The sequence below is a fragment of the Phocoena phocoena genome, chromosome 15 (assembly GCF_963924675.1).
Source record: "Phocoena phocoena chromosome 15, mPhoPho1.1, whole genome shotgun sequence".
In the NCBI taxonomy this organism is placed as follows: domain Eukaryota; kingdom Metazoa; phylum Chordata; class Mammalia; order Artiodactyla; family Phocoenidae; genus Phocoena; species Phocoena phocoena.
In genome coordinates this window covers 59,540,709-59,684,887 of record NC_089233.1, presented here as the reverse complement: position 1 = coordinate 59,684,887, position 144,179 = coordinate 59,540,709, and the positions used below count along the sequence as shown (strand labels likewise).

Below are 144,179 nucleotides of genomic sequence, written 5' to 3'. Positions count from 1 at the left end.
TTTATTTTTGTTTCGTTGATTTGTTTCATTATGTATTTTGATTTTCTTCTCATTTACCTTTGTGTATATTATATATTTTTTATGGTTACCATTGTAACTATATAACATGTCTTGAAGTTGACCTATATTTTAAACCAATAAAAACTTACCTTTAATTACATATAAAAATGTTACTTCTTTACCTCTCTGTCCCCTGTTTTATGTTATTGATGGCACAAATTACCTCTTTTTGTACTGTGCATTTATTAATACAGATTTATGGTTATTTTAATCCTCTTGTTTAAAAATTCTATGCCACTTTTACACACCTACATGGCAATACTACAAGATTCTGTATTTCTCTATACATTTACCTTTATCAGGGAGTTATATTGCTCTTCATTGTACTTTTGCTTCAACTTGAAGTATTTTTTTCAGCATTTTCTTGTAGAACAAGTCTACTGTTGATGAACAACCTCAGCTTTTGTTTATCTTTGAAACTCTTAATTTATCCTTCTTTTTGAAGTATAATTTGGCTCAGTATAGTATTCTTTTTTAAAATTTTAATAACAAATTTTATTTAATTCAATATATCCAAAATATTATCACCTCAACTTGTAATAAATATGATTATTAATAAGACATGTTACATTTTTTACTCCTATGATATCTTTGAAATCTGGTGTGTATTTTACACTTACATCTCAATTTATTTTATTTTATTTTTAAATTAATTTTTATTGGAGTATAGTTGATTTAAAATATTGTGTTAGTTGCTGCTGTACAGCAAGGTGAATCCGCTATATGTATACATATATACCCTCTTTTTTTGGATTTCCTTCTCATTTAGGTCACCACAGAGCACTGAATAGAGTTCCCTGTGTTATACAGCAGGTTCTCATTAGTTATCTATTTCATACATAGTGTATATATGTCAATCCCATTCTCCCAATTCATCCCATCCCCCCTCCCCTCTCTGGTATCCATAGGTCTCTTCTCTACATCTGTATCTCTATTTCTGCTTTGCAAATAAGTTTATCCATATCATTTTTCTACATTCCACATATAAGCAATATTATGCAATATTTGCTTTTCTCTTTCTGACTGACTTCACTGTGTATGACAGTCTCTAGGTCTATCCATGTCTCTGCAAATTGCAGTTACATTCCATTTTATGGCTGAGTAATATTCCACCGTATATATGTACCACATTTTCTTTACCCATTCTTCTGTTGATGGACATTTAGGTTGCTTCCATGTCCTGGCTATTGTAAATAGTGCTGCAGTGAACATTGGGGTGCATGTATCTTTTTGAAGTATGGTTTTCTCTGGGTATATGCCTAGGAGTGGGATTGTGGGGTCATATGGTATAGTATATAGTATCGTATATAGAATACATATAGTATTCTTGATTGAAAGTTTTTTTCAGCTCTTTGAACATATCATTCTCCTCACTTCTAGCCTACAAAGTTTCTGCTGAGAAATTCACTGATAGTCTAATAGGAACACATTGCTTTTTCTCTTTCTAGATTCTATATTCTTCTGTGATATTTGACAGTTTGATTATGGTGTGTCTCAGTGTGTGTCTCTTTGGATGTATCCTGACTAGAGTTCTCTGCGATTCTTGAATTTGTATGTCCATTTACTTCCTCAGATTTGGGAAGTTTTTGGCCATTATTTCTTGAAACAGTCTGTCTGCCCTATTCTCACATTCTTCTCCTTCTCAGACTCCCATATGTGTATGTTGTTCCACTTGATGTTGTCCCATAAGTTTTTTAGAATCTCTTCACTTTTAATTCATTTTTCTTTTTGCTCCTCTGACATGGTAATGTAGAAACTATTGTATTCAAGTTCACTGATTCTTTCTTCTGCCTGGCAAGTCAGCTGTTGATTGTCTAAGTGAAATTTTCAATTCAGTTGTTGTATTCTTCTGTTCCAGGATTTATTCTTTTCTTTTCTTTTTCTGATTTTTTTATTGGAGTATAATTGCTTTACAATTTTGTGTTAGTGTCTGCTGTACAATGAAGTGAATCAGCTATATGTATACTTATATCACCTCCCTCTTGGACCTCCCTCCTACCCCCCACCCCATCCCTCCATCTAGGTTGTCACAGAGCACTGAGCTGTGCTCCCTGTGCTCTGCAGCAGGTTTCCACTAGTTATCTATTTTACACATGGTAGTGTATTTATGTCAAATCTAATCTCCCAATTCGTCCCACCTTCCCCTTCCCCACCGTGTCCACATGTCCTTTCTCTACCTCTATGTTTCTATTCCTGCCCTGCAAATAGGTTCATCTGTACCATTATTCTAGATTCCACATATATGCATTAATAAACAATATTTGTTTTTCTCTTTCTGGCTTACTTCACTCTGTATGACAGACTCTAGGTCTATCCACATCTCTACAAATGACCCAATATCGTTCCTTGTTAAATGCAGCACATGGGCTTTATCTAGTCGTGGTGAGCAGGAGATACTCTTTGTTGTGGTGCGCAGGCTTCCCATTGTGGTGACTTCTTTTGTTGCAGAGCACGGCCTCTAGGCACCCGGGCTTCAGTAGTTGTAGCACATGGGCCCAGTAGTTGTGGCTCATGGGCTCTAGAGTGCAGGCTCAGTAGTTGTGGTGCATGGGTTCAGTTGCTCCACAGCATGTGGGATCTTCCTGGACCAGGGCTTGAACCCGTGTCCCCTTCATTGTCAGGCAGATTCTTAACTACTGCACCACCAGGGAAGCCCTCATTCCTTTTTACGGCTGAGTAATATTCCATTGTATATATGTACCACATCTTCTTTATCCATTTATCTGTCGTTGGACGTTTAGGTTGTTTCCATGTCCCGGCTATTGTAAACAGTGCTTCAATTAACATTGGGGTACATGTGTTCTTTTGAATTATGGTTTTCTCAGGGTATATACCAAGTAGTGGGATTGCTGGGTCATATGGTAGTTCTATTTTTAGCTTTCTAAGGAACCTCCATACTGTTCTCCATAGTGACTGTATCAATTTACATTGCCACCAGCAGTGCAAAAGTGTTCCCTTTTCTCCACACCCTCTCCAGCATTTATTGTTTGTAGAATTTTTGATGATGTCCGTTCTGACTGGTGTGAGGTGATACCTCATTTTGGTTTTGATTTGCATTTCTCTAATAGTTAGTGATGTTGAACATCTTTTCATGTGCCTCTTGGCCATCTGTATGTCTTCTTTGGTGAAATGCCTATTTAGGTCTTCTACCCATTTTGTAATTGGGCTTTTCTTTTTTCTTTTGATATAGAGCTCCATGAGCTGTTTGTATATTTTGGAGATTAATCCTTTGTCTGTTGTCCCATTTGCAAATATTTTCTCCCATTCTGAGGCTTGTCTTCTTATCTTACTTATGGTTTCTTTTGCTGTGCAAAAGCTTTGAAGTTTCATTAGGTCCCATTCGTTTATTTTTGTTTTTATTTTCATTACTCCTGGAGGTGGATCAAAAAACGTTTTGCTGCGATTTATGTCAAAGAGTGTTCTGCTTATGTTTTCCACTAAGAATTTTATAGTGTCCAGCCTTACATTTAGGCATTTAATCCATTTGGAGTTTATTTTTTTGTGTATGGTATTAGGTAGTATTCTAATTTCATTCTTATTTATTTATTATATGTTTTTGGCTGCATTGGGTCTTTGTTGCTGTGCATGGGCTTCCTCTAGTTGTGGCAAGTGGGGGCTACTCTTTGTTGCAGTGTGTGGGCTTCTCATTGTGGTGGCTTCTCTTGTTGTGGAGCATGGGCTCTAGGTGTGCAGGCTTCAGTAGTTGTGGCACACAGGCTCAGTAGTTGTGGCACACAGGCTCAGTAGTTGTGGCACATGGGCTTAGTTGATCTGCAGCATGTGGGATCTTAATGGACCAGGGCTCGATCCCGTGTCCCCTGCATTGCCAAGTGGGTTCTTAACCCCTGCGTCACCAGGGAAGCCCCTAATTTCATTCTTTTACATGTAGCTGTCCAGTTTTCCAAACACTACTTATTGAAGAGGCTGTCTTTTCTCCGTTGTATGTTCTTGCCTCCTTTTTCATAAGTTAGGTGACCATATGTGCATGGATTTATCTCTGGGATTTCTATCCTGCTCCATTGATCTATATTTCTGTTTTTGTGCCAGTACCATACTGTCTTGATTACTGTAGCTTTGTAGTATAGTCTGAAGTCAGGGAGCATGATTCCTCCAGCTCTGTTTTTCTTTCTCAAGATTGCTTTTGCTATTCAATGTCTTTTGTGTTTCCATACAAATTGTAAAATTTTTTGTTCTAATTCTGTGAAGAATGCCATTGGTAGTTTGATAGGGATTGCATTGAATCTGTAGATTGCTTTGGGTAGTATAGTCATTTTCACAATATTCATTCTTCCAATCCAAGAACATGGTATATTTTTCCATCTGTTTATGTCATCTTTGATTTCTTTCAGCAGTGTTTTATAGTTTTCTGAATACAAGTCTTTTGCCTCCTTAGGTAGGTTTATTCCTAGGTATTTTATTCTTTTTGTTGTGATGGTAAATGGGATTGTTTCCTTAATTTCTCTTTCTGATTTTTCATTGTTTGTGTTTAGGAATGCAAGAGATTTCTGTGCATTAATTTTGTATCCTGCAACCTTACCAGATTCATTGATTAGTTCTAGAAGTTTTCTGGTGGCATCTTTAGGATTTTCTATGTATAATATCATGTCATCTGCAAACAGTGATAGTTTTCCTTTTCTTTTCCAGTTTGGATTCGTTTTATTTTTTTTTCCTTCTCTGATTGTCATGGTTAGCACTTTCTAAACTATGTTGAATAAGAGTGGCAATAGGGGACATCCTTGTCTTGTTCTTGATTTTAATCCAAATGTTTTCAGTCTTTCACCATTGAGAGTGATGTTTGCTGTGGGTTTGTCATATATAGTCTTTATTATGTTGAGGTAAGTTCCCTCTATGCCCACTTTCTGGAGAGTTTTTATCATAAATGGGTGTTTTGGGTTTGTTTTTGTTGGTCTTTTTCTTCTGTTTCCCGCCTGGAGTAGTTCCTTTAGCACTTGTAAAGTTCTTTTGGTGGTGCTGAATTCTCTTAGCTTTTGCTTGTCTGTAAAGTTTTTGATATCTTTGTCGAATCTGAATGATATCCTTGCTGGGTAGAGTAATCTTGATTGTAGGTTTTTCTCTTTCATCACTTTAAGTATATCCTGCCCCTCCCTTCTGGCCTGAAGAGTTTCTCTGAATAATCAGCTGATAACCTTATGGGGATTCCTTTTTATGTTATTTTTTGCTTTTCCCTGGCTGCTTTTAATATTTTTCTTTGAATTTAATTTTTGTTAGTTTGATTAATATGTGTCTTGGTGTGTTTCTTCTAGGGTTTATCCTGTATGGGACTCTCTGTGCTTCCTGGACTTGGGTGACTATTTCCTTCCCCATGTTAGGGAAGTTTCCCACTATAATCTCTTTGAATATTTTCTCAGACCTTTTCTTTTTCTCTTCTTCTTCTGGGACCCCTATAATTCGAATGTTGGTATGTTTAGTGTTGTCTCAGAAGTGTCTGAGAATGTCTTCAACTCTTTTCATTCTTTTTTTTTTATTTTGCTCCTCAGCCATCATTTCCACCATCCTGTCTTCCAGCTCAGTTATTCATTCTTCTACTTTAGTTATTCTGTTATTGATTCCTTCTAGTGTATTTTTCACTTCAGTTATTGTGTTGTTCATGTCTGTTTGTTTGTTCTTTAGTTCTTCTAGATCTTTGTTAAACATTTCTTGTATTTTCTTGATCTGTGCCTCCATTTTATTTCTGGGATTCTGGATCATCTTTACAATCATTAGTCTGAATTCTTTTTCAGGTAGGTTGTCTATTTCTTCATTTATTTGGTCTTGTAGGTTTTTACCTGGCTCCTTCATCTATGACATATTTTTTTGTCATCTAATTTTTTATTTTTGATAGGTGGGATTGTGTTCCTATCTTGCTCGTTGTTTGGCCTGGGGCTTCCAGCACTGGAGTTCATAGGCTGTTGGGTAGAGCTGGGTCTTGGTACCAGGATGAGGACCTCTGGGAGACCTCATTCCAATGAATCTTCCCTGGAGTCTGAGGTTCTCTGTTAGTCCAGTGGTTCAGACTTGGAGCTCCCACTGCAGGAGCTCAGGCTCAACCCCCAGATCGTGAACCAAGTTCCTGCAAGCTGCGTGGGGTAGCAAAAAAAAAGAAGAGCGGAACAATAACAAAGAGTAAAAAATAAAATAAGATTAGGAAACTAACAGATACATTAGAAAAAATAAAAAAATAAAAATATAGATGAAACAACAACTGGGAGGTAAAACAGAACAGCAATAGCAAAAAAGAGTTGGAATAAAAAGAAAGGTGAAAAAAGCCTTGACAGTGGGGAGGCAGGGCTTAGGCAGGGGCAGAGTTTAGGTAGTGGGCGGGGCCTATGCTTAAGACACACAGGGCCAGAAAAGGCTCTGGGGTGGTGGGGGGTGGGGCTTAGGCTTAATGCAGCAGGAGGGGCCCAGGAGTGCCTGTGGCCTTGGAGGGCAGAGGGCCAGGTTCAGGATCCCAGCAGGCTCCCTGGGCCCGAGTGGGCAGGGAAACACTAGGCACGTTCTGCCTGATCCTCTGATCTTGGAGGGTCCCTCCCTGTTGGCCTCTCCTCTTCTTCCGGTCCTCCCTCCTATGATCCTAGGACCCTGGTCGCTGGAGGGGGCTCCGGTAGGTGGAGGACCTGGCTGGGCACCCCAGCAGGCTTCCTGGGGCCTGATTGGGCAGCAGAAATGCTAGGCAAGTTCCCCCCAATCCACCGAGCCTCAAGGGTCCCTACAGTTGTAGGAACCCCTCCCATCTCCCAGCCGCCCCTCAGGGGTGCTGGTCCTCTCCAGCCTCCACTTCTCTTCCCCCCTCACTCCCCCACTACGTCCTTCCTGGTCGCTTGGGGCTTCCTCCCGTCTCCTTGTGTGTCGAGTTCCCCCACCAGTGTCCAGCAAACTCCGCATCCTCCCACGCTGCCATCTTGACTGCCTCTCTAGAATTTATTCTTTCCTTCTACATAGTTTCTATTTCTTTGTTTATAGTCTCACTTTGCTCATGCATAATTTTCCTGATTTCATTTAGTTGCCTATTTGTGCCCTCTTTTAATTCATTGAGCATCCTTATTATGATTATTTTGAATTCTTAGTTTGGTAATTCATAAATCTATGTTTCTTTAGGATTGGTGTCTGGAGATTTAATTTGTTTCCTTGAATAGGTTATGTTTCCCTCTTTCTTTTTATGTCTTGTTATCTTCTGGTGACACACTGGAATTTGAACTCAGCTACCTATCCCATCTTTGCAGTCTGATGTCCTACATGAAGGCCCTTTTCCAATCACCCCTCAGAGCCATTCTAGGTACATCATTAAATTATACTTCTTTTTCTACCTCGTTACCCGTTCAACACAGATGAGCAGTTACCAGTGTACAGCACAGTGACACAGACTTCCTTTGTCTGGGATTTGGACATTGGAACTAATCCCTTTGTCTTCCTATCTGGATCTATCTTTCACCCCAGGTCCTCTGTAGCCAGGTCCCATGTTCCTCGTAAAGTTGGAAATCTCTCACTCTGCTTTTATACTCCAGATCGAGGTTGGGCTCAGTCTAGGTCTCCTATCAGTGAGGGAGCAAGTTCCCTACAGTGTGGTTTTATGTGATGCTATTGGTTTTTGGGGTGCTGCTTCCCAGGCATTGACTAGGCAGTGTTCCACCATCCTGAGAAGCAACACTTCCCTCAGGCACCCTGAACTCCTGGATTGCAAATATGTCATTTTGTCCATTGTGGAGTTGGGTTTTCCAGACTAAATATTTTTAGGCCTGCTTTTGACATACCCGTGTATATAGTGGTTTTGTTTTTATTGAATGTTCAGAGGTCATCTTTTTAGCAGCAGAATCTAGGAAACACCTAAACTCTATGAGTGTGTGTATCTGTATGTGTATTTGTGTGTGTGTGTGTGTGAGAGAGAGAGAGAGAGAGAGAGAGAGAGAAGAGAGAGAGGCTATATCTAAAATAGGATAGCAATTTTATTCTACTGTTGCCTTATGAGGATTAAATAAAATAACAAAGTGTCTGGCAATCATCAATACTGCATGCCAAGCTTTATCCAGGATGCTGAATGAGACTCCATCACTGTGGCTGGACCATCTACACAGGATGTGCAGAAGAGATGGTCCAAGACTAGTTCTGTCATCAGTAGCCTAACACCTACTGAGACAGTATATAAAAGGAGGCTGCGTGAAGAATCATATGAGAGATTAGAGCAGGGATTTCTTTAGAGCATGGATTGTGGAAATGCTTAGGGGAAGGAAGAGGAGTTTACCCCACCTCAGGTTGACTGAGGGGTTTTAGGAGGACCCTTAAGCTGGACATGTGTCCCTGGAAGTTTCACTCTTTCACACCCAAACAAGTGTAGGTGAGGGGCTGGCTGGCTGTTTGAACTGCAGCTTGTAGTTCCCTGGGGGGATATCTCAGAGGGAATCACAACAGTGCTATCTGAAAAAATTATATTTGGACTTCTCCACCCACTACTGGCTACCACTGTGTCACTGAAGGGGAAAAATGGAAAGGAAAATGGTTAGGAAGTTCTCTTTTCTGTTCCCTCTTTCTCAGTCTTGGGGGATCCAGAGACAGCAGTGAGAGGAAGAATGAATGGAAGAGAAGTTGGGAAATGGTGAAGAAGCCTACTCATCACTCAGCACCACACAGCTTTCCCACTTGGGGCTGGTCTATCTGTGGGAGTGGAAAGTACTGAATGAGAGATTGCAATTTTTATAACCTGAATAATATGTAATGACTATTACCCATTGGGGGGATGATTTGTTAGATCTTATTTGAAAGGTTATTGTGAGGGAGAATGAAGTGGCTTTCTCCTTGAACCCTACTGAGTCCAGTATGTCCAATAAATTTGTTACAGTAACAGGAACACAAAGGGAGTCTGTTTAAGAGGTTTGGGTAAAATTCACCTGGATAGAGGCGGGGAAAAGTCATTTGTGTAGACTCTCCCTGTCTACCTTTGTCTTGATCTGCAATGTCAGAGACCTCTGGGTTTAGCTCCCCAATACTCCTGTTCTGTCCCTCATCCTACTCACAGGGCCATCCTGGGAGTAGAGTCCACAGTAGCAGCAACCAGGGGCAGCAATGTGGGTTGCCTGGATGTGGCCAGCCATGGTACCTGGAATCCCATGTTCTGATAACCAGAAGATTTACCCTGAGAAAGGAGCAAGGGCAGGACAGTGCCTGGGGCCAGAGACTAGACAGGAAAGGATTTCAGCCCTACCCCTCATAGGAGGTGAAGTAAAGGTCTGCTTCTTCCCAGCCTTCCCCCCCTGGAAACTAGGCGAAGGCACATGACAATATCCCACGTCAGAAAATTGCCTTTCTGGGCTTCCCTGGTGGCGCAGTGGTTGAGAGTCCGCCTGCCGATGCAGGGGACACAGGTTCATGCCCCGGTCCGGGAAGATCCCACATACTGTGGAGCGGCTGGGCCCGTGAGCCATGGCCGCTGAGCCTCCGCGTCCGGAGCCTGTGCTCTGCAACGGGAGAGGCCACAACAGTGAGAGGCCCGCATACCGCAAAAAAAAAAAAAAAAAAAAAGAAAAAGAAAATTGCCTTTCTGCCACAAGGGAAATGACAGATGTTGGTGAGCCCTAGATTTGAGCCTAGAACTATCTCATTGTCAAGCCTTCCTTACTGTCAAGTACTCATTGCTGTCTTCCCAAAAGAATGATTTTCCTAAACATTGTGGTTTCCTAGAAACTTCTAGTCACAGATCATGGGATAAGCTGGAGGAGCTGGCAGGACCAGGGAACTTTCTCTGCAGTCCTAGACTGAGGATTCTCTCTTCTTTTCCTCCCATTCTGTCTCCTGCCTTCTTTTTACCCTTCCCTGCATTCCTTCTTTCACCTATTCAGCATGAAAGACTGTAGTGTAGTCATTCATTCATTCACTCCACAAGTATTGAGCACCCATTATGTACCAGGTTCTCGGTGCCTAGGAATTACCAGTGGACCAAACAGACAAAACTCGCTGCCTTCTTGGAGTTTACATTTTAGGGAGTAGGGGGAAAGGCAAGCAATACATAATAAATAATAAATAAAACAGATAAGTAAATGATGGAGTGTGTTAGAAAGTGATAAGTCCTATGAAAAAAGTATAGAGAAAGGAAAAGGAGATGAGGTGAGCCCATGGGAGTCCAGGTAAGGACTTTGTAGTTTTCCCTCAGTGACAAGAACAGCTATCACAAGGTTTTGAGCAGAGGAGGGACAGGATCAGGCTTTTGTTTAAAAGAAGTAAGTCAGAAAGAAAAAGACAAATACCGTATGCTAACACATATATATGGAATTTAAGGGAAAAAAAAATGTCATGAAGAACCTAGGGGTAAAACAGGAATAAAGATGCAGACCTACTGGAGAATGGACTTGAAGATATGGGGAGGGGGAAGGGTGAGTTTTGACAGGGTGAGAGAGAGTCATGGACATATACACACTAACAAACGTAGTAAGGTAGATAGCTGGGGGGAAGCAGCCGCAAGGCACAGGGATATTAGCTCGGTTCTTTGTGCCAGCCTGGAGGGGTGGGATGGGGAGAGTGGGAGGGAGGGAGACGCAAGAGGGAAGACATATGGGAACATATGTATATGTATAGCTGATTCACTTTGTTGTAAAGCAGAAACTAACACACCATTGTGAAGCAATTATACCCCAATAAAGATGTTTAAAAAAAAAAAAAAAAAGTATCCCCTGCTGGCTCTATTGAGAATGGATGAGGCAAGGACAGAAGCAGGGAGACCAGTGAGGCGCTAATTGCAACAATCTAGAAAAGAGGGTGGTGGGTGAATCTAAGCAGTGGAGATGGAGAGACGTGGTTGGATTCTAGATGTGTTTTAAGGTAGAATCAACAAAATTTCTGGTAGGAAGTATGCGGGATGAGAGACAAGAGGAGTCAAGGATGCCTCCTAGATTTTTGGTCAAACACCTGGATGAAGGGGGTTCCCAATTACTGAAATGGGGAAGCCTATGGGTGTAGCAGCTTTTAGGGGGATGAGAAGCAGGTCAGTTTTGAAATATTAAATTTGCTTTCTAAGTGGAGCTACCGAGTAGGTAGTTAGTTATAATATTTAAGACAGAGGTCCCAGATGGAAGAATAACTTTAGGAGTTCTTGGGTTATCAATGGTATTTAAGGTCACTGACCTAGACAAGAGGATCAAAGGAGAGTATATGGTCATTAAGAGTGAGGGAGTTTGAACTAGACTGCCTGGGTTCAAATCCCAGTCAGTCACTTACCATTTACGTGAACTAGGGCCAGTTACTGAAACTTTGTGTCCCTCAGCTGTGAAATGAAGATAGTTATTGGCCACACTGCATCTGCTCTTTGTGAAGACAAAGAATGCATACATGTAAAGCATTCAAAACAAAGTCTGGCACACAATAAGCTCCCAGTACATGTTAGCTGGTTATTGGTTTTATAAGAGATATGAGTTTTTCCATTACAAAAGAATGTCACTATTTTTAAAAAATATTGGAAATAATTTCAATATTAAAGACAGTCTGCAAGTATAGTACAAAGAACTATTTTTTTCAGAAACATCTGTGAATAAATAGTTGACACTTTGCCTTATCATCCCTAAATATTTGTGTGTATTTCCTATAAATAAGGACATTCTCTTACATTGTCACAATACCTTCCAAATCAGGAACACTGAAATATTACTATCATCTTATCTTCAGATCCCCTCCTAGTTTTGCCAATTGTCCCAAGATGTCTTTTGGGATCCAATTTTGGCCAGACCTGCTTCTGCTGCTGTCACAGAGAGCATCTGGGGAGAACTTTGCTGACCACTGAGAAGATGACGAACTCAAGCTATTGGAGTGAGACGAGCAGCAGCAGCTGTGGGACTCAGCAGTCCCCAGAGGTGCTGCAGTGCCAGCCCCAGAATTACCACTCCTACCATCAGTCAAGCCAAGCCCAGCAGCCTCCAGAAAAAATGTTGTGTATGAGTGACTGAGGACTTCCAGTGGGCCCATGAACAAGGTGGTTCAGGAGTTGGACCCCATCAGCTCATGGGAAGTGCTCTCCCCTCTCAAAACTACCTCCCCCTACAAAAGCTTGGTTTGGAGTGACCATTCCCAGGAACTTCATTCTCCGACTCTGAAAATATCTACTTGTGCCCCAAGCACTCTACATACAAGCCCAAATACTGAACAGGAACTCCATTCTCCAAGAGTGAGAGTCACTACATATCCACAGACCATTTTTAGGTGATATATAGTGCAAAATCCTGAACAGGAACCACTGTCTCCATTCCTAAGAGGAGGCCATTTCTTTCCAGGAGATAATGTTATTTATGAAAAACCATAAGAAAAGTGGAAAAGCTAAATATGGATCAGGAATGCTATCCTCAGGTTCAGCCATCATCACATTGCCCAACAGCCCCAGATCATCCACTCTCCACACTGTCAACAATCACATTCTAGCCAGCAAATTCAAACCATCACAGGAAGTGATTCAATTTCTACAAACACTGGAATTGAACTGTGTCATGGTGGCTCAAACCAGGCACATGAGCAGGTGATAATTCAGGATGATGGCCGTGAAAAATTGACCCCCAAGTATTTTGGAGAGTTGCTTGCTGATCTAAGCTGTAAAAATACAGACCTTATTAGAACATATGCAGAGAACTGGAGGAAGCAAACAGGACTTTGAGTCTACAGATGAGTCAGAAGACATTGAATCAGTGATTCCAAAAGGACCGTAAGAACTTACAAAACAGCAAATTCGCTGTATGCTGCAGATGAGGGGTATGTCTGATAAATCACTACGGCTAGTGCTGTCCACATTCAGCAACATACAGGAGGAGTGAGGACATCTTCACAATGACTTGACATCACTGGAAAATGACAAGATAAGACTTGAGAAAGACTTGGCATTCAAAGAAACTCAAATAAAAGAGTATGAAGAACTCTTGGCATCAGTGAGAGCAAATAATCACCAGCAGCAGCAAGGACTTCAAGACTCAACCTCAAAATGCCAAGCAAAGTGCCAAGCATTGGAAGAAAACAATCTCTCTCTTCAGCGTATGTTATCAGACATAGAATATAGACTAAAAGAACTGGAATACTGTAAGCATAATTTAGAGCAAGAGAAGAAAAATCTTAGAATGCAAGTTTCTGAGACTTGCACAGGCCCAATGCTACAGGCTAAAATAGATGAGATTGGCAACCATTACATGGAGATGGTAAAAATCTTAAGAACGGAGAAAGACAGAGAGATCCGCAAACTAAGGACTCAATTAAATCAGTACCAAAAAGATGTTTCAAGAAGAGAAGGAAGTTTCAGTGACTTCTAATTCAAGATTCATGATCTGACAAGCTTGCAGGAAGACAAGGATTCCCTTATAAAGTGTCAGTCAGAGGAACTCTCGAAATTGAGACAAGAAATATATTCATCTCATAACTGACCTTTCAGTGGTGGAAGGACAACTATTAACACTAGAAAGTACGGAACACAATATCCAATCCTAGGCCTCCTGTATAATAACTATGAATATATACCACCAGGGAGTGACACACAGACTATTGTGATTGAGAAACGGAAGACAAATGGACTTGTCCATGAATGAATCTCCAACTCAAAGGAATTTTTTTTGTGTCTTCACTAGTACTTTGTTATTTTTCCATAACTAAAGCCAATCAATATTTTGAATCATGCTACTACTTAGCAAGTCGAATGGAATTAATTAGCTATAAAAATAACTGTTTATCCGGCCATTTACAAGGCCTGACTCCTTTCGATCACATTTTTGTATTCAGTATAGCAACGGACCAATTATTAAAACTCAATTACAGACCCTGTAGGACTTAATCCACTATTTTTCAATAGGGTGCTCCCTAGACACTGAATTAACTTGCTGGGGTAGAGATTTTACAAGTTATTCCATTAAAAGGTTTTCTATGGTATTAGATGTGCAATTTAGCTACAAGAGTAAATACTGTTTGTTTGTTTTTTTAACAACAACAACGAAAAGCAATATTATAGAATTTTAAAAACCCAGTTTATTTTTTTAATTTATTTTTACATCTTTATTGGAGTATAATTGCTTTACAATGGTGTGTTAGTTTCTGCTTTATAACAAAGTGAATCAGTTATACATATACATATGTTCCCATATCTCTTCCCTCTTGCGTCTCCCTCCCTCCCACCCACCCTATCCCACCACTCTAGGTGGTCACAAAGCACCGAGCTGATCTCCCTGTGCTGTGCGGCTGCTTCTTACTATCTATTTTACGTTTGGTAGTGGATATATATGTCCATGCCACTTTCTCACATTGTCACAGCTTCCCCTTCCCCTTCCCCATATCCTCAAGTCCATTCTCTAATAGGTCTATGTCTTTATTCCTGTCTTACCCCTAGGTTCTTCATGACATTTTTTTTTCTTAAATTCCATATATATGTGTTAGCATACAGTATTTGTCTTTCTCTTTCTGACTTACTTCACTCTGTATAACAGACTCTAGGTCCATCCACCTCATTACAAATAGCTCAATTTCGTTTCTTTTTATGGCTGAGTAATATTGCATTGTATATATGTGCCACATCTTCTTTATCCATTCATCCGATGATGGACACTTAGGTTGTTTCCGTCTCCGGGCTATTGTAAACAGAGGTGCAATGAACATTTTGGTACAGGACTCTTTTTGAATTATGGTTTTCTCTGGGTATATGCCCAGTAGTGGGATTGCTGGGTCATATGGTAGTTCTATTTGTAGTTTTTTAAGGAACCTCCATACTTCTCTCCATAGTGGCTGTACCAATTCACATTCCTACCAGCAGTGCAAGAGGGTTCCCTTTTCTCCACACCCTCTCCAGCATTTATTGTTTGTAGATTTTTTGATGATGGCCATCTGACTGGTATGAGATGATATCTCATTGTAGTTTTGATTTGCATTTCTCTAATGATTAATGATGTTGAGCATCCTTTCATGTGTTTGTTGGCAGTCTGTATATCTTCTTTGGAGAAATGTCTATTTAGGTCTTCTGCCCATTTTTGGATTGGGTTGTTTGTTTTTTTGTTATTGAGCTGCATCAGCTGGCTGTAAATTTTGGAGATTAATCCTTTGTCAGTTGCTTCATCTGCAAATATTTTCTCCCATTCTGAGGGTTGTCTTTTGGTCTTGTTTATGTTTTCCTTTGCTGTGCAAAAGCTTTGCAGTTTCATTAGGTCCCATTTGTTTATTTTTATTTCCATTTCTCTAGGAGGTGGGTCAAAAAGGATCTTGCTGTGATTTATGTCATAGAGTGTTCTGCCTATGTTTTCCTCTAAGAGTTTGATAGTTTCTGGCCTTACATTTAGGTCTTTAATCCATTTTGAGCTTATTTTTGTGTATGGTGCTAGGGAGTGATCTAATTTCATACTTTTACATGTACCTGTCCCGTTTTCCCAGCACCACTTACAAAATTAATGCACAGAAGTCTCTGGCATTCCTATACACTAATGATGAAAAATCTGAAAGTGAAGTCAAGAAAACACTTCCATTTACCACTGCAACAAAAAGAATAAAATATCTAGGAATAAACCTACCTAAGGAGACAAAAGACCTGTATGCAGAAAATTATAAGACACTGATGAAAGAAATTAAAGATGATACAAATAGATGGAGAGATATGCCATGTTCTTGGATTGGAAGAATCAACATTGTGAAAATGACTCTACTACCCAAAGCAATCTACAGATTCAATGCAATCCCTATCAAACTACCACTGGCATTTTTCACAGAACTAGAACAAAAAATTTCACAATTTGTATGGAAACACAAAAGACCCCGAATAGCCAAAGCAATCTTGAGAATGAAAAACGGAGCTGGAGGAATCAAGTTCCCTGACTTCAGACTTTACTGCAAAGCTACAGTAATCAAGACAGTATGGTACTGGCACAAAAACAGAAAGATAGATCAATGGAACAGGATAGAAAGCCCAGAGATAAACCCACACACATATGGTCACCTTATCTTTGATAAAGGATGTAGGAATGTACAGTGGAGAAAGGACAGCCTCTTCATTAAGTGGTGCTGGGAAAAATCCCAGTTTAGAGTGGGCTTCAAGATGGCTGAGGAGTAAGACGTGGAGATCACCTTCCTCCCCACAAATACATCAAAAATACATCTACATGTAGAACAACTCCTATAGAACACCTAGTGAACGTTGCAGAAGACCTCAGATTTCCCAAAAGGCAAGAAACTCCCCACATACCTGGGTAGGGCAAAAGAAAAAAGGAAAAACAGAGACAAACGAATAGGGACGGAACCTGCACCTCTGGGAGGGAGCTGTGAAGAAGGAAAAGTTTCTACACACCAGGAAAACCCTTCACTGGAGGAGACGGGGGTGGGGTGGGGAGGGTGGGCGGAGCGGGATGGGGGGTGGAGCTTCGGAGCCACAGAGGAGAGCGCAGCAACAAGGGTGCAGAGGGCAAAGTGGAGAGATTCCCGCACAGAGGATCACTCCGACCAGCTCTCAGCAGCCCAAGAGGCTTGTCTGCTCACCTGCGGGGGCAGGTGGGGACTGGGAGCTGAGGCTCGGACTTCGGAGGTCAAATGCTAGGGAGAGGACTGGGGTTGGCTGCACGAACACAGCCGGAAGGGGTCTAGAGCGCCACAGCTAGCCAGGATGGAGTCTGGGCAAAAGTTTGGAACAGCCTAAGAGCCAAGACCATTACTTCAGGGTTGCTCGAGGAGAGGGGATTCAGAACACCGCCTAAACAAGCTCAAGAGACAGGGAAGAGCCATGGCTATCAGCGCGGACACCAGAGGCGGGCATGAAATGCTAACGCTGCTGCTGCAGCCACCAAGAAACCTGTGTGCAAGCCCAGGTCACTGTCCACACCCCCTCTCCTGGGAGCCTGTGCAGCCCGCCACTGCCAGCGTCCCGTGATCCAAGGACAATTTCCCCGGGAGAACACACAGCGCGCCTCAGGCTGTTGCAACGTCACGCCAGCCTCTGCCGGCTCGCCCCGCGTTCCGTAGCCTTCTCTTCCCGCAGCCTGAGTGAACCAGAACCCCCAATCAGCTGCTCCTTTAATCCCCTCCTGTCTGGGTGAAGATCAGACGCCAGAGGGCGACCTACATGCAGAGGTAGAGCCAAATCCAAAGCTGAACCCCAGGAGCTGTGCAAACAAAGAAGAGAAAGGGAAATTTCTCCCAGCAGCCTCAGGAGCAGCGGATTAAATCACCACAAGCAACTTGATGTACCCTCCATCTGTGGAATACCTGAATAGACAATGAATCATCCCAAAACTGAGGCGGTGGACTTTGGGAGCAACTGTAGACTTGAGGTTTTCTTTCTTCATCTAATTTGTTTTCAGTTTTATGTTTATATTATTTTAGTATCTAGAGCTTATTATCATTGGTAGATTTGTTTATTGATTTGGTTGCTCTCTCTTCCTTTATATATATATATATATATATATATATATATATATATATACATATATATTTTTTTCTCTTTTTGTGAGTGTGTATGCTTCTTTGTGTGATTTTGTCTGTATAGGTTTACTTTTACCATTTCTCCTAGCATTGTCTGGTTTTTTTTTAAACATCTTTATTGGAGTATAATTGCTTTACAATGGTGTGTTAGTTTCTGCTTTATAACAAAGTGAATCAGTTACACATATATCCCCATATCTCTTCCCTCTTGCATCTCCCTCCCTCCCGTTTTCCCTACCTCACCCCTCTGGGTGGTCACAAAGCACAGAGCTGATCTCACTGTGCTGTGCCGCTGCTTCCCACTATCTGTTTTACATTTGGTAGTGTATATATGTCCATGAAACTCTCTCACTTTGTCCCAGCTTACCCTTCTCCCTCCCCATATCCTCAAGTCCATTCTCTAGTAGGTCTGAGTCGTTATTCCCGTCTTGCCCCTAGGTTCTTCATGACCATTTTTTTTTTCTTAGATTCCATATATATGTGTTAGCATACGGTATTTGTTTTTCCCTTTCTGACTTACTTCACTCTGTATGACAGACTCTAAGTCCATACACCTCACTACAAATAACTCAATTTCGTTTCTTTTTATGGCTGAGTATTATTCCATTGTATATATGTGCCACATCTTCTTTATCCATTCATCTGTTGATTGACACTTAGGTTGCTTCCATGTCCTAGCTATTGTAAATAGAACTGCAATGAACATTGTAGTACATGACTCTTTTTGAATTATGGCTTTCTTAGGGCATATACCCAGTAGTGGGGGTGCTGGGTCATATGGTAGCTCTATTTTTAGTTTTTTAAGGAACCTCCATACTTCTCTCCATAGTGGCTGTATCAATTTACATTTCCAGGAACAGTGCAAGAGTGTTCCCTTTTCTCCACACCCTCTCCAGCATTTGTTGTTTGTAGATTTTTTGATGATGGCCATTCTGACTGGTGTGAGATCATATCTCATTATAGTTTTGATTTCCATTTCTGTAATGATTAATGATGTTGAGCATCCTTTCATGTGTTTGTTGGCAGTCTGTATATCTTCTTTGGAGAAATGTCTATTTAGGTCTTCTGCCCATTTTTGGATTGGGTTGTTTGTTTTTTTGTTATTGAGCTGCATGAGCTGCTTGTAAATTTTGGAGATTAATCCTTTGTCAGTTGCTTCATCTGCAAATATTTTCTCCCATTCTGAGGGTTGTCTTTTGGTCTTGTTTATGGTTTCCTTTGCTGTGCAAAAGCTTTGAAGTTTCATTAGGTCCCATTTGTTTATTTTTGTTTTTATTTCCATTTCTCTAGGAGGTGGGTCAAAAAGGATCTTGCTGTGAATTATGTCATAGAATGTTCTGCCTATGTTTTCCTCTAAGAGTTTAATAGTGTCTGGCCTTACATTTAGGTCTTTAATCTATTTTGAGTTTATTTTTGTATATGGTGTTAGGGAGTGTTCTAATTTAATTCTTTTATATGTAGCTGTTCAGTTTTCCCAGCACCACTTACTGAAGGGGCTGTCTTTTCTCCATTGTATGTTCTTGTCTCCTTTACCATAAATTAGGTGACCATATGTGTGTGAGTTTACCTCTGGGCTTTCTATCCTGCTCCACTGATATATATTTCTGTTTTTGTGCCAGTACCTTACTGTAGCTTTGTAGTATAGTCTGAAGTCAGGGAGCCTGATTCCTCCACCTCTGTCTTTCTTTCTCAAGATTGCTTTGGCTATTTGAAGTCATTTGTGTTTCCATACAAATTGTGAGATTTTTTTGTTCTAGTTCTGTGAAGAATGCCACTGATAGTTTGATAGGGATTGCATTGAATCTGTAGATTGCTTTGGGTAGTAGAGTCATTTTCACAATGTTGATTCTTCCAATCCAAGACATGGCAAATCTCTCCATCTATTTGTATCATCTTTAATTTCTTTCATCAGTGTCTTATAATTTTCTGCATACAGGTCTTTTGTCTCTTTAGGTAGATTTATTCCTAGATATTTTATTCTTTTTGCTGCAATGGTAAATGGGAGTGTTTTCTTAATTTCACTTTCAGATTTTCATCATTAGTGTATAGGAATGCAAGAGATTTCTGTGCATTAATTTTGAAACCTGCTACTTTACCAAATTCATTGATTAGCTCTAGTAGTTTTCTGGTAACATCTTTAGGATTCTCTATGTATAGTATCATGTCATCTGCAAATAGTGACAGCTTTACTTCTTCTTTTCTGACTTGGATTCCTTTTATTTCTTTTTCTTCTCCAATTGCTGTGGCTAGAACTTCCAAAACTATGTTGAAAAATAGTGGTGAGAGTGGGCAACCTTGTCTTCCTCCGAATCTTAGTGGAATTGGTTTCAGTTTTTCACCACTGAGGACAATGATGGCTGTGTGTTTGTCATATATGGCCTTTATTGTGTTGAGGTAAATTCCTTCTATGTCTACTTTCTGGAGGGTTTTTATCATAAATGGGTGTTGAATTTTGTCAAAAGCTTTTTCTGCATCTATTGAGATGATCATATCGTTTTTCTCCTTCAGTTTATTAACATGGTGTATCACATTGTTTGATTTGCATGTATTGAAGAATCCTTGCATTCCTGGAATAAACCCCACTTGATCATGATGTATGATCCTTTTAATGTGTTGTTGCATTCTCTTTGCCAATATTTTGTTGAAGATTTTTGCATCTATGTTCATCAGTGATATTGGCCTGTTGTTTTCTTTCTTTGTGACATCTTTGGTTTTGGTATCAGGGTAAGGGTCTCCTCACAGAATGAGTTTGGGAGTGTTCCTCCCTCTGCTTTATTTTGGAAGAGTTTGAGATGGATAGGTGTTAGCTCTTCTCTAAATGTTTGATAGAATTCACCTGTGAAGCCATCTGGTCCTGTGCTTTTGTTTGTTGGAAGATTTTTAATCACAGTTTCAATTTTAGTGCTTGTGACTGGTCTGTTTATATTTTCTATTTCTTCCTGGTTCAGTCTCAGAAGGTTGCGCATTTCTAAGTATTTGTCCTTTTCTTACAGGTTGTCCATTTTATTGGCATAGAGTTGCTTATAATAATCTCTCATGATCCTTTGTATTTCTGCAGTGTCAGTTGTTACTTCTCCTTTTTCATTTCTAATTCTATTGATTTGGGTCTTCTCCTTTTTTTCTTGATCAGTCTGGCAAATGGTTTATCAATTTTGTTTATCTTCTCAAAGAACCAGCTTTTACTTTTATTGATCTTTGCTATAGTTTCCTTCACTGCTTTTTCATTTATTTCTGATCTGATCTTTATGATTTCTTTCCTTCTGCTAACTTTGGAGTTTTTTTGTCCTTCTTTCTCTAATTGCTTTAGGTGTAAGGTTAGGTTGTTTATTTGAGATGTTTCTTAATGCAGGATTGTATTGCTATAAACTTCGCTCTTAGAACTGCTTTTGCTGCATCCCATAGGTTTTGGGTCGTCGTGTTTTCATTGTCATTTGTTTCTAGGTATTTTTTGATTTCCTCTTTGATTTCTTCAGTGATCTCTTGCTTATTTAGTAACGTATTGTTTAACCTACATGTGTTTGTTTTTTTAACAGATTGTTTCCTGTAATTGATATCTAGTCTAATAGCATTGTGGTCGGAAAAGAAACTTGATACAACTTCAAGTTTCTTAAATTTACCAAGGCTTGATTTGTGACTCAAGATATGGTGTATCCTGGAGAATGTTCCATGAGCACTTGAGAAGAAATTGTATTTTGTTGTTTTGGGATGGAATGTCCTATAAATATCAATTAAGTCTATCTTGTTTAATGTATCATTTAAAGCTTGTGTTTCCTTATTTATTTTCATTTTGGATGATCTGTCCATTGGTGAAAGTGGGGTGTTAAAGTCTCCTACTATGATTGTGTTACTGTCGATTTCCCATATTATGGCTCTTAGTATTTGCCTTATGTATTGAGTTGCTCCTATGTTGGGTGCATAAATATTTACAATTGTTATATCTTCTTCTTGGATTGATCCCTTGATCATCATGTAGTATCCTTTGTATTTTATAATAGTCTTTGTTTTAAAGTCTATTTTGTCTGATATGAGAATTGCTACTCCAGCTTTCTTTTGATTTCCATTTGCATGGAATATCATTTTCTATCCCCTCACGTTCAGTCTGTATGTGTCCCTAGGTCTGAAGTGGGTCTTTTGTAGACAGCATATATACACGACTTCTTTTTGTATCCATTCAGCCAGTCTATATCTTTGGTTGGAGCATTTAATCCATTTACATTTAAGGTAATTATCGATATGCATGTTCCTATTACCATTTTCTTAGTTGTTTAGGGTTTGTTATTGTAAGTCTTTTCCTTATCTTGTGTTTCCTGCCTAGAGAAATTCCTTTAGAATTTGTTGTAAAGCTGGTTTGGTGGTCTGAATTCTCTTAGCTTCCGCTTGTCTGTAAAGGTTTTAATTTCTCCATCAAATCTGAATGAGATCCTTGCTGGGTAGAGTAATCTTGGTTGTAGTTTTCCCCCCTTCATCACTTTAAATGTGTCCTGCTACTCCCTTCTGGGTTGGAGAGTTTCTGCTGAAAGATCTGCTGTTAACCTTATGGGGATTCCCTTGTATGTTATTTGTTGTTTTTCCCTTGCTGCTTTTAATATTTTTCCTTTGTATTTAATATTTGATAGTTTGATTAATATGTGTCTTGACATGTTTCTCCTTGGATTTATCTGGTATGGGACTCTCTGTGCTTCCTGGAGTTGATTAACTATCTCCTTTCCCACATTAGGGAAGTTTTCAACTATAAGCTCCTCAAACATTTTCTCAGTCCCTTTCTTTTTTTCTTCTTCTTCTGGGACCCCTATAATTCATATGTTGGTGCATTTAATGTTGTCCCAGAGGTCTCTGAGACTGTCCTTAATTCTTTCATTTCTTTTTCTTTATTCTGCTCTGCTGTAGTTTTTTCCACTATTTTATCTTCCATCTCACTTATCCATTCTTCTGCCCCAGTTATTCTGCTATTGATCCCTTCTAGGGAATTTTAAATTTCATTTATTGTGTTGTTCATCATTGTTTGTTTCCTTTTTAGTTCTTCTAGGTCCTTGTTAAACGTTTCTTGTATTTTCTCCATTCTATTTCCAAGATTTTGGAAATATCTTGGATCAAATATCAAATATCTTGGATAGTGAAGTAATGATCTTCACTATCATTACTCTGAATTCTTTATCAGGTAGACTGCCTATATCCTCTTCATTTGTTAGGTCTTTTGGGTTTTTACCTTGCTCCTTCATCTGCTGTGTGTTTCTCTGTGTTCTCGTTTTGCTTAACTTACTGTGTTTCGGGTCTTCTTTTCACAGGCTGCAAGTTCGTAGTTCCCATTGTTTTTGGTGTCTGCCCCCATTGGCTAAGGTCGTTCAGTGGGTTTTGTAGGCTTCCTGGTGGAGGGGTGCCTGTGTTCTGGTGGATGAGGCTGGATCTTGTCTTTCTGGCAGGCAGGTCCACATCTGTTGGTGTGTTTTAGGGTGCCTGTGACCTTATTATGATTTTAGGCAGGCTCTGTGCTAATTGGTGGGGTTGTGTTCCTGTCTTGCTAGTTGTTTGGCGTAGGGTGTCCTGCACTGGAGCTTGCTGGTCATTGAGTGGAGCTGGGTGTTGGTGTTGAGATGGAGATCTCTGGGTGATTTTCACTGTTTGATATTACGTGGAGCTGGGAGGTGTCTTGTGGAGCCATGTCCTGAAGTTGGCTCTCCCACCTCAGAGGCACAGCCCTGATGCCTGGCTGGAGCACCAAGAGCCTGCCATCCACATGGCTCAGAATATAAGGGAGAAAACGAAAGAATGAAAGAAAGAATGAAGAAGATAAAATAAAATAAAATAAAGTTATTAAGATAAAAAATAATTATTAATTTTTTTTAAAAAGTAGTTAAAAAAAAGAAAGAAGAGAGCAATCAAACCAAAAAACAAATCCACCAATGATAACAAGCACTAAAAACTATACTAGAAAACAGCAACAACAAAAAAACAGACAGAACCCTAGGACAAATGGTAAAAGCAAAGTTATACAGACAAAGTCGCACACAGAAGCATACACATACACACTCACAAAAAAAGAAAAAGGGAAAAAAATATATATCATTGCTCCCAAAGTCCACCTCCTCAATTTGGGATGATTCATTGTCTATTCAGATATTCCAGAGATGCAGGGTACATCAGGTTGATTGTGGAGCTTTAATCCGCTGCTCCTGAGGCTGCTGGGAGAGATTTCCCTTGTTCTGCTTTGTTCACACAGTTCCTGGGGTTCAGCTTTGGATTTGGCCCCGCCTCTGCGTGTAGGTCACCTGAGGGCATCTGTTCTTCGCGTAGACAAGACAGGGTTAAAGGAGCAGCTGATTGAGGGGCTCTGGCTCACTCAGGCTGTGAGGAGGGAGGGGACTGGAGTGTGGGCCGAGCTTGTGGCGGCAGAGGCCGGCGTGACATTGCACCAGCCTGAGGTTCACTGTGTTTTCTCCCGGGGAAGTTGTCACTGAATCACGGGACCCTGGCAATGGCGGGCTGCACAGCCTCCCAGGAGAGGGGGTGTGGATAGTGACCTGGGCTTGTACACAGGTTTCTTGGTGGCTGCAGCAGCAGCCTTAGCATTTCATGCCTGTCTCTGGTGTCCGCGCTGATAGCCGCAGCACGCGCCTGTCTCTGGAGCTTGTTTAGGCGGTGTTCTGAATTCCCTCTCCTCGTGCACCCTGAAGCAATGGTCTCTTGAGTCTTAGGCTGTTCCAAACTTTTGCCCAGACTCCCTCCGGCTAGCTGTGGCACACTAGCCCCCTTCTGGCTCTGTTCCTGCATCCAACCCCAGTCCTCTCCCTGGGATCCACTGAAGCCGGAGCAGCTCCTAGGCCCTGCCTGCCCTGGCGGTTGAGCAGACAAGCCTCTCGGCCTGCTGAGTGCTGGTCGGCACCGATCCTCTTGGCGGGAATCTCTCCACTTTGCCCCCCGCACCCCTATTGCTGCGCTCTCCTCCGTGGCTCTGAAGCTTCCCCCCTCAGCCACCTGCAGTCTCCGCCCATGAAGGGGCTTCCTAGTGTGTGGAAACCTTTCCTCCTTCACAGCTCCCTCCCATTGGTGCAGGTTCCATCCCTATTCTTTTTTCTCTGTTTTTTCTTTTGCCCTACCCAGGTATGTGGGGAGTTTTTTGCCTTATGGGAGGTCTGAGGTCTTCTGCCAGCGTTCAGTAGGTGGTCTGTAGGAGTTGTTCCACATGTAGATGTATTTCTGATGCATTTGTAGGGAGGAAGGTGATCTCCACGTCTTACTCTTCCACCGTCTTGAAGCTCTGCTCCCCCCCATTCTTTTGTTTGTTTTTTTGTCAATATGCGGGCCTCTCACTGTTGTGGCCTCTCCCGTTGCAGAGCACAGGCTCTGGATGCACAGGCTCAGCGGCCATGGCTCACGGGTCCAGCTGCTCTGCAGCATGTGGGATCATCCTGGACTGGGGCACGAACACATGTCCCCTGCATCGGCAGGCGGACTCTCAACCACTGTGCCACCAGGGAAGCCCCCCCCTTTTTTTTTAATATAGATTTTAGTGATTGTTATCATTGGTGGATTTGTTTATTGGCTTGGTTGTTCTCTTCTTTTTTAAAAAATTACTTAAAAATTTTTTTATTTTAATAATATTAAAAAATTTTTATTTTAATTAATTAGTTAATTATTTAATTTATTTTAGTTTCTGCCTTTTCTTCTGAGCTGTGTGGCTGACAGTGTCTTGCTACGCTGGCCAGGTGTCAGGCCTGAGCCTCTGAGGTTGGAGAGTGGAATTCAGGACATTGGTCCACCAGAGACTTCTGGCCCCTTGTAATATCAATTGGTGAAAGCGCTCCCATAGATCTCCATCTCAACACTAAGACCCAGCTCCACTCAATGACCAGCAAACTCCAGTGTGGGACACTACATGCCAAACAACTAGCAAGACAGGAACACAACCCCACCCATTAGCACAGAGGCTGCCTAAAATCATAAGTTGACAGACACCTCAAAACACACCACTGGACGCGGTCCTGCCCACCAGAAAGACAAGATCCAGGCTCACACATCAGAAAACAGGCACCAGTCTCCTCCACCAGGAAGCCTACACAACCCACTGAAACAAACTTACCCACTGGGGGCAGACACCATGCACAATGGGAACTAATGAACTTGCAGCCTGCAAAAAGGAGACCCCAAACGCAGTCAGTTAAGCAAAATTAGAACACAGTGAAACACACAGCTGATGAAGGAGCAAGGTAAAAACCCACCAGACCAAACAAATGAAGAGGAAATAGATAGTCTACCTGAAAAAGAATTCAGAGTAATGATAGTAAAGATGATCCAAAATCTTGGAAATGGAATGGAGAAAATACAAGAAACATTTAACAAGGACCTAGAAGAACTAAAGAACAAACAAACAATGATGAACAGAACAGTAAATGAAATTAAAAATTCTCTAGAAGGAATCAATAGCAGAATTACTGAGGCAGAAGAATGGATAAGTGACCTGGAAGATAAAATAGTGGAAATAATGACCACAGAACAGAATAAAGAAAAGAGAAGGAAAATAATTGAGAAAAGTCTCAGAGACCTCTGGGATAACATTAAATGCACCTGCATTCAAATTATAGGGGTCGCAGAAGAAGAAGAGAAAAAGGAAGGGATAGAGAAAATAATTGAGGAGCTTATAGATGAAAACCTCCCTAATATGGGAAAGGAAATAGTCAATCAAGTCCAGGAAGTGCAGAGAGTCCCATACAGGGTAAATCCAAGGAGAAACACACCAAGTCAAACTATCAAAAATTAAATACAAAGAAAAAATATTAAAAGCAGAAAGGGAAAAGCAACAAATAACATACAAGGGAATCACCATAAGGTTAACAGCTGATCTTTCAGCAGACACTCTGCAAACCAGAAAGGTGTGGCAAGATATATTTAAAGTGATGAAAGGGAAAAACCTACAACCAACATTACTGTACACAGCAAGGATCTCATTCTGATTCAACGGAGAAATTAAAACCTTTACAGACAAGCATAAGCTAAGAGACTTCAGCACCACCTAACCAGCATTACAACAAATGCTAAAGGAACTTATCTAGTCAGGAAACACAAGAGAAGGGAAAGACCTCCAATAACAAACCCAAAGCAATTAAGAAAATGGTAAAAGGAACATATATATCAATAACTACCTTAAGTGTAAATGGATAAAATGCTCCAACCAAAAGACATAGACTGGCTGAATGGACATAAAAACAAGACGTGTATATATGCTGTCGGCAAGAGACCCACTTCAGACCTAGGGACACACACAGACTGAAAGTGAGGGGATGGAAAAAGATATTGCATGCAAATAAAGCTGGAGTAGCAATACTCATATCAGGGAAAATAGACTTTAAAATAAAGAATATTACAAGATAAAACAAAGGAAACCACATAATGATCAAGGAATCAATCTAAGAATAAGATAAAACATTGTAAATATTTATGCACCCAACATAGGAGCACCTCAATACATAAGGCAAATGTTAACAGCCATAAAACGGGAAAGTGACAGTAACACAAAATAGTAGGGGACTTTAACACCCCACTTTCACCAATGGACAGATCATCCGAAATGAAAATAAATAAGGAAACACAAGCTTTAAGTGATACATTAAACAAGATTGACTTAATTGATATTTATAGGGCATTCCATCCAAAAACAACAGAATACACTTTCTTCTTAGGTGCTCATGGAACATTCTCCAGGATACACCATATCTTGCGTCACAAATCAAGCCTCAGTAAATTCAAAAAAATTGAAATCGTATCTTTTCCGACCACAACGTTATGAGACTAGATATCAATTACAGGAAAAAAATCTGTAAAAAATACAAACACGTGGACACTAAACAGTACATTACTAAATAACCAAGAGATCATTGAAGAAATCAAAGAGGAAATCAAAAAATACCTAGAAACAAATGACAATGAAAACACGATGACCCAAACCTATGGGATGCAGCAAAAGCAGTTCTAAGAGGGAAGTTTATAGCAATACAACCTAACCTCAAGAAACAAGAAATATCTCAAATAAACAACCTAACCTTACACATAAAGCAATTAGAGAAAGAAGAAAGAAAAAAAAAAAACCCCCAAAGTTAGCAGAAGGAAAGAAATCATAAAGATCAGATCAGAAATAAATGAAAAAGAAATGAAGGAAATGATAGCAAAGATCAATAAAACTAAAAGCTGGTTCTTTGAGAAGATAAACAAAATTCATAAACCATTAGCCAGGCTTACCAAGAAAAAAAGGGAGAAGACTCAAATCAGTAGTATTAGAAATGAAAAAGAAGAAGTAACAACTGACACTGCAGAACTACAAAGGATCATGAGAGATTACTACAAGCACCTCTATGCCAATAAAATAGACAATCTGGAAGAACTGGACAAATTCTTAGAAATCCACAACCTTCTGAGACTTAACCAGGAAGAAATAGAAAATATGAACAGACCAACCACAAGCACTGAAATTGAAACTGCGATTAAATATCTTCCAACAAACAAAAGCCCAGGACCAGATGGCTTCACAGGTGATTTCTATCAAACATTTAGAGAAGAGCTCACCCCTATCCTTCACAAACTCTTCCAAAATATAGCAGAGGGAGGACCACTCCCAAGCTCATTCTACGAGGCCAACATCACTCTGATACCAAAACCAGAAAAAGAGGTCACAAAGAAAGAAAACTACAGACCAATATCACTGATGAACATAGATCCAAAAATCCTCAACAAAATACTAGCACACAGAATCCAACAACACATTAAAAGGATAATACACTATGATCAAGTGGGGTTTATCCCAGGTATGCAAGGATTCTTCAATATACGCAAATCAATCAACGTGATACACCATATTAGCAAACTGAAGGAGAAAGACCATATGATCATCTCAATCGATGCAGAGAACGCTTTTGACATAATTCAACACCCATTTAAGATAAAAACCCTGCAGAAAGTAGGCATAGAGGGAACTTTCCTCAACATAGTATAGGCCATATATGACAAACCCACAGCCAACATCATCCTCAATGGTGAAAAACTGAAACCATTTCCACTAAGATCAGGAACAAGACAAGGTTGCCCACTCTCACCACTATTATTCAACATAGTTTTGGAAGTTTTAGCCACAGCAGTCAGAGAAGAAAAGGAAATAAAAGGAATCCAAATCAGAAAAGAAGAAGTAAAGCTCTCACTGTTTGCAGATGACATGATACTATACATAGAGAATCCTGAAGGTGCTACGAGAAAACTACTAGAGCTAATCAATGAATTTGATAAAGTAGCAGGTTTCAAAATTAATGCACAGAAATCTCTTGCATTCCTATACACTAATGATGAAAAATCTGAAACAGAAATTAAGAAAACACTCTCATTTACCATTTCAACAAAAAGAATAAAATATCTAGGAATAAACCTACCTAAGGAGACAAAAGACCTGTATGCAGAAAATTATAAGACACCGATGAAAGAAATTAAAGATGATACACATAGGTGGAGAGATATACCATGTTCTTGGATTGGAAGAATCAACATTGTGAAAATGACTCTACTACCCAAAGCAATCTACAGATTCAATGCAATCCCTATCAACCTACCACTGGCATTTTTCACAGAACTAGAACAAAAAATTTCACAATTTGTATGGAAACACAAAAGACCCCAAATAGCCAAAGCAATCTTGAGAAAGAAAAATGGAGCTGGAAGATTCAGGCTCCCTGACTTCAGACGTTACTCCAAACTACAGTAATCAAGACAGTATGGTACTGGCACAAAAACAGAAATATAGATCAATGGAATGGGATAGAAAGCCCAGAGATAAACCCACACACATATGGTCACCTTGTCTTTGATAAAGGAGGCAGGAATGTACAGAGGAGAAAGGACAGCCTCTTCAATAAGTGGTGCTGGGAAAACTGGGCAGGTACATATAAAAGTATGAGATTAGATCACTCCCTAACACCATACACAAAAATAAGCTCAAAATCGATTAAAGACCTAAATGTAAGGCCAGAAACTATCAAACTCTTAGAGGAAAACATAGGCAGAACACTCTATGACATAAATCACAGCAAGATCCTTTTTGACCCACCTTCTAGAGAAATGGAAATAAAAACAAAAATAAACAAATGGGACCTAATGAAACTGCAAAGCTTTTGCACAGCAAAGGAAACCATAAACAAGACCAAAAGACAACCCTCAGAATGGGAGAAAATATTTGCAAATGAAGCAACTGACAAAGGATTAATCTCCAAAATTTACAAGCAGCTCCTGCAGCTCAATAACAAAAAAGCAAACAACCCAATCCAAAAATGGGCAGAAGTCTTAAATAGACATTTCTCCAAAGAAGATATACAGACTGCCAACAAACACATGAAAGGATGCTCAACATAATTAATCATTAGAGGGATGCAAATCAAAACTACAATGAGATATCATCTCATACCAGTCAGAATGGCCATCATCAAAAAATCTAGAAACAATAAATGCTGGAGAGGGTGTGGAGAAAAGGGAACACTTGCACTGCTGGTGGGAATGTGAATTCATACAGCCACTATGGAGAGAAGTATGGAGGTTCCTTTAAAAACTACAAATAGAACTACCATATGACCCAGCAATCCCACTACTGGGCATATACCCAGAGAAAACCATAATTCAAAAAGAGTCCTGTACCAAAATGTTCATTGCAGCTCTATTTACAATAGCCCGGAGATGGAAACAACCTAAGTGTCCATTATTGGATGAATGGATAAAGAAGATGTGGTGCATATATACAATGGACTACTAGTCAGCCATAAAAAAGAACGAAATAATGCCATTTGCAGCATCATGGATGGACCTAGAGGTTAACATAGTAAGTGAAGTAAGTCAGACAGAGGAGGACAAATATCATAGGATATCACCCATATGCGGGATATAATTTTAAAAACAATACAAATGAACTTATTTACAGAACAGAAACAGACTTACAGATATCAAAAACAAACTTATGGTTACTAAGGGGGAAACGTGGGAGGGGGGAGAGATAAATCAGGAGTTTGGGATTAACATACACGCACTACTATATGTAAGATAGATAATCAACAGGGGCTTATTATATAACACAGGGAACTCTACTCAATATTCTGTGATAACCTATATGAGAAAAGAATCTGAAAAAGAATGAATATATGTATATGTATAACTGAATCACTTTGCTGTACACCTGAAACTAACACAACATTGTAAATCAACTATATTCCAATAAAATTTTAAAAATAAAATAAAATACAGACCATAACACTAATAAAGACTATTGAAAACACTGGAAAAAAACAAAGAAAAGTGGCTCACATGGCACGTGAGATTCACTCTCTGATGCATATGGATTTGCATCTCAGAGGGCTTGGTGGTGATCTTCAGGGTGGGAATAACTAAAGACAGAAACAGAAAGAAACATCCATTGAAATTACCCCAGCCTGCCTGCCCTCTATGTCTTCTTTTCCAAGGAACCAGCCACAAGATCTCTCACGCTCAAAAATGTTACCTTTTAAAAAAAATTAAAGAAATATTTTTTCTTTGATGCTCAATGTAAGGCAAATAGAGCTAAATGTTAAATTAATTAAATAGGTGTAGGAGTATTAGAGCACTGCTTTCTGTATCCATAATCTTTGGTATGTTGTGTTTTTGTTTCTACTTATCTCAAGGTACTATTTAACTTCCCCTGTGATTTCTTCTTTCACATATTGGTTATTTGAGAGTGTGTTGTTTAATTTCCACATATTTTTGATTTTTCTGTTCTTCAGCTATTGATTTGTAATTTCATTCAATTGTAATCAGAAAAGGTGCCTTCTATAATTACAATCTTTCCAAACATCTTAAGACTTGTCTTGCTGCCTACCATGTGTTCTATCCTGGAGGATGTTCCATGTGCACTTGAGAGGGATGTATATTAGGCTCTTGTTCAGTGGAATGTTCTGTACATGTCGGTGAGGTCCAATTGATCTGTAGTGTTATTAAAGTCCTCTCTGTCCTTATTAATATTCATTCTGGTTGTTCATTTATTATGGAAAGTGGGGTATTAAAATCTCTTTCTCTTGTTTTATTTCTCTCTAATTTTCCCTTCCATTCTGGAAATATTTGCTTCTTATATTTAGAGTTCTGACATTTGATGCACAAATATTAGTTATAGTTTCTTTTATCACTATATAATGTCCCCTTTGTCTATTGTATCAGTTTTTTACTTAAATTCTATTTTATCTACTATTAGTATAGCTATCCCTGTTATCTTTTGGTTACAATTTGCATGGACATGTTTTTCCTTTCTTTCACTTTCAGCCTTTGTATGCTCATAGATCTAAAGTGAATCTCTTATAGATAGCATGTACTTGGATCCTTGTTGTTTTTACCCCATGTAGTCAATCTATGTCTATTTATTGAGGAGTTGAATCCATTTACATTTAAAATAATTACAATGGGGAAGGACTTGCTATTGCTATTTTGTGAATTATTATCTGTATGTCTTGCATCTTCTCCCCTCCTTTCCTCTCTTAATACCTTCTTTTGACTTTCATTGGTTTTGTTTATTTCTGTTCCAATCTACTCTAATCTTTTCATTTTCTTCCTTCTGCTGGCTTTGTATTCTGAACAGAGGAACACACTCACCTCAGAGTATTTCACAATATTCATTCAGTTGGTGGCAATGGGAAGGAAACACTGATTGTCCCCAGAGAATAAAAGAACAGCAGAGCTTAGAGTACAATTCTCAGAGCAGACCAGGTAAATGGCAAGTGGCAGGAGAGTTAATTAACCCCTCCTGGAGGGCTTTTCTGGAAGAAAAGACCTGGAAGCGGGTGACACTCACAACCCCTCCTTCTAGTCTCATGATTTCCCAGAGCTACTCCTGGCCACAGTAGGAGGACACACCCACTCATTGACTTCCTGTGGGTGGGACAAGGTCCCTGACTGAATTGTGGTGACCCCTCAGGTACTTGCCACCATGTTCCAATCACATTCCAGGTGGAAACAGGTGAGTGGAATTGTGCAGCTAGAAGAGATTCTGCGTGCCTGAGGATTCCTTTGTTTCGGCTCAGTCTATATTGGGCATTTGGGGGCAAACTTCACCCAGGTTGAGATTTCATCCTGAATCCAGAAGCTAAGCTATAGCTACAAGTATCTGTTTCTAATATTCAGGGTCAGAAAATAGGTCATAATAGAAAGAATGCATATTTCTGAGCCCAGGTTTGTCACGAAATTTCAGAATGACTAGTCAGCCTTCCAGGCCCCAGTTTTCCAACTTTTTGGACCATGCAAAGCACACACTTAGTTGCCTTTTTCCTACCCCAAATTTTCTTTACTTCAGAGTGTCCATGTCTTATGTTCAGTTTCTGGTGGTGTTGGCCATCACAGAAAGGCCCTAGCCTCTCAAACTGGCCTGATTGAATATTAGACATAGGACCCCAGAATGAATTACCAGAAGGGTCAACAGCAGGATGCCAGCTTACAGGGCTGTTTGTGAATGAAGGGGCCCAGGATCCAGTATGTGATAATGATGTAGTGCATATTGCAGAGTTTTTAAAAGTCTACTTTTAGCAGACAAGGGGATGGAGTTTATCAGATTATTTTCACCGTTCATGGACACATAGGTGCCTGGACCAGATATATGGACATGTCAGGATGCCCTTTCATTAACTTCACACAGTATAGGTGCCACCATCCCATGTGACACATCACTGATGCAGATGGAATCAATCTGTTTGCTTGGTCATTATGCTTTCCATTTAGAATTCTTTGGGGAATTGTCTTCCACTGAAACCACAGATTACTTATCGTCTGGCCCAGTCCCATTGAACCACTAGACAGGCGCTCATGGGGACAAAGAAGACATTTTGCAGCCCCGGTTTACAGTACCTCCAGCTTTGACTGACACTGAACTCTCAGGTTGTTTCACTGGAACTCTTCACCTGAAGTTCCTGTAAGAAATGTCAAATCATTGTTCATGTTCCTTGCCTTGGCCCAAGATGTTCTGAGGTTCTGGTATAGATCAAGATGCGATCTCATTACACATCTTTTCAGCCATGTGTACTGGCACCAAAGTATAAAAATTATAAATATGGTTGCCTTATGGGTGAGAAGGAGACTAATGCACAGAAAGGAGGATGGCACCTTCCTTGGGCATCAGGATATGAGGATGGCCTGCAGAATAACAGGCACTTAAATAAACATATTTACCATGAGGACAAATGCATTTCTATTAAATGAGAAATGTCAAATAGAATTTGTGTCAGATTTTTCTTTATGTTCTGGGATCAGAGACGAGGCCTCAAGCTAAGGACAAGGTGTTCATAACCAACATACTGTGTTCAGAGAGTGACCTGGAGAAAGAGCCATCTCCCATTTTCTGCAAGCTCTTCCATGATGCAAAAGCCCGCTCATCCAAAATAAACGTTGAGACTTGCATTGTCCATGAAATTGATATTTTTCCTAATGGGTGAAAATTGGTTCTTAGAGTGTGAAAAAATCTTAACTATCACAATGTTTCATGTTAATGCTCAGCCCTATCCAACAAAATCTTATTCCTCAGTATTTAATTGCTCTTGGTATGTGTTCTTGGGGATCACACAAGCAGCATTATCATTGAGTTCATGGAAGATACACAGTGTGTATGCAAGATGAATTCTACAAAACTATGGAGGACTTTCTCTTGATGGGAGCTTTCTCTATAGGACTTTCTCTATAATGCATTTGATTTCTATTGCTGAATAACTTATTACCAAAAACATAGTGGCTTAAAAAAAAAACCAAGTCTATTATTTCATAGTTTGTGTGAATCAGGAGTTCAGGCACAGCTTAACTTAGCTGTCATTCACAGAAAGAAGATGAGGTGGAGACACAGGGAAATGTCATCTACAATCCAAGGAATATCTGAGGTTAGTAGGGGCTGGGAGAGAGGCCTGGAAAAGATTCTCCCTGAAGTTCATAGAAGCTTTATTCATACTTGCAAAAACTTAAAAACAACCAAGATGACCTCCAGTAGGTGAACTGGTAAAGAAATTGGTAAATCCAGATAATCAAATATTATTCAGAACTAAAATTATATGCGCTCTCAAGCCCTGAAAAGCTGTGGAGGAATCTTAAATGCTTATTAATAACTGAAAGGAAAAATCTACATGCTGCATGATTCCAACTATGCGACATTCTGGGAAAGGGCTCCACCCCATGACTTAATTCATTCCCAAAGACCCACCTCCAAATACCATCACTTCAGGGGTTAGACTTGAACATATGAATTTCGGGGGGGATACAAACATTCGGTCCATAACAGACTTCCTTAAGTTTTACATAAAGTCCTTGTCTGTGGCAAGGTCCCATGCAGGACACTACACACATTTACTTGTCGTGTCTCCTTAGGCTTCCTCTCAGCTGTGACACCTTCTCTGACTGTCCTTGTTTTTGATGATTTCTACAGATTTGATGAATACTGCTCAGATTTATTGTAGGATGCCCCTCTGTTACATTTTGTCTGATGCTTTTCTCATAATTAATCTAGGGTTATGGGTTTTGGGGAAGGTCCCAGAGGAAACGTGCCATTTTCATCAAATCTACATGATTTATGCCTATTGATATTGATTTATTGTTGGTGAGCTCTTGAGGACCTGGCTAACTCGTATTAGTCAGGTTTCCCCACTGTAAAGTACCCCTTTTTCCTCCCTCCATTCATCCCCTTTGGAAGGGAGTCACCATGTGCAGCCCATACTTCAGGGGTAGTGAATTGGGTTTCCCCTTATTTAGAGTGAAGTGTCTTCATAATTTAAGACTTTCCTGCAAAGAAGATTTTATTTAATTCTCCATTTATTAATTTATTAAATTATTTATTTACATCTATATGGACTCATAGATATTTATTATATTTTGGTTTATAATCTGTCTTAGTCTATTTGGGTGCTATAACAAAATATCACAGACTGGATGGCTTACACCAGAAATTTATTGCTTACAGCTCTGGAAGCTCGAATTCCACTATCAGCTTGGCAGTTTGATTGGGTGAGGGCCCGCTTTTGGATTGCAGATTTCTCATTGTATCTTCACATGGAAGAAGGAACTAGGATGATCTTGGGGGTCTCTTTTAGAAGGGTACTAATTCCATTCATGACAGAGGAGCCCTTATGTACTAGTCATGTTCCAAATGCCCCAACTTCTAACATGGTCACATTGGGCATTAATATTCTAAAATGTGAATTTTGAGGGGACAAAAACATTCAGAATATGTATATATATGTGTGTCTTTGTGTGTGTGTGTGTATATATATATATATATATATATATATATATATATATATATATATCTCCAATATTTCTTGCCCAAATTGTTCCAGCTTTGTCCATTGGGACCTCTTTCAGTTTGTTTCTGAGCCCCCTTGACAAACTCTAATCAATGTCAGTTTTTGCTTTTTGGTTTTATTTTCTTTTGGTTTTTTACTTCCTTGGGTTCTGAAGAATATTGAATTTTTGATAGGATTTCTGAACACAAAGAAGAGAGATTAGCCTTTAATGAAAAAACATCAGAACACAAGAGCCAGATGATGGAATTAGATAATTTTTATTTTGAAATCCAACATCTGGTAAAAACTAATTCATTCATTTATTAAATTAAACAATGGCCTAGTATGTGGTAGTCACTGTTCTGGCACCTGAGGATTCAGAGTCCCTTCTCATAGAACTGATGTCCTGTTTGAGGAAGAGACAACACATACATCAGTGTTCATTTTGCCTGGTGCATGAATTTCAGTTTAGTTAAATAACATCAATCCCCCAACACAGGGTTCAGATTTCAGTCACCACAGGAACTTTACTGTGAACGATACATAACGTATAACTTTGCTGCTAAGTATACTTCATTCCACAAATCATTATGTACTAACAGATGCTCATCGTGATCAGTAACCAATCATACAATTCTTTGAAAGTCTGTAGTGATTGGTCACTGTGACTCTCTTACACAGTGTAGGCACAGACAGCAAAATACGTAATTGTATTTTCTCCTGTCTCCCAGTGATAAACCCACATGACATTTACAAAAGTGAATAATTATAAAAAGGAACTGGCAACAAAGATGAAAGTGCCATGGAGAGACAAAATATGATGATGCGAGAAGTTATATTCAAACAATATAAATGGATTACAGAAGAAATAGCTGACCAAGGTACCTTAATAGTGTTAGAAAGATTCTAGATATGCAATCAGAAGAACTTAGTAAAGACAAACTTACCACATAAATGAGGAAAGTTGTGGTGAGGAAAAGAGTGAAAATGTCCCAGAGGAAGTGACAACAGCAAATACTTTGAATTAAAGAAAGTTTGTAAAGATTTCACAACATTGAGAGTACAAGGCATAAAATGTCGGAAACGGATCCAAACTTCGCAAGGAGCATAATTCAGCAAGTTGTAAAAAAGATGCTCTTATATTATAAATTATGCAAGAAGAAGAAGGCAAGCACTGTTCAAACACTTTGGATAAGTTTTTATAAAGAAATAAATTGCTTTAATTCTCAGTGTTTCTAATTTGTCAAACTACATATTATTAGTAGCTGACAGTAAGAGAGTTCCTAATATTTTGAAATCAAATTTTAATGATCACAGAACAATCTTTATTTATCTCATTGATTACTGAGATCACTTTCCATGATTCAGTTTACACGGTAATTTTTATGGTCCTTCTCTACTATGCAAAGTGAGAACTGCCTATGCTTTGTATGTCAGATGGTAATAAGTGTTCAGGAAACAGGTTAATCAGGTTAAGAGGTCATGGAATGTGAGGCTGAGAGAGGAACTGATACTTTATACAGGATGGTATATGGAAGATGCCTTTGATAAAGTGATATTTGAGCAGAGGCTGGAGTGAAGGAAGAGAGCAAGCCAGGCAGATATGTTGGAGGAGGAAGCAGAGGAATGATAGGATTTGACTTACATTCCCAAGGAATCACTGAGGCTGAAACAGGAAAGCCAGTCAGAGACTATAGCAATGGTGCAGGAAGAGATGATGGTGGCTGGGACTAGGGAGCAGTGGTGGGGGTGAGAATGTGCAGATTATGGATGCAATTAAGAAGTGTGCTGGAGGGGATTGGTACTGGCTCATGAGAGCTGATATTTACATTTTCAGGAATTTTGCAAACTAGTTGTTAAACTGTTGCTAACTTGAAATTGACCACATTGGGAGTATTTATACCAAGAACTTTTCTTTATTTTTTTTTCCTTTTGGATAGTCAATTGTTAAAGAGTTCCATCTGACCACTGGACATAAACATTTTGAAGGCAGAATTGAATATGTGATATAAAAGAAAGCTAAATCAAGGATGACTCCAGGCTTCTGGACACAGTATACCTACCATGAGCAATAGGGTTGGGAAGGATGCAAGATTATAGAAAAACTACTCTTCCCATCATGGAGAGAGGAGGGAACACTATTTTCTGGGCTTGAGAAGTTGGATATTTAGACAATGAGGAAGGAGAATAACTTTTCTTAAAAGTAAGATGGGGAGTCATTTGTACTAAAGAGGCACCTCAAAGGGTGGGGAGTCAGGTGAAGACAGGAATCCAGAGGACAGAATAACTCCTCAGCACAGGGCATTACTGTGTAGTTCATGGCCGAGTCCAAGGTGATAGATGAGAGATAACCTGATCTGTGTTGATCTGACTTATTTCTCACGTTCCAGGGAAATGTCCTGAGTCAGCCCCCAGAGCTACTTCCCATGATCCTTGCTCAGGACCATGTATGAAGACCCAGCTCTGGTGGCTTCAGGAACATGTGGGCAGGCAAGTCTCCATGGAGGGGAGGCATTTGGAGCAGAGTCATGGAAGCTCCCAGTTGAGTCCTTCTCCTGGGCTGGGCCCCTCAGGAAGGGAAGGAGGCAGCAGACACTGAGGGTGACACCAGCAGGGAGGAAGGAAGGAGCTGTGAGAAACATGTCCATATTTAATTATCTGCTCATCACTCAGGAAACGTTCCTTGCATACCTCCTATGTGCCCAGGTGCTCTCCTCCCGGGATGCCTGTCTTGAAAGGATGAGCAGCCCCTGGGATAGCACTCTGACCCCTCAGCATCCTCCCCAGGTCTGATGCCCCATCCCCAGCCCTTCTATTCTGTCACATGGAGGGTCAGAGCAGAAGCCGCTCTCAGAATAGCCAATCCAGAGTTCTCAACATTACCTGAAAATGTGGATTCTTTTTGCCCCAAGGAGCCCCAGGACTCAAGTGTCTAGAAATGGTCTCCAAGGGAGCCACCCACTCAGCTCCTCCTCATTCAGCACCCTCTGCCCACTTCCTCTACAGAACTGCTAAGAGACACCCTTTGAAAACCCCTGATCCAGCCCACATCCTCCAGGACCCCACACACCTCCTGGGAGTTGGGCACCTCTTAGAGGGAAACAGGATACTCCGGAGGGTATTGAGGGAAGTGTGTCCCCTTCTCTTATCCCCACGTGGGCCCTGACCCTGTGTGACCTGTGGGCTGGCTCCCCTACTGACCTTATGTCATCTAGGACAGACCTTGTCCTGCCCTCCCTCCTACCCCAACTTACAGTCAGGCCCAATGCTTCCTGTGGACAAAGATGACAGAGACACCCACCACCAGCAGCACCTTCGGGCCTAGGAGGAGAACTACCAGGAGAGGAGAAGACAGTTCTGGGCCTGGAAATCATCGAGGGACAAGAGGAGCGATTAGAGGGATCACACAGGAGCCATTCCCAGGGGCCTCGACTTACTCCATCTGAGGCCACCTGGGCCCATCAACACTCTGAGGCTTTGACCTGCATCCTGGGCTCAAGCTTGAGGCAGAAATCAGCATACAGGAGTCCCTCATTCTCCTACTCTCTTTTCTCAGGCTGCAAGGGTGTTATTACTTGAAGAGAAAATGTCAGAAGTGAAAATAACTGTGAGACAAGAGAAAATTCAGCAAATCCTAATAGTCTCTCACTAGGCTGCCATCCCATCTTCAACCAGCCACCAGGAAAATTATGGAGAAATAGACAAGGCAGCTAGAGTTATTTGGAAATACCACCACCAATATAAATTTGTCTAAGCTTTGAAAATATTGGAAAAGTGTCCTAAGGAGCACAGATCATAGAAAGGGGTTTAAAAGTATGTGTGATTTAAAAGGGTTGGAACAGAATCCCCAGAATCTGTGCATATGTTACCTTACATGTCAAAAGGGATTAGCAGTAGTGATTTGTTAAGGATCTTGAGATGGGCACATTTTCCTAGTGGAGGCCATGTAATCACAAAGATTCTTATAAGTAAAAGATTGAGGCAGAACAGTTGGAGGAGATGTGATGTCAGAAGCAGAGGTCAGACTGATGTGAGGCCCTTTGCCAAGGAGTGTGGACACCTCTGGGAGTTGGAAAAGGCAAGGAAATGGATTCTTCTCTAGAGCCCAGCCACCCATTTTAGACTTCTGACCTCTACAACTGTATGATAATGCATTTGTCTTGTATTAAATCACTAAATGTGGTAATTACTTACACTGACTATAGGAACCTAATAGAACAGATGTGAATAAATGGATATGCATGAGTTAAAGTGCATAACTTCTGGGTAGAATAATTGAAAAGCAGGAAGACGTGCTGATGGCAATTGAGAGGTAAAGGGAAAAAGAAAAAAGCAGTGGGGAGGGATTTAGGTTCCTGAAAGACAAAAGAGAACCAAAGAATTAGAGGACTCAGAACATTTCTCCCTTATCAAAACCAACCAACCAACCAACCAAAAACTCCATTAACATCTTGATTTATGCTGTACTAGGGAAGAGAGGTCCATTAGGCTAGAAATATTATAAAAAACCCCAATACCATAAATACAAACAATAAGATGTGCATCCTCACACCAGACCCACTGGATGCAGGCCTGCAGTGGCTGGAGCCCTCAGATGCCCGGGGTAGGCTTTGGATCCGGGGAGAAGGATCACATCAGCATCTTACACTTCTCTTCAGCCTGCCAACCTAGGTGCTTCAAAAGACATTTCCAGCTTTACTACACTAACAAGCATCATGGGTCAGGCACCCAGCAGCACCCTGAAGTACCAGCACTGGTTGAGCCTGAGCAGAAGATGGAAGATGAAAAAGCATTTACAGGCCATGCCAGACAAGATGGCATGGACTCTTCTCTCCTACTCTCCTCGTTCAGTACAACTTGAACCCTAGAAATAACACACGGGACAAGCATAGAAGGACTCTGAGGTGGAAGAGGAGGCAGACTGTCTAGGGACCTGAGGACTGGAGGAAGAACACAGCAGTCAGGAACCAAGCACAAGAGGAGACACAGTGTGGCACTAGGAAAAAGAAAAAGTCTAAATCAATAATCTAAACTCCTGCGTCAAGAAATGAGAAATGAAGGAGCAAAATAAACCCAAAGCAAGCAGAAGGGAGGAAATAATAAAGAAAGAAGAAAAATCAGTGAAAATGAAAACAGATAAACAATAGAGAAAATAACTGAAACAAATAGTAGGCTCTGAGATAGCCTTATCAACCAGAAGGCAGACAGCAGAAGCAAGAAGAATTACAATCCTGCAGCCTGTGGAACGAAAACCACATTCACAGAAAGATAGACAAGATGAAAAGGCAGAGGGCTATGTAGCAGAAGAAGGAACAAGAAAAACAACTAAATGAAGTGGAGATAGGCAACCTTCCAGAAAAAGAATTCAGAATAATGATAGTGAAGATGATCCAGGACCTCGGCAAAAGAATGGAGGCAAAAATCGAGAAGATGCAAGAAATGTTTAACAAAGACCTAGAAGAACTGAAGAACAAACAAACAGAGATAAACAATACAATACCTGAAATGAAAACTACACTAGAAGGAATCAATAGCAGAATAACTGAGGCAGAAGAACGGATAAGTGACCTGGAAGACAGAAATGGTGGAATTCACTGCTGTGGAACAGAATAAAGAAAAAAGAATGAAGAGAAATGAAGACAGCCTAAGAGAATTCTGGGACAACATTAAATGCAATAACATTCACATTATAGGAGTCCCAGAAGGAGAAGAGAGAGAGAAAGGACCAGAGAAAATATTTGAAGAGATTATAGACGAAAACTTCCCTAATATGGGAAAGGAAATAGCCACCCAAGTCCAAGAAGCACAGAGAGTCACATACAGGATAAACCCAAGGAGAAACATGCCGAGACACATAGTAATCAAACTGGTAAAAATTAAAGAGAAAGAAAATTTATTGAAAACAGCAAGGAAAAAATGACAAATAATATACAAGGAAACTCCCATAAGGTTAACAGCTGATTTCTCAGCAGAAACTCTACAAGCCAGAAGGGAGTGGCATGATATACTTAAAGTGATGAAAGGGAAGAAACTACAACCAAGATTACTCTACCCAGCAAGGATCTCACTCAGATTCAATGGAGAAATCAGAAGCTTTACAGACAAGCAAAAGCTAAGAGAATTCAGCACCATGAAACCAGCTTTACAATAAATGCTAAAGGAACTTCTCTAAGGGGGAAACACAAGAGAAGAAAAGGACCTACAAAAACAAACCCAAAACAATTAAGAAAATCGTCATATGAACATACGTATCTATAATTACCTTAAAAGTGAATGAATTAAATGCTCCAACCAAAAGACACACGCTTGCTGAATGGATACAAAACAAAACACATATATATGCTCTCTACCAGAGACCAACTTCAGACCTAGGGACACATAGAGACTGAAAGTAAGGGGATGGCAAAAGATATTCCATGCAAATGGAAATCAAGGGGAAGCTGGAGTAGCAATACTGATATTAGATAAAATAGACTTTTAAATAAAGAATGTTACAAGAGATGAAGAAGGACACTACATAATGATCAAAGGAACAACCCAAGAAGAAGATATAACAATTATAAATATATATGCACCCAACATAGGAGCACCTCTGTACATAAGGCAACTGCTAACAGTTAAAAGAGGAGAGCGACAGTAACACAATAATAATGGGGGGACTTTAACATCTCACTTACACCAATGAACCAATCATCCTAAATGAAAATAAATAAGGAAACAGAAGCTTTAAATGACACAATTTAAAGACCAGATAGATATAATTGATATTTATAGGACATTCCATCCAAAAACAGCAGATTATACTTTCTTCGCAAGTGTGCATGTGACATTCTCCAGGAGAGATCACATCTTGGGTCACAAATCAAGCCTCAGTAAATTTAAGAAAATTGAAATCATATCAAGCTTCTATTCTCACCACAGTGCTATGAGATTAGAAATGAATTTACAGGGGAAAATATGTAAAAAACACAAAAACATGGAGGCGAAACAATACCTCACTAAATAACCAAGAGATCACTGAAGAAATCAAAGAGGAAATCAAAAAATATCTAGAGACAAATGACAATGAAAACACGGTGATCCAAAACCTGTGGGATGCAGCAAAAGCAGTTCTAAGAGCGAAGTTTATAGCTATACAAGCCTACCTCAAGAAACAAGAAAAATCTCAAATAAACAATCTAACCTTACACCTAAGGGAACTAGAGAAAGAAGAACAAATAAAGCCCAAAGTTAGCAAAAGGAAAGAAATCATAAATATCAGAGCAGAAAATAAATGAAATAGAAACAAAGAAAACGATAGCAAAGATCAATAAAACTAAAAGCTGGTACTTGGAGAAGATAAACAAAATTGATAAACCATTAGCCAGATTCATCAAGAAAAAGAGGGAGAAGGCTCAAATCAATAAAATTAGAAATGAAAAAGTAGAAGTTACGACAGACACTGCAGAAATAAGAGACTACTACAAACAAGTCAATGCCAATAAAATGGACAACCTGGAAGAAAAGGACAAATTCTTAGAAAGGTATAACCTTCCAAGACTGAACCAGGATGAAATAGAAAATATGAACAGACCATCACAACTAATGAAATTGAAACTGTGATTAAAAATCTTCCAACAAACAAAAGTCCAGGACCAGATAGCTTCACAGGTGAATAATATCAAACATTTAGAGAAGAGCTAACACCCATCCTTCTTAAACTCTTCCAAAAAATTGCAGTGGAAGGAACACTCCCAAACTCATTCTATGAGGCCACCATCACCCTGATACCAAAACCAGACAAAGATACTACAAAAAAAGAAAATTACAAACCAATATCACTGATGAATATAGATGCAAAATTCCTCAACGAAATACTAGCAAACAGAATCCAACAACACATTAAAAGTATCATACACTATTGGGCTTCCCTGGTGGTGCAGTTGTTCAGAGTCCGCCTGCTGATGCAGGGAACATGGGTTCGTGTCCCGGTCCGGGAAGATCCCACATGCCACGGAGTGGCTGGGCCCGTGAGCCATGGCTGCTGAGCCTGCGCGTCTAGAAGCTGTGCTCTGCAACGGGAGAGGCCACAACAGTGAGAGGCCCACGTACCGCAAAAAAAAAAAAAGTATCATACACCATGATCAAGTGGGATTTATCCCCAGGAAGCAAGGATTCTTCAATATATGCAAATCAATCAATGTGATACAATATATTAACAAACTTAAGAATAAAAACCATATGATCATCTCAAGAGATGCAGAGAAAGTGTTTGACAAAATTCAACACTGATTTATATAAAAAACTCTCCAGAAAGTGGGCATACAGGGAAGCTACCCCAACTTAAAAAAGGCCATATATGAGAAACTCACAGCAAACATCATTCTCAATGGTGAAAAACTGACAGCATTTCCTATAAGCTCAGGAACAAGACAAGGATGTCCACTTTCACCACTATTATTCAACATAGTTTTGGAAGTCCTAGCCACAGCAATCAGAGAAGAAAAAGAAACAAAAGGAATATAAATTGGAAAAGAAGACGTAAAACTGTCACTCTTTACAGATGACATGATACTATATGTAGAGAATCCTAAAGATTCTACCAGAAAACGAGTGGAGCTAAAAAATGAACTTGGTAAAGTTGCAGGATACAAAATTAATGCACAGAAATCTCTTGCATTCCTATACACTAATGATGAAAAATCTGAAAGAGAAATTAAGGAAACACTCCCATTTACCACTGCAACAAAAAGAATAAAATACCTAGGAATAAACCTACCTAAGGAGACAAAAGACCTGTATGCAGAAAACTATAAGACACTGATGAAAGAAATTAAGGATGATACCAACAGATGATACCAACATATACCATGTTCTTGGATGAGAAGAATCAATATTGTGAAAATGACTATAGTACCCAAAGCAATCTACATATTCAATGGAAACTCTATCCCATGGCATTTTTTATGGAACTAGAACAAAAAATCTTAAATTTTGTATGGAGACACAAAAGACCCCAAGTAGCCAAAGCAGTCTTGAGGTAAAAAACGGAGCTGGAGGAATCAGATTCCCTGACTTCAGACTATACTACAAAGCTACAGTAATCAAGACAATATTGTACTGGCACAAAAACAGAAACATAGATCAATGGAACAAGATAGAAAGCCCAGAGGTAAACCCATACACCTATGGTCAACTAATCTATGACAAAGGAGGGAAGGATATACAATGGAGAAAAGACAGTCTCTTCAATAAGTGGTTCTGGGAAAACTGGACAGCTACATGTAAAAGAATGAAATTAGAACATTCCCTAACACCATACACAAAAATAAACTTAAAATGGATTAGAGACCTAAATGTAAGACTGGACACCATAAAACTCTTGGTGGAAAACATAGGAAGAGCACTCTGACATAAGTCACAGCAAGATCTTTTTTGATCCACCTCTTAGAGTAATGGAAATAAAAACAAAAAGAAACAAATGGGGTCTAATGAAATGTAAAAGCTTTTGCACCGCAAAGGAAACCATAAACAAGATGAAAAGACAACCCTCATAATGGGAGAAAACATTTGCCAACAAATCAATGGACAAAGGATTAATCTCCAAAATATATAAACAGCTCATGCAGCTCAATATTAGAAAAACAAACAACCCAATCCAAAAATAGGCAGAAAAGCTAAATAGACATTTCTCTAAAGAAGACATACAGATGGCCAAGAAGCGCATGAAAAGCTGCTCAACATCACTAATTATTAGAGAAATGTAAATCAGAACTACAATGAGGTATCACCTCACACCAGTTAGAATGGGCTTCATCAGAAAATCTACAAACAACAAATGCTGGAGAGGGTGTGGAGGAAAGGGAACCCTCTTGCACTGTTGGTGGGAATGTAAATTGATACAGCCACTATGGAGATTCCTTAAAAAATTAAAAATAGAATTACCATACGATCCAGAAATCCCACTACTGGGCATATACCCAGAGAAAACCATAATCAAAAAGACACATGCACCCCAATGTTCACTGCAGCATTATTTACAATAGCCAGGTCATGGAAGCAACTTAAATGCTCTTTGACAGACAAATGGATAAAGAAGATGTGGTACATATATACAATGGATATATGTACCATATATTTTGTGGCTCAGCCATAAAAAGGAACAAAATTGGGTCATTTGTTGAGACGTGGATTGATCTAGAGACTGTCATACAGAGTGAAGTAAGTCAGAAAGAGAAAAACAAATGTCGTATATTAATGCATATATGTGGGACCTAGGAAAATGGTACAGATGAACCGGTTTGCAGGGCAGAAATTGAGACACAGATGTAGAGAACAAATGTATGGACACCAAGGGGGGAAAGCGGAGGGGGGTTTGGGGTGGTGGTGTGATGAATTGGGTGATTGGCATTGGCATGTATACACTGATGTGTATAAAATTGATGACTAATAAGGAAAAAAAAGAGTGGGTTCTTTTAAAAGACCAATAAAATTGAAAAAGTTCTAGTACAACTGCAAAGAAAAAATGAATGACACATTTCCAATATCAGGAATGAAACAGAGGACATCTGTTTCCAGGAAGGAAACAGAGGACATCACTACAGACCCTTCAGACATCAAAAGGATAGTTAGGGAATGTTACGAAAAACTATACAGGCAGAAATTTGACAACTTAGAGACAATGGAACAAATACCTCAAAAAGCAGAACCTACCACAGCTCACACTATATGAAATGAATAATCTGAATAGTCTTAAACAATTCAAATTCTTTTTCAAATAAAAAAATAGATTCTCAAGGCCCAGATGGAGTCATGGAAAATTTTTGCCAAGAACTTACAGATGAATTAAAATTTTGGTGCACAAAAACAACAATAAAATACATTTTGGAAAATTTGAATTTATACTCCATTTTAAATGATATTAGGGGATTAATATTGATTATATATTAAGTGTGCACTGGTATTAGTTTTGTAGAAAATCAAGGTCCTTAACCGTATGACCACACAATTGTGGACTCCACTGACAACTGGTTGTGCACACAGGAGTAAGTTAAAGTGAACACAATTGTGCAACTTCTCTATATCTCTTGTTTAAGGGAAGTTGTTTGTTCTCCCCTTCCTCTCTTTATTCTTCCAGCAGGCAGGGACATGGTCACTCAGTGACCTAGCATTGACCCCGAAGTTGAGGACAACACCACGGGTATGTTGGAAGGAACGTGGGACTTTGAAAGGTCTTCTGGAGGAAAGACTCACTCCTGGATGTGACTCGACCCTCTCTTGATGTTACATGACAGCCTATAAGACATGTTTTATTCATAGAAAGGGGGACTGTCCTTGGGACGATGCCCAGCTGAGGGGGAACCTGTCTTTAATTAGCACATATCTGTTATAAAGGCTGGTGGTTCCTGTCCTCAGGGACTCAGATTCACCTTTATTAGTTTAGCCCAATCATCTGAACTAAAGGCAACAAATCTTCAACAGCATCCCCCGCCCTCCATTTCTCCCTGAGTCTCTTCTGTTAAACTCCAAACCCTCTGGGTTGCTGAAGCAGGAAAAGAGATCACAGCTGAACTGAGATCTGCATTTAGAAAATATTCGGTGAGTGACTGTGATCATTACTAGTCCATTGTCCCAAATCAGGGGACAAAGGAGCCCTGTGCAGTGACCACTCATGGTCACCTGGGTGCCAGGTTCAGACTCAAACTTCATGTCCTCAGGGCTACCCTTCCAAAGTTTCACAGAGTATTAGGTGCAGGTGTCTACTGGGGTGATGTTACTGATATGGTTGGAGAAGTCTAGGCTGGAGAGAGAGTAAGCAGAGGTTAGAAAGAACAAGGAGGAGGGAGGTGGGTGGGTGGACAGGGAAATGAGGAACATAATTACTGTTAGTTGAAGAGAGCAAGAGGCAGGACTCTATGAACAAGATGATCTCCCTCCTTCCTACTTTCTTTCATGGATATTTATGTCAAGAGATCTATAAAGAATATGCCAAACTCTTACCAGTGGTCACTCTTGGGGGTGTGGCATTTGGGGGAGGGAACTTATTTTAAAATTCTCTTTTACACCTACTGACTTCTAGATTGTTCTATAATAAGCATGAATTACTACCTTTAATATTAAATAAAGAAGGTAAAGAACTGGGTCAGTTGGAGTGGAGGCCTCACCAATACGTTGATCTGCATCCTGGTTCTTCTGGGGAGCAGAGGCCTCCAGGGTGTGGTTTTTGGTGACCGCCGGCTGTCCGTCATGCTCCACCTGGCAGGTGAGCAGCACAGCCTCCCTGTGGGCAGATGAGTTCACCAGGAGCGAGCTCGTCCGGTTAAAGGTCCCGTCCTTGTTCTCTATGAGGGTCGAGGCCATGTCCATTCGGGACACATTTCCGTTCTCCAACCAGGTCAGCTGTAGGCGCTGGGGGTAGAACTTGTTCACCTGGCAGGTGACATTCACCTGGTTCCCCACCCTGGGGTGTTGGGTAATCGTCAAGGTAGGCGGAACTGAAACAGCATAGGCAGAAGCTCTGACCTTATGGAAGCAACAGGTCACAGGAGAGGGGCTGGATAACAGCTTCCAGCACAGCAAGGGAGTCACCAGAGGACAGAGTCAGGCACGCAGCAGGTGCTCAAACACCGAGGGTCTCTTTGCATATAAATGAAATCATAAGCACACTGCAGGGCGCACAGTAGGTGCTCAAGGACTGGGCTCCTAGTAGGTTAATAACGTGTGCCATCTACAAGCACAGCCTCTGGCATGCAGTTGGAATATAATAACTGCAGCAAAATATACGGAATCACCAAGCACATAGGGGCCTGGCTGATAGTAGGTGCTCAGTAGCTGGAGAAACTATTGATAAAGTAAAGGAAACTACTTAGCACAGTGCTTGGCACATGATGGGTGTCCACCTGGCAGCTGCCGTTAAAACAGTAGTTAGTGACCAGCTCATCTAGGAGCCTGGTGATGGGGCAGGACTGTCAGGAAGGAGATTCCAGGCAATTTGAGGCCTGGAGCAAAAAGCAGGGAGGAGGAACAGGCTGGGGCCTTGAGGGCAGGTGTGGGCTTAGGCTGGCGTGAGGGGCTTCTACCTCGGATGGTCTCAGACAAGTTGGCTGTCCCACGAAGAGGAGGGTCTCCCTGCAGGGTGATGTGGGTCACCTCGCAGATGACCTGGGAGCGAACATCCCCCGGGGCCAGCACCACCTTGGTTGTGCTGGAGATGCTGTAGGAAACGTTGTTTCCCTCTGGTTCCACGTTGGTCTGGGAGGCTGAGAGCCCATTGCCATTTTTGAACCATTTCAGGGAGATGTTTCTGGGGGAGAACCCATGGGATTTGCAGGTGAAGCTCACTGTCTGCTCAGGTGCGACCCTCACTGTGGGGCCTGATACCACAGGAGGAGAGGGTTTGGCTACAAAAGGAACATTTATAAATGATGAACATGATTGCCATTATCATCACTAATGATAAAAATGTGACACAGTTAAGAACCACCACACATGTTATGTTTTAAATTCTTCAAATAGTTCTGGGAGGGCAGTGTCATCAACCTCATCTGACAGAGGAGACACACAGGTTCCCAGACGTGACTCTGAGTCAGGGGCAGGGCTGACATCGAATTCCAGGCCTGAGTTCAAAGTCCACCTTCTTACATCTGCCAGGTGATTTCCCACCAGTTTGGGCAAAGGAACAAAAGTACAGATTGGTCTTACTCTCCTATTAACTGTTGCTAGCTGGGCTCCCCCTGGAAAACTTAGGTAAGTTCGGAGAAGTGTTTCCAGAAATAAATGCAGGGGAAGCGGGGTCATAGCGGGACCACATGGAAGCTGAACCAGGCTGACCGTCCAACGAGAGCCGTGGCCATGGCACCTCCCAGCTCCTCGTCTGTGAAAGGGGACAGCAGGCATTACCCTTCCTGGGATGCAGTGAGGGTTAAATCAGGCAGTGGGAGGATTTTTGCTATGAGTAAAACACAAGATGATTCTCAAAACAAACAAACACAGATCCCTCTTTAACCTGGACTGTATTTATACCCAGAGCTGTCCCTTCAGGTGTTTATGAATTTACTGCATAGTTTTCATTCTTTCCACGACTATTTCTGTAGGACTAATGTATCAATCTGTGAATTTCAAAGGAAGGGAGCAAAGGGATGTTTTTCTGAGTCTGGGTTCTTCTCTTGGTTCAGTTTTGGGTTGAGAAGAAAGATCACTGAGTGCTGAGAAACCAGTGGTGGTTAATTTCTTAATTGTTATTAAATCTGTAGAGACACAGGCACAGGACTATAAAGCACCCAGAAACACACAAATGGGTAAATCAAACGTGCAGTAGTTTCTCTCTTTAGAAGGTTCCTGTAGGGTGTCTCCCAATTGTTCATTGTTACTCAACACCTCCTGTAAAAGTCAGCAAACGTTACAAATATTTGCATTTGTAAATACTTAACTTGCTTCTTAAAACTCATCAAACGTTTGAGGACATTGCAAGGAGTTACCTTAAAATGTCAAATTGTATAAACACCAGCATCCTGGACACCCCTAAAGGGACAAGATACTCTGATCAGTTACCACTTGTCCAGAGTTTCTTCAGAGCCTAAAGATGGCCTGATCTCTCCATCACCCTCAGCTCTTTAATTCCCTTGGCAGCCCTGTGAGGGAGGCCCAAGAGTGACTCCATATATGGGATGAGGCTCAGGGAGGACGAAGCTGGACAAGGGCACCCAGCAAGTAAAGGTCAGAGCTCATCCCACTGCACGCAGGACAGATCGATTTTAGTGTCACTGTTCGTTATCCTCGATCCTCAGTGTCTGTTTCTGAACAAAGCAGATACAAGCACCACCTGGTAAGATGAGCGAGGATATATGTAAAACACAGAGCCTGACATATAGTAGGTGCTTAATCAATAACACCCATAATTTGTAAAAAATGAATAACACCCATGACTGTTATCATAAGATCTGGCCATTCTAGTTCTCAAACTACGCATTTATTTTTTAGGCAGTAAGAAGGCAAAACAAAAGCACAACAGAAACACCAAGAAGAGCCTCAAATCGTGCTCCATGCAGCTTTCAGACAAAAATCCACAGGAAAAAACTAGTAGAAACACCAAATTATAAATCTGTTCCCATTTTTAAAAATAATTCCCTCAAGAAACAAGTTTGGGGAATTGGTTTTCAAAACACACAAGAGATCACAGGCATTTTCCTGCAGATCAGCTCTTTACAGAAGCTGTAAGCATTTTGAAAGGAGGAAGAACAGATTTTGGCAGTGTCACTATGGCGTGTTGAGGCAGGAGGTCTCCAGGCTGAGCAGGGAGCATTTGCAGGCATTCCAGAGCCTGTTTACACACACACGTGTGTAAAGATGGGAAGGTTTCCGCAGTGATGAAGCTCAGGTCTGAACAGGGTGGTCTGAGTTGGGAGGACGCACCTCTCAGCCCAGGTGAGCTCTGTTGGAGGTGGGGTGTGTGCCTGCCAATCGACTCCGAATGACTTTCTTGGGCGTCCTAAAAGCTGTCACCGTCACGGGCTATTCTGAAGCACTCACACCCAGGAGAGCTGTTCGTACAACCCAGGCACCACGGGTGACCCGCCTCTGTCCTGGAAAAACCGCAGCTTTCCCTCTGACCTCAGAGAACACGTGACTCAGGGCTCCTCGGCCCTATCCCAGAGCTGGGACGGGGCAGAGCTGGGATGGAGGCCCAGGCAGGGGGGGCTCGGCCCAGGCTCTCAACTGCTGTGCACTGAGCTCAGTGATACCCAGTCCACCCCATCCAGGCCTTCCCAGATCCTCTTCAGTCATCACAGACCCCTGAAAGGCAGCGTGATTACCACCACTGCACAGATGGGGAAACTGAGGACTAGAGGGAACTGAGATATGCCCAAGATCACACAGCCTGGGAGGCCAGCACCATCGCTCCCTGAGGGGCTGTCCTGTCACCAGGTCGTTGTACCCTCAGGACATAATGCAAAGGCTGTGAGATTATCCTCTTTCTACAGGTGAGGAAATGGGACCCAACACAGGGAACTGGGTCACAGCCTGGAAATAACACCTCGATTTGGGGGGCCCCTACTCTGTGCTGGTGATTTAGACAGAGCACCTCAAATCCTTCCAACTCTCCTGAAAGGAGACCATGATGATCACCATTTGACAGATGAGAAAACTGAGGCTGAGAGAAATAGAGGGACTGTCTCCTCACCCTCCCCACCCACTGTGTCCCAGAAGTGTTTCCTGTCACCTCCAAGCCTTCATGGCCATCAGCAGAGCAAGCACCCCACCTTCACAAGCCCCCACACTGACCACCACCCTCCCCTTTTCCCTCTGAGATTCTTGACTTCAAGCAACTACAGGGAGGAGTGGCTTCTGAGTGCCCAGGCTTGGGGACCCTGTAGCAACAAGGGAAGACATGGGCCTCTGACACCTGAGTCTAGAATATGAACTCTCGCTCACGCGGGGCCCCCAGCGCCCTCTAGGGAGCACCTCCCCGTCCTCATCCTCGGCCTGCAGAGCCAGGATTGGGCGTGCATGGTGCTGCTGGGACTGCACTGGCCCCTCTCTGGGCTGTCCACGCTACACTTCCCGGAGCTGCTCCCCCATGAGGCCTAGTGAAGAAGCAAGATCGCAACAACGGAGAGAAAAACTCCTGGTGCTTTTAAGTGTGCTGAGCCCTGCATTTTAGGAACACTCAGCGCATCGTGAGACACTGTAGTATGTGTGTGATCTGTGGTAAAGCTAGACTTGCCTCCCAGACAGGACTTTTAAAATGCTTATTGCTAAAGAACAGAACAATACAAGGTTTTAAGAGGACAGGCCTGGAGTTTTCTCAACACTTGACAAGCACAGTGGGGTGTGCAGAGAGCAATGCCGTGAGTCTAGGTACTTGGGCTCAATCTTGGCTCCCCTACCTGCTCACACATCATGTCCTCTCTCTGAGCCCCAGTGTCCTCATATGTAAAAGGGACAACAGATGGCCCTACCCTCAGAGCACTGGTTATAAGGAGTAAATGCCATGAGGAAGATTCAGAATCTGACAGGCTTCTCATCCAGGGAATCCTCTGGGCAGGCAGCCTGGGGAAGAGGACGAGCAGCCTCCTGGGAGGCAGCAGATCTGAGTGGCGGTGGAGCCACTTACTAGCTGTGATTGGCTGAGCAAGGAACCGACAATCTGGGAAGTTTAGTAATATCGGCAAAATCAGGATAAAGCCACCTTGCCTGCTAATGCCTGGAGCTCTGGGAAGATTCCTTTGCTACCATGACTAGGAGGGAAAGTTGGCAATATAATCACACAAATTAAAATACACATACTCTCTGATCTAGCAATGCTACTTCCAGTGGATGTTTCCCCTTTGAGGAGAGTGACACATGGAAAGGTTATCCACTGCAGTGCTGTTTCGATAGCCCAAGGTTAGGAACACCTTAGTATCCGTCAACAGGAGACTGCAAAATGAAAACGATTGTCTCCAAACCCGGAATGTTAAGTAGCTGTTGAAACAATGCGCAGCTCTAGGTGCTGATATGCAATGAGGGATTTGGGATCACGTGGCTGAAAGTAGGGAGAAGTTTCCAGTCGCCTCAGGACGTAGGGCCTGAATGCGAGGAGCCTTCTGACCCTATGGGAAAGCAATGAAAACATCATGTTCAATGGTTAATTCAAGGAGCTTCTATTCTTTAACTTCCATGTACCAGGCTCTTCCACGAAACCAGTTCCAATGCTGGTACAGGAAAGAGCCTGGCCTGGAATCAGATTGGGTTCTGGAAGGATCCCCTCACTCACTGACCATGGGACTGTGGTCTGGGTTCCAGTCACCTCTTGGCCTCTGGCCACCATCTGTACATGGAGGGTTGGGAAGACAGTGTCAAAAGGTCTCTCCTGTGTCACAGTCCAGGATTCAGGAGTTAGGAAGAGGATCCAGGGTCCTTGTCAGAAAACTCTTAATGAGTGCCTTTGCTACCTCAATGGGGCAGCCCCTAAGTCAACCACATGGGGAACCTCTTCTCTGGGGAGGGACATTCTGAGATGACCCAGCTCTGCTGGGAGCCTTCAGTGACTCTGTGAGTCGGTCCCTGAATCACAGGAGGGTTTTCCCAACAGACCCCCAGGAAACACCCAACCTCTGGGCATCTCCTCTAGCCTGGGCCATCAGAGTAAACACTGAACCTATGCCTCTAGGAATTTCTTCTCAGTGTGATGTTTCTGAAGAGGAAATAAAGAAACCCTGCCCTGGATAGACTTCTCTTTGGAAGGGGAGACAACATAAGTTCCACGGGAGAAGAGCCTTGTCTGCTTTGTTCACTGCTGCTTCCACAACATCTGGAGCAGAGGCTGGTACACAGTAGGTGCTCAATAGGTGCTGAATAAAGAGAAGACTCAGCCACATTGAGGGGAGCACTCTCTGGAGGCAGGAGGTGATACCTGGGCTGTGATGGGGCAAGTCGCTCAGACCTCCAGTTCCCTCATCCCTGGAACCAAAGGGCTAGACGGGATGGAAAAGGCAAGGGTTGTGGAGCCAGGCAGACTGGGGTTCCAGACTTTTCCCAGCTTTACCAGTTGTGGGGCCTTTGGCAAGTAGCATGACCTCTGCAGGCCTCAGTTTCCCTGATCTGTAGAAGGGAGTGAAATCAGATCATGATATAAACACCCCCTGCTGCACTTGATCCTTCTTTTTTTTCTTTTTTCTCAAAGGGTGGAGGGCATTCTTGTTGACTTGGGGACAAAAGACCAGGGGGACAAAAGAGACCCAGGCCATACTCACCACTCACAGTGAGATGAGTGCCTGGTCCAGACTTAATCTCCACGTCAGGGCTTGCTTTCTTGAACTTCACACAGTAGTACATACCGGTGTCTGCTGGCGTGATGTTACTGATGCGGATGGAAAAGTCCATGTTGTTTCTCCTTGTAGTATCTGCAACAGTTGTTACTCGAGGGAAGGGGCCTCCATGGAGACTGTAGATTAACTGTCGGTGTGGCCCTGTGCCCCTGAACCAATTGACGGGCCCCACGGGGAGCAGGGAGGTCACGTCGCAGCGCAGAGTGGCCGTCTCTCCTGCTGCAACTGAAACTGACCTGTCAGGCTGAATCACCTGCAGCTCGTCCTCACCTGCCACTCCTGGAGGGAAACACAATCCAGTTACTTATTCATCCTTAGGTGATCCAGCAGGTTTTCTCAGTTATTTATCGACAACAGTTTTCATTAACTTAGTGCACCATGAGCCAGCCTTGAACTCAGCCCATTGCGTGTATATTGCATGCAACCTTTACAATGAACCTATAAAGTGAGACCCTAATACAAGAGAGGATTTGAGGCACAGAGAGGTTAAATGATGTGGCAGAGAATGAGTCTGAGTACTTGAGCCCTCTTAGGAAGTGTCATACTTCACCAAACATTTCTGGCTGTTCACTTTGTGGCCTCCTGGAGTGCTGCACTTCTGGCCTTTGCATTAGGTGAGACCACATGGCTTCTTTAGACCACTGAATTGTGAGGAGAAGTGATGGATATATTTCATAGGTTATTCATTTAACTGCAAGAGGCTTTATGGACAAACTTACATCTTCCCCAGAGATCCACATTCTCATGATGAGGTTGGCTCCAGCAACCTGGATACTTGAGTGGCAGTGGTGTGCAGAGCTCCCAACACAATGAACATTTAGTTTAAGAAGAAAGTAAAATATTGTTTCAAGTCCCTAGCATTTTTTCCCAATGACATAGTCATGTTTTATTAGTTACCTAAGGCTGCTGTAATAAATTATCAAAAATTTAGTGGCTTGAAGTGATTTCTGGATGTCCATAATTCTGGATGTCAAAGGACCAGAAGTGGTATTACTGGACTAAAATCAAGGAGTTGGTTGGGCTACATTTCTTCTGGATGCTCTGATCATTGTCTCTCCAAATTTTTGAGACTGTCTGCACTCCTTTTCTCATGGTTTCCATCTTCTTATGACTCTAATGTTGCTTCCATTGTCACTTGTACTTCTCTAACTTTGGTTTTCCTGCCTCATTCTTATAAGATTATATTGGGCCCACAATGATAATCTAGGATATTCTCCCCATAGCAAGGGTCTTAACTTAATCACTTTTACAAAATCTCTTTTTCCAAGTAAAGTAAAATATTCACAGGTGAGTATAGGACATAGATCTCTTTGGGGAGCTACTTCCTTTTTTCTTTTTACTTGATTTATAACTTTTTTATACTGAAGTATTGTTGATTTACAGTGTTTTGGTAATTTCTGCTGTACAAAAATTGACTCATTTATACATATATATACTCTTGTATATATATATATACTCTTGTATATATATATATACTCTTGTATATATATATATATATATATATATATATATATACATTCTTTTTTAATATATTCTTTTCCATTATGGCTTATCATAGCATACTGAATATAGTTCTCTGTGCGATATAATAGGACCTTGTTGTTTATCCATTCCATATATAATAGATTACATTACCCCTACCCTCTCCTCCTTGGCAACCACAAGTTTGTTCTCTATGTCCATAAGTCTGTTTCTGTTTTGTAGATAGGTTCATTTGTCTCATCTTTTTTTTGGGGGGGGGGGTCCATGTGGCATAGCTTGTGGGATCCTAGTTCCCCGAACAGGGATCGAACCCAGGTCCCCTGAAGTGGAAGTGTGGAGTCCTAACCACTGGGCCACCAGAGAATTCCCTGTGTCATCTTTTAGATTCCACATATAAATATCATATGGTGTTTCTCTTTTCTCTTTCTGACTTACTTCACTTAGTATGATAAAATCTAGTTGTGTCCATGTTGCTGCAAATGACATTATTTCATTCTTTTTTATGGCTGAGTAGTATCCCATTGTATATATTTACCACATCTTCTTTATCCATTCATCTGTCAATGGACTTTTAGGTTGTTCCCATGTCTTAGTTATTGTGAAGAGTGCTGCTATGAACATAGGGGTGCATGTATCTTTTTGGATAAGAGTTTTGTCTGGATATATGCCCATGAGTGGGATCACTGGATCATATGGTAATTCTATTTTTATTTTTCTGAGGAACCTCCATATTGTTTTCCATAGTGGCTGTACCAACTTACATTCCTGCCAACAGTATAGGAGAGTTCTCTTTTCTCCACATCCTCTCCAGCATTTGTTATTTGTAGAGCTTTAAGGGTGACCATTCTGACTGATGTGAGGTGGTACCTAATTTTAGTTTTGATTTGCATTTCTCTAATAATTAGTAAGCATCTTTTCATGTGCCTATTGGCCATTTGTATTTATTCTTTGGAGAAATGTTGTTGAGTTGTATGAGCTGTTTGTATATTTTGGAAAGCAAGCCCTTGTTGGCGAAATCCTTTGTGAATATTTTCTCCCAATCAGTAGGTAGTTTTTTTTTGTTTTGTTTATGGTTTCTTTTGCTATGCAAAATCTTGTAAGTTTGATTAGGTCCCATTGTTTGTTTTTATTTCTATTGCCTTGGGAGACTGACCTAAGAAAACTTTGGTACAATTTATGTCAAAAAATGTTTTGCCTATGATCTCTTCTAGGAGTTTTACGGTGTCATGACTTATGTTTAAGTCTTTAAGTCATTTTGAGTTTATTTTTTTGTATTGTGAAAGGGTATGTTCTAATTTCATCAATTTACATGCAGCTGTCCAAATTTCCCAGCACCGCTTGCTGAAGAGACTGTCTTTTTCCCATTATATATTCTTCCTTCTTTTGTCAAAGATTAATTGACTGTAAGTGTGTGGGTTTATTTATGCGCTCTCTATTCTTTTCCATTGATCCATATGTCTGTTTTTGTGCCAATACCATGGTGTTTTGAGTACTGTAGCTTTGTAGTATTGTCTGAAGTTTGGGAGGGTTACGCTTCCTGCTTTGTTCTTTTTATTCAGGATTGCTTTGGCAATTCTGAGTCTTTTGTGGTTCCATATAAAATTTAGGAGTATTTGTTCTAGTTCTGGGGAAAATGTCATGGGTAATTTGATAGGGATTGAATTAAATCTGTAGATTGCTTTGGGCATTATGACCATTTTAACAATATTAATTCTTCCAACCCAAAAGCATGGGATATCTTTCCTTTTCTTTGAATAATCTTCAGTTTCCTTTATTAATGTTTTATAGTTCTCAGTGTATAAGTCTTTCACCTCCTTAGTCAGGATTATTCCTAAGTATTTTATTTTGGGGGGTGTGAGTTTTAAAGATATTGTTTTTTTTACATTCCCTTTCTGATATTACATTGTGAGTGTAAAGAAATGCAACCAATTTCTCTATATTAATCTTGTATCCTGCTACCTTGTGGCATTTGTTGATCATTTCTAATAGTTTTTGTGTGGAGTCTAGGATTTTCTATATATAGTATCATGCCACCTTCATATAATGACAATTTTACCTCTTTCTTTCCAATTTAGATACCTTTTATTTTTTTTTCTTGTCTGATTTCTGTAGCTGGGACTTCCAATACTATGTTGAATAGAAGAGGTGAGAGTGGGCATCCTTGTCTTTTTCCAGATTTTAGTGGAAAGTCTTTCATATTTCCACCATTGAGTATTATTTTAGCTGTGCGTTTGTCATAAATAGTTTTGTTCCCTGTATACCCGCTTTAGCAAGAGTTTTTATCATGAATTGATGTTGAATTTTGTGAAACGTTTTTTCTGCATCTATTGAGATGATCATGTGCTATTGTTTCTGGGGTGTATCATATTGATTTATTTCTGTATGCCAAAACATCCATGTGAACTTGAGATGAATCCAACTTGTCCATGGTGTATGATCTTGTTTATGTGTTGTTGGATTTGGTTTGCTAATGTTTTGTTGAGAATTTTTGCATCTATATTCATCAAAGATATTGCCTTGTAATTTTCTTTTTTGGTGGTGTCTTTGTGTGGTTGTGATATCAGGGTAATGGTGGCTTCATAGAATGTCTTTGGGAGTGTTCCCTCCTCTTCAACTTTTTGGAAGAATTTGAGAAGGATCAGTATAAATTCTTCTATGTATGTTTGGTAGAGTTCACCTGTGAAGCATTCTGGTCCTGGACTTTTGTTTGTAGGAAGTTTTTTATTACAGATCCTACTTCACCTCTCATGATCAGTCTGTTCAAATTATCTATTTCTTCTTGATTCATTATTGGTGGGCTGTATGTTTCTAGAAACTTGTCCATGTCTTCTATGTTGTCGAATTTGTTGGCATATAATTGTTCATAGTATTCCCTTATGTTTTTTTTGTATTTCTGCAGTATCAGATGTAATGTCTCCTTTTTCATTTCTTATTTTGTTTACCCAGGATCTCTCTCTTTTCTTCTTGGTGAGCCTGGCCAAAGGTTTGTCAATCTTGTTACCCTTTCAAAGAACCAATTCTTGGTTTTATTGATTTTCTTCTACTTTTTTTAATCTTTATTTTATTTCCTCTCTGATATTTATTATTTCCTCCCTTCTGCTGGCTTTACATTTTGTTTGTTCTTTTTTTCTAATTCTTCTAAGTGGTAGGCTATGTTGTTTATTTGAGAATTTTCTTGTTTTTTTGATGAAGGCTATGAACTGTATTGCTATGAACTTCCTTCTAAGGACTGCATTTGTTGCATCCCATAGATTTTGTATTGTTGTGTTTTCATTGTCATTTGTCTCAAGGTATTTTTTAAATTTCCTCTTTGATTTCATCCTTGACCACCTGGTTTTTTAGTAGCATGTTATTGGGTCTCCATGTAATCTTTTTCCTCACTTCTTTTTCTGCGGTTGATTTTAGTTGAATGCTGTTGTGTACAGAAAAGATGTTTGAGATAATTTCTATACTCTTAAATTCATTGAGGTCTGTTTTGTGTCCCAATATGTGATCATTCCTAAAGAATGTTTCATGTGCACTTGAAAAGAATGTGTAGTCTGTTTTTTTTTTTAATGTAAAGTCTTGAAAATATCAATGAAGTTTAACTGTTCTATTGTATCATTTAGGACATTCTGTTTAGAATATCTGTCCATTGATGTGAGTGGGGTGTTAAAATCTAATTATTGTATTCCTGTCAATTTCTCCCTTTACTTCTGTTAGTATTTGTTTTATGTACTTGGCTGCTCCTATATTATGTGCATATATATTGACTAGTGTAAAATTCTCTTCTTATGTTGAGCCTTTTATCATTATATAATGTCCTTCTTTATCTTTAGGGCCTTTGTTTTAAAGTCTATTTTGTTTGATATGAGTATTGTGACCCCCACTTTCTTCCCATTTCTTTTTGCATGAAATATCTTTTTCCATCCCCTTACTTTCAATCTATGTGTGTCTTTTGCCCTAAACTGGGTCTCCTGTAGGCAGCATATTGTAGGCTCTTGTTTTTCTATCCAATCTGCCACTCTGTACCTTTTGATTGGAGCTTTCATTCCATTGATATTTAACGTAATTTTTTTTTTTTTTTGCAGTGTGTGGGCCTCTCACTGTTGTGGCCTCTCCCGTTGCAGAGCACAGGCTCTGGATGTGCAGGCTCAGCGGCCATGGCTCACAGGCCCAGCTGTTCCGCAGCATGTGGGATCTTCCCGAATCAGGGCACGAACCCGTGTCCCCTGCCTTGGCAGGCGGACTCTCAACCACTGTGCCACCAGGGAAGTCCCAATGTTATTATTGTTAGCTATGTATTTATAGCCATTTTGAGCCTGTTTTTCCATTGGTTTTGTATTTCTTCTTTGTCCCTTTCATTTTCTTTTTGTAGCTTGATGATTTTCTTTTGTATTATACTTATTTCTCTCCTTTCTGGTTTTTGTGAGTCTATTGTATGTTTTTGATTTGTGGTTACCCGTTTTTCAAGTATATTAACCCCATCTATATCTACTTGCCTTAGACTGGTAGTCATAGAGGCTCAAACACATTCTATGAAATGAAAACAAATGTACATTTTCTTACTCTCCTCCCCCACATTTTATCAGTATGATTTTGATGTCCTCTTTTACATCTTTATGTTCATCCTTTTGCTGTTCATTGTGGTTATCATCACTTTCAAATAATTTTTTTGATTTTTTAAATCTGCATACTAGCTTATTTAAGTGATTTGCTTTCTAACTGTGATTTTTCTTTCCTATATATTCTTAGTTCTTTTCTAGAGAAGACCTTTCAATATTTCCTTTAGAATAAGTTTAGTATTGCTATTTTCTTTTAACTTTGCTTGTCTGAAAAATTCTTTATCTCTCCTATTCTAAATGACAATCTTGCTGGGTAGAGTATTCTAGGTTGCAGATTTTTCCTTTTCAGGGCTTTGAATATATCTTGCCACTTCCTTCTGGCTTGCAAAGTGTCTGTAGAGAAATCTGCTGATAGCCTTATAGGGGTTCCCTGGTAATTAACTCTTTGTTTTTCTCTTGCTGCCTTTAGAATCCCCTCCTTATCAAGTTTTGCCATTTTTTATTAGAATACATCTTAGTGTAGGTCTCTTTGGGCTTACCTTGTTTGGTACCCTCTGTGCTTCCTGTACCTGGATATCTGTTTCCTTCTTTAGGTGTGGGAAGTCTTCAGCCATAATTTCTTCAAATACAGTTTCGATCCCCTTTTCTCTTTCTTTCCTTTCTGGAATCCCTATTATGTGTAGAGTGGCAAGCTTTATATTATCCCATAGGTCTCTTATATCACTTTCTTTTTCATTTGGTTTTCTGTCTGCTGTCCTGATTGGGTGATTTCCATTATTCTATCTTCCAGATCACTTATTTGTTCTTCTGCATTCTTCATTCTGCTATTCATTGCCTTTAGTTCACTTTTGATCTCAGCAAATGAGTTTTCTATTTTTTCTTGGTTCCTCTTCATAGTTTCTAGTTCCTTTTTACAGTGTTCTGCATTTCTGTTGATACCCTTTCATAATTCCTTCAGTATTTTCATTATCTCCTTTTTGAAATCTGTGTCTATTAGACTAAAGAGCTGTTTCATTGTTTATTCTTTAAGGGGAATCCTCTTGGTCTTTTAACTGGGATTGGCTCCTCTGCATCTTCATTTTACTTATATTTTTCTTATTCTGTGAGTTTAGGAGAAAAAATTATCTACTGTGGTCTTGGAAGACTATATGTGGGAGTGTCCCTGTGTAGCTTGTGTGGGTTTAACATTTTTGATGTGAGGGCTGTTTTTAGTATGGATGTCTGCCAACACTTTCCTCAGTGTGTGCTGGCCATTATCCCCTTGGTAGGGGGTATGCAGATGCAGTGGTTGGTGCCCGGTCCTGGGGTTCTTGGCAGCAGTGTTGGCTCACACGTGCCTTGGAGCATGTGATGGGAGTGGAGGCAGGTCTCAACCACTCCTGTAGCCCCAGGGGGCAGCAGTGGCATATTGTAACTGCTCTTTGTGACTGCTCTTGAAGCAAAGGGTTGGTGGTGGTGACTGACAATAACTCCTGGAGCTTGTGTAGGCAGTGTCTTGCCACCTGAAAGCACGCCTGAGGAAAAAGGCTGCAATGGCATGTCCTGCTCCTCCCCTCACACATCCCCCAAACAATGGTGCCTGGCCTCTAAGGTGGCCCATGCTTCTTCTGCACACACCCTCAGGTGGGGTTGCACCAGGCTCCAGGCCATTCACGCTGTTTCCACACAGACCACCCCAATCCTTTTCCAGGGTCTGATCTCTGAATCCCAAGCTTCAGCACCCAGCCACCCACTGCATGGGCAGATGAACATCTCAGGATGGGGAATGCAGGGCTGTGGCACTGACCATCTGTGCCAGTCTCTCTCCATTCTAGCTGCTGCAAACCAGTTGTTACATTCTCTTCTGAGGCTCTGAAGCTCCCCACCTGTCCTAGCTGATCTCCCCACTGGTGAAGGGACTTACCAGGGTGCAGAACCTTTCCTCTTTCACAGCTCCCTCCAAGGGGTACAGGTCACATCCAGATTCCTGTCTCATTTTCATTATTTTTTCTTTTGCCCCACCCGGTTACATGGAGAATTTCTTGCCTTTTCAGAAGTCAACTTCTTCTGCCAGTGTTCATTAGATATTCTGTGAGAATTATTCCACATGTAGATATATTTTTGATGTATTTGTGGGAGAAGTTGAGCTTCACATCTTCCTAGTCCACCATCTTGATTGTTCCTCCTATATTGAGGGGGTATCTTCTGTCTACCACACACATCTGTCCTGACAGTTACAGAAACCAGTTGCCATAAGAAAACTCTAAGACTTCCGGGAAGATGGTGGAAGAGTAGACGCGGAGATCACCTTCCTCCTCACAGATACACCAGAAATACATCTGCAGGTGGAACAACACCTACAGAATACCTACTGAACACTGGCAGAAGACCTCAGACCTTCCAAAAGGCAAGAAACCCCCCACGTACCAGGGTAGGGAAAAAGAAAAAAGAATAAACAAAGACAAAAGGATAGGGATGGGACCTGCACCAATGGGAGGGAGCTGTGAAGGAGGAAAGGTTTCCACACACTAGGAAGACCCTTCGCGGGTGGAGATTGTGGGTGGCGGAGGGGGAAAGCTTCAGAGCCGCGGAGGAGAGCATAGCAACAGGGGTGCGGGGGGCAAAGCAGAGAGATTCCCGCACAGAGGATCAGTGCCGACCGGCACTCACCAGCCCGAGAGGCTTGTCTGCTCACCCGCTGGGGCGGGTGGGGCTGGGAGCTGAGGCTCGGGCTTTGGTCAGAGCATAGGGATAAGACTGGTATTGGTGGCGTGAACACAGCCTGCAGGGGGTTAGTGCACCATGGCTGGCTGGGAGGGAGTCTGGGGAAAATTCTGGACCTGCCGAAGAGGCAAGAGACTTTTTCTTCCCTCTTTGTTTCCTGGTGCGCGAGGAGAGGGGATTAAGAGTGCTGCTTAAAGGAGCTCCAGAGATGGGCTCGAGCTGTGGCTATAAGTGCGGACCCCAGAGACAGGCATGACACGCTAAGGCTGCTGCTGTCACCACCAAGAAGCCTGTGTGCAAGCACAGGTCACTATCCACACTCTTCTTCTGGGGAGCCTGTGCAGCCCACCACTGACAGGGTCCCAGGACCCAGGGACAACTCCCCCGGGAGAATGCACGGTGTGCCTCAGGCTGGTGCAACGTCACACTGGCCTCTGCCGCCACTGGCTTGCCCCGCACTCCATGCCCCTCCCTACCCCCAGCTTGAGTGAGCCAGAGCCCCCGAATCGGCGGCTCCTTTAACCCCGTCTTGTTTGAGCGAAGAACAGACGCCCTCCAGTGACCTACACGCAGAGGCGGGGCCAAATCCAAAGCTGAGCTCTTGGGAGCTGTGAGAACTTAGAAGAGAAAGGGAAATCTCTCCCAGCAGCCTCAGGAGCAGCGGATTAAAGCTCCGCAATCAAATTGATGTACCCTGCATCTGTGGAATACCTGAATAGACAACGAATCATCCCAAATTAAGGACGTGAATTTTGAGAGCAAGATTTATGATTTTTTCACCTTTTCCTCTTTTTGTGAGTGTGTATGTGTATGCTTCTCTGTGAGATTTTGTCTGCATAGCTTTGCTTCCACCATTTGTCCCAGGGTTTTATCCGTCTGTTTATTTCTCTTAATAATTTTTTTTATTTTAATAACTTTATTATATTTTATCTTGCTTTTTCTTCTTTCTTTTTTCCTTTCTTCCCTCCTTCCTTTCTTCCTCCCTTCCCTCCTTCCTTTCTTCCTCCCTCCCACCCTCCCTCCATTCTTTATTTCTACTTCTACTAATTGTTTCATTCTACTTGTTCTCCCTTTTCTTCTGAGCCGTGTGGATGAAAGCCTCTTGGTTTTCCAGCGAGGAGTTAGTGCTGTGCCTCTGAGGTGTGAGAGCCAACTTCAGGACACTTGTCCACAAGACACCTCCCAGCTCCACATAATATCAAACAGCAAAAATCTCCCAGAGATCTCCATCTCAACACCAGCACCCAGCTTCACTCAACGACCAGCAAGCTACAGTGCTGGACATCCTATGCCAAACAACTAGCAAGACAGGAACACAACCCCACCCATTAGGAGAGAGACTGCCCAAAATCACAATAATTCCACAGACACCCCAAAGCGCACCACCAGACGTGGAGCTGCCCCTCAGAAAGACAAGATCCAGCCTCATCACCCAGAACACAGGCACTAGTCCCCTCCACCAGGAAGCCTACACAACCCACTGAACCAACCTTAGCCACTGGGGACAGACACTGAAAACAACGGGAACTACGAACCTGCAGCCTGCAAAATGGAGACCCCAAACACAGTAAGATAAGCAAAATGAGAAGACAGAAAAACACACAAGAGATGAAGGAGCAAGATAAAAACCCACCAGACCTAACAAATGAAGAGGAAATAGGCAGTCTACCTGAAAAAGAATTCAGAATAATGATAGCAAAGATGATCCAAAATCTTGGAAATAGAAGAGACAAAATGCAAGAAACATTTAACAAGGACCTAGAAGAACTAAAGATGAAACAAACAATGATGAACAACTCAATAAATGAAATGAAAAATACTCTAGATGGGATCAATAGCAGAATAAATGAGGCAGAAGAACGGATAAGTGACCTGGAAGATAAAATACTGGAAATAACTACTGCAGAGGAGAATAAAGAAAAAAGAATGAAAAGAACTGAAGACAGTCTCAGAGACCTCTGGGACAACATTAATGCACCAACATTCGAATTATAGGGGTTCCAGAAGAAGAAGAGAAAAAGAAAGGGACTGAGAAAATATTTGAAGAGATTATAGTTGAAAACTTCCCTAATATGGGAAAGGAAATAGTTAATCAAGTCCAGGAAGCACAGAGGGTCCCATACAGGATAAATACAAGGAGATACACGCCAAGACACATATTAATCAAACTGTCAAAAATTAAAAACAAAGAAAACATATTAAAAGCAGGAAGGGTAAAACAACAAATAACACACAAGGGAATCCCCATAAGGTTAACAGCTGATCTTTCAGCAGAAACTCTGCAAGCCAGAAGGGACTGGCAGGACATATTTAAAATGATGAAGGAGAAAAATCTGCAACCAAGATTACTCTACCCAACAAGGATCTCATTCAGATTTGATGGAGAAATTAAAACCTTTACAGACAAGCGAACGCTGAGAGAGTTCAGCACCACCAAACCAGCTCTACAACAACTGCTAAAGGAACTTCTCTAGGCAAGAAACACAAGAGAAGGAAAAGACCTACAATAACAAATCCAAAACAATTAAGAAAATGGGAATAGGAACGTACATATTGATAATTACCTTAAAGGTAAATGGACTAAATGCTACCACCAAAAGACACAGATTGGCTGAATGGATACAAAAACAAGACCCATATATTTTCTGTCTAAAAGAGACCAACTTCAGACCTAGAGACACATACAGACTGAAAGTAAGGGGATGGAAAAAGATATTTCATGCAAATGGAAACCAGAAGAAAGCTGGAGTAGCAATTCTCATATCATACAAAATAGACTTTAAAATAAAGACTATTAGAAGAGACAACGAAGGACATTACATAATGACCAAGGGATTGATCCAAGAAGAAGATATAACAATTGTAAATATTTATGCACCCAACATAGGGGCACCTCAATACATGAGGCAAATACTAACAGCCATAAAAGGGGAAATTTACAGTAACACATTCATAGTAGGGGACTTTAACACCCCACTTTCACCAATGGACAGATCATCCAAAATGAAAGTAAATAAGGGAACACAAGCTTTAAATGATACATTAAACAAAATGGACTTAATTGATATATATAGGACATTCCATCCCAAAACAACAGATTACACATTTTTCTCTAGTGCTCATCGAGCATTCTCCAGGATAGATCACATCTTGTGTCACAAATCAAGCCTTGGTAAATTTAAGAAAATTGAAATTGTATCAAGTATCATTTCCAACCACAACGCTATGAGACTAGATATCAATTACAGGAAAAGATCTGTAAAAAATATAAACACACGGAGGCTAAACAATACACTACTTAATAACGAAGTGATCACTGAAGAAATCAAAGAGGAAACAAAAAAGTACCTAGAAACAAATGACAATGGAGACACGACAACCCAAAATCTATGGGATGCAGCAAAAGCAGTTCTAAGAGGGAAGTTTATAGCAATACAGTCATACCTTAAGAAACAGGAAGCATCTCGAATAAACAACCTAACCTTGCACCTAAAGCAATTAGAGAAAGAAGGACAAAAAAACCCCAAAGTTAGCAGAAGGAAAGAAATCATAAAAATCAGATCAGAAATAAATGAAAAAGAAATGAAGGAAATGATAGCAAAGATCAATGAAACTAAAAGCTGGTTCTTTGAGAAGATAAACAAAATTGATAAACTATTAGCCAGACTCATCAAGAAAAAAAGGGAGAAGACTGAAATCAATAGAATTAGAAATGAAAAAGTAGAAGTAACAACTGACACTGCAGAAATACGAAAGATCATGAGAGATTACTACAATCAACTCTATGCCAATAAAGTGGACAACCTGGAAGAAATGGACAAATTCTTAGAAAGGCACATCCTGCCAAGACTGAATCAGGAAGAAATAGAAAATAGGAACAGACCAATCACAAACACTGAAATTGAAATTCTGATTAAAAATCTTCCAACAAAAAAAGCACAGGACCAGATGACTTCACAGGTGAATTCTATCAAACATTTAGAGAAGAGCTAACACCTATCCGTCTCAAACTCTTCCAAAATATAGCAGAGGGACGAACACTCCCAAACTCATTCTACGAGGCCACCATCACGCTGATACCTAAACCAGACAAGGATGTCACAAAGAAAGAAAACTACAGACCAATATCACTGATGAACATAGATGCAAAAATCCTCAACAAAATACAAGCAAACAGAATCCAACAGCACATTAAACGGATCATACACCATGATCAAGAGCGGTTTATTCCAGGAATTCAAGGATTCTTCAATATATGCAAATCAATCAATGTGATATACCATATTAACAAATTGAAGGAGAAAAACCATATGGTCATCTCAATAGATGCAGAGAAAGCTTTCAACAAAATTCAACACCCATTTATGATAAAATCCCTGCAGAAAGTAGGCATAGAGGGCACTTGACTCAACATAATAAAGGTCATATATGACAAACCCACAGCCAACATCGTCCTCAATGGTGAAAAACTGAAGGCATTTCCACTAAGATCAGGAACGAGATAAGGTTCCCCACTCTCACCACTCTTATTTAACATAGTTTTGGAAGTTTTAGCCACAGCAATCAGAGAAGAAAAGGAAATAAAAGGAATCCAAATCGGAAAAGAAGAAGTAAAGCTGTCACTATTTGCAGATGACATGATACTATACATAGCGAATCCTAAAGATGTTACCAGAAAACTACTAGAGCTAATCAATGAATCTGGTAAAGTAGCAGGAAACAAAATTAATGCACAGAAATCTCTGGCATTCCTATACACTAATGATGAAAAATCTGAAAGTGAAATCAAGAAAACACTCCCATTTACCATTGCAACAAGAAGAATAAAATATCTAGGAAGAAACCTACCTAAGGAGACAAAAGTCCTGTATGCAGAAAATTATAAGACACTGATGAAAGAAATTAAAGATGATATAAATAGATGGAGAGCTATACCATCTTCTTGGATTGGAAGAATCAACATTGTGAAAATGACTCTACTACCCAAAGCAATCTACAGATTCAATGCAATCCCTATCAAACTACCACTGGCATTTTTCACAGAACTAGAACAAACAATTTCACAATTTGTATGGAAACACAAAAGACCCCGTATAGCCAAAGCAATCTTGAGAACGAAAAACAGAGCTGGAGGAATCATGCTCCCTGACTTCAGACTATACTACAAAGCTACAGTAATCAAGACAGTATGGTACTGGCACAGAAACAGAAAAATAGATCAATGGAACAGGATAGAAAGCCCAGAGATAAACGCACACACATATGGTCACCTTATCTTTGATAAAGGAGGCAGGAATGTACAGTGGAGAAAGGACAGCCTCTTCAATGAGTGGTGCTGGGAAAACTGGACAGGTACATATAAAACTATGAGATTAGATCACTCCCTAACACCATACACAAAAATAAGCTCAAAATGGATTAAAGAGCTAAATGTAAGGCCACAAACTATCAAACTCTTAGAGGAAAACATAGGCAGGACACTCTATGACATAAATTACAGTAAGATCCTTTTTTACCTACCTCCTAGAGAAATGGAAATAAAAACAAAAATAAACAAATGGGACCTAATGAAACTTAAAGGCTTTTGCACAGCAAAGGAAACCATAAGCAAGACCAAAAGACAACACTCAGAATGGGAGAAAATTTTTGCAAATGAAGCAATTGACAAAGGATTAATCTCCAAAATTTATAAGCAGCTCATGCAGGTTAATAACAAAAACCAAACAACCCAATTCAAAAATAGGTAGAAGACCTAAATAGACATTTTCCCAAAGAAGATATACAGACTGCCAACAAACACATGAAGGAATGCTCAACATCACTAATCATTAGAGAAATGCAAATCAAAACTACAATGAGATATCATCTTACACCAGTCAGAATGGTCATCATCAAAAAAGCCACAAACAATAAATGCTGGAGAGGGTGTGGAGAAAAGGGAACACTCTTGCACTGCTGGTGGGAATGTAAATTGATACAGCCACTTTGGAGAACAGTATGGAGGTTCCATAAAAAACTACAAATAGAACTACCATATGATCCAGCAATCCCCCTACTGGGCATATACCCTGAGAAAACCATAATTCAAAAAGAGTCCTGTAGCAAAATGTTCATTGCAGTTCTATTGACAATAGCCTGGAGATGGAAACAACCTAAGTGCCCATCATCGGATGAATGGATAAAGAAGATGTGGCACATATATACAATGGAATATTACTCAACCATAAAAAGAAACGAAATTGAGCTACTTGTAATAAGGTGGATAGACCTCGAGTCTGTCATACAGGGTGAAGTAAGTCAGAAAGAGAGAGACAAATATTGTATGCTAACACATATATATGGAATTTAAGGAAAAAAATTTCATGAGGAACCTAGGGGTAAAACAGGAATAAAGACACAGACCTACTAGAGAATGGACTTGAAGATATGGGGAGGGGGAAGGGTAAACTGTGACAAAGTGAGAGAGAGGCATGGACATATATACACTACCAAACTTAAGGTAGATAGCTAGTGGGAAGCAGCCGCATAGCACAGGGAGATCAGCTCGGTGCTTTGTGACCGCCTGGAGGGGTGCGATAGGGAGGGTGGGAGGGAGGGAGACGCAAGAGGGAAGAGATATGGGAACATATGTATATATATAACTGATTCATTTTGTTGTACAGCAGAAACTAACACACCATCGTAAAGCAATTGTACTCCAATAAAGATGTACTCCAATAAAAAAAAAAAAAAGAAAACTCTATGTATGTGTCATTGTCACACAGGATGAATGACAAGTCAACTTATTGGAAGCTGAAGAAGGGCTATTCAAGCAGTGCACTGGTCAAATAGTTTGTAAAATTAAACTAGATCAATGACAGAAGATGAAATAAAATATTCACAAATACATAGAAATCAAACAACCTTCTCTTAAAAAATCAGTAGGTCAGGGCTTCCCTGGTGGCACAGTGGTTGAGTGTCCGCCTGCCGATGCAGGGGACACGGGTTCATGCCCCGGTTCGGGAAGACCCCACATGCCGTGGAGTGGCTGGGCCTGTGAGCCATGGCCACTGATCCTGTGCGTCTGGAGCCTGTGCTCCGCAATGGGAGAGGCCACAACAGTGAGAGACCCACGTACCGCAAAAAAAAAAAAAAAAAAAAAAAGTAGTCAAAGAAGAAATCAAAAGGGATATTAGAATGCCTGGAGAAAAATGAAAACATAAACACATAACACCAAAACGTGTGAGATGCACAGAAAGCAACCCTAAAGGGAAATTTATGGCCTAAAATGCAGACATTTAAGAAAAGATCACAAAACAGTAATTTTACTATACACCATAAGAAGCTAGAGAAAGAAGATTAAAGTAAACCCCAAACCCAAAGCTAGAAAGGAAAGGAAATAGTCAAGATTAGTGAAGAGAAAAATATAATGTGAATTTTAAAAAAAGCAGAGAAAATCTGCAAAAACAATAGTGGTTCTTCAAAAAGATTAATACAATTGACAAAATTTTAGCTAGATTGACTAAGAAAAAAAAGAACAGGGAGAAAGAGAGAGAGAAGGCCCAAATAACGAAAATCAGAAATAAAAGAACATACTAATAATTTTACAGAGATAAAAATGATTATAAAGGAGTACTATGAATTATTAAACACCAAGAACTTGGATAACCTAGATAAAATGGACCAATTTCTAGAAATACACTACACCAAGGCTGAATTATGAAGAAATATAAAATCAGAGTAGTCCTATAACTAGCAATGAGATTCAATCAGTAATCAAAAAGCTCCCAAGAAAGAAAACCCAGGACCACTTGGCTTCACTGCTGAATTCTCCCAAAGTTTTGAAGAAAACTAACATTATTCCTCCTCAAACACTTCCAAAAAAGTGAAGAGGAAGGAAGACTTCTTAATTTTTTCAGAGCCTATTAAAACTCATTCTCCGCATTATTCTGACACCAAAGCCAGACAAAGGCATAAGAAGAAAATACAGACCAATATCTTTTATGACTATTGATGCAACAATCATCAACAAAATGTTATCAAACCCAATTCAATAGCATATTAAAAGAATTATGCACCATTACCAACTGGGATTTATTGTGAAAATGGTTCAATATATGAAAATCAAACAATTCATTTTACCACTTTAATAGAATAAAGAGGAAAAAAGATCATCTCATCTGATGCAAAACAAGCATTTAATAAAAGTCAACATTTTCCATGATAAAAACAATCAAAAAACTAGGAATAGATGGAAAATTGTACAATAAATGAAGTCATATGTGAAAAACCCACAGCTAACAGCCTAGTTGATGGTGAAATTCTGTAAGCTTTTCCCCTAAGCTCAGGAATAGAACAAAGATGCCCACTTTTGCCACTTCTAGTCAACATAATAATGGAAGTTCCAGCAAAAGCAATTAGGCAGGAAAAATATATAAAAGGCATTCAAATTGGAAAGAAAAAAGTAAAACTCTCTTGTTTGTACATGACATGAATTTTTATGTAGCAGTTCTAAAGATTCCAACATTTAAAAGCATTAGAGTTAATAAATAAATCCAGCAAATTTTTGAGATATAAAGTCAACACACAAAAATCAGTTGCTTTTCTACACACTAGTGACAAACAATCCAAAAAGGGAGTTAAGCTAGCAATTTCATTTGTAATAGCTACAAAAAGTGTAAAATACTTAGGAGTAAATTTCACCATGGAAATGAAAGACTAGTGCATCAAAAAGCACAAAACATTGCTGAAAGAACTTAAAGAAGACATTAATAAATGAACAAAACATCCTGTTATTATGGATTGGGAGACTTAATATTGTTAAAATGTCAATATTACCTGAAGAAATGACAACATTCTATACAATCCCTATTAAAATCTCAAAGACTGTTTTTTGCAGAACTAGAATGCCCCATTCTAATTTCATATGAAATCTCAAGGAACCTCAATTCAGCAAACAATCTTGAAAAAGAAGCACATAATTTGTGGAGTCACATTTCCAGATTTAAAACTTAATACAAAGCTACAATAATCAAAATAGTGTGGTACTCACATTAAGAAACATATATAGACCAATGGCAATGAATAGAGAACCTAGAAATAAACCCTCACATATATAGTCAAGTGATTTTTTTTTTTATTTTTATTTTTTTTTAGTCAAGTGATTTTTAATAAGGGTGTCAAGATCATTCAATGGACAAAGAACAGTGTTTTCAATACATGAATCTGAGGAAACTTGATATTCACATGCAAAAGAATGAAGCTGATCATTACCTTACACCATATACAAAAATGGTGTATAATCAAAGACCTAAATGTAAGAGCTAAAATTATAAAATTCTGAGAAAAACTCACAGGTGAAACATGACATTGAATTTGGCAATACTTTCTTGGATATGACACCGAAGGCAGCAAAAGAATATTTTAGAAATTTTAATCTTGACTTCATCAAGATTAAAACTTTCCTGCATCAGGGGATACTCTCAAGAGAGTGAAAAGACAATTTACAGAATGAGAGAAAACATTTGCAAAGCATATATCTCATAAGGGATATGTATCAAGAATACTTAAAGAAATCCTACTATTCAGCAACAAAATAACAACTCAATTTTAAAATGAACAAAAGAATTGAATAGATGTTTCTCTAAAGAAGATATACAGATGGTCAATAAGCATGTGAAACAATGTTCAACATTACTAATAATTGGGAAAATGCAAATTAAAACCACAGTGAGATACCCCTACATATCCTGTAGGATGGCCGTTACCAAAAACAAAACAAAACAAAACAAGTGAAAATAAGGGTTGGTAAAATGTTGAGAAAGTGAAACTCTTGTGCATTGCTGATAGGAGTGCAAAAATGGTAGAATCTCGGTGGAAACACTAGTGTTTTTTAAAAAGTTTTTTAAACTCTTTGTTATTTTCTTAAGTTAAACCTAGAATTTATTATATGATCCAATAAATCCACTCTTAGGTGTACACCCTAAATAATTAAAAGCAGAAGTTCATGCATACAATTGTCCATCAATGTTCATAGTACCATTATTCTCAATAACAAAAGGTAGTAGAAACAACCCAAAATTTCATCAACTGATGAATGTATAAGGAAAATGTGGTGTGTGTGTGTGTATATAAACGGAATACAACTCAGCTGTAAGAAAGAATGAAAATTTGCAGCAACATGGATGGACTTGGAAGGCATTGTGCTAAGTGACGTAAGTCAGACAAAGACAAATACTGTATGATATCACTTATATGTGGGATCTAAAGAATACAACAAACTAGTTAATATAACAAGAAAGAAACAGACTCACAGACATAGAGAAAAAACTAGTGGTTACCAGCAGGGAGAGGGAAGGTGGGAGGGGCCATATAGGTGTAGGTGATTCAGAGTTACAAATTATTATATATAAAACAAGCTACAAGGATATACTGTACAACACCAGAAAGGTATCAATATTTTATAACTATAAATGGAGTATAACCTTTAAAAATTGTGAATCACTGTATTGTACACCTGTAATGTATATAATATTTTTCAGCACCTATATTTCAATAAAAAGGGGTAGTATAAACAACCCAAAATTCCATTAATGGATGAAAGGATAAACAAAATGTGATGTATATATACACATAAATATATATGAAATATGTATGAAATATATTCAATATATTTCAGCCCTAAAAAACAATGATATTCTGACACCTTCCACAGCATATATGAACATTAAAAATATGCTCAGTGAAATAAGCTAGATTCAAAAGGAAAATAGATGATTCCACTTATAGGAAGTCCATAGAATAGGCAAATTCACAGAGAAAAAGTAGAATACCGGTTACCAGTGGCTGCAGGGAAGGAGAACTGGGGAGTTCTAGCTTAATGGATACAGAGTTTCTGCTACAGATGTTGAAAAAGTTCTGGAAACGTATACTGGTGATGGCTTCACAACATTGTGAAGGAACATAGTGCCACTTTGTAACCTTCAAAATAGTTAAAATGGTAAATTTCATGTTATGTATATTTCACTGCAATAAAAGATGTGAACCGAAATAAGATGACTGTCCCATGCAGAGCCTTTGAATTGGACTAAATAGCTCAAAAGGAAATAAAATGTGTGGTTCTGAACGCTGATACATTTGAAAAACCTACAAGTGAATGGGGAGATGGAACCATGGAGGCAAGCAAGGAAACAGTAAACTCCAAAATCGTGTTTTAAAAAGAATTGTGGGTGGTTGACTATGTTTGGACAATGAATTATGAGTTTAAGGGACATAAGTCACTGCTGGGCCAATCATTTAACTACAGTTGCAAGTTTTCCAGGTTGATTTCACAGCCTCGCTGACTAACAAGTTTCTGGAGATACAGAGAAATGTAAACACATTCCATCTTCTCTGAAATGTCCTATTAAACAGGCATGGGTCTAACTGCAGAGATATAAACCAGAGGAGCAGGCTGTTGTGGCGCCACAAGCAAATCCTGTGTTCTTTTCTATTTCTTCCCTACTCCTTAGGGAGAAAATTTGTGGTTCACCTTTGCAGAGTGTGAGCTGGTAAACCCACCCACTAAGCACTGTTTCTAACCAATCATGCCACCTAAGGAGGGCACATGCTATTACAGGGCAGGTCCTGTGATGTGTCAAGAATATCAAGTGATTTGGGTTTTTAAGTCTGGAGAAGAAGAGTGAGGTCAGGGAAGCTGAACTGCTAAGACAAAAATGGGAAGAAGTATGAAAGAACGTTGGAGGGAGAAATGAAAGGAGAGGAGGAGCAAAGAGGGATCAGAGGGTTGAGAGGAGCCAGGAGATAGCAAAACCTCTACAATCTGTGTATCAATAATTCTCCTATTACCTCTCTGGTCTAGGCCTTTCCCCTGAACTCTGGACTTGTATGTCCAACTATCCACTCATCATCTTCTTTGGATAGAAATAAACATCCCACAGTTAACACATCTAAAACTGAACTGAATTTCCCCTACACCCTCTATATCTCACCTGAATCCCCTTTCTTCTTCCAGATGCTTAGGTCTGAAAACCCTGGAGCTTTCCTCTCCCACCACAAATCCTACACATCAAGAAATCCTGTTGCCTCCTCTTCGGCGTGCATCCAGAAGCTGAACTCCTTCTCTTATCTCTCCTAGGTACTCTCCAGGAGAGTATGAATGAATGTCATGACCTCAAATGCTCTAGTTGCCTCTGTCTGTGTCCTCTGCAGTCTATTCTCAACGAAATGCTAGAATAAATTAAAACTCATGTTAGATCATGTCACTTCTCCCTTCAAAACTTTGCAATAGCAACGATTTCACTCAGAGCAAAAGCCCAAATCCTTCAACACAGGAGGATGATTCTACTTTCAGGACCTTTGCACATGCTGTTTCCTGTCAGGAAGTCTCCTCCCCTAGATAACCACATGGCTCACTGCAGAACCTTCTTTCAATCTTGGCTTACATTTCCCATTCTAAGTGATGCTCCCCCCGCCCCCCCCGCAAAAAGACTACCAGGTTTAAAATACATCCCATGCTACAGATTCTCCAAATTCTGTCATCCGGCTACTCTTTTTTTTTTTTTTTAACACTTATCACTTTCTAATATACTACATTATTTACTTAATTATAAGTCTATTGTTTATTGTCAGATCTTCCACTAAGATAAGTACCCATGCAGGCAACTACTTTGACTTTTATTCACCAAGGCACCCCACATTCCTGTAAGAGTTCCTGGCATATAGGAACTCTACAAATATATGTATGTTGTGGGAATTGCCCAGTGTGACATCCCCCTGAGGCATTTAATTCTAAGTGGGTAATGTCCGTGAAAATTATGTCAGAAACTGCATTTCCCATGTAGATGAGTTGGTGAAAAACAAAAAGGAACTTGCATGTATGCAGGAAGCAGAAGAGCCCAGAAAAAGGCAAACCACAAACCCTCTTCCCCACACTCCACCCTTCTACACACCCATTGGTAGAAACTGAAGAAATCTCATGGGATGGAAGCAGGGCCACAGTATCAAGAAGAGCAATTGTTAAAATCATGAGCTCTAGTATGAGATTGCTTGAGTTCAAATCATACCTCTGCCATGTACCACTGAGTGACCTTGAACTTCTCCTTGCTCAGTTTTCTTATCTGTAAGGTAGGGGTGACAAGAGGATCGAGCTTGGATATAATGATTACATGAGTTAACAGCTGTGGGGATTTCCAGCAGTGTCTGGCATACGATGAGTGTTCAAGAAAATGAATAGTTATTACTCATTAGATTTCTTGAAGCACGGAGGCTTCAACTAGCATTCAATGATATAGCTATAGATAGTTATAGATATGGATATAAATATAGATACAGATATGGATATGAATATATAGGTCATATAGGCAAGAGTCTCTGTGTCTTTGATACCCCCTTTTCTTCCTCACCCCTATCCAGCATGGAAGAGTGGACTCCAAGATAGTAATGCACAAAATTCTACTCATTTACCAGGAGAGTTTTCTTGTCTTGGGTGTGGGTAAGGGGTAGATTTATAGAGAAGTAGAAAAGGAGGGATGTTGCTGAAATACAGCAAAGACTAAACATCTGATCATGTCATCTCATGTACACTGACAAATGATTTAAGGGAAAAATAAGGAAGTCTTTTTGAAATCCAATGTGTCTGGGAACAATTCCTCACACCCACTTATACACATATATACACACACGCACACGTTAATACATGCATCCACAAACATGTATTAGACTGTAACCTATTATGCTAGTGTACTGGTTGTCTTGAGGATCAAATGAAATTAACACACATGTTAAAAGCTTAGTGAAAAAAAATTTAACACATAGAAAAACCATCCAACACATCATTGACAAAAATTTGGGAGCAAGATTTGAACTCTGCTGTTCTTCGAGTGGCATGATGGGTGATGATAAATCTATTGTTTCCTTCTCAGAATTTTCTGATTTTTCTTCCATTGGCCTTCTCTGAGAAGCTGAGCAGCACAACATGGTTAAAAGAACCAACTCTGGAGCTGTATGGCCTGGACAAGAATCCTGTGCTCCACTGCCTTAGATAGGTGATGTCAGGCAAGTTACTGTCCCTGCCTCAGTTTCCCCATCTGCAAATCAGGGATATAGTCATAGCTACCACACTAGGATGCTGTGATTAACAAGGATTAAACAAGTTAATACACACAAAGCTGTCGTTGTTGGTGTTTGAAGCATCATCTGTTTCAATGCCTCTGGTAACCAGCTGCAGGCAATGGATCCACAGAGAAAATGCTCAGATCCCTGATTTCATGCTCTTGAATAATGCCCAGTCCTTGGACTTCTGTGGACTTCTGCCCAGGTGGCACACCCATGTTTACATTTAAGACCTAAAAGTGCAGGGGCAGGGGGAGGTCCAGGGGCCAGGGAAAGGGGATTCTACCCCAAGGAATGCTTACCTGTGAGTCCCAGCAGTAGAGTCAGCAGCAGGCAACGAGGAGGATGGTTGGACAAAGAGACAGGGATGGGCATCGTGGAAGCCTGCTCTGTCCAAATGTGTGTCCTGGGGAGAACCTGCACTTCCGTGCTCTGTGGAAAGGAAGGAAGCCCCACCTCCCAATGATGTAAGAGGAAGTGCCTATGATGGGGTGAAATGGCTGTGAGATCTTAATCTGCTTCTAGATTCCAGACAGTTCCTGCTTCAGATGGTGAAATGGAAATCAGGCAGAGAAATCAGATGGAAAGTGAGGAGTTACTCATCTTATATTTTCAGACTAATTGGACAAGCCTAACAGAAATAAACTTGCTCCCTATGTGGGGTCTCTGTTCTCTCCACTGGGCCCCTCACTCCATTCATGGTGAACCCCTATTTGGAAGCCCCAGGCAAACTCACAGATCCCAAGAAGGATCTGTGGTTGTGGGCTGTGTTCCAAAGTCCCAAGCCCAGGAGGCTAGGATGTGTCTGGCTTGTGGCCTCATTCTGGAACCTACCCCAACAAAGACCAACTCAACTGAAACAAGGAAGAGGGTTCTCCAGGGCCTCTCAAATATGGGGTGGAACTAGATCTGCTCCTGAAATGACTTTCTATTCCAACCCTTTATTGATATAACTGGTAAAACTTAGCCCAAAAGCACAGTGCAATGAGGACCTCAGAACTTGTATCACCTGTAGCTAAAAAAGGAATCGTTTCCTACTTCTTTCAGGAGAGGAAGTGGGTTATAGGACCCAGAAATTACACTCCCAAGCATTTATCTAAGAGAAATAAAAACTATGTCCACACAAAACTGGTGCAGATATGTTACAGCAAATTTCTTTGTAAAGCAAAAAACTGGAAAATAATTAAAATGTCTCACAACAAGTGAACAGTTTAACAAACTGTGGTGCATCCATAGCAGGAAATACTACTCAGCAATACAAAGGAATAAGCTATATATGTGTGTAACAACTGAAAGTCTCTTGAAGGCAGTATGTGGAGTAAACAAAGACAATCTCATAATATCAATTCCACTGATATAACAGTCTCAAAATTATATATAGGGAGAAAACAGAATGGCATTTGCCAGAGGTTTGGTTTGCTGGGGATGTGTCACTTTAAAGGGCTAGCACATGGGAGACTTTGTGGTCATGGAATGTTCTGCATCCTGACCATGGTGGTGGTTACACAAACATACACACAAGAGGATCAACGTGAAACAAAACTGAGAATGTTACAAACTCAGCTATTATTAAGAATTTCATAGATACAATAACATAGACACTGTCTATTAAGTTATCCAAAACTATGCTTATTTTAGGATGATAAGGATATAAAATGTGTGTATGTGTCATGAGGTCAGGAGTAACAAAACATTACATACCCATCTTCCATAGTGAGATATCAATAAATAATGCCTAAGAGTGAGAAAACAAGAAGTGCTATAGAAGCATGCTGTATGACATTTGACATTAAAACCTAAAATAATCAGTTAAAAGATTTGAAAGTCATTTCTTCTCAGAGGTGGAAAATGGCAGAAGGTTAGAGAGACTCAAGTTTTCATATGTAGAACTTGTAGAACTATTTGTCTTATAAATCATTTGGATATGAATCTTTGATAAAGACGAAACTAATTTGAATGATTGGATTAAAGTTAACAGAGTTACACACACAAAAATGCCCTTACAATTAGCAATGCTGAGAGTTTTGTAAGCTTGCTGGATCAAATATTGATGATCTACCTCAATTACAATCAGTAGTCAAAACTAGTGAAAGCAGTAATAATAATTTTTAAAGATTACATAAACTAGAAATTATTAAAAATAACTGTAACTAAAGATGCATAAGACCATTAGGGGGAAAAATTGTAAAACTATGAATTTAAAATTACTTTGGAATAAATGGAATTATATCATATCCATGAACGAGAAAACTCAATATTGGAAAAGATTTCAATTTTCCCAAATTAATATATAAATTCAATGTAATCAAATAATAATTCTAAAATAGTTTTTCATGAAACTTGAAAGAGTGATTCTAAAATGCATTTGGAGACTGAAACTAAGGGGATGAGAAAGAGAAATCATACAAATGGAAAAGCCAAGAAAACAGGGGTATCAATGCTCATATCAGACAAAACAGACTTTAAGGAAATGCTATAACAAAAGAAAAAGAAGGGATTGGTTCAAGATGGCAGAGCAGAAGGACGTGTGCTCACTCCCTCTTGCAAGAGGACCAGAATCACAACTAACTGCTGAACAATCATTGACAGGAAGACACTGGAACTCAACAAGAAATATACCCCACATCCAAAGACAAAGGACAAGCAGCAATGAGATGGTAGGAGGGACACAATCACAATAAAATCAAATCCCATAACCACTGGGTGGGTGACCCAGAAACTGGAGAAAAATTATACTACAGAAGTCCACCCACTGGAGTGAAGGTTCTGATCCCCACATCAGGCTTCCCCACCTGGGGGTCTGGCAACGGGAGAAGGAACTCCCAGAGAATCAGACTTTGAAGGCTAGTGGGATTTAATTGTAGGACTTCAACAGAACTGGGAGAAACAGAGACTCCACTCTTGGAGAGCACACACACAAACTAGTGTGCAAATCAGCACCCAGGGGGAAGGAGCAGGGACCCCACAGGAGACTGAACCAGACATACCTGCTAATGTTGGAGGTTCTCCTACAGAGGTGGGGTGTGGCTATGGCTCACTGCAGGGACAAGGACACTGGCAGTAGACGTTCTGGGAAGTACTCCTTGGCATTAGATTTCCTGGAATCCGCCATTAGCTACACCAAAGAGGCTGTAGCCTCCAGTGCTAGGGCACCTCAGGCCAAACAACCACCAGGGAGGGAACTCAGCCCCACCCACCAGCAGAGAAGTGGATTAAAGTTTTACTGATCTCTGCCCACCTGAGCAACACACAGCTCTAACCCACCTCCAGTCCCTCCCATCAGGAAGCTTACACAAGCCTCTTAGATAGACTCATCCACCAGAGGACAGACAGCAGAAGCCAGAAGAACCACAGTCTTGCAGCCTGTGGAATGAAAACCACATTCACAGAAAGATAGACAAAATGAAAAGGCAGAGGACTATGTACCAGATGAAGGAACAAGATAAAACTCCAGAAAAACAACTAAATGAAGTGCAGATAGGCAACCTTCCAGAAAAGGAATTCAGAATAATGATAGTGAAGATGATCCAGGACCTCAGAAAAAGAATGAGGCAAAGATCGAGAAGATGCAAGAAACGTTTAACAAAGACCTAGAAAAATTAAAGAACAAACACCTAGAAGAATTAAAGAACAAAGAAACAGAAATGAACAATAAAATAATTGAAATGAAAAATACACTAGAAGGAATCAATAGCAGAATAACTGAGGCAGAAGAACGGATAAGTGACCTGGAAGACAGAATGGTGGAATTCACTGCCATGGAACAGAATAAAGAAAAAAGAATAAAAAGAAATGAAGACAGTCTAAGAGGCCTATGGAACAACATTAAATGCACCAATATTCGCATTATAGGGATTGCAGATGGAGAAAAGAGAGAAAGGACCTGAGAAAATATTTGAAGAGATTATAGTCGAAAACTTCCCTAACATGGGAAAGGAAATAGCCACCCAAGTCCAGGAAGTGCAGAGAGTCCCTGGCAGGATAATTCTGAGGAGAAACACTCCAAGACACATAGTAATTACGTTGACAAAAATTAAAGACAAAGAAAAATTATTAAAAGCAACAAGGGAAAAACAACAAGTAACATACAAGGGAACTCCCATAAGGTTAACAGCTGATTTCTCAGCAGAAACTCTACAAGCCAGAAGGGAGTGGCACAATGTATTTAAAGTGATGAAAGGGAAGAACCGACAACCAAGATTACTCTAGCCGGCAAGGATTTCATTCAGATTGGACAGAGAAATCAAAAGCTTTACAGACAAGCAAAAGCTAAGAGAATTAATCACAACCAAACCAGCTCTACAACAAATACTAAAGGAACTTCTCTAAGTGGGAAACATAAGAGAAGAAAAGGACCTACAAAAACAAATCCAAAACAATTAAGAAAATGGTAATAGGAACATACATATTGATAATTATCTTAAATGTGAATTAATTAAATGCTCCAACCAAAAGACACAGGCTCACTGAATGGAAACAAGATCCAAGGCTTCCCTGGTGGCGCAGTGGTTGAGAGTCTGCCTGCCAATGCAGGGGACACAGGTTTGAGGCCTGGTCTTGGACGATCCCACATGCCGTGGAGCAACTAGGCCCATGAGCCACAATTACTGAGCCTGCGCGTCTGGAGCCTGTGCTCCACAACAAGAGAGGCCGCGATAGTGAGAGGCCTGCGCACCACGTTGAAGGGTGGCCTCCACTTGCCACAACTAGAGAAGCCCTTGCACAGAAACAAAGATCCCACACAGCCATAAATAAATAAAAAAAAAAAAAAAAAAAAACCCCAAAACAATAAACAAGATCCATATATATGCTGTCCACAAGAGACCCACTTAGGACCTTAGGACCCATATAAACTGAAAGTGAGGGGATGGAAAAAGATATTCCATGCAAATTGAAATCAAGGGGAAGCTGAGGCAAAGTGAGAGTAGCACTGACATATATACACTACCAAAGGTAAAATAGTTAGCTAGTGGGAATCAGCAGCATAGCACAGGGAGATCGGCTTGGTGTTTTGCAATGGCCTAGAGAGGTGGGATAGGAAGAGTGGGAGGGAGGCTCAAGAGGGAGGGGATATGGGGAAATATGTATGCATATGGCAGATTCACTTTGTTGTACAACAGAAACTAACACAGTAATGTGAAGCAATTATACTCCAATAAAGATCTATTTTTAAAAACAGAAAAAGAAAAGAAAGCTGGATAGCAATACTTATATCAGATAAAATAGACTTTAAAATAAAGAATGTTACAAAAGACAAGGAAGAACACTACATAATGATCAAGGGATCTATTCAAGAAGAAGATATAACAATTATAAATATATATGCACACAACATAGGAGCACCTCAATACATTAGGCAACTTCTAACAGCTGCAAAATAGGAAATCGACAGTAATACAGTAATAGCGGGGGATTTTAACTCTTCACTTACACCAAAGGACAGATCATCCAGACAGAAAATTAATAAGGAAACACAAGCTTTAAATGACACAATAGACCAGATAGATTGAATTGACATTTATAGGACATTCCATCCGAAAATAGCAGATTACACTTTCCTATCAAGTGCACACAGAGCATTCTCCAAGATAGATCACATCTTGGCTCACAAATCAAGCCTCAGTAAATTTAAGAAAATTGAAATCATATTAAGCATCTTTTCTGACCACAACGCTATGAGATTAGAAATAAATTACAGGGGAAAAAACATAAAAAACACAGACACATGGAGGAAAAACAGCACATTACTGAATAACCAAGAGATCACTGAAGAAATCAAAGAGGAAATAAAAAAGTACCTAGAGACAAATGACAATGAAAACACGATGAGTCAAAACCGATGGGATGCAGCAAAAGCAGTTCTAAGAAGCAAGTTTATAGCACTACAATCTTACTGCAAGAAACAAGAAAAATCTCAAATAAACAATCTAACCTTACACCTAAAGGAACTAGAGAAAGAAGAACAAACAAAACCCAAAGGTAGCAGAAGGAAAGAAATCATAAAGGTCAGAGCAGAAATAAATGAAATAGAAACAAAGAAAGCAATAGCAAAGATCAATAAAACTAAACACTGGTTCCTTGAGAAGATGAACAAATTGATAACTTTAGCCAGACTCATCAAGAAAAAGAGAGGACTCAAATCAATACAACTAGAAATGGAAAGGGAGAAGGTACAACAGACACTGCAGAAATACAAAGCATCGGGGCTTCCCTGGTGGTGCAGTGGTTGAGAATCTGCCTGCCAATGCAGGGGACATGGGTTCAAGTCCTGGTCTGTGAAGACCCCACATGCTGCGGAGCAACTAGGCCCGTGAGCCACAACTACTGAGCCTGCATGTCTGGAGCTTCTGCTCCGCAACAAGAGAGGCTGCGACAGTGAGAGGACTGCACACCGCGATGAAGAGGGACCCCCACTCGCCACAACTAGAGAAAGCCCTTGCACAGAAATGAAGACCCAAAACAGCCAAATAAATAGCGTTCCCTTTAAAAAATAAAAAAGAAAAGAAATACAAAACATCATAAGAGACTACTACAAGCAACTCTATGCCAATGAAATAGACAACCTGGAAGAAACGGACAAATTCTTAGAAAGATATAACCTTCCAGACTGAACCAGGAAGTAATAGAAAACATGAACAGACCATTCACAAGTAATGAAATTGAAACTGTGATTAAAAATCTTCCAACAAACAAAAGTCCAGGACCAGATGACTTCACAGGTGAATTCTATCAAACATTTAGAGAAGAGCTAACATCCATCTTCTCAAACTCTTCCAAAAAATTGCAGAGGAAGGAACACTTCCAAGCTCATTCTTTGAGGCCACCATCACCCTGATACCAAAACCTGACAAAGATGCTATAAAAAAAGAAAATTACAGACCAATATCAATGATGAATATAGATGCAAACATCCTCAACAAAACACTAGCACACAGAATCCAACAACACATAAAAGTATCATATACCATGATGAAATGGGATTTATCTCAGGGATCCAAGGATTCTTCAATATGTGCAAATCAATCAATGTGATACACCATATTAACAAACTGAAGAATAAAAACAATATAATCATCTCAATAGATGCAGAAAAAGCTTTTTACAAAATTCAACACCGATTTCTGATAAAAAACTGTCCAGAAAGTGGGCATAGAGAGAACCTACCTCAACATAATAAAGGCCATATATGACAAACCCACAGCAAACATCATTCTCAATGGTGAAACACTGAAAGCATTTCCTCTCAGATCAGGAACAAGACAAGGATAGCCACTCTTACAACTATTATTCAACATCATTTTGGAAGTCCTAGTCACAGCAATCAGAGAAGAAAAAGAAATAAAAGGAATACAAATTGGAAAAGAAGAAGTAAAACTGTCACTGTTTGCAGATGACATGATACTATACATAGATAATCCTAAAGATGCCACCAGAGGGCTTCCCAGGAGGCACAGTGGTTAAGATTCCACCTGCCAATGCAGGGGACACAGGTTCGTGCCCTGGTTCAGGAAGATCCCACATGCCGTGGAGCAACTAAGCCTGGGCACCACAACTACTAAGCCTGCTCTCTACACCCCACAAGCTACAACTACTGAAGCCCACATGCTTAGAGCCCATGCTCTGCAACAATAGAAGCCACCGCAATGAGAAGCCCATGTACTGCAATGAAGAGTAACCCTGCTCACCACAACTAAAGAAAGTCAGGGTGCAGCAGCAAAGACTGAACTCAGCCAAAAATAAATAAATAAATTAATTAATTAATTTAAAAAAAAGATATCACCAGAAAACTACTAGAACTAATCAATGAATTTGGTAAAGTGCAGGATACAAAATTAATGTACAGAAATCTCTTACATTCCTCTATACTAACAATGAAAGATCAGAAAAAGAAGTTAAGGAAACAATCCCATTCACCATTGCAACAAAACAATAAAATACCTAGGAATAAACCTACCTAAGGAGGTAAAAGACCTGTACTCAGAAAACTATAAGGCACTGATGAAAGAAATCAAAGGTGGCACAAACAGATGGAGAGAAATACCATGTTCGTGGATTGGAAGAATCAATACTGTGAAAATGACTATACTACCCAAAGCAATCTACAGATTCAATGCAATCCCTATCAAAATACCCATGACATTTTTCATACAGGTAGAACAAATAATCCTAAAATTTATATGGAACCACAAAGGATCCTGAATTCCCAAAGCAATTTTGAGAAAAAAGAACAAAGCTAGAAGTATCATGCTTTCTTACTTCAGACTATACTACAAAGCTATAGTAATCAAAACAGCATGGTATTGGCACAAAACAGCCACATAGCTCAATGGAACAGAATAGAAAGCCTAGAGATAAACCCACACACTTACTGTCAGTTAATCTATGGCAAAGAATGCAAGCATATACAATGGAGAAAAGGCAGTCTCTTCAATAAGTGGTGCTGGGAAAACTGGATAGCAACATGTAAAAGAATGAAATTAGAATATTCCTTCACACCATACACAAAAATAAATTGTAACTGATTAAAGAACTAAATGTAACACCCGAAACCATGAAACTCCTAGGCAGAACACTCTTTGACATAAATTGTAGCAGTATATTTTGTAACGGGCTCCTAAAGCAAAAGAAAGAAAAGCAAAAACAAACAAATGGGACCTAATAAAATTAAAAGCTTTTGCACAGCAAAGGAAATCATTCACAAAACAAAAAGACAACCTACTGAATGGAAGAAAATATTTTGCAAATAATATGACCAAACTGGGGCTTCCCTGGTGGTGCAGTGGTTGAGAGTCCGCCTGCCGATGTAGAGGACACGGGTTCGTGCCCTGGTCCGGGATGATCCCACATGCCGTGGAGTGGCTAGGCCTGTGAGCCATGGCCACTGAGCCTGCGCGTCCGGAACCTGTGCTCTGCAACTGGAGAGGCCACAACAGTGAGAGGCCCGCGTACTACGAAAAAAAAAGATCATCTCAATAGATAAAGAGAAAGCTTCTGAGAAAAATCAACACCGATTTATGATAAAAACTTTCCAGAAAGTAGGCATAGAGGTAACTTACTTCAACATAATAAGGGCCATATATGACAAACCCACAGCCAATATCTTCCTCAATGGTGAAAAATTGAAACCATTTCTACTAAGATCAGGAACAAGACAAGGATGCCCACTCTCACCACTATTATTCAACATTGTTTTGGAAGTTTTAGCTATAGCAATCAGAGAAGAAAAAGGAAATAAAAGGAATCCAAATTGGAAAAGAAGAAGTAAAGCTGTCACTGTTTGCAGATGACATGATACTATACATAGAGAATCCTAAAGATGCTACCAGAAAAACTACTTACTAGAGCTAATCAATGAATTTGGTAAAGTTGCAGGATACAAAATTAATGCACAGAAATGTCTTACATTCCTACACACTAATGATGAAAAATATGAAAGCGAAATTAAGGAAACACTCCCATTTACCATTGCAATAAAAAGAGCAAAATACCTAGGAATAAACCTACCTAAGGAGACAAAAGACCTGTATGCACAAAACTATAAGACACTGATGAAAGAAATTAAACATGATACAAATAGCTGGAGAGATATAACATGTTCTTGGGTTGGAAGAATCAACATTGTTAAAATGACTATACTATCCAAAGCAATCTACAGATTCAATGCAATCCCTATCAAAGTACCAATGGCATTTTTCACAGAACAAGAATAAAAAATTTCACAATTTGTATGGAAACACAAAAGACCCTGAATAGCCAAAGCAATCTTGAGAAAGAAAAACGTAGCTGGTGGAATCAGGCTCCCTGAATTTGGACTATACTACAAAGCTACAGTAATCAAGACAGTATGGTATTGCCACAAAAACAGAAATATAGATCAATGGAACAGGATAGAAAGCCCAGAGATAAACCCACGCACATATGCTCACCTTATCTTTGATAAAGGAAGCAAGAATATACAATGGAGAAAAGACAGCTTCTTCAATAATTGGTGCTGTGAAAATTGGACATGTAAAAGAATGAAATTAGAACACCTCCTAACACCATACACAAAAATAAACTCAAAATGGATTAAAGACCTAAATGTAAGGCCAGACACTATCAAACTCTTAGAGGAAAATTTAGGCAGAACACTCCATGACATAAATCACAGCAATATCCTTTTGGGCCCACCTCCTAGAGAAATGGAAAAAAAAACAAAAATAAACAAATGGGACCTAGTGAAACTTCAAAGCTTTTGCACAGCAAAGGAAACCATAAACAAGACCAAAAGACAACCCTCAGAGTGAGAGAAACTATTTGCAAATGAAGCAACTGACAAAGGATTAATCTCCAAAATTTACAAGCAGCTCATGCAGCTCAATATCAAAAAAACAAATAAACCAATCCAAAAATGGGCAGAAGACCTAAATAGACATTTCTCCAAAGAAGTAATATAGATTGCCAACAAACACATGAAAGAATGCTCAACATCATTAATCATTAGAGAAATGCAAATCAAAACTACAATGAGATATCATCTCACACGAGTCAGAATAGCCGTCATCAAAAAATCTACAAGCAATAAATGCTGGAGGTGGTGTGGAGAAAAGGGAACCCTCTTCCACTTTTAGTGGGAATTTAAATTGATATGGCCACTATGGAGAACAGTATGGAGGTTCCTTAAAAAAACAAAAATAGAACTACCATACGACACAGGAATCCCACTACTGGGCATATACCCTGAGAAATCCATAATTCAAAAAGAGTCATGTACCACAATGTTCATTGCAGCTCTATTTACAATAGCCAGGACATGGAAGCAACCTAAGTGTCCATTGACAGGTGAATGGATAAAGACAATGTGGCATATATATACAATGGACTATTAGTCAGTCATAAAAAGAAATGAAATTGAGCTATTTGTAGTGAGGTGGATCGATCTAGAGTCTGTCATACAGAGTGAAGTAAGTCAGAAAGAGAAAAACAAATACAGTATGCTAACACATATATATGGAATCTAAAAAAAAGAAAAAAACGGTCATGAAGAACCTAGGGGCAGGACAGGAATAAAGACGCAGACCTACTAGAGAATGGACTTGAGGACACGGGGAGTGGTAAGGGTAAGCTGGGACAAAGTGAGAGAGTGGCATGGATGTATATACACTACCAAATGGAAAACTGATAGCTAGTGGGAAGCAGCTAGCATAGCACAGGGAGATCAGCTAGGTGATTTGTGACCACCTAGAGGGGTGGGATAGGGAGGGCGTGAGGGTGGGAGATGCAAGAGGGAAGAGATATGGGGATATATGTATATGTATAGCTGATTCACTTTGTTATAAAGCAGAAACTAACACACCATTGTAAAGCAATTATACTCCAATAAAGATGTTAAAAATAAATAAATAAATAAATAAAAATTTTTAAAAATAAAATTTAATTTAAAAGGTAATTTTGAAAAATTATTTGAAATTATTTAAATGTTCTATCAATTTTAAGGGGCCTCTTTTCATCAAAATGTTATCTTTTGAAGTGCCCGCAGGATCATTATGATCATAGATTTTTTTCTTTCTTGTTTCATCTTTAAATGTGGGAAGATTCACTTGGGATCCCAGCAGTTCTAAAATATCATTTACATCAATTACTTGAAATACACTTGGCCAAGTTTCTGATTTCACTTAGCAATGGATGTGGATTCTAATTGTACAACGTGGTCTGATGTTTGCCACATTTCAATCAAGGAAAGACCCACCCCCTAGAGCAGAGGGTTTCTGGGCGCCACACCACCTCCTGCAGCCACCTGATCTCAGGGCAGCAGTGCTGGGTGGTGCCACCTTCTATCTCAGATTCCTGAAGCTCTTCCGCAATACTCTGCCTCAGGAGTTCTCCACAATCGTGAAATGCCATGCAGGCACATCCCAGCCTCCCTCCTCCATGGACAATCCTGGGGAAGAGTCTACAGAGTTCCTCAGAGGGTCCCCAGTGGCACTGAGCCTCAGTCACCCACAGGGGCACCCAGTTCAATAATACCCATTCTGGGGTGTCCCTTATTCCCTGTCTCACTAGCTCCATCTCTTATCCCAGCCTCACTGAATCATCTCACAACCACCTGCACCCAAGACCTAGTTTCAGGCTGTGCCTCCAGGGAAACACAAAGAAAGACACCCAGAAAGTTATTTCCATGATGGGAAACCCAACCTGAGATGCAGGAAGTGTTGAGCAGGGAGGGTTTAATGAGGAAGCTAATTTATAAATAATCAATTTGTTTGTTAATATTTTTATTATCTATGACTTTTGCTTCTCCAAACAATTGTCCTAACTCCAGGGAATTATATAATAATACTCCCTGCATTATTATTTTCCTATTTTACACTCAAAGATACTGAGACTCAGAGAACTTAAACAACAAGCAGGAGGTCCCACAGCTGGTGAATAGCAGTCAGAGCCTGAATTCATGTCAAAAGGTCTCTCACTCACCAGCTTCACAGCCTCGGGCAGACTTCACTTTTTACAACCTCAGTTTCCTTCCATAAACCATGAATGCGATAAGCAGTACAGGGCAGTTGTACACATTAAATAAGCCAATCCATACAAATGTGTATATTGACAGTGTGCTGTGCTCATTTGAGTCATCAGTATCAATATTTTATCCATGTAAGATGATGTGTTTCCCTCCACAATAATAGCAAAAAAATGAGGAAAATATTTTGTAAACTTTAAAGTCCTATAAATATTTAAGGAATTAATTTTACTGCTGTGCAGCCTTGGACAACTCACTTGCCTTCTCTGGGCTTTAGAGTTGTAAACAATGAGATGATCACTAATATTCCTACTAGGTACACTATGAAGGGATTTCATGTAATGTGATTTGCAGACCAGTCGAGTATTGATCTAGGCCAAGAAAATCAAAATCAATTAAAAAAAACGGATGGAAAATTAGGCCCTTACCCAGATATGAGTAAAGATAAAAAAATCATCATTGCATCTAAAATTTAGACATTCACAAAGGGCTTTAAATCCTCTTCATATAAAAAAATTATAATAATAAAATTAAATTCCCAGAAGATATTTTTTCTCCATTTTACAGCTGAAGAAACTGAGTTCTGAGAAGTGATGTGAATATTAATAATAAAGACAAATAACAATTGTCACTTCTCTGTGATTAGTGAGCAAGAGATGTGTTAATTACTTTACCAGTATCACTTCACTGAATTCTTGCCACAACAAAGTGAGGGATATCCCATTTATCAGTCGAGGAAACTAAGGTTCAGAAACTTCAAGCCCAACTCTGCACTAACCCATCTGGACAAAGAGAATGTCCTTATCATGGAGGTACTGGTCTAGCTGGATGGTTTTCTGGGAAACCAGTGTGGACCTGTGCTTGACTTGGCAGAGGACAAGGGAGTACACGTTGTCAGCCTGCAGAGAGATGAGCACACTTCTGGTCACACTGTAGGTGTCTCCACTAAGGTAGACGCTGGTCCGGGGCTTTAATTGCTGGTGGGTGTTGTTTTTTTTTTTTTTTTTTGCGGTACACGGGCCTCACACAGTTGTGGCCTCTCCCGTTGCGGAGCACAGGCTCTGGATGCACAGGCTCAGCGGCCGTGGCTCACAGGCCCAGCCTCCCCGCGGCATATGGGATCTTCCCGGACCGGGGCATGAACCTGCGTTCCCTGCATCGGCAGGCAGACTCTCAACCACTGCACCACCAGGGAAGCCCTGGTGGGTGTTTTTAATGCAGGTCACAGTAACCTGACATGTGCAGAATCCAGAGGACATGAAGGTCAGTTGGATGCTTCTGCCCCACTCAGATCACTGAAGGGGGCCTCGCAGGGCATAAGCGTGTCTGCTCCTGCCTGTAGGAGAGACCCCACCTGTGAGAGGATGCAGAGGAGCCCGAACTCAGTGAGAACAAATCCTCAGCATCACAGTGGAGAAGCCCCATCGCCTCCCCTTCCATAGGCTTTAAAGTTTACATTCTGACAGTTCAGTTATGAAGCTGATATCAGAGGCCGGACGAGAAGCTACAGGGACCACAGCAGTTTGTAAGGAGTCCGACTCCCAACCACACCTCACAGCCAACACCCACATCCCACAACCCTGCTTACAGACTCTGAGACCTATCCCACCAAGTTCTCACTGCAGCCCTAAGAGGAGGGAGCTACTCCTATCCCCATTTCACAGACGAAGACACTAAGGCCCAGACCCTAAGTACCTTGTCCAAGATCCACAGCTGGTCAGTAGAGCCAGGGTTCTTAGCCAGGAAGTAAGGACCCAGGGTCTGTGCTCAGTGACCAGGCTCAGCTCTGTCCTCAGTCCCTGGACAGGGAAGGGTGTCTCACTGCTCCCAGAACAGCACAGAGACAGGGTAGGACCACAGGCTTTGGGGTCACACTCAGCCCAAGTTTACATTCCCAGCCCCTCTACTGCATAAGCCTGGACAACTCAACTCTCTAAGCCTCAGTTTTCTCATCTGTAAAATGGGGATGATTCTTAATTCTCAGAGTTAATTAATAAATTACATACAGTAACTAGTAAAGAATATAAGACACATGGTGATCACTCTATAAATGATAACTATCATCATCCAATACTCACAACCACCACCTAAAGAATTGTTATTAATCATATTTCTAATGTTAGAGGGGGAAAGGCTGAGAGGGTTAGAACCTCACCCAAGTCCCTCACAGCAAACAGAACTCACATTCCAACCCCAGACCAAGTCAAGGGCTCTTTCTGTTACATCACAGCTGCCTCTATTTCTCCACAGCTTCCTCATAATAATCAGTGAACTTCAATCATTTCCTACTTTCAACCCAGCATGGTCTAGGCATCATGAAGACTGCCATCAGTCATTACAGAGCACACACTGTGCGTTCCAATGTCTGGATGCCAAGCAGGGGTCAAGGGAAGGAGTCCCAGCTGGTCCCCACCTGGTAGGCATAACAGTCCTCATTGCTCAGAGGAGGTAACTGAGCTCAGAAACAGCAGTGCTTTGCCTGAGGTCCCAGATGGCCCGTGGTAGCTCTGCCAGGTGACACTGATCCATTTGACTCCAAAGTCTGGCCACGACCGAACTTAAGAGCCAGTATCTGCTTCAGGTCTGTGAGGGTCTCAGCTCGGAGGAGACGCATAAATGGACAAAACCCCCTGTAGGGACTTGCAAGAGGCCCCATAGTTTCAGAGTCAATGGTGAGAATTGAATGATATGGGCAGACATGACAATTCAGGAAGAAATAAATATGAATACAGAGTATTTAAGAGGGAGATTTGCAAAAGACTTGAGATAACACTAAGATTTGTATCCTTAGACAGGATGGAGGAAAAAATACAGAAAACACATTGAATTGTGAATAGACAGCCCTGTCTTCTAATCCAAGCTCTGCTATTTGAGACCCCTGAGACCTGGTCCCTCTGCTGCCTATCCTGGCTGTCAAACATCAAACAACATATGTGAGGATGCCTGTCACACAGTAAGTGCTCTACAGGTGTCAGCAAACATGACCAGAAGCACAGAGGTGGGAGTGTGTAAGGGGTGAGAGCTGAAGAAGGGCTTTAGGGGTCAGGCTGAGAAGGTGTTGCTGCAAAGACACATTGACAACAAACGGAAGGGGGTCTGACATCAGAAAAAGAAGTTTCCCCGCTGCAGATCACAAGGCACATCAAACAGCCACACAGGGGAGTGGTAGAATCAAAGTGATGCTCTCACGGGGCTAACCTCGCAGCAGTGGGACAGATACATGCATGCAGGCGAAGGAGAAAAATAAGACACAGAGAAAAAGCTCAGCATGAGTCAATAAAGAAATAGTGTAACTTGCTTCAGATCAGAAAGGACCAGTCTGTAATTTTTCACACAGATCTATATATCCCGCTGGGTGGACGTTTTTCTTATTTCTTCTAGACACGAAAAAAAAAAAAAGGCACTGAGAAGTTGAAAGGTAGTGGGTTCATTGCCCCTGAGAATTCTTAGAGCAGGCAGAAAAGGCCAGTTCTTTCAGGGAGAAATAGAATGCAGGCTCAACGCTTCTGTTGTGAAGATGTGTGGTTTTGCAGCCCAGCATCCTGTCTACCCTTTTGCTGGTGGTGGCTTGGGCTGTAATACATGCTGCAGGCCCAGAAGCTCACGCTGCCTGTAGGGAGTTGTCCTATCCCACTTCCTGTGGTTCTGGAGAGCTCAGTCCACACTCTAGCTCACCCTTGGCTGGTCCAGGTCTGGCCAATTCTAATACTCCTATCTCTCCACCTCTCCTCCCCTCCCCAATTCATCCCCTCTGGCCCAGTCATTCACTCTCCCAAGCTGATTCCAGCTGGACCAAGGAAAGATCCATCCTCAAGGTCTGAACTGCTGGTGGGCAGCTCTCCCTAGTGGAGAATGTTATCTAGGACACAAAAGTAGATAGGAGGAGATAGAATCTGATTTGGATAGGGTGGGGGTGAGAAAGAGAAGAAGCAGAAGGAAAATGAGGGACAGAGGAGGGGAGAAGAGAGAAAAAAGAGACTGAGAAAGAAGTGAGAGAGCGCAAACTCAGTAGTAGAGAATGAGAATCCTGCACCTGCACCCTCCCTGCTTCCCAGGCAATCTTGTCGAGAATTCTGGCCTCTCTTTAAAATTGAACTCCAGAAACTCTCAGCTAAACCAGTCTTGATTATAGCTTTCCTGGAAGGGATTTTGGTGCCCATCTCTCCTTAATCTTTGCCTTTTCCTGCAGTCAAGAGAACTTTCCACCTGAAGAGTTCATGGCATTGGGGAAGTCCTACTCCTTCTTGAGGAGGATAGAGGGGAGGCGGGAATGGAACTTGGGGATGAAGGCTTTAGTTTTATCACAACCCCAGGGCATCCTCCCTTCCTTCACCTTCATCCCTTGCTGCCCTGAGTCCCTGACCTACTGCTGTCTGCACCCCAGGCAGATGGCAGGTGTTTCCAGCCTGGCTGCCCAGAGGGGCTGGGCAAGAAGCTGCACCCACCTCTTCCCACCCTGGACCCACAGGGTGGTGTTGGCTTGGACTGGGGGCTGTCCATCCTGGACCACCCAGCAGGCAAACTTCCTGCTGTCCAGCATGGTCTCTGCCTGCCAGGTATGCTCCAGAGTGTAGGTCTCGTCTGGGCTTCTGATAACCTGAGGGGACTTCACGGTCTGTGTCGTGAACCGGTACTCCATCCAGGTGAGGTGCAGCTGGGATAGATAGAAGTGGCTCACATGGTACAGGAGATTCACTCTCTAATGCACATGGATTGGCATTCCAGAGGGCTTCGTGGTGATCTTTGGGGTGGGGACCACTGGACAGAGAAACAGAAAGGAACATCTGTTGAAATTACCCCTATCTGCCTGCCCTCTATGTCTTTCTCTCCCAGGAACCAACCCTAGAGCTTTCATTCTTAAATCAGTTACCTTTTTTGAAAAAGAAATACATTTTTCTTGTATGCTCAATGTAAGGCAAAGAGAGCTAAGTGTTAGCATTCATTAAATATGGGTAGGGGTACATGGTGTCTGCTATGTTATTTCCTGTGCATTTGAAATATTTCATATCATGAAATATTATTTTAAGAATTATAAACTATAATTTCCATGAGAACAAGGACTTATTTTTATTCATTTCTATATCCCTAGCACCAAGAACAGTGCCTGACACACAGTAGATATTGTGGATGAATGGATGAATTAATTCATTTGTGTTGAATAAATAATACATATTTAAAAATTAAAAATAGTAATGATACTAATAAAACAAAGATGTTTGGAATGGACGCTTAGTCCAGATAATAATAATAAAATCAAATATACACAAACAACTTACTGAGTGTCAGGCAGTGTTCTACGTGCTTTATAAGAAATAGCTCATTTAATACTCACATGAAACCTACAAGGTAGGTGATAATTTTATTCTCATTATAAGGGGAAATTGAGGCACAAAGAGGTTAACTTACCGAAGATCACATTGATTGTGAAGTGGTACAGTCGGGACTAAACCCACATGGGGGCCTCTGGAACCTGTATCTTTAACAACTCTACAGCGGGATCAGGCACGGCAAGGCGGAATTCCAATTTCCCACTGGAAGTCCAAGGGGGCTTCGGGCAAAAGACTCCGAAAGTCAATCCAGGAAAGCGATGCCCCCACCCAGCCTTCCGCCTCCGCAGCTTGGAGCGTTCAGAGAGGTTCGTGCTCTTCCGCAGAGCTCTGCCAGGACCCCGTGCGTGACTTCGCAGGTCATCTCCGACAAGACATTTTGGTGGGACAGTGTCTCCACACCTTACTGGTGATGGAGTAATTGCCTTTGTCGCCGGTCACCAGGTGCTGAGCTGAGGCTGGATGCTCATCTCTGTCCTTCATCCAGGTGACATTGAAGTCTGAGGAGCCGAAGGAGTCAGTGGTGCAGTTGAAAGGCACCGGATTCCCAGGGGTTGTCCTGTGAGCCGGGCCCGCCAGAGAGATGAAGGGCTGCCCGTCTAGGAAAGAGATGGCTGTGACTGCGCGCTGAGAGCCCGCCGCGTCCCACAGCAGCAGCCGGAAAGAGGCGCCGCGGTGTGTGCAGCCCTGGGGACTTACTATGTGCCCTGTCTGGCTACAGCCTCGGGGAGCATATAAACAGATGCTAACAAGTAAACAAGAAAATACAGAACTACAACTGGGCCTCAGTGACCTCAGGGAAACTCAAAGAGTGCAGACATAGGAAATGCCTGGAGGACTTATTCTGGAGAGGCGGTATGAGAAGGATTCCTGGAGGAGGTGACATCTTGAGCTGAAACTGAGGAACAGATAGGAGCCAGACATGGGCCAGGGCAGGGGAATAACATTCTAGAAAGTGGGAACAGCAGGTGAGAAGCACCTCGGGCTGGCAGAGCTTGGTTGGCTTGAGAAACTGAGGTGTCTGTAGGACCTCCGCATCATGGGCAGAGAGGTCCAGATGGGGAAGAGCCTGTGGGACATGAGGATGCTCTTAAGTCCTTTCTGAGTGTGATGGGAAGCCATCAGAGATTCTAAACAGAGGAGCAAGCTGGTCTCACTGGCATGTTTTAGAAGATAATTGGGGCTGCTGTGTGGAGAATGGAAAGGAGGGAGGCAACCTGGGGGAAGGGAAGCCAACGAGGAGGCAGCACAGAGCTCCAGGTGTGAGGTGGTGGTGCCTGGACCAGGGTGGTGAGAAAGGGAGGGACCCATTTGAGGTACATTTGGAAGATACAGCCAGCAAGACTCGTGATGGACTGGAGGGGAGCCAAGGCACAGAATGAACTATGGATAAATGATTCCCAGGTTTTCCTCTTGAGCATTCGGGTGGATGGTGGTTCTAGGTTTTGAGATGGGGCTAAATGGACCAGGTTGGGATGGGTGAGGTTTGGTGAGGAATCAAGATTTCCATTTTGGACATAAGTGAGAAGCCAAGAATCACTGCGGGCAGGCATGGCTGGCCCTCCTCCTAAGGGCCTTCCCGTTATCACCCCATTGGGCCTCCATCCTCTGCTTGTTCACTTCCAGTGACAGGGGGCTCGCTACACTGGAGGCAGCTTCATCCATCCACACAAGCTAGGGTGAGGCCAGAGTACTTCTTCTCCTAACCTAGGATCTATCTCTTGGAGTCATCCTGACAACTGCAGGATTAGACTCTTCCCTCCCCATCAGGACAGACTACAGAGATCTGAGAGCAGGGGCCTCTCCAAGTCTTCACTACATTCGCTGAGCCCCTTCTCTGTGCCAATGTGTGAACTGGACACTGAGGACACAGAGATGTATCAGACAGGACCCGTGCTGGGGGGTGGGGGTGGGGAAATAAACCAGCAGCAACAGCACAGGGTGACAGATGATGGAGCGCAGTTCAGGAAGCCGTGGGAGCCTGTCCCCTTAGCACACAGCTCTGCATCATGCTCTCCTCTGAGTAAATCCTAGTGCTAATCATCTCCTCTCCCGCACACCACACCCTGTGGATCATAAAACACTCTCAGGGGGCTTCCCTGGTGGCGCAGTGGTTGAGAGTCTGCCTGCCGATGCAGGGGACACGGGTTCGTGCCCCGGTCTTGGAAGATCCCACATGCCGTGGAGCGGCTGGGCCCGTGAGCCATGGCCGCTGAGCCTGCGTGTCCAGAGCCTGTGCTCCGCAACGGGAGAGGCCACAACAGTGAGAGGCCCGCACACCGCAAAAAAAAAAACAAACAAAAAACACTCTCAGGGGCATGTGCTCATTTTCATCTGCATCCCAACTGTGGGAGGCTGGTATTATTGCCCCACTTACCAGAAGAAGAAGCAGAGACTCAGAGAGGTTTAGTGACTTGCACAAGGTCACACAGCCTGTGAGTGGTCAAGGAGGGATGTTAAGCATGTCCACCTGACTGTGGGTCCAGCACTCTTTTCACGATGCCAGAGGCTCCATCACTCAGGGGGCTTCTCGGTCCCTCTGTCTTTGCGTTCCCACACCCTCTCTGAACTAGACCTGGTAGCCACCCAGACCAGAGCTGACATCAGGGATACTGGGTGGGGCGGTGCTCCTCTTTCATTCCCTGACCTCCCCCCAGCCCCTTACCCTCATCTCACATCTTCCATCTCTTGACCCCAAAGCTCCCATCATCCCCATTATCCACAAGGTCCACACTGAGGAAAAGACATGAAACAAGCACCCTGGAAGGCAGGCAAACAGCGTAGCTACTCCTCCCCTGCAGCACGGGGTGGCTGGGTTTGGTAATCCCTGCCCATTCTGAGGGTCTCTGTGAGTAGCACTCAGACTCACCTGTGAGCCTCAGCAAAAAGGTGAGCAGGAGGGTGCCCAGCACCTGCCCAGGTGTGGCAGTCATGGCAGGAGGCTCCCAGCATCCCTGGAATATGCTCGCTTCAAGCCCTGGATGAGGCTCCACACGAGCCCAGGAACCACTGCCTGGTCTCCTGACAGCCTGGGGCGGACCTCGCAGGTCCTGGCCACCCACCCATCCCCAGACCTGGAGCAGCAGTTTGAGCTGCAGCGAGAGAAGTGGCCACTGTGACCCAGGTCTCCTTCCAAAACCCCAAACCCTCAGGGAGACATGAGGTTTCCAGTTGGGAGGCGTCTGCAGCCTCTGGCCTGGGCTCTGACTGTCTCTGATGCACGCACAAAGGGCCTGCCAAAGGATCCACACCTGGGACCTGATTCAGAGATGGGAGGAGGAACAGAAGAACTCTTCACTGCACCCCTTCCAGATTCCTCAGCAGGGACTGGGGGGAAGCACCAGGCCGTGGTGAGGGAAGGAGGGTATGATGTTGATATTACACTAGATGGAAGGTTGGCCTTTGGAAGCACCTTAGCTTGAACTGGGCTTTCACACAATAACATTTTCCTAAAAGTTGGATCAAGTTATTCATCCCTAGTCACCCATTCGTTCAACAATTACAGAGCAGGTGTCCAAAAGCAGTGGGCTCTGCCAGAGAGACAGAGATAGGCAGGCAGGAGAAATGTGACAGAGCCAATGTACATAAGTAAAACCAGGTCAGGGTGACACCCCTGCAAAGTTCAGACAGCGCAGTGAAGTAAGTGGTCACACCAGCCCCTGGACCTTGGTCAAACCCAGGCCTCAGTTTCCTTATCTGTAGCAAGAGTTGAATGATATCTACCTGTGACTGTTTGAGTCTAATTCAGATAAGGTCTAAAGTGCTAAGCACAAAATAGGAGCTAAATAAATGAGAGTCTCCATCCCAAGAAATGCGACCCCTCCATCCCCATACCCTCCACATGCCTTTCTGCTCTTAGCTCAGTTCTGTCCCTGGAAACACTGTGTGAGCCAGGTAGGGAGTTTTAGATTTTCTAGTGCCACGTTGAAAAAGTAAAAAGTAACACGTGAAATAAATTTTAACAAATATATTTTATTTAACTCAACATCTGAAATTGTATCATTTCAACATGTAAGCAATATAAGCATGTAAGCTTATATTGTAAGCATGAGCTGGGGCTTCTGATCAACAGCAAGGTCACTTGCAGAGGGAGAAGCAGACAATCATGAGAGAAACCACAGGGCCTGACCTTGTAGGTCATGGTAAAGAGGTGAGATTGCAATCCGTGCGCAACGCATCAGTGCGCAGAGGTGTGCGGGGATCCAATTTGTAAGTTAAAAACTCCCACTCTGGTGGCTGTGACGAGGATGGTAGGAGAGGGTCAGGGAAGAGGCAAAGGAGGAGAAGAAGCAAGAGGCCGTTGCAGTTGTGGACGGTTGGACATGGGAGTCTAGAGGAGTCTAGAGCCTGGGCAAGAAAGAGGGACAGTGGGGAAAGGGGTTGGAAACTTGCAAGTTGTAAGCATGTAGATAACCACAGACACTGCATAGGATGAGACGAACTTCAGAAAGGATGGAGAGGACAGAGGGGGAGGGTCCCAGGGCTGAGGTTGTGATCTGGCTCTGCCACCAGTTTTCATGTGATCTTTGGGTTCTCAGATTCTACAGTTGGAGGGGTTTGGGCCCAGTGATCTCTAAGGACCTTGTTCCTTGAATATCCACGGGCCTGGTTTCAGTTCCTGCACTCTGGAGTCCCAGCCCAAGCCCAGGCCTCGTTCACCTTGTCTGCTGAGCCTGCCTCTCAGGCAAAGTGCCAGGGTTGATAATCGTGGGTGTACGAGCCCCGCAGTTGCACAGGGCCTGTACACACAGGGCTCACACTTGATTTACTGCTCTTCTGTCACCGCTCGAAACACTTAATACTTTTGGAACATGGGACCCTGCATTCTCAGTTTGCACAGGGCCTGCTAAATATGCGGCCTGTGCTGCCGCATGGCCTTGGCCTCCAGGGGTGAGGGGACGCAAACTCGTCCCAGAGGTAGCAGGCATGAGGCAGGGGGTAGGAGGCCCCTCAGGTTGCTGTGTGCCAAGACCAACTGAGGACCCTGGCTGGACCCCTCTGTGGCATCCGGGTCCCTGCCATCACTAGCACCGCTCTCCCACCACCCCTCCAGATTCTTTGACATCCCACAAATCCCAACAACTTCTCTGTTCCAGGAACTGAAGACTTCTGCCACATGGATGGATTGGCTCTAGTGACCCCCAGCCCCATGAAAACAAACATATACAATAATGGGAAATGACGGGCGAAGATCAAGGCCTTAACCCCCAAAAGTGGCTTTGATAATGGACTTTTAGGCTCCATGCACTTTGGTGGGCGCGTATGTGTGGGAGCAGGGGAAGGAAGTGAAACCCAGTGACGTGAGGCGACCGCTTGATAGCGTGCAGCTAGAGAGCAGCAGGTGGAAGGGAACCAAAGAGGAAGTGATGGGGGACTCGTTTCGCTTAAGAGAAAGGAGGACCTTCTAACAATAATGCTGCTCAACAATGAAGCCTCTTGCCTTCAGAGGCAGGAACTTCCCTTCCCAGGGGTGTGCAAATATAAGACTCACGTCAGGGATGAAGATTCTGGCTGAGCAGCTGGATTGGAGAAGAGGTTTTCAAACCATAGACCACAAAGCATTCATGGGTCATGAAATCAATGTAGTGGACATAATCCAACATTTTTTAAAAATGGAAAAGAGAGGAGGTGGGGAGGGGAGGGGATGGAAAGGGAGAAAAAATAAATATCTGGGTTTATCCTACATAGTTAGGGAAAGTACTCTTTCTTGAAACTTTCAGTGTGTGTGTGTGTGTGTGAGTGTGTGTGTATGTGCACGCACACACACATGCGTGCATATTGGATGGCAGTAAAAGTGTATTATTAACTGTGGTTGCTCGTCAAAATGATTAAAAGCCTCAGGAAGCTGATCTCTAAGATCCTTGCTACTTTGTAGTTATGTGAGGCAAGGTTTTTGGATTTTATGGATGAAATTATGAGACTAAGATTCTAAGATTCATTTATTTCTTTTTCATCCATTTACTTCACATTTATTTAATACTCTTCTAAGCCATGCTGGGTGCTAGGGAAAAAAAAAAAAAGATCAGAATCAGCTTCTGCCCTCAAGTCAAGTGATGGAGACAGACATTTAAACAGATACTTATAATACAGAATGGTAAGTGCTTCAGCAAGCCCTCAGCTAAGATTCGTGCATATTTCACCCAATCCTATGAGGGAGGTGCTTTTCTCAGCACCGTTTTGCAGATGAGAAAAAAAATCAAGGTCAGATGGTTACATGAAAAGTTAGAGTCCCCCAGCAGGCCCATAATTTGAACCCAAGACCCCCTGCATGCAGAGCTGCATTTTTAACCACTGGACTGTGGTGTGAAGGGCAGAGGTGGGGGTGTGAAGAAGGGAAGGAAGAAGGGACTGGCTGGGGCAGCTGGGGTGGCATGAGGGAGAGGTCAGGGCAAGTGTCACAGCAGAAGGAACCCTTAAGTTATGTCTTGAAGGAAGAACAGGAGTTTGATGGCTTAACAAGATGTCAAAGGCATTCATTTTCTCAAGAGACAGGCCGGAAGCCATGCTGAGAACAGGAAAGAGTGTGGGATTTAGGGCAGGCAAATCTAGTTTGAACTTTCATTGCAGCTCTTACTAGCTGTGTGACCCTGGGCAAGTCACTTAACCTCTCTGGTCTCTGTTTCTTCTAAATGGAGGTTATCATAAGATTAGAGATCATGTACGTGATGCATCTAGCATTAGCACAGTAGGAGCTTTGTGTTGATTACAACCCGCTGATGAGGGTTCCCTGAGTTTGAATCCCAGCTCTGCACTTACTATCTGGGTAACCCTGGGCAAGTTTCTAACCTCTCTGTACTTCAGTTTCCTCATCTTTAAAATAGGAAGAATATGGACCACATAAGCTTATGAAAATAAAATAACTCAGTACATGTGAAGTACTTAGAAGAGTGTCAGGCACAAATCAGGTACGTGATAGAAACTGGCTACTGTTAATACTTCCATGTGTTACACTCTGTGCTAAGGTCTTTATTGTTTTATTCATTAATTAGATTAACAAATGATTGGTGAGGGGTTGCCATGTTTCAGGTAATGTTCAAAGTGCATCAGGGAATCTCAATTAGTTTACCACATGGCTGGACCCTGAGTATGATACCGAGTTTGTTTTCTGGGGGGAGTGGGAGTGAGAACAGGATCTGGATGGGAGGTAAGATGTGGGTGAGAAATGGGGTTGGAGAGCTGGAATGGGCCAGGTAATGAAAAGTGTTTTATGTCGTGTCATCCTGTAAGCAGTGAAGAGCCCATGGAGACTTTCAATCTGGGGAATTTTAATCTTAGAATTTATGCTTCCCCAGTTGCAAAACTCTGAGTCTATGCCAAAGTCTTTATGATTCCAAGATTATAGTCCTATGACTTTTGTGACCCTTAATATTTCTTACTTTCTGTGGGAGATTGATATAAAAAAGGGCCACAATAGGGACTTCTGGTTTCAACGCCAACTTGTAAAGAGCTTGAAAGTCATTACTCCTGTCCTTACAACAAGAAAGTTAGACAAGCTGAAAATCAATGACTTTTCTTGAATCCGTCGCAGACTTGAGCTTGCAGGGCAAACGCCACCCAAAAATCTGGTGAGTCAAGTGCACGCAAAGAGATAACAGCACCAAAAACTGGCCTACCTGTAGCAATGCCATAAGTCAGTGGAACACTTAAGGACTAATTCTGATGAATCACTGAGGGCTGAGTGTGGGCTAACATAAGAGTGAGAAAGAAACTCCCGGGGACCCCGGTCATGGGGGGTGGGGAAGACCTCGTATTTTTGCAGAGCTTTCCTCCAGGAACCTCACCAGGTTCTAATGGGGAGGATCAGTTCCCCATGTAGCTCTGGCAGGAGGCAAAGAGCAGCCATGGATAGCCTTTCTGGACCTTCACCCTAACCTCCAGTGGAAAGAATTGTGCCAAAGGGCAAGTCTGATACTTTCTCTCAGCTAAGGCAGAAGGAGCTCTGCACCACTCCAGCCCTCTCCAGCCTTCCTGTTTCACCTAAAGGGGAAAGTGTGTGTGTCTCTGTGTGTGTGTGTGTGTGTGTGTGTGTGTGTGTGTGTAATGTATAAATATATTGGGCTGGCCAAAAAGTTCATTCAGGTTTTCTGCAAGATGTTATAAAAACCCGAACGAAGGGCTTCCCTGGTGGTGCAGTGGTTGGGAGTCCGCCTGCCGATGCAGGGGACGTGGGTTCGTGCCCCGGTCCAGGAGGATCCCACATGCCGCGGAGCGGCTGGGCCCGTGAGCCATGGCCACTGAGCCTGTGCGCCCGGAGCCTGTGCTCTGCAACGGGAGAGGCCACAACAGTGAGAGGCCCGCGTACCATACACAACAGAAGAAATAGGCTGGGGTGTTGCACCTGGGGTGAGGAAGGGACCAGAAGCTGGGATGGCAGGAGCTCTACCTCTAGAAAAGGCACAGCAACACTTTTAAAGGCCACATCCCTGAGACGAGACGTAAGCTCACAAAAAGGCTGAGACTTAATTGGAAGATTAAAGAATGCCCTCTCTCTGCCCTGCTCTATCACCACCACACCAGTAAGGCTCCAGTGTAAATAAGCACAGTGGATTACAGCTGATAAAGCTGCAAGACACGGACTCTGAGGTGCTGTACAAAGGGGAGCTCCAGAGCCAAAAGGGAGGAGGAAACAAGGACACAAAGGAACGTGAAGCCCCAGGTGCCTAGCGCTACAAGAAGCATTAAATGTGGTCCGAGTCCTAGCAAGACTAACGTCAATCCTCACACTAAAGGTCTGTTTCCCTCAGTATTTATTATCCTATACAACATGTACAACTTTCAACAAAAATTTACAAGGCAGGATTGCTATAACAAATTACCACAAGCTTGGTAGCTTAAAACAATAGAAACTTGTTCTCTTACTGTTCTGGAGGCCAGAGATTCAAAATCAGCATCACTGGGCTGAAATCAAAATGTCCTAGGGCTGTGCTCCCTTCTTTGCCTTTTCCAGCTTCCAGCAGCTACCAGCATTCCTTGGCTTGTGGTTGAATGACTAATCACTTTCTGCATGGTCATATCACCTTCTCCTCTTCTCTTCTCTTCTCTCTATGCCAAATTTCCCTCTGCCTCTCTCATAAGGATGCGTGCGGTTGCACTCAAAGTCCACCTGGATAATCCGGAATAATCTTCCCATCTCAAGATCCATTATTTAGCCTACCACATATGCCAAAAGGCAAGAAAAAATATAGACTGAAGAGACAAAACAATCATCGGAAGCAACTCATCTATAACACATGTTGAAATTATCAGGGAATTTAAAAAACTATAACTAAAATGCTAAAGGTTCTAATGGAAAGACATTTTCCAAGATACCATATATCAGGCCACAAAACAAGTCTTAATACATTTTAAAATATTGAACTTATACGGAGAAAAGATGGCCTTTTAACAACTAGTGCTGGAGCAACTAGAGGTCCATATGCAAAAAAGAAAGATTCCCAACATAGATCTTACACCTTGCATGAAAAGTAACTAAGATGAACTCAAAATATATCATAGATGCAAATGTAAAGCACAAAACAACAAAACTCTGGAAGAAAACATAGAAGAAAATCTGCTTTACTTGGGTTTGGTGAAAAGTTTTTAGATACAATACCAAAAATACAATCCACAAAAGAAAAGAGTTGATAAGTTGGACTTTATTAAAATTTTGTTCTGTAAAAGACAATGTGAAGAGGATAAAAAGACAGGCCACAGATTGAGAGTAAATACTGGCTAATCACATATCTGATAAAAGAATCACACTCACAATATGCAAAGAACTTCTAGAACTCAACAATAAGAAAACAAAAAACCCAATTAAAAATGGGCAAAAGATATGAACAGACACCTCACCAAGGAAGATATACAAGTGGCAAATAAGTATAGGTAAAGATTCTCAACATCATTTGTGATTAAGGAAATGCCAATTAAAATAAAATGCCAATTGAAACAATTGTATACCTATTAAAATGGACAAATTCCAAAAAAAGCTGGCAATACCATGTGCTGATGACCATGCAGAGGAACAGGGGCTCATTCATTGCTGGTGGGAATGAAAAATGGTACAATTACTTTGGAAGACAGTTTGGCAGTTTTTTGTAAATCTAATCATAGATTTACCATATGACCCAGCAGTTGCACTCCTAGACATTTAGCCAACTGATGAGAAATGTTATGTCCACACAAAAGCCTGCATACAAATATTTATAGCAGATTTATATTCCTAATAAAGCTGGAAGCAACTAAGATGTCCTTTAATAAGTGGATGGATAAACAGTGGTACACCCATACTATGGAACACTCCTCAGCAATCAAAAGGAACAAGCTGTGAGAGAACAGACTTGTGGTTGCCAAGGGGGAAGAGGGGTGGAGCAGAGATGGACTGGGAGTTTGGGGTTAGTAGCTGCAAACTATTACGTATAGAATGGATAAACAACAAGGTCCTACTGTACAGCACAGGGAACTATATTCAATGTCCTGTGGTAAAGCATAATGGAAAAGAATATATAAAACATATATATGTATAAATGAATCACTTTGCTATACAGCAGAAATTAACACAACATTGTAAATCAACTACACTTTAATTTTAAAAAAAAGGAACAAGCTGTTAATCCACACAGCAGTATGGATGAATCTTAAATGCATGTTGCTAAGTGAAAGAAGTCAGACTCAGAACATTACCTAATGTTTGATTCCATTTATATGATTAAGAAAAGGGCAAAACTATAGAGATGAAAAACAGATCAGTGGCTTCCAGGGGATTGGAGAGAGGGAGGTGGTTGACCAGGTGAAGCACAGCAGGTATTTTAGAGCTGTGAAATGATTCTGCATGGCACTGTAGTTGTAGGTACATGACCATCCATTCGTCAAAACTCATAGAACTTTACAGCACAAAGAGCGAATCTTAATGTATCCAAATTTTATAAGAGAATCTAACTACATTACAAATGTGTGACATAATCTCACTGAAGGGTATGGGGAATAGGCGTGCTGACCTAAATAATTCTAGAAATAACCGAAAACAGTAAGACTAAAGACCAAAAGAACTGTCCATAGCAGTTCTCTAGTTTGTAGACTTACATCTCACAGGAGTATGGGTTGACAATTCTGAAACTTCCATACATGTGCACTAGAATTGAACAGTGAAGTAAATGGATGGCAGATGGTGGGAGCCAGGTTTCTTACTGTTGAGGTGTGGGGGGGGTGGTTATAGATAAGCAAGGAGAGAAGAATAGAATGAACTACATGAATGAATTTGTGTTGGAGACATTAGCGTGAACTCATGTTTAGCTTAGTATCAATGTTAATGGATAGATGCAGAAATCATTATAGTTACGTGTACATACAGGCTCCCACCATCTGCCTGCATTTCCTGACTCTGCCCACTGAGAGTGGACCCCAGTAGCAGCGAGCACATCCAGCATCCAGATCTTGGTTTCTAACATCATTCTTAAATAAAAGGAACTAGGTTCCTTGGAGAAAACACACTGGTATGATAAATGATGGAATAAGCAAATAGCAGAAGAATTCCAAATAACTTTATAGATTCTGCCCCCTCAAGGAGGTAGAGAATACTCTCCATTTCTTAAGTGTGGGCTGTGCATAGTGACTTCCTTTTACAGAGAACAACATAGGGAAAATGAGTAATGTTCCAGTGGAGAAACCCGGCAAACACTACCTCAGTCAGGTGACTAAGGTTACCATCATAAATGATTAGTAACATTGATGGCATGTCCTCTTGATACAATGTGCTTAGAATGACGCGTCACCGCTGAGGTCTTCTTCCTCAAACCCCGTAACTCCAGCCTAATCGTGGGAAAAAAGCCCAACACCCAAATTGAGGGACATTCTACAGAAAACCTGACCAGCACTTCTCAAAACCATAAAAGTCATCAAAAGCAAAGAAAGTCTGAGAAACTGTTACAGCCAAGAGGAGTCTAAGAAGACATAATGATTACGTGTAACATGGCATTCTGGATGGGATCCTAGAACAGAAAAAGACATTAAGGAAAAACTAATGAGATCTGAATAAAGTATGGAGTTGAGCTAATGATAATGTATTAATATTGGTATCAATATTAGCTGTGACAAATGTACCACAGTAATACAAGATGTTAACAATAGGGGAAGCTGTGTGCAGGGGTATATAAGAACTCTCTGTACTACCTTTACAACTTTTCTGTAAATCTAACCATTATAGAATAAAAACACTATTGAAACATAATTTTTTTTTTTTTTTTTTTTTTTTTTTTGCGGTACGCGGGCCTCTCACTGTTGTGGCCTCTCCCATTGCGGAGCACAGGCTCCAGACGTGCAGGCTCAGCGGCCGTGGCTCACGGGCCCAGCCGCTGCGTGGCATGTGGGATCCTCCCGGACCAGGGCACGAACCCGTGTCCCCCGCATCGGCAGGTGGAGTCTCAACCACTGTGCCACCAGAGAAGCCCCCTGAAACATAATTTTTAACGACCACAATAGTTTATGTCCCTGGGTCATACCCTTTACAATGTGACTTTGCTGCTTCTCCCTTGGAGAGGTGATTTCCATTTCCCCACCTCTTGAGTATAGCCTGTGATTTGCTTGGACCAACAGAATGTCATGGAATGCGATGCCAGTCACTGAGTTTCCAGAGGCCTTACATGTTGCTGAATGATGAGAAACATGGCCCAGGCACCTTTCTTACCCCAGCTGCTAACCAGCCAACTGCCAGAACTGTAACTGAGCCCATTCTTCCTAGACTAGCCACCCCCCAGCAAGACCCGCCCTCCGATCCAGGCACAAGAGGCAACACAAAATGAGCCCAGCCTGACCCAGCCACCAGCGATCCATATGAGCAATAACAAAAGCTTTTTGTTTAAAGCCTTTTGTTTGTTATACAGCAATAGCTAAGTGATTCACTCGTACGCACAACAGTGTCTATACAAGATTGTGATTGTAACATGTGATTACAAAAGATTAGGAGCAATTTAAAGGCTTGTCAATAAAAGACTGATCAAATAATTATGAGATCAGACAATGGAATATTATGCAGCTGTTCAAAAGAATGAGGCGGATCTACATGAATCAATATGGAACAAATCCCATGATACATTTCTTTAAACTACTTTTCTTTAGTGGTTTGAGAGATGGCAATTTTATGTATTTATTTATTTATTTTTGGCTGTGTTGGGCCTTTGTTGCTACACGTGGGCTTCCTCTAGTTGTGGCAAGCGGGGGCTACTCTTTTTTGTGGTGCTCAGGCTTCTCACTGCGGTGGCTTCTCTTGTTGCAGAGCACAGGCTCTAGGCGCCCGGGCTTCCGTAGTTGTGGCACGTGGGCTCAGTAGTTGTGGTGCATGGGCTCAGTAGTTGTGGACTTCCATGATACATTTTTAAGTGAAGCAGCAAGATGCAAAAGAGCATACAGAGGAAGCTACCGATCCTGTAAAATATTTGTATTTGCAGACTTTCTGCTGGAGGATCCACAAGACACATGACAACGGCTGCCTCTAGCAAGAGGAACTGGATGGCAAGGGAACAAGAGTGGAAAGGAGACTTCCTTTTCACTCTACAGTCTTTTTTATCTTTTGAATCATGTAAATGTGTGATTTATTCAAAAATAAGTAAAAGCAGAATGGAAAAATTCCGGTGCCTTTCAAATTCAGTCTTTTATTCTCTATTCCCAAGGTTCCTGAGAGATCCAGCTGGACCACAAATAGCGGTGGGGGAACCAGGCTGTATTTTCTCCCTCCCTCTTCCAGACAGCCTCCACCACGTACTAAGTGAAGCTTGTTTCTCTGGTTCCCTTGTTGGTCCGCTTCACTGGGCCTGCACAACCCTGCCCGCCACTAGAGGGCAGCGTGAGGCTTCCTTCCTGGCAGGGAACTGTGGAGGGATTATGGGCTGCTCTGAATAGGAGGCTGTCTCCAAGCGAAAGATCCAGGGCTTTCCGTACTTAATTAAATAATTATAACAATAGTAATAATAGTAATAATAATAATAGGCTTCGACTTGGGAGAAAAACATCCCAGAACCCCACTCCAGTCACTGATCAGCCAGCCATTACTCTTCCAGTTCACATGGAAGCCTGTGTATCTTATGGGGGTTGGGGGTTGGGGAGAGAGCACGAGGGAAGAGGAGCGCACCTCTGCCCGGCTCTATAAAACCATTTGGGGATCTCGACCTTTAGGCCGCTTAAGACTGACCCTCAGGAGGTCTGGAGGGTTTGCCATTGACCCCCTGTAAACTGGAAGTGATGACTGTAAGAGTGAATCAAGCACTTAATCTGTGAGAATGACTGAATGAATGATTAAGCACCCTATAGACTATTTCATCCCCATTTTACAGATGAGGACGCTGTGGCCTCAAAAGACAAAGTAACTTGCTCCTGGCAATGCAGCTGGTAAGCGCCAGAGTAGGATTTGAATCCAGGTTTCCCAGGCTCCTGAACCTCTGCTCCTACCGCTTATCTTGCCTCCGAGGGCGGCTGGGTGGGATTTCAAAAGAGATGGCTGAGAAACAGCGTCGGAAAAGGACATCGGAGCCCGTATTCACTGAGCCCCTCCTACGCGCCAGGTGCGCATCCTTGGAGGAAGCTGTGTTGCCGTGGAGTTAGGCTTTATAACGCTTGCGCACTGTAAGACGGAGAAGCCGGCGGGGGCTGAGACCCGGACGGAGGCCTGGGGCCGCTCCTGCCCGGCTCGGCCCCTGCGGGACTCCGGCACCTCCGCAGAGTACAGATGAGTCGGCAGGACAGTGTCCCGAGGCTCGGGGAGGGGTGTCTGCGGGGCGCGGGAGCGCAAGGGGCACCCCCAAACAGGCCCTCTCAGCAAACAGAGTTCCTGTTCTCATGCAAATGCCTTTGTTCTTGCTCCGGCGTCGACAGGACGGGACCGCAGCTGACGCGGGCTGCAGGCCGCTTTCCCGCGATCGCTCTGTAGGGCCTTAAAGACCAACGCGCTGGGAACCAAAACGCCGGCACCGCCGAACCCCGTGCTGCTCTCGCTCTCGGAGCATATCAGTGCCCGCCTGCGAGAGGGGCAGCCGAGAGCTCCGGGCAGCGCGGCGGGCTGGCCCCTGAGGGCTCTCGCTCCCGGCCCTCCATCGCTGCCTCGGCTTCCCCATCTGTACCGGGAGATGTACAGAAGGGCTCGGCACAGTTGCCCACTCCTTGCTGGAATCCGTTTATCTAAGCACAAGAAGTTGTTTGCCTTTCATAGAGAGAAGGGAGGCAATACACAAAGAAATAGACAAGATAATTTCGAATAGCAACAAGTGTTAATAAAATGGCAAACACAAACAGCCAGTGCCAGTCTTCTGATCTAAATGCTATAAATATGTGCGTTTGCTCATCCAGTCTCACAAAAGACCTATGAGACAGATTCATTATCACCCCCTTTCACAGATGGGAAAATGGAGGTTGAATTAACTATTCAAGGAAAATTAGAGGTTGAATAATATATTCATGGCAAAACAGGTTGAACAATTTACTCAAGTGTCCAGTAGATGGTGGAGACCAGCTTTAGACTCAGTCCGGCTCCAAGGGTGACCTCTTAATCACTCCATCTGCCACTTCTGGTGGTGTAAAGATGTAAAATGAAGACATTAAAAAGAGAGCGCTAGGCTAGAGGAGAGCTATTCCCGAACATCTCTACGTCATGGGGCTACTAAGTTGATGCCTGAATGAGAGGATCCAGCTGTGCAAAGAGCTGGGTACTCCAGGCAGAGGGAACAGCGAGGGAAGAGGCCTAGAGGTGGGAGGAGTGGACTCCTTACATTTCGTTAAACACAAGGAAGGTCTAGGGAGCTGCAGCTCAGTGAACAACGGCAAGGGTGGTGGGCGAGGAGACTGCAGGTGGCCAGAGGCCGGGTGGAAGAGGCTTTGCAGGTCTTGGCAAGGAGCTGGGATTTTATTCCAGGTGTGATGGGAAGTCATGTTGCTATTATGGCTGCTGAAGTTTTGTGTGAATAATGGGCTGGACTAGCCAGTGGAGGCCCTTTCTGCTCTGCCAGGCTTGGGCTGGAAGAGGAAGTTGATCACTCAGGTCTTAAACATACCCATCTGATCGCATCTGATCTGGTATCTAGGAGATTCATGTTGACATTCACCAAGTCCCCAGCCCTTGGTCTCCAGCACAAACTTGGAGATATCAGATCAGCTAAACCCTCATCTTACAAGCAGGGGTGAGACAGAGGACCACACTGAAGGAAAGGGGCAGGGACGGTGTCTGTTTCAGACACTGATGTACGTCCACCAGCACAGGCCTCAGATCCAGGCAAGGGGGACCCTGCCCAGCTCCCTGGTTCCCATGCTTTAAAGGGCCTCTCTCCGGCCCCCCACCAGCTGCATATGTACTCACAGGGCCAAGGGGACATGCCCACCCAAGACTTCATTCCCTTTCTAGACACACTCTGGGGCCCCAGGATCCCTGAGTTCCCTGCCCAAGGGTCCCAGCTGCTTCCAGGGCCTGTGCAGGCCTCTCCTTGGTTTGTTCTCTGGAGGCAAAACACTAGGACCAGGTTGTAGCCAAAGGGCAGTGTGGAGCATAAGGTGAAGGGACAGGCAGCCTGGGATACATGTGAGTCACGCAGTGTGGCATGGAGCCGGGGGTGAGAAGGGAGAAGGCATCTGGGGAGCTGGAGGCTAGGGTGCAGCTCTGCCCACCGCCACTCTACATCTCAGTGCAGATGTCTGAGGAGTCTGAGTTTTCCAAATTGAACCTGGCCTTCCATGTTGTTATGAAGTTATATTCATCAAGAAGGACAGAACATTTTTAAAACGATGTATTAGCTTGATATATAACATTTAAATATTTAGATTTGGGAGGTGAGTGGGCCCCAGGCCCCACCAATATTAGGAGTGGGTCTGGCCTAGAACATAGGAGAAATTCAGTATTTAACAAATGGATGGATTAATCTCATTTAATCCTCACACAGACTCTACAAGGGCAGTAGCATCGTCTGTGTTTTATTGATGAAGAAACTAGGCTTGGAGAGATTTAGTGACTACCCCAATTCATCACATTAGAAAGCAGAGCTGAGCCTCAAGCCCTAGTGTCTGATTCCAAAATCCTTTGTAATTGGTTCATGATGAGTTCACACCCATCATGAACAGGTTAGATATATTATAACAGCTTGAGCATGTCACTCATTGGTCTTGCTGGATACAAGCACTGTTTGTATTACATGAAAAAGGACCCCTCTTCCTGATTATTGCTTCATCCTCTCGGGCACTTGGGAGGTAATAGGACAGGAGCTAGTGTCCAATTTAACAACTGGGAAACTGAGGCCTTGAGCAATAACCCAAGGTATCACAAGGCTTTAACAAATAGGGTTTACTTTGCTTGTGTAACAAGCAATCTGGAGGTATCCAGACCGGGGCTGGTGTAATTGGTGCACCACCCTCCGCAAATAGCTTCTACCTCATGGTCTGTTCTCGTTATTTCTGGCTATATAACAAACAACCCCCAAACAATAACAATTTTATTGTTTTCTATAGTTTTGTAGGTCAGAAATTTGGGCAGGGCTCAGCTAGGTGATCCTTCTGATCTGTAGGCATCAACTAGTCACTTGTCATATTCAGCTGATGGTTTTACTGGGATGCCTGAAGCTTTAGTGAGGATGACTACAGGGCTAAGCTCAGCTGGGTCCCTCTCCCTTTCTGTGTAGTCTCAGGGGCTCTCCAGGTGTTCTCTCCAGCAGAGTGGTTTGACCTTTTCCACGGTAGCTCATGGATCCAAGAGGCCATGGCAGAAGCTGCCAGTCCTCTTAAGGACGAGGCCCAGAATGGCAGAACATCATTTCCATTCTACTCTGTTTATCTAAGAAGTCACAGGCCAGCCCAGGTTTAAGTGAAGTGAATTTACTCTTTCAAATAGACTCTTCCTTTTGAAGGAAAGAGGGTCAAAGAATTAGCAATCATCTTTAATTTACCACATGGTCCAAAAGGGCTGCTTGAGATCCAGTCATCACATGTCAAATTCCAGCCAGCAAGTAGAAAGAGAGGAGTGATGTGTACACCCTCCCTTTTAAGACATTTTCTAGAAATCACATAAACCATTTCTCATTGGCAAGAGAAATTCATGGCCATACCTAGAATATGAAAGGGAAGCTAGGAACTGTCATCTTCATTCTAGACTGCCACATGCCCAGCTAAAATTAAGGATTCTATTGCCTAAGGAAGACAGGGAGAGTGAATATTGAGGCAAGAGTAGAAATCTGTTCCATTGTTGGATTTTTTTACTACCAGCAGCCAAATACATTCCTAATGGACATGTTTCATTTTCAGTCTTGTTCCTCCTAATACAACCACCACACTGTCACCAAAATAACCCTTCTCTTTATTCTTTTATGTTATTCTTTTATGTTTCTAAAAGGTAAATCTTTTCATCATTCCCATGCCAACAGCAAGTGTCTGAAGATTTTTGTGTGGGGACCATGGGACTTTAATGCCTAAAATAACAATAACAGCGTTCGCCACACACCAGGCACTGCAGCAAGCACTATATGAACATCTTACTCAGTCCTCACAGTAACCAAATACGAGAGGATTGTACATGAGGAAACAGAGATCCAGAGAGGTAAAGTGACTTGCCCCAGGTCACACAGTGAGTAGGTGCAAGACAGAGATTCAAATCCTTGATGTCAGATTTCAGGGGATGTGCTGAGGAACCCACGCATGTGAAGCCCAGGGACTGTTAACTGGTAACCACCCTGGAGGACGGGCAGGGCCCCGCTTGGTGTGTGATTGTTAGAAGAGCCAAGAGCCTGCAGATACTCCTTCCTCACTGTAATCCTTCAGTCAGGGAGCCTGCATGAAACCCCAGGGTCAGTCAGGCATACTGAGCCTCATGGAATTAAACTGGCACCTGGAATTCATCTCTTTCCATTTCCTTTACACCCTGAAAGAAGCCCAGGTCATGAGTAAGAAACTTTGCAGAACTGGGTAATTGTTCAGCAGTGATCAGGGTACAGACCCAGTGACCCCCCTGGCCTCTCCGGGCCCAATTAAATGAGGCACCTTCCAGCTCTGAGGTTCTCTGTTCTGACCCCACGTTCTTCCTGACTTCAATTTACCCTGTTCAAGAACCTACAGCGGCTCCTGATCCCTTTGGATTCAGTTTTGCCCTGCAAGGGGGATGGAGGAAGGGAAAAGGACAGACAGACCTGGGTTCAAATTCTGATTCCATCTTTTTGATGAGTCTCAGTTTCTGCATCTGTCAAATGGGAGGAATATAATCCCTAATCTGCTCATTTATCCACTTGTTGAGGACCACATAGGACAAGGGATAGCCACGGCCTTTGCAGACTAGAGCCAGTGAGGGATGCAGTCCCCACTTCAGCAGATTGCATCCTTGGAGGGCAGGGACAGCTGCGGGGGGGGAGGGGTTCAGAGAGCTCACTACACCTCCTGGAGAGGGGGTAAAGAGCTCCTGCCCACAGCCCTGCAGAAGTGGCCAAGGGTGGGCATTTATACATAGGTGTCCTTTCAGGGGGCACAGTGAATCAGAGCAATGGTTCTGGAGCCAGATAAACCTGTGTTTGAATCCCGGCTCTATGCTTAATAGCTGAGGGACCCTAGAACAAGTCAGGTAACTTCCCTGTGCCTCCATTTTCACACCTATATGATGGGACTGAAAAGACAACCTATCTCATTGGGATTTTGTGAAGAACTGGATGAGAACGTGCATTTAAAGCATCTAACTTAGTGCAGATAAACTGTCCCCTGATAGCAGTGGCAACAGTGATGAACACTTTTTGAGCTCTACTTAAATACTGTACCGTGCGTTTCATTGATCATCTCACATAGGCCTCACCACAACCCAAAGATGCAGTTAACATTATTATTCTCCACTTACAAAGATGCAGGTACAGTTAGCTCGAATAACCCACCCAAGGTCACGGTAAGTGGTGGAGGCTGAGTTTGAACCCGAACACAGGGGGCTTCTCTGCCCCAGAGTCCACCTTAATCCATGTTCCATTACCGTTCAGACTTTATATTCTGTACACGCTAGTGCCCCCATAACTGCCACAACAGCTTATTGGAGCAGGAGATGTCACCTGACCCAAATGCTTCTGCAGTATAGGCCAGTCAGCTGCCAATGGTATTGCCTGGTGCAAAAGCTCCACCCAGCGGGGCTGAGCACAGTTAACTAAAGCAATCAGCGCCAATCAGGGATGTGTGTTTGAATCTGGATCCCAGAGTTGGGAAAATGCGTAAAAACTGAAAGACCCCACAAGGTCAGTTATTGCAAAGACAATGTGAAGGCACAGAGGAAGTGAAGACCAGCAGACTACGGCTGCTGAGCGGACCGTGCACTGACTCAGTCCCCGGAGCACTGAGCGCCGAATGATTTTTCAGTGGCTAAGCTGCATTCTGTGAGGCGTGGTCAAACTCTTGCCTTCCACTCCCTGCAAGTAGCTTTACAGCAATCACCAGGGCTCCATATAACCTGAGAGTTTCTGCTCTTCCAAAATGAGGCTAGTTCAGGTTTTGCCTTTAACCTTAGGGTAAATACCCAGGGAAGGCAGTGTTAGGACACCGCTCCATAGACCCCCAGGCCTGGTGTTGGCCAGTGGAGGCCAGGAGAAATAGCCTGGCCCCGTGCCTGTTACACCAGAACCCCAGGTCAGTCCTTGGTTCACTTCTCCATCTATGACCATGCCTTTAGTGATCTCACCCACCATCAGGGTTGACTCTAGGCCAGGCCTCTCCCCGGTACTCTAGACTCATATGTCCAGCAGATGAATTAACATCTGCCTTTTGTGTTGTCCAGGCATCTCAAGTCTAACCTGTCCCAAACAGAACTCCCAACCATTCCTCCAAACCCCAGCCCTCCTGCAGGGTTTCCACTTCAGGGAATGCCAACCCCATAATTCTAGTTGCTGAGATTCAACATCTTGGCACCATCCCTGACCACTCTCCTCATCTCACACTCCTGCATTCCTTCAGTCAACCAATCCCATTGCTTCTACCTTCTGAAGTTACCCATAACCTGACCCCTTCTGCCCCAGGCCCCCGCCACCACCTCGGTCTGAGCTGGCAGCGTCTGTCACCTGGGGTGACTGCAATAGCCTTTTCCTGCTCTGTGCTCACCGTCTACAGTTGTTCTGCACTCAGCAGCCAGAGGGGTCCCACTAAAATGTAAGCCAGATCTTTCAGTCCTCTCACTCAAAACCCACCAATTGCTCCCCTTCTCATGCAGCAGAAAAGCAAAAGTCTTTACAAAAGCCTTCAAGGTCTTACATGTCTGGCCTTATCAGTTTTCCCTATAGATCTGCCTCCCTGCCAGCCCCACCCCACACCCTCCCTCTGCTCCAGCCACGCGAGGGGCTTGCTGTTCCTGAAAGAAGCACTCCCAACGCCCCAACCCGCAACCCCATACCCAGGGCCTTTGTATTTGAAGTTCCCTCAGCTTAGAATGCAGTTCCTCAGCCCACATGGCTCCCTCCATCATCTTGTTTGGGTCACCTCAGCAGAGAGGCCTTCCCTGGGTACCTTAACAATTGCCACCCACCCAGGCTCCTTCCCTGCTTTATTTTTCTCTACAGCGCTGAGTGCGATCTGACACGCTGTGTATTTTACTTCCTGTGGTCCACCTCCTGCACTAGAATGTAAGCTGCCTGTGGGGAAGCATCTTCATCCATCGTGTTTACCACTGTGTCCTTATCATCAAGAACACAGCGTCCAGCGTGTAGTAAGTGCTCAGTGAATCACTGTCCTATGAACAAAGAAGCACACAGCAGAGGGCTTCCTGGAGACAGCCCAGCCCAGTTTCCACTCCCCCAGCTGCACCCTCTGGTTGTTCCCAGACTAGTCCCCTCACTTCCTTGATCCTTTTAGGGGTAAGGCCCACAGCCCCGTCCCAAAACATCAGAACCAAAGAACTAGTCAAGGAGGAATTGCTTCAAATAGGTGGGAATTTCTTCTTAAGTATAACTTTTTTTTCCTTAATACAAAAGTCCTTGTGTCCCAGCTGTTGGTTCCCCTGTCAAAGCTTGTCCTACCCTGAGAGCTTGGTGCTGGCGCTCTGCGTTCCCACCAGGGATCCACTGTCACAGAACCACCGGTGAGCAGCGCTGGCTTTCCAGGAGGTTCGCAGGGAAGCTGGGGCGCCTCACCTCGCACACACACCTCAACTCCCCCACAGGGAGGGACATCATGTTGATAACTGATGAGACTGTAACTGGTAAGCAGGTCATTGTACTAGTCTCTCCATTTTGTTGCACTTGAAATTTTTCTTAAAAAAAAACAAAACCAAGAGTGTTTTCTCTGACCTTCCTTCTTCGCCACACATCCTTGGAGGACTTCTTATTTCCCCCGCCCTCCCCACCATCACCCATCACGCAACTTCTCTCTTCCCCTCCCCTCTGGTTTGAAAGCAGTTTAGCTCCATTTACTAGTTGCCTGTTGGCGTACTGGAGTCATCGGGGAAAACTCAAAAATCTTTGAAGCCCAGTTGTTTCCCCAAGTCCCCCAGATTTGGAATGTAACGGTTTTTGAGGGGGTGCTGGACACTGAGTGTTGGTAAATGCTCCCCAGGTGATTCTGGCACTTTCCAGAGTTGAGCAACCATCTGGTCAACCCAGAGCCATCCCTGGTTCTGTGCTGCCTCCAGAGGCCTCCTGTTAACGGGGGCCGCCTCCTTGGAAGGCAGTTGAGCAACAGCTTTTGTTACCTGTGCCCCCACTGCCACCTCTCGGGGGTCCCACCACACCTGCCTACGTGACTTGAGGAGTTGTTTCTTCCAAACTCAGACCATGTGCTTCATGTACCTTCAGGGTATCTGCCTGGATGACATTCTCTCCATTACCTTATGCCACATGGGTTCACATCATCGTCACCATTTGGAAGTACCTAGGAGCCAACCACAGCCCACTTCAGTCCCAGGATTAGTGAATAGAAAGGATCCATTGTCACTGAGTCACTTTAAAGGAACAGCTGACAAACACATTCAAAGGACGTTGAGCTAATGAGTATACTAATGTGATTTCCACCGGGTGCCTGTGCTACCTCCAAAAATGCTGTCAGACCTTCCTCATGGATTCAAAGCTTCCACTGAAGTCAATGGAGGATTTGGGTTAAACTAACATCAAAGTTCTCGCTTAAATGGACAAAACTGGGGAGTTATGAATTAAGGGCGAGCTTCACATTGGCCCTGACACTGCCAGACTTGAGGGGAAACATGGGCCCTGGTAAGTTGCATCTGGCCAGGCAGCTGGTGCCTCTGGTTGGACAAATGAAAATCCCAGCTCTCCACTCACTGGGTGGGTGACCTTGGGCAAGGCAAATTGTTTCTCTGATTGACTCTCAATTTTCCCATCTGTAAAATGGCATGGATGAAACCTACCTTACGGAGGTAGGATTGCTTCCAGGATTAAAGAAGAAGTGTGTGTGTGAGAGGAGTCAGTTGTGAACAAAACAGATGAACTCTGTTGCAGTGGGGCTGCCGTTCTAGTGGGGGAGACAGACACCAAACCCAGGAACAGATAATAACAAGTAAGTGGTGATAAGTGCTATGGAGAACGAGAGGAAGAGAAACTTTTAAGGAAAGGGGCAGAGTTTTAGAATCAGACAGACCCGAATTCAAATCCAAGCTTGCCCCTTGCCGGCTGTGTAACTCTTGGGAAAGTGATTTTCTCTCCCCGACGCTGGTCTCATACATTCAGTGAGATCCGTTGATCATTCTTCCACGCTTTGAACAAATATTTACAGAGTTCTGCCTTGTGTCATGCATTCTTTTGAGTGCTGGAGGGGCCACAATGAATAAAACAGAAAAAAATCCTTGCTCTCAGAAGCTTAAACTCTAGAGGAGAGAAACAGACACTGAACAGCATATACATATCGGGTGATGAAGAGAATAAAGCAAGGTAAGGGAGTAGAGAATGATGGAGAAGGTGCTATTTTATGTGGGGGGGGGGGAGCGGGGATCAGGGGATGCCTCTGTGAGGAGGTGATACTGAAAGACATGGGGGAATGAGCCATGTGGGCAGCTGGGGGAAGAGCATTCCCAGACAGGGGAGAAAGCAAGGGCAAAGGCCCTGAGGCAGGAACCTTGCATGGGGGACAGGAGGATTAGAGAACCAGAGACAAGATCTGTGAAGCCCCTCACACAGCACCTGGCTCTGAGTAGGAGTTCAATAGATAGCAGTTATTATCTGTACCTTTTTCTGGGGCATAGGTCACTTTGCACTACCATAAAAGTTCTTGGGGGCTCTGTGGATCGGCGACTTTTTCATTTGCTTTCTTCTCTTGTTTTCTGAGTGACAACCAGCAAGTCAAACTCCCAGCCCACCTGCCAGCCCACCTCTCTGTCTCCAGTCCGAGGCCAACAGGAGTGTCTGACAGTGGCAGTGGCAGTGGCACTGGGGGAGGGGGGGTGCAGAGTGAATGATGGCCATTAGATAATAATGGTGGCATTTGAATTTCTTTCCTCTCTGCAGCCTCACAAATTAGACGCCCTAGAAATACTGTGTCCATCACTAAGATGCACGTCCATCTTAGTGCCTTAGTCCATCTTGCCTTAGATGGAAGGCAACATCTGCTAAACAGCTGCATCTTCGTTAAGAGCTGGTACTTAATGAAATTACTCGGCTCTGGTAGGGGCAGGCAGAGCTGAGCAGCCACAAGCACACCTTCCACCTCTCCCAGAGTGTCCCTCCACACACCTGTTGATCCCACCAACCTGGACATCTATACATTTCCAGTACACGTCATGCTCTCTCAGGCTACCTCCTTGCCTTTACTCATGCTGCCCCCCTGCCAGGGACACTCTCCTGCCTATCCAACTCCTCTGTGCCTTTCGAAAGGCCCAACTCAATCAACTCCTCCTCCACGAGGCCTTTTCCAACTTCCCGGGTTCAACACATTTCCTCCCTTGAGCTCGCGCCATTCTTGGTGCATTCCTTGACTGGAGTGTTCGTATCGTTACATTGCAATGACATGCACCCTGCCATTCCGTGAGGTCCTCGTGGTTGGGAAGCATGTTTAATTCATCTTTGTAATCCCAGCATTGTGCCTGACTCCCCGTAGACACTTAATACATGTTTGGTTAATAAATGGATGAATGGATGGATGGAGAGAGGGATGGAAGAAAGAGAGAGAAGGAAGAAGGGAGAGATGAACAGATGAACTTACTGCTACCATCTAAATCCAAGCCACCGTCATTTCTCACTGGGACAAATTACCAGTTTCTTTCTGATTGAGTTTCTATTCTTGCCCAAAGTAGTCCATTCTACTCCGAGTACTTAGGAATCTTTTAAATATGGAATTAACATTATGTCGCTGCTCTGTTTAAAACCTCCCAGGAGCTTCCACATTCCTAGTCCTGGCCTACAAACCCATATAGGACCCAGCCCCTTCCTGCCCTCTGATCTCAGATCCTCATTTTTCTGTGTTCCAACTGCTTTGGGAACAAGCCAAACTCTCTCTCACCTCAGGATCTTTGCATCTGCTAGTCCCTCTGCCTGGAACTGGCTTCCCCTGGCAGTCTGTCAACCTGGCATTCTCTTGGTCTTCAGATCCAGCTCTAATGCCACCACCCCAGAGAGGCCTTTCTTAATCTCCTAGTTAAAATATCCACCCTCTTGATTCCCAAAGGCAAAGGGCATTTGATCCAGCTAACCAGGGCTTTAGCTGCTAAAATCCAGCCAGCTCCCTAGAGTATCAGCCTCACCTAGGGTGGTGGTTCAGACCTCTCCCCAGGGGTAGCCACAAGCCACGCCTTTCCCCGAGGCCTCATTCCTCTTCATCAACTGAAGATCCTTCATGAATGGGCTGCTGCAATTAAACCATTGGAGCAACATTGGACCATTTCTTTACTATGGCACTTAGAGCTGGAATGGCTTGTTGTTTTGATGGCTTCTATTTTCAGCTCCATTTCCTAGGGGTAGCAGGGAGAGGGTAGGCAATGAATCCTGGTCTATTCAAACAAAAAGATGCTTCAGTGAATCCTAGAATTTCAGAGTCACAAAATTCTAGAATCATTGTCATGGAATGTGAAAGCAGTTTAGTTACAGGTTCCTAGATTCATGGGATTCTAGAATCTTACACAACAAGAATTAGAATCGCAGTGTCAAACCACTCATAGTCTTAGAGCGATGGAATCTTAAGAGGTTTCTCACTCAGTTGAGTTGTCTACTGTCTGTTACCTCCTCGGAAGACCTTCTCTGATGACCTTATCTACAGTGTGCCCCCCTCCGCCACACCCACACTCTATCACTCTCTACTGTTTTACTCTGGTTCCTTTTGCTTCACAGCATTGGTCATCACCTGACGTCTGATACATATTTCTCTGCTTATTTGCTTATTGCCTGTCTCCCCGACACATCGGATTAAGGTCAAGAACTCTGTTTTGTTCACTGCTTAGAAAGGACTTAGAACATGTAGTAAGGACTAAAAAAAAAAAAAAAAAATTCCATTCATCTAATAAATATTTTTTGAGTACCCACTTCACATTGGCCCCTTGGAGATGTCCCAGGATGGGAAGTAGGTCTTATTTTGCATTGCTCAAATCCAATTGGCAGTAAACACCCAGGGCACTGTGTTGAAAAGGATTCGTAGGGCTCATCCAAGCTTGGGGGTTGAGGGCGGGGGGGTTGATTAGCAATGTCTGACATGGACCCCGCAATGGAGAGAGGCAGCCGTCTCTTCTCTGACCTCTAATCTTACACTTACCAAACCTGAGGTCCAAAAGAGGATGGGAGTGCAACAGAGTCAGCCAGCTTGGGGGTGCTGAGGCCAGGACTGGAACCCCCATCGCTCTGTCTCTGCTCTCCAGCCTCACCTCACGGCGCTGCTGCCTCAGCCTCAGTCTGTCTCAAGGGCATGGATTTAATGCCCTCCCCATCCCTCCAGCCTTTTTGCTTTCACTCCTCCCAGGTCTTCCCAGGAGTGAGGGGCAGCTGAAGTCCCTGGCCCTGAACCACAGCCTGGGAACCCAATTCTAGGATGCTGCCTGAATGCAAAGCCAGTTATTTTTAAAAATCCAAAAAGGAAAGGAAGAAAGAGAAAACACTGCTTCAGTCTCTGCACCAACCCTGGCTGAGAGAATAGAGACTTGAAAGGAACAAAGGGTTTCCTCAAACACGGCAGATCAAGGGCTTGGCTTATGTGGTAACCAGTAACCGACCACCGTGATTTGTGACAGATCCTTTAGAAGGTAGAGGGCTCTGTTCCTGCTGCAGCTCTGGGGGTGGCAGGGAGGCACAGGGGACATCCTCACCACCCCCACCCCCACTCCAGATCAGGCCACTACAATCATAGACTTTGAGAAGCCCTGAATGTTAGGGCCTCAAAGGCCCTACAGAGCCTGGAGTCTGATACCCTCTTTGTCAGACAGGCAGGAAGAAGCCCTGGAGAGCTCATGGTCACAGAGGGAGCCATGGGCTAGGGCACTTCTCTTTTCACTAGGTCCCCTTTCAGGAGTATGGAAACCAGTTAAATGTTCCTACCTCCCCCCTTACCTTTTGTACTCACTAACGCTGCCTGTGAAAGCCTTCTCAGGAACTCTCCCAACCACGAAATTTCTGGTTCCCTTACTCCCATAGACTTCCCCTTTCAAACTTATAGGGTATAAGTTTTACCCTCTAGGTCTCCAGGGTCAGCACTGGTCAGTTCTGAGGTCACAGAAGAATTATAGTTGAGTCCCAAATATCAACTGATTCACGTAAGGTGAAGCACGTACTACCAGGTGCTGTGTCAAGCCCCTTACAGGTGTTGCCCCATGTGGGTGGCAAAACAATCCTATGATGTAGGCACCATTATCCCCACTTTTCAGATGAGAAAACCAAGGCTCCAGAAACTGGAAAAAGTGCCTAAGGTGACACAGCAGTGGTTTGGAAGAGCTGATGCTTGGACCCACCAACTCCTAAGGCAGCCTCCTGTTCCCCCAACCCTCCCTCATGTATCAAAGGTCAACAGTGCTTCATCTGAGGCATGGGACTGAGGCAGGCCCAATGGGGCCAGGCTGGGAATGAGGAGCTTCCCTCCATCGGATGCCACCCTGCACACAAGCCATGAATTCATCCCCAGCCCAAGCCAGCCTCCAGCCTGAGCGTGGCACCAGCCTTTCCAGTCTCCTTTTCATTCACCCTGTGTCGCTGTCTCACCATGTCTCTGTCCTGTGACTCTTCCCTACTCCACTTGTCAATCTGTGTCGTCTTCCTTCTGTAGGCCTCTCTCTGCTTCGTCGTCCACCCCTGGCTCCCTGTCACCTTCTCCCAGTCCCCCTATCCCTGAGTCTTCCCTTTCTCTTTCTGCATCACATGCTACTCTCTCTCCGTATTCTGTGTCTCCTTTAATCCTCAGGCTCTAGCTCTGTGTCTCTACCTCTCTTGCCCCAGCCCCTCTCTCTCTGGGTTTTTATGTCTCTTTCTCCCTCTAGAACCACTTCTCTCTCTCACTCCGTCTCTCTTCTCTCCCTCCCTGATGTCTCTCTCTGTCTCTGTCTCTCTCACTCTCACTCTGTCTCTCCATCTCTGCAGCCTTACTCACCTTCCGTCTCCCCACCCCTCCCGAGCCTGCTCCTTCCCTCTCACACGCCCATATTCCAGCACATCCCAGCTTAGCCATAGGGGCACGAGGAGGGACGGGTCAGGGGTATTCCAAAAGGTGGGAGGGGTCATGTTAGAGGGAACTGAGCCACCCCTTCCTTTTCTTCCTCAGAAATGACTGGTTGCTTTCCTGGGAGGCAGACGAGAAATCCCTGAACAGGGATTTAAAGCACTAAGCTCTGATTCCTTCTTTTTAATATTTATAAAGAGAGAAAGGGGATAATTTCAGGAAGATCACTTCAAGGCGAAAACCCACATATTTTCAATAGAATTATTCCAAAAGCCCCTTTCCGGCTCATTGGAGTGTATAATTTTGTAAGTTAAAGACACGAGGCCTGGTTTCCAAGTTCCCTAAAATGACGCAGCTAAGTGAGGGCCAAAAAAGAAGTGTAAGATGAGAAGGAGGGGATGGCAACAGAGGGAAGCCACAGATTGGGGCCACACGTGGGCCGAGGGGGCAGCAGCAGACAGCGTCTCTGCCCCACCCTCCCCTCGTCTGCCCATGTCCTTCAACAGATCAAGACAAACTCAGGCATAACCATCATCAAATACCTGTCCCCAATTCTGAGACCTCTAAGTCCAGACCTGCAGAGCCAACTGCCCCTGCAAAGAGCTCACAGGCTCCTCAAGCAAGACGTGTCCAGAGCCGCCACCACCATCTTCCTTCCCAGACCTCTTCTGTCCCAACCATCCAGCTGTCAGAGTCTGCCTTGGTTCCTTCCTCCACCCATCACTTCTAGTTAGTTGTCAAGCCTTGTTGATTGTACACCTCACCTGGAAAATCCCTCCGCCCACACTTCCAAAGCTGGGCCTCATCATCCCTGGCCTAGACCATTGTAATGGCTCTGAACAGGGATCAGGGCCTCTGGTCTGTGTATGGTCTTCCCAAAGCCCAGCTCTAAGAATGATCTTCCCTTCTTCAGAAACAGTCACATCTCCCATCATTTGCATGATGAAGACCAAATTCCTCTACCCTGGTATCCATGATCTAGCCACAATCTAACAACTTTGTGTCTTTGTACTCACCGTCCTATCACAAACTCTTCATATGGCTAAAGTGAGCCAGTCTTTTCTACCTACCAGAAAGGAATGAGAAACATTTTCTACCTCCAAACCTTGGCAGAGGCTTCTCCCTTCTCCTGGAATGCCAGACTGCCATCTTGGCATGTGTATCTCCAACCCAAACTCAAGGCTCATCTCAAATACCACTCACTGTCTATGAGGAATGGACACAATGGCTCATCATTCTTCCTTCTGCACGTTCTCTTTCCTTCTGTTTGACATTTCACTTTGAACATAAGATGGGTTGCAGGACCTGAGAGCAGGCGAGCTCTGTGGCTGAGACAGAGGGAACAAGAAGGGATCACTCCTTCTGACATTCTCCCAAACCAGACCAAGCTGGATTCTGTGGTTCTGATGAGTTCCTAAAATTGTTGGCAGGATCCCCTGCTAATAATTACAGTTATCAAACTAATTAGCAATGTCATTGCAAAGATCGAATATTGAGCACTTACTATGAGCCAGGCACCTGTTAAGTGCTTTGCGCACATTACCTCACATAGTTCACGATAAGCCAGTATTGTGGGGACCGTTATCACCTCAGTGGTACAGATGAGGAAACTGAGGCTCAGAGAGGGGCAGCAGCTTGCACAACATCACACTGTGAGTCACAGGTTCAGGATTCTGGCCAGACCAGCCCAAAGTTGGAATCCTTGCGTTTAACCTCAGATACAGAGAATGTTGACTCATCAGTATTAGCAGGAACTGAGTGATGTGATCCCTGACTCATCCCCACTGAAGCGGGTCCACTGGCTGTGAGGCCATGGGCATGGTCCCTCCATGGGGCCCAGCTTCCCAATCTCCTCAATGAACAAGTTCTTGTTTGAAAAACATGGACCTTTCGGATGCTGATTCTGCAAACCCCAGGGGCACAGTTTGTCTTCTTTTCCCTGGAGAAAGGCATGGATGGGAGAGGCAGAGCACAGAACTTCAAAAGAAGTCCACAGGGGCAAAAGTGGCCCTCTCCCCCCCACCGACTTGCCCTGGCACCAGACTTGGTTTGGCAGAAGTTATTCCCTAGTCTACCTCTGAAAGCCCTCAGGGATGCTGCCAGGCTGTTCCCACAAAACTCAGCCTCATTGTGACTCCTGCCAAGGGCTGTCCCCTAATTCTCAGACTCTGGCTTCACCTCTCACTAGGGCATATATACCACCCTCCTCACTGGTCTCCCTGCTTCCATCCTAGGCCTTATCTACACAGTGAACTTGTCATTTAAACAAAAATCACAAGGCTTCTTTAGTTCTTTAAACCCTCCATGTTAGTTAGAATAAAGCCAAACTGTTCATCCTGGCTCCCAGGTCCTGTGTGCTTTGACCCCCAGGCCTCCCTGGGCTTCAATATCAGCCTCTCAACAGAGTCCAGAACAAACTAGGTTCTTTCCCATCTTGGGGCCTTTGTTCTTCTCTTTCCTCAGTTCCATTCCTGGTCTCTTCATTCCTCTCCTCAGTTAAAAAAAGTATCCTTTCTCCAAGGCCTGAACCTAATTATTCACAGTAGCTTCTGCCCTGTACACCAGTGGTGCTGTTCATTTCTCTGTATTGTGCAGTTAAATATTTGAGTGTTTCCCGGACGTGGTCCTGCCCACTAGGAAGATAAGATCCAGCCTCATCCACCAGATCACAGACACTAGTTCCCTCCACCAGGAAGCCTAAACAACCCACTGAACCAACTTAGCCACTGGGGGCAGACACCAAAAACAACAGGAACTACAAGCCTGCAGCCTGCAAAAAGGAGACCCCAAACACAGTAAGTTAAACAAAATGAAAAGACAGAGAAACACACAGCAGATGAAGGAGCAAGGCACAAACCCACCAGACTAAACAAATGAAGAGGAAATAGGCAGTCTACCTGAAAAAGAATTCAGAGTAATGATACTAAAGATGATCCAAAATCTTGGAAATAGAATGGAGAAAATACAAGAAACGTTTGACAAGGAACTAGAAGAACTAAAGAGTAAACAAACAATGATGAACAACACAATAAATGAAATAAAAAATTCTCTAGAAGGAATCAATAGCAGAATAACTGAGGCAGAAGAACGGATAAGTGACCTGGAAGATAAAGCAGTGGAAATAACTACTGCAGAGCAGAATAAAGAAAAAAGAATAAAAAGAACTGAAGACAGTCTCAGAGACCTCTGGGACAATATTAAATGCAAAACATTCGAATTATAGGGGTCCCAGAAGAAGAAGAGAAAAAGAAAAGGAGGGAGAAAATATTTGAAGAGATTATAGTTGAAAACTTCCCTGATATGGAAAAAGAAATAGTCAATCAAGTCCAGGAAGCACAGAGAGACCCATACAGGATAAATCCAAGTAGAATCATGCCAAGACACATATCAATCAAACTATCAAAAATTAAATACAAAGAAAAAATATTAAAAGCAGCAAAGGAAAAACAACAAATAACATAAAAGGGAATCCCCATAAGGTTAACAGCTGAGCTTTCAGCAGAAACTCTGCAAGCTAGAAGGGAGTGACAGGACATATTGAAAGTGATGAAAGGGAAGAACCTACAACTAAGTTTACTCTACCCAGCAAGGATCTCATTCAGATTCAATGGAGAAATTAAAATCTTTACAGACAAGCAAAAGCTAAGAGAATTCAGCACCACAAAACCGGCTTTACAACAAATGCTAAAGAAACTTCTCTAGGCAGGAAAAACAAGAGGAGGAAAAGACCTACGATAACACACCCAAAACAATTAAGAAAATGGTAATAGGAACATACATATCAATAATTACCTTAAATGTAAATGGATTAAATGCTCCAACCAAAAGACATAGACTGCCTGAATGGATCCAAAACAAGACCTGTATATATGCCATCTACAAGAGACCCACTTCAGACCTAGGGACACATACAGACTGAAAGTGAGGGGATGGAAAAAGATATTCCATGCAAATAGAAATCAAAAGAAAGCTGGAGTAGCAATTCTCATATCAGACAAAATAGACTTTAAAATAAAGACTATTACAAGAGACAAAGAAGGACACTACATAATGATCAAGGGATCAATCCAAGAAGAAGACATAACAATTGTAAATATTTATGCACCCAATATAGGAGCACCTCAATACATAAGGCAAATGCTAACAGCCATAAAAGGGGAAATTGACAGCAACACAATCATAGTAGGGGACTTTAACACTCAAATTTCACCAATGGACAGATCATCCAAAATGAAAATAAATAAGGAAACACAAGCTTTAAATGATACATTAAACAAGGTGGACTTAATTGATATTTAGACGACATTCCATCCAAAAACAACAGAATACACTGTCTTCTCAAGTGCTCATAGAACATTCTCCAGGATAGATCATATCTTGGGTCGCAAATCAAGCCTTGGTAAGTTTAAGAAAACTGAAATCATATCAAGTACCTTTCCAATCACAACACTATGAGATGATATCAATGAAAGGAAAAAATCTGTAAAAAAATACAAACACATGGAGGCTAAACAGTACACTACTTAATAACCAAGAGATCACTGAAGAAATCAAAGAGGAAATCAAAACATACCTAGAAACAAATGACAATGAAAACACAACAACTCAAAACCTATGGGATGCAACAAAAGCAGTTCTAAGAGGGAAGTTTATAGCAATACAATCCTACCTCAAGAAATAAGAAACATCTCAAATAAACAACCTAAACTTACACCTAAAGCAATTAGAGAGAGAAGAACAATAACAACAAAAAACCCCAAGTTAGCAGACAGAAAGAAATCATAAATAGCTGATCAGAAATAAATGAAAAAGAAATGAAGGAAACAATAGCAAAGATCAATAAAACTAAAAGCTGGTTCTTTGAGAAGATAAAAAATATTGATAAACCATTAGCCAGACTCATCAAGAAAAAAAAGGGGAAAGACTCAAATCAATTGAATTTGAAATGAAAATGGGAAAGTAACAACTGACACTACAGAAATACAAAGGATCATGAGAGATTACTACAAGCAACTCTATGCCAATAAATTGGGCAGCATGGAAGAAATGGACAAATTCTCAGAAAAGACAAGCTTCTGAGACTGAACCAGGAAGAAATAGAAAATATAAACAGACCAATCACAAGCACTGAAATTGAGACTGTGATTAAAAATCTTCCAACAAACAAAAGCCCAGGACCAGATGGCTTCACAGGCATACTCTATCAAACATTTAGAGAAGAGCTAACATCCATCCTTCTCAAACTCTTCCAAAATATAGCAGAGGGACAAACACTCCCAAACTCATTCTACGAGGCCACCATCACCCTGACACCCAAACCAGACAAAGATGTCACAAAGAAAGAAAACTAAAGGCCAATGTCACTGATGAACATAGATGCAAAAATCCTCAGGAAAATACTAGCATACAGAATCCAACAGCACATTAAAAGGATCATACGCCATGATCAAGTGGGATTTATCCCAGGAATGCAAGGATTCTTCAATATACGCAAATCAATCAATGTGATAAACCATATTAACAAATTGAAGGATAAAAACCACATGATCATCTCAAAGATGCAGAAAACCTTTCGACAAAATTCAACATCATTTATGATTAAAAACCCTCCAGAAAGTAGGCATAGAGGGAACTTGCCTCAACATAATAAAGGCTATATATGACAAAGCCGCAGCCAACATTGTTCTGAATGGTGAAAAACTGAAACCAGTTCCTCTAAGATCAGGAACAAGACCTGGTTGCCCACACTCACCACTGTTATTCAACATAGTTTTGGAAGTTTTAGCCACAGAATCAGAGAAGAAAAAGAAATAAAAGGAATCCAAATGGAAAAGAAGAAATTAAGCTGTCACTGTTTGCAGATGACATGATACTATACATAGAGAATCCTAAAGATACTACCAGAAAACTACTAGAGCTAATCAATGAATTTGGTAAAGTAGCAGGATACAAAATTAATGCATAGAAATTTCTTGCATTCCTATACACTAATGATGAAAAATCTGAAAAAGAGGTTAAGGAAACACTCGCACTTACCATGGCAACAAAAAGAATAGAATACCTAGGAATAAACCTACCTAAGGAGACAAAAGACCTGTATGCAGAAAACTATAAGACACTGATGAAAGAAATCAAAGATGATACAAACAGATGGAGAGATATGCCATGTTCTTGGATTGGAAGAATCAATATGGCGAAAATGACTATACTACCCAAAGCAATTTACAGATTCAATGCAATCCCTATCAAGCTACCAATAGCATTTTTTTACAGAACTGGAACAAAAAAAACCTTAAAATTTGTATGGAGGCACAAAAGACCCCGAATAGCCAATGCAGTCTTGAGGGAAAAAAGTGGAGTTGGAGGAATCAGACTCTCTGACTTCAGAGTATACTACAAAGCTACAATAATCAAGACAGTATGGTACTGGCACAAAAACAGAAATACAGATCAATGGAACAGGATAGAAAGCCCAGAGATAAACCCACACACATACGGTCACCTTATTTTTGATAAAGGAGGCAAGAATATACAATGGAGGAAATACAGCCTCTTCAATAAATTGTGCTGGGAAAACTGGACAGCTACATGTAAAAGAATGAAATTAGAACACTCCCTAATACCATACACAAAAATAAACTCAAAATGGATTAAAGACCTAAATGTAAGGCCAGACACTATCAAACTCTTAGAGGAAAACATAGGCAGAACACTCTATGACATAAATCACAGCAAGATCCTTTTTGACCCATCTCCTAGAGAAAGGGAAATAAAAACAAAAATAATCAAATGGGACCTAATGAAACTTAAAAGCTTTTGTATACAAAGGAAACCATATATAAGACAAAAAGACAACTCTCAGTATGGGAGAAAATATTTGCAAATGAAGCAACTGACAAAGGATTAATCTCCAAAATTTCCAAGCAGCTCATGTAGCTCAATATTAAAAAAACAAACACCCCAATCCAAAAATGGGCAGAAGACCTAAATAGACATTTCTCCAAAGAAGATACACAGATTGCCAACAAACACATGAAAGGATGCTCAGCAACACTAATCATTAGAGAAATGCAAATCAAAACTTCAATGAGGTATCACCTCACACCAGTCAGAGTGGTCATCATCAAAAAACCCACAAACAATAAATGCTGGAGAGGGCGTGGAGAAAAGGGAACCCTCTTGCACTGTTGGTGGGAATGTAAATTGATACAGCCACTATGGAGAACAGTATGGAGGTTCCTTAAAAATCTAAAAATACAACTACCATACAACCCAGCAATCCCATTACTGAGCATATACCCTGAGAGAACCATAATTTTAAAAAAGTCACGTACCACAATGTTCATTGCAGCTCTATTTACAATAGCCAGGACATGGAAGCAACCTAAGTGTCCATCAACAGATGAATGGACAAAGAAGATGTGGCACATATATACAATGGAACATTACTCAGCCATAAAAAGAAACAAAATTGACTTATTTGCAGTGAGGTGGATGGACCTAGAGTCTGTCATACAGAGTGAAGTAAGTCAGAAAGAGAAAAACAAATACCGTATGCTAACATATATATATGGAATCTAAAAAAAAAAAGGAAAAAGAAAAAAGGTTCTGAAGCACCTAGGGGCAGGACAAGAATAAAGACGCAGACATAGAGAATGGACTTGAGGATATGGGGAGGGGGAAGGGTAAGCTGGGACGAAGTAAGAAAGTGGCATGGACATATATACACTACCAAATGTAAAATAGATAGCTAGTGGGAAGCAGCCGCACAGCACAGGGAGATCAGCTTGGTGCTCTGTGACACCTAGAGGGGTGGGATAAGGAGAGTGGGAGGGATACACAAGAGGGAGGAGATATGGGGATATATGTATAAGTATAGCTGATTCACTTTGTCATAAAGCAGAAATTAACACACCATTGTAAAGCAATTATAATCCAATAAAGATGTTTAAAATATTTTTGAGTGTTTCTAACAAGTTTTCCATCAGAGGCAGCAAAATGGCAGACTAGGAAGCTCCAAGCTCTCGTTCCTCCCACAGAAGCATCAAAAACAAAAACAAAAACCCAGAAACTGGGCTGGACTAGTATAGGCACTCTGAAAAACAATCAAGGGTTTATAGCAACCAAATGGACACACAATCAAGAAAAATCCACCTTCAAAACAGTAGGAAACATTTCGTGGTGATTTTTTTAGCTCTTATTCCATCTTCTCCCTGGCACAACAGTAGTCTTGGTCTAGGGAAGGCAGCAGCCCAGTTCCTAGTTCCCTCCCTCAAACCAGAGGTTGCAAAGCAGACCATATTTGCAACATTCTAATCTGATGAGAGCTGCCTGAAGAACTGGTCCCTGTTTCATCTAATTTGGATCTCAGATGGGAGGAACAGCAGGCACTGTTCATGAAAGCTTCAGGGAGAATGTAGAACCACAGATGCCTGGGTCCATAGGTGGTCTATTTTATGTGTCCACCCATAATCTGTTGCCCCAAGCATCTTGATTGGATGTTCAGTTGAAATAAAAAGATACTAGATGGTAACTCAAAGCTGTATGAAGAAATAAAGATCTCTGGTACAGGTAAATACTTGGGCAAATGTAAAAGCAAATATTATTGTAATTTTGGTTTGTAACTCTACCTTTTATTTTTTACAAGATTTAAAAGACAAATAAATAAAAATTAATTATAAATCTATGTCAGTAGGTACACAATGTATAAAGATGTAATTTGTGACGTCAATATCTAAAGTGAGAGAATGAACAGAGCTGTAAAGGAGTAGAATTTTTGTATGCAATTGTAATTAAGTTGGTATCAATTCAAATTAGAATGTTATAACTTTAAGATGTTATATGTAATCCCCATGGTAAGCATTTTAAAATTCTATATTTTATAGATCTGTCTAATTATCTATAGATATATTTTATAGATGACATACATATCTATAGAACATACATAAAAGGAAATGAAAAGGGAATCAAAACATGTCACAAAAAAAAATTAACCAGGGACTTCCCTGGTGGCGTAGTGGTTAAGAATCCACCTGCCAGTGCAGAGAACACGGGTTCAATCCCTGGTCTGGGAAGATCCCCTATGCCACGGAGCAAATAAGCCCATGCACCAAAACTACTAAGCCTGTGCTCTAGAGCCCATGAGCCACAACTACTGAAGCCTGCATGCCCTAGAGCCTGTGCTCCACAACAAGAGAAGCCACCACAATGAGAAGCCTGCACACTGCAACAAAGAGTAGACCCCACTCGCCGCAACTAGAGGAAGCCCACTCATAGCAACGAAGACCCAACGCAGCCAAAAAATAAATAAAATTTTTTAAAAAATTAACCAAACACAAATAAAGGCAATAATGGAGGAAATAAGGGATAAAAAAACTATAAGACATACAGAAAACAACAAAATGGCAAAAGTAAGTTCTTCCTTAAGTTATTATGTTAAATGAAAATGGATTAAGGTCTCCAATTATAAAACATAAATTGACTGAACGAATTTAAAAATTTATATCCAACTAAATGTTGTCTACAAAATCTCACTTTAGGTCCAAAGACACAAAAATGTTGAAAGTGAAAGGATGGAAAAAGGTATTCCATGCTAGGGTGGATATACTAATCTCAGACAAAATAGACTTTAAGCCAAACACTGCTATAAGAGACGAGGAAGGACATTATGTATTAACAAGCGTCAATCGAACAAGAAAATATAACAATAATAAACATATATGTACCAAAGAGCAGAGCTCTAATATATTGTCCATCCTTCTCCCTGAATGTTGGCCCCATGAGAGCAAGAACTGGATCTTTATTACTCATTGCTTTGCTCCAGTGTTAGGTACTGTGTCTAGCACACATTTACTCAATTCCCACTGTTCCCAGCAGGTGACCATAGGGAAAGCAGGCAGGTAGGATCTGGAAATTGTCACCAAGCCTCAGGCAGGTGATTGTCCTCAGTTCTCCCAACTACCCCCCCTCCAAAAGTTTGTGATCTTTTCTTTGCCATGCTTGGACCAGTCATGAAGATGAGAATGAAGGTGTTTAGGAATTGTGGGCAATTTGAGTCCCCTCAGCCCAGCATTTTCAGGAACCAAAGGCTTATGGCTGCACAATAGGGAATGTGAGTACCCAAGGGGGGTGCATCATTGGAGGTCATCCAGTCTAACTGGCTCATGTTACCTATGAGGACACTGGGGCTTAGAGAAGGCAGAGCACCAGCTAAAATTCACACAGGAAGCTAATGGCAGAGCTGGCATTCAGACTGAAATCAGCCGACTGCCCACCCCATTCTATTTCTATAAAGTTGCCCAGGGGACTGATCAAGGGGCTGCATATGACATGAATTTCCTCTAAGTCATTCCCTCCCCCTCCACTTTCCCTTTCACTCCTTTCTTTCTTTTCCATTTCTGCATGACACTCTTTGCTCTCCATCCCCATACCATACAAGGCCTCTTATTTGACTCTTACAACGGTTTTGTGAAAAAAGTGCCTTTGTAAGCTATATTTTACAGATAAAATAACTGAAGCCTTAAGATAGGAAGAGGTCAGCCAGTGAAGCTATGTGGGGCTAGAACCTTGCCCAGCCTTCTGACTCTAGGTTTCAAGGCCTTGTCTGCCTTATTAGATGCCCTTGCACATATCAAGAGACTTGTTTCAGCAAAATCCATCAAGCTCACTGCCAACTTCCTAGGAAAGCTTTCTTCCAACCACAAAGACTCCTGGCTCCCTTCCTCCTATGGATTTCCCCTTTCATCTCAGGATGACCATGGATGACCAGGTACCCTCCAAACTGGAGCATGCAGGGAGGCTGGGACCCAGACTCCAGGCTGGAGGCATAGGCGAGGATGTGGGGTCTCCCAGGTCTGGAATCCTCAATCTCAACTAGCTCAGTGCAGCTGCCACTTGACAGGTGCTGAGCTAAATGCTTTGCAGATATTATCTCAAGTTCATGCCCACCATGCCCAATAAGGTCAAAACCTTCACCGTTTTGCAGTTGAGGGCACAGATTCAGAAGGGGAAGGGGGCAGGAACACAGGATCCTGGGGATCCGAGGCCTGGGGGGCAGGGGTCTCAGAACACAGCAGTTCCTCCCTTTGGTCAGTGGTGGGGATCCCAGGACTGTGGTCAGGAGAGGACTGGGGATGGGGTGGAGAATGTTCCTCGCGGGGAGGCAGGGGATCCTGGTTCCTCCACAGTTAGGGGTAGGGGCCATTGTGCCTTTAGGGAGGCAGTTGGCTGGAGGCCCAGTGTCCTGGCTGCCGGTCACTTGATCTTCTTACTTTTTCTGTCAATGAGGAAGCTGTTTACTCCCAGAAAGTCACTTATTCCCTGATAAGATCAACCTCATTGTTAAAGAGAATTCTCACTTCCTTCCCCGGGAGGAGGTGAAAGGCAAAATTCCAGCAGTCGAAGCCTCATAAACAGTCAGTGTGCGACAGGCTGTAGAGAACACTGTCCAACAGCCCCTATCTTCAAACTGGGGAAACTGAGGCCCCAAGAGAGGGAGAGCTGGGGAAAGAGTCAGTGGCAGAGCCGAACCCAAATCCAGCCATCCTGAGCTGGCCAGCCCCACATCACTCTGCACCCTATCAAAGCACCCTGCAATTCCCTGAGCTGGCTTCTGATTTTAAGATTCCTCTTGCCATCCTAAGAAAACATGCTAACAAAACATTTTGACAATATTTTAGTGTAGCACTCTAATATACTCTTATAACATAATATTCAAATACTACGTTCTGGCACAGCTTAATATTCTACTTCAACATTTTAGCGCAGTTCTAACCCACATTCTAATCTAACACTCTGAGGCAACATACTATTCTAACACATAACATTATATAACGTCCTGCTACAATATTATAAGACACTGTAACACAACATTCTAATCTAAGGATATGACATTTCTGTATTATTTTAACACAATTCTAACGCAACACTCTAAAATAACTTTCTAAGTTATTACTCTAATACTGAGGACTCTGAGAGCCTAAGCCTCTGAATTCCACCAGACAAGGTGACACTGAGAGCCCTAGTCAGGCTGACATGCTCGTGACCTAGATACAGACAAGGCTACCTCCCCCTCCTCTGGCCATGCCCAGTCTGCTTCCGATCTGTGAGGCCAGAGCACCCCTTAGCTCTGGGGCCCCCAGGATCCAGGTGAAATGGACCCAGCTGCCCAGCCTCAAGGCACAAGATGGGGCTCCTTGACCTCTGATGGCTACCTCTCCCCTCCACCCTCCAAGCTCCATGTTTCTATGGGCTGGGGTGGAGTGGGGGGGTGGGTGAGGGAGAAGGAGGGAGAGACTTGTTCTGATCCCATCAGGGCACACGGGACAGGTGAAGACAATCCCAATATTCGGATCGGGATTTTCTTACCACCTTCTACTTGGGTTACTAAAACCAGGGGTGAGAGGATCTTCCTGGAAGATATAGCCAGGATGGAAGGAGAGAATCAGGACCTCAAAACAGCATTAACTCCTTCAGGTCTGAGGAAAACAGGATGCTGGAGCTTAAGGATTGGTGACAGTAAGAGTTTCAGAACTTCTCTTAGTCAAGGATCCATCTGTTCACCTAGAATCACACCTTGGCCACTCCCCCTACCCCCAGATTTCTCATGATTCATTCCCTTACTTTCTTTTGGTCCCTCCTACTGCAATGTTACCTCCCTAAGCAGCCGTCTATGACCAAGAGCCCTCTTCCCTGCGAAGCTCTCCTTCAGTACCTACCCCTGCCTGATATGTATTTCTGGTGATTTGTTCATTTGTCTCCTCCCCCAAACCTGTGGTTCTCCAAACATCACTGTGCACTGCAGCCACCTGGGGAGCTCTTTAAAATCCTGCTCCCCCACTGCAGACCGGTTGAAATCAGATCACTGGGGTAGGGCCCAGGCATCAGGGATTTTTTTTAAAGCTCCCCAAGTGACTTCTATGTGCAGTCAAGGCTGAGGGACCCTGAGTTAAAATGTCAGCCCCTGGAGGCGGGGATCTCGTCCATCTTGTTAACAGTGTCTGATGGATAGTAGGTGCTCAGTAAGTATCTATTAAATGAATAAACACATTCAACAAAATATTTCCATTTTAAATCTTTCACACGTAGAAAAAAATTGAACAGTACAAAAGGTTTCCCAATGAAAGGTGAATTTTCTCCTCCACTAGGCTAAGTTGAGTCTCAAAAGGCAAAGCAGCATTAACCTGTCCCTACACCACCCCCCCCCCAAAAAGAAAGGAAAGTGCATTCCCTACAGAAGGCATAACATGTGCAAAGGCCCTGAGCATTATCTCTGGGTCTCTCAACATTTCTGCCTCGGAGATTCTTTTACCGTCTCAGGATCTGTCGGCCTATGCCACTCACGACCTTGCCAGGGCCCTTCCAGAAGACCTCCCCAGGAGTTTGGCTTCTCCCAGTTTCCTTCAAGCCTCAGTTTCTTCTTCAGTCAATGTTGGGGGTGATTATCCCCATAGCCTCCTAGTTGGGGAGGGTGGTGGTGGTATTCTGAGCATATATTGAGATAATAGATGTAAAGTGCTGTGCGTCAATAATGACCGAGAGCCCTCTCTGTGCCAGGTGTGAGCCTTGTTCTTTAGAAATGCCACCTCATTGAATCTATACAACAGCTATAGGTGAACTATTATTGTGCCACTTTGCAGACGCGGAAACCGAAAGTCAGAAAGGTGGAAGACTTACCCAAGGTCATCCAACCTGGAACCAAACCCAAGAAATGTGTTCATCTCCAAAGGCCGTGGAAGCCTCAAGGCCTCTCGACCCCACAAGTACCAGGTCTGTAGGATTTAGGAATTCCCAACTCCATGAGTACAAGGTGGCCAGGATACAGCCGATAGTCTGGTTTCATGATTTATTTCACTCCCATCCAATTGTTTGCAAAGGGAGGGGTGGGGGTGGCTGGTGGCTAGGAGCCTGGGCTCCCCAGTCACGGGGTGGGCTTGTCTGATCGCCAGCCAATCCGGGCTGCCGGAGCTGGCATTGGAAAGGCCCTGGCCCCATCTTGCCGGGACACTCTATCTTTGTCCTGGTGCACAAAAGAGGCTTTGTCTTGCCCCAGCAGTGCTTATTCCACATGCTCCTGACTGCCCCAGCCCCTCTGCCTTGAGAAAGGCCCACTTTGTCAAGTCAAAAGACTAACTTGTTTCTTTTTCATCAAAATGTGTTGACTGACCTGGTTGATTTATCTTGGGAAAGTGGTGAGTGAGGAAGGGGAGTGAGGTGACAGAGACCAGCACAGTCCAGAAGGCCATGTAGTCCAGCCTGACTTCAGGGTGGGCACCCAGAGAGCACCTGGGACAGAGGGATAGCCACAGACTGAATATGCTCTCAGGGAGTCAGGACAGTCCCCCAAGCTCAAGCAGGGATTCCACTATTAGCAATTCATTTCTTTGGCTTCAACGTTTGAAAGTAGCTAAAAAAAATAAAATAAAAACTTCATTTGAATGAGACTGCTCTGTTATCACACCTGAGTGTGAATTAGTTTTCCTGAGAATAAGGGTGAGTCAGTAGCAAGAGAGAGCAAGCAGCAGAAAAGGGGCCACTAGGAGCCCAGAAGGAAGGAGGAGGGTTCTACTCACAGATAAAATGGGATTAAATGAGTGAAGACATATAAGTAGATGTTTTCTTTGGTAATTTTCCCCTGAAATCAGTCCTCTCCCTCCACATCTACCAACTCCATCGTTCAGTCTCTTCATTCACTCATTCATTCATCCATTCAAGAAATATTTGTTGAACACCTACTCTGTGCCAGAGATTCCTTCAGGCGCTGGGGCCACAGTGGAGAATAAGAGCCCCGCCTTCAGGAGGCATGCACGCTATGGGGGCTACAGTCAGTAGACAAGCAAGCAGATGAATTAACACACTTATTGAGATGGAGGGTGGGCAGCTGGAGAGTTGCTGGGGTGGGGGAAGAGCTGCTTTGACCAGGCTCCCTGAGGAGGGGACGATTGCCTGCAGTGGGAAGATGGAAAGAACTAGTCGTGGGGAGGCAAGGGGACAAGTGTTCCAGTTAGAGGGAACAGCACACAGGGAGGTTCTGAGGTGCGACTGACATGGAATCTTCCAGATGCACCAGAAGGCCAACATGATTGGAACCAAGTGCCTGAGGGGGAGAGTGGTAGGGTGAAGAATCCAGAGGAGCAGGGCCAGATCCACAGGGCTTGGTGGCCCCGAGTTATGCTTGCACCCAGATTTTTATTCGGTGCAAGGGGGGGTAACGTGATCCAACCCTTATTTTTAAACCCTCCCCACCCACCCACCCCCACAATCATCAGGTGAGAACTGTCAGTGGCTGGGCCCATGGGGGTGACAGTGGTGAGGGGAGAGTGGACAGAATTGAGAGATATTTTTAGAGCTAGGACATAGAATTTGAATGAATGAATGGATGGATGGATGGATGGACACTCGAGGTGGGAGTTGGGAAATGTACATTCTAGTTCCTATTCTGCCACGGAGTTCCAGTGTGACCCTGGGTGAAGCCTTTCCCCTCTTGGACCTCAGTCTCCCCATCTATGAAGTAAGGCCCAGGGAGGCTGGAACAGCTGACACCGAGGTCTCCTGCAGCGGGGACAGCCAGCCTTGGGTTCCTGAGCCCCTGATGCTCTCAGAGGCGGGGACTGTGATCCAGTTACTAATCCAGTCCAGCCTCATTGGCCCAAGGGCAGCTGCGGAAACCTGGTGTTGATGCAGTGACTCATGCTTGATCCCTCTGCTGTCAGCAGAAACTGGGACAGCCAGCGGCCTGAGACTCGCCCGCAGGCTCAGAAAGGCTGGCAGGATGCCACCACACAGCTGGGGGAAGCAGCAGACTGCCAGCGCTGGGCTTCCTGAGCCCCTCTGGGAACGTTCTAGCCACTGTGGCCACCATACCTTCCCACCCAGCCCAGGCTTGGCACCGGGGGCTGTACCCAACATCTGTGAGCTAACAGGAGGAGCTGGCAGGAGAGCATGGTCTGCTGTGTGCCCAGCCCACTCAATCCCCTCTCTTGGAGAAGGAGACATTTCTACCCCCATTTTATTGATAAGGAAACTGAGGCCCAGAAAGTTGTAGGTGGCAGAACCGGGAGTCCTACTAGATTTGACTAATTTCTTGCATTGTTGCTCTGATCTGCCTCCTAAGTGTGGAGAGAACAGGAGTGAATAAGAAAGAAAGAAAAACTAAATATATTTTAATAAATATAGAAACTCAAAGTCACACCTCATATTTAACTGCAGCTGGGGACTTTCAAACAAAAGCTTTTACAGCCTAAAGTGCATCTTTTTGCAGTGTCGATAAGCCACTTGACCATTGTTCACAGCTCTTTTGCTGCTCATTTATTCATTTGCGCTTTCAGCAAATATTTGAGAGCCAAGGATTCTGTGAGGCCCTGATGAGGGGGTCACAGCCATGAACAAAAAGTGACTTAGTGCCTGTACTCACTGGCTTATAAAATATAGAGGGTGAGACAGATATTAACAAAAATTTTGGAGACTCTACAGTCATTTTCTTATTGTGTCTTTAAGTTACTTCCTTCTCTGAGGCTGCAGTAAGGATTAGATAAGGTTTTGCCCAGCCTACTGTATATGCTCATCAAATGTTAGTTGTTCTTATCGTTTGCTGTGAGTACCTTCAACAGCTTACCAGTTGACTGTGTGAGCGGGGTCCACTGAGAAGCAGATGTCAAGATTGGATTAAACAGGCTAGAGATTTTGAGAGGGAGCAAGGGAAGGAACAAGGTGGCATGTCCCAAGGGGCAGCAGCTGGAGCTGTCAGTCAAACCCGCTCCCTGCAGTGGCAGACCTGAGTGGTGCATTTTCACGGCTACCACAAAAACCAAACTTGGCCCTGGTGCCAAGAGTCCCCAAATCCCATATCAGCCCATCAAAATGACTTAGCACAGCGTGCTGTGCCCTCCGCGTGATGAGGTCACTGGCTAGGGGAACTTTGGGGAGGGTGCTTGGCAAATGTCAAGCACACACCCTGGACAAGTTTTAGACTGTACAACGTGGAAAATATGATGGGAAGTAGACCAAACGGGGGTCCATTTGGACCAGACACAGCTGACTTCAGAAGGGGAAGTTGGAACTCCTCTTGCAACAGTAAGGAGAATCCAAAAATATAACAAGGAGAGAGCTGCTGAGAGCCCTTGCTGTTCTGGGGAAATGAACTCTGGGGAGGGCTCCCCCCATCATGGAGGAAAGGTTGCTGAGGTGCTTGGGTCCCACCCAATCGGAAGGGACTTGTGTTTCTAGAGAAACTTCCCTGCTTAGTGAGGGAAGGGACCTTTTCACTCATCAGGTCCAACCTTCTCGTTATACAGATGGGGAAATTGAGACCTGAATGGGGACAAGAGCTGCACAAAGTCCCCTACGAGTTACAGGCTGGTCACACCCTGTTCTCTGGGGCAACTGTGCTGCCACCAGAGGGGGAGGAACTGACACTCTCAGGCATTAGTCAGCTCATGGTGGTTAAGAAAAGAAGCTTCATGGCACTTGTGAGGAACATATCTCCCAGCTTCGGGTGCCGAGGGGCTGCTGCCTCCCCCTGAGCCAGCAGTTGGGTCCCACCACTGGGGCGGGGTCATCAGGCACAAAGGAGGAGGGGCCTGGAAAGGGCAAGGACCCCCACTCCCAGAGGACTTCCTCCCGCCTCACAGCTTTGAAACGGTAATAAGGACACAACCCCATTGGCAGTAGTGTTTGTGATGTCATCACTCTTGCCACTGGCCCAAGGATGCGGGGACAGCCGTTCACATCCAGACGCTCCAACTCCTGGCCATGAGAGGACATAGCAAGCATAGGCCTGGCCAGAGGAGTGGCCTGTGTGCAGGTGAGAGGGCCTAGGGACCTCAGAGGTCCCTGGCTTCGTTCCCCACCTCCCACTGTGTGGATGGGAGAGCTGAGGCTCTTGGAGGGCAGTGGTAGTCCGTTGCCACATGACAAGTTGCCAGGTCTAACCCCAGGCCAGGGGTAATGCCAGAAAACCCAATGGTGCTTAAAGAGCCTGCCCCCTGGAGAATGGGAAGAGTGATGGTTACCGCTCATTAGTGCTGACTCTGAGCCAGGCACAAGTTATGATTCCTGCAGTCCTCGGTAATTCTATGAGGCAGGTATTACTCTGAATCCCATCTTCTATGTGAGGCAGTTTAAATGAGGTGCCAAAGCCCACAGAGCTGGAAACTGTAGAACCAGGACTTGAACCCAGGCAGGAAGACTCCAGGGCCCAGGCAGTTAACCACAAGATGCCTGCCTCCTGTCGAACAGGTGAAGACAAAACTCAGCTAATAATAATGATTGTTTACTTGAATCTGCCATTTATTGGCACTTCTAATGGAACGTGCTGTGCTAAGTGCTCTATATAAATGCATCCATTCACCCAATAAACATTGGGCATCAATGTATGTCAGACACTGGGCATACAGCTGTCCAAAAGAGGGTCAGGATGCCTGCCTTCCTAGAGCATATGTCCTAATCTTCACATGTGGGGGGTAGTTTTATCCCCATTTTTAGATGAGACACAGAAAAGGGGTGTCACTTGCCCAAGATCACACAGCAAGGAGTGACAAAGCCCACATTTGAGCCCAGACCTGGCTGAGGCCTCATCCTTTGCTTTTAGGGACGCTTTTCCAGCAATATCCCCAGAAGGGACTAAACCAGAGATGGCTGCACCGATGTTATGTCCAGGACTCATAACCCTTCAGAGCCCCTGAACACACCATCCCACCCAGCCTTAGCCTCGGTTCCCAGCTGGCAAACACACTAATGTCCCCTTCCTCTTCAAGCTGTTGTGAGATTCCTTCCTTTCTCCCTCCCTCCCTCCCTTCTTTCCTAAAACTAATTAAGATGCCTCCTGACATTGTACAGACATCACAGTTTATGAAGCCCCTCCTCTTCTTCTGGAGGTTATTTTTGCTCAATTGTGCAGAAGAGAAAACCCAGGGGGTCAGAAAGATTAAGTGATTCCCCCAAGGTAGTGACCGGATCAGAACTGGAGCCCAGACGTGTGCCTCAACACAATCCCAGTCAGGGCCCTGGCAGGGTCGTGGCAAGAGCAGACGGCACTAGCCAGTTGAGTTGTTTGATCCTAGTTTCATAAAAGGATGATTTACAAGGGGATGGGCAGGGTATAGGAACTCACACAGGATAAGGCAGTACCCCAGGGCTGGTGCAAATGGATCTATTATCAACCTAAAGGGTGAAGGGAGAGAGAAGCTGCTGTCACCCAAAGACAGAAAGCACCCTGACAGCGGCTGTGGCCTTCAGTTGGGGGACATAGCCCATTTGAGATGACCCTTCAGGGAGGGAGCTGGGGAATAGATACCCCAACCTCACCTCCTCCCTTCAATGTCCTACCAGTGCTCCCCACGGGCCAGGTCCAGCTGGAGGCCAGAGGACAAGGGAGGTCATTGACATGGTCCCTGAAGGCCAACCTCCCAGGACAGAGTAGGGAGAAGGGTGGGAAGAGGACCCAAGAAGGAAACCACAAGCTCTCCATCCAAAGTAAGGTTTGCTTTTTCCCTAGTTACCACCCTGCCCTTGCATGGGCAGAGCAGGCTCTGTTTACCGTACCAGCAAGGCCACTAATGCATGTGTAAGAGTCAGTATGGCTAGCTCATGACGCAGAAACAAACAACTCCCAATTCTCAAGGCTTCATATGGTGGAAGGCTTATGGCCTGCGAGCCGGCCACTCGCTTTGGTAAATGAAGTTTCGTCGGAACGTAGCCACAAGCACTTGTTGACGCCTTGTGCATGGATGCTTCCTAGCTACAACGGCAGGCTTCAGCGGCTGCAGCAAGCCTAAAATATTCATTTTCTGGCCAAGAAAGTTTGCCAACCTCTGGCTTAAAAAAAACAAAGGTTTGTTTCTTACTCATGTTACGTGTCCATCTGCAGTTGGCAGGGCCTCGGCTCCATATCGCCCTAGTCAGGCACCCAAGCTGGCCAGCCCTCCCGTCCAGAGCCCACCAATCTTCCTGGCAGAGGGTAGAGGAAGCAAGCCCTCTCCAGCTGCAGGGTTTCTACCAGGAAGAGGCGTGCCTCACTTCTGCACATAGATCTGTCACTAAATCAAGCTCCATGACCATGACTAACTTCAAGGGACAGGAAAGCACAATCCCTCCACGTGCCCACACAAGGAGAACCAGAAATAAACAGCGGACAGCATCCCTGACAACCGCAGCCTGTGAACATGGCAAATGGGGGTAAAACAAAGAAATGAGACTCCATGAGTTGCAGCAAAACTCACCAGACTTCCTGCTGGGCATAGGGCTCAGCTAAGCCAGGCAGGTTCAAGCCTGGGGGTGGAGAAACTAGAGAAAACAGACATGGCACCCCAGCCTTGCTCCCCAGCTTTATTATGGTGTCTAGGGAAAAAACTTTGAGATCAGAGGGGCCCTGGGTCCTTTCCTTGGGACTCAGCTTTGAAAATGTGTATGGGGGGAGGGATGGGGGCAGTCTTGGGCCTAGACTCCTAGGGGCTCCCTCTCTCCCTATCAGGGACCAGAAGCTGGCTAAAAAC

At 42.7% G+C, this 144,179-nt stretch overlaps 1 protein-coding gene and 1 pseudogene across 1 annotated transcript; one reads left to right on the top strand and one right to left on the bottom strand.

The window, feature by feature from the left end:
- Window positions 1-11,825: 11,825 nt before the first annotated feature.
- LOC136134342 (protein POF1B pseudogene) lies at window positions 11,826-13,594 on the top strand (annotated as a pseudogene).
- A 25,403-nt stretch (window positions 13,595-38,997) lies between these two features.
- Window positions 38,998-110,252, bottom strand: LOC136135390 (signal-regulatory protein beta-1-like). The gene is made up of 10 exons (XM_065893271.1): window positions 110,085-110,252; window positions 109,764-109,909; window positions 95,575-95,731; window positions 94,308-94,499; window positions 90,624-90,744; window positions 55,738-55,764; window positions 54,455-54,811; window positions 48,800-49,120; window positions 47,885-48,214; window positions 38,998-39,104 (listed from the first exon to the last, which is right to left on the bottom strand). Exons 1-10 carry the CDS (start codon window positions 110,250-110,252, stop codon window positions 38,998-39,000), a joined length of 1,926 nt encoding a protein of 641 aa, XP_065749343.1.
- Between the last annotated feature and the right edge of the window lie 33,927 nt (window positions 110,253-144,179).

Excerpts from the sequence above, each read along its gene's own strand:
- LOC136135390 (XM_065893271.1), bottom strand. The coding sequence starts at position 110,252 with ATGGGGAAGCCGAGGCAGCGATGGAGGGCCGGGAGCGAGAGCCCTCAG. Across the intron at positions 94,500-95,574 it reads ATTACTCCATCACCAGTAAG|CTGCACCTCACCTGGATGGA; the intron begins GTGTGGAGACAC and ends TATCTATCCCAG. Across the intron at positions 48,215-48,799 it reads CTTGTCTGAGACCATCCGAG|TTCCGCCTACCTTGACGATT; the intron begins GTAGAAGCCCCT and ends ATGCTGTTTCAG.